The following is a 144179-nucleotide window of genomic DNA, read 5'->3' on the forward strand; positions in this document are numbered from 1 at the left end:
ACAGCTTACCTTCTTCGTCCATTTCTTCCCGGTGGACTCCTCAATCTCTACCGCACCTCCCTTTTCTGTTCTCACTTCTCTTTATCTTTTCTCTCATCTTCACTCGATGATGTGGTTTTGAAAATTTCACTTGCCCGCCTCATTTCTTGGCACCATACAAGTCTCAGTGCATTTTCAAATTATTTGGTCCAGACTGACACACTTATACCACTGTTGGATGGGTTACCATGAAACTTGGTGATAATATTCACTGCGTCCAGAGGATGAACCCTAAAGACTTTGGTGATTGTCTGACATTTCATCTAGTGCCACCAACAGACTTTCACAAATCTACCAGATGGTTTGGTGCATAGGTTGTTCAGACTTTAGTGATTCCTCTAATTTTCCCTCTAGAGCCACCATGAATTTGTCATTTGTGGTTTTTTGGAGGGATGGCAGTGATGTTTTTGATGGTCAAATGATCCACTACTGTAGTCCAGACTCAAATATTTAATAATATAATATAAGAAGAAGCTTAATAACTTTGGTGATTCTCTGATTTTACATCTAGTGCCACAATTAGGTGAAAAAATAGTTTAGGACAAAATACCTGCAGAACTAATGACTTCCCCATCAGCCTCAGCTGTGCTTTATGATTACATGGTAAATGTTATACCTGCTAAACATCAGTATGTCAAACTATGAGCACGTTAACATGAGCTTTTAGCTCAGAGCACCACTGTGCACCTGACCGAGCTGCCTGCATGGCTGCAGTTATGTTGGTTTTGTGCTTTGACTGAATCAGTTAATGACTGATTCACTCCTCTAGAGTCTACATATTTGACCCAGGCATTCACATATGTGACACATAGTTAAACAAACGGAGCATCACCCAAATCTAAACCCCATTCACTCCACCTCACCCAATCCCTCTCCCTAACCCTCCTCCTTTCTCTAGCTGCCCTTGAGCTTTTCTATTACCGCATGGAAAGCACCTCGCAGCCCCTGACAAGCGCGGCGGATCGACACTAAATCAGAAATCAGTGCCAGCTGCAGATCTGAGCCACCATGAAGGTCACAGGCCCTACACTGTGTGTCGTCTCAATCGGGGGAGCAGGGGTAGACACAGCGAGGGTGATGTGTGACTGTGTGTGTGTGTTAACAGGGGAGACACAGAGAGGAGGAGAATGTAGCATGGAGGAAAAAGATATATAGAGGGAGGGCAGGTCAACGTTAATGCACAAGTCAGAGGAAGGAGGAGAGAAATAAGGAAAACTGCAGGCAGGGAGCATTGAAATCATGCAAGGGAATTAAACATGTGATTTGATTTTCTCTTTCAAGAATCATACTCGTAATTCAGATAAATTCAAGTGGAAACATTTCAACAAATCCACATGGTTGGTGGAGATTTGAGCCTCTCTGATCTCATGGGATTGTTACACACTGCCATCTAGCAGTAAAAAGAAGAACGACACCTATTCAAACACAGGATACTCAGAGCCAAGCAGCTGATTCTGTGTTGTAACATCACATTTCCCCTCCTCTCATGATGTCTTTTACTTGTTCTTGTTCTTCATGTTTGGGCTTTGCTCTGCAGAATGATGTGTGACATTTGAAGGCTGTTTTCACTGTCGTCTGCTGAAGGGGGAAAGTTTCTCCATGCTCACTTTAAATCTGTGTATCTACTGTACATGTCTGATTTTGCATGTAAACTCAACTACTTCAGAAGACAATCGTGATCGAATTTCAGTGTCTATGTTTCTTTTCAGACTGTTTCTGTTGTGTACTTGTGATAATTTGTCTGTGTTTCCTAACTTTACTTTACTAGCAATACTACAATATCCTCTGCAACACACACATGTATGTATATTGTATTTTTCTCATATATTTAAATTTGCATTTATTCTTATATTTCTTAATATTTCTTTTTGCACTAATTCTGTTACTGACACTTCTACACTTCTACACCTTTTCTGTCTCCTCTGCTGCTGTAACAAGTGCATTTCCCCAGTGTGGGATAAATAAAGTCTTTCTTATCTTTATTAGGTTAAAACTTCTTTCCCTTTTGAAATTTTGTTCACAGCATTTTTTTCTTAAAAGCTTACATGTTCATATAACTTTTAATGTAACATTAACATTTGTTATCATGCAAAGAGCAGAGGCACATCCTGGGAAAATAAATAACTGCGCTACTATCATGGTGATTTGGCAGGTTCTAGTCTGTGGCTGGGCTACTTTTTCCTCATTTAAAACTGACAACACTGATTGTATATTCATACATTCTTGGTTTTTCAGTGAGGCAGGTGGAGCAGATAATAATTAAGGTAATTTTGGTGAATTGCTGATGAGATAATGGGACTTTTATATGGAAAATCAAAAAAAAAATTAAAAGCAGAGTATTTATTTATGTCTTTAAGTAAGTTTGTAGTGGATCTTTTAGGAGAATATGACCAAATAATCAAAATACCACACATGTAAATGTGGTCAAACTCTCGCCTGAGTGATTCATGTCCATCCAAAGCTTCCGTAGTTTCAGTCACATGAATGGTTTGTTGTGGTCGTGACAGAAATGCACCTTTAAGCGAACACACTTCCGTATTTCTAACGCTGCATTTGTCCGGTTTGGTGAAAATATCCGGTCACTAAAACCGGAGCTGAAAACCCTCTCCAACAGGAAGAGTTTTAATCAAGCGGAAGCGTTTAACGTCTGTCTGTTTACGCTAATGACTGGTAAAGCAGCGCTAGCTTGTTAGTTATGCTAACGCTCTGTTTGTAGCTCATGTTCAGCCAAAGATATTGATAAAGTTTTGTCCCTCCGGTGCCTCAGCTGCCGTTAATCGGTGATAAACGATGCTTCGGTGGATTCTCGGTGGTCGGGAAGCTCCGGGCTCAGTGGAGGTGAGATGTAACGGTGGCTAACTTAGTCAAGCTAACATTTTAACACTTTAAGCTAGCTGCACTCTGCTAGGTTTGACCAATGTGTGTTTGTGTGTAATTATTCTAATAATATATATAATATAAGTACGATTTTGAGGGTCTTTTATGTGTATTTTAATGTTGTCTTTATACAAAAAAATATCTGACAACTGTATTTTGCAGATACACATTTTAAAATAAGAAACTATAATGAGCATATAAATTAAAATGTGTTGTTATATAGTAAATTAAAACACCCACAAGTGTAAGAGATGAGGGAAAATGGCTGTTAAAAAGCTTTTGATATATATAAAGTACATTTTGATTATGAATGCAGGAGTTTTACTTGTAAAAGAGTATTTTTTAATTTGCTGTATAGTTACTTTTACTTTTAGTAAAGTGAATTGTTCTTCCACCACAAACCAGATAAGATAAGATAAGATATTCCTTTATTAGTCCCACGACGGGGAAATGTACAAAGTTACAGCAGACATGAGGAGATATCAAAGAACATGTACATCTACGGCAGAGGAAGTATAAAAAATATTACAAAGATATTACAAAGTATGAATGATATAACTGGTCATTTGGGCTTATAGATAGAAATATAGCTTCTTTCCACTTTATCTCCCATCAACTTTTAACAATTAACTCAAATTTAACCCTCAAATTAATTCCCATAATACCAGACAGGTTGACCATCTCCGTATTCCTTCCTCTAAAATGTTCCTGCTATCAAGAGTTCGCTATTTTAAAGAATAATACCAGTAGAGGTGTGAGGACAATCTGAAAGATCATCACAGTGATGTTTGTTTTTTCCGTTTTACATGATTGTGTGAGCGGTATTAGTTGTACAGTACAAGCCTGTGGCTTCTTGACAGTCACATCTGTTAGCTATTATCTGGTTTCATGCTGTAAAACTAAACAACTAAGTTCTCAGATCCTTTCCTTAAGTACAACAATGAAAAAACATTTTATTCCAGGTAGCTGAGAGTCATTTATTTAAAATGCTGTTTAAGTGAAGAACAGTTGCTTCTGTGTATTTGAGTGTTTTGGTGCCTTGCTAATGTGTGACATCCACATTCTGCTCTCATGTCAGTGTGATTATCATGTGTGTTATTCATTGTATTCACATATTGAACTGAAAGACCAATATAAAGTCAGTGGTTGATGAAGTTCGATCTTTTGTTGCAGTAAAAGCAGCAACACAACAATGTAAGAATACTTAATCACAAGTAAAACATAATAAAAAGTATTAAATGTAAAAGTAACAAGTTGAAGTGTTGTAGCAGGGCTGGTGGAGCCAGTTTTATCTACTCAATAAGTAGGAAAGACGACAAAAACACATTTCTGTTCATTTTGCAGACTTTTCTCAAATCCTTGCATTGTGTTTAATAAGTGTATCCCATTGTTTTAAGGTAACGGCTTAATCTGAAAGGGAATGTTACCTGTTAGATAAAAGAAGTCCAGTAAAATGTACAATATTTCTCTCTCTGAAATATCGTGGAGTAGAAATATAACGTAGCAGAGAATGGAAATGCAAGCCCCTAACATGTACTTAAAGTAAGACTCTTAAAATGTGCTTAAGATCAATACTTGAGTGATTGTACTGAGTTACTTTCCACCACCGTCTGTCCCTGCTCTGCTCTACTCTACTCTACTCTACTCTCAGCATTCTCTCTCCGTCGTCCACTGTCTAGCTCTGCGCCGCAGCCTGTTTGTCTCACTTCTTTCCCTCTTATGTCTGCAGAAAAGCCCCGTGTTGTGCATCGGAGAGGAACAGCCCAAAAACTGGTTCACTGAGCTGCAGGTGCTGAAAGGACATTTTGACATTGTTCGATTTCTGGTGCAGATTGATGACTTCAGGTAAGCAGACCACAACCCCCACCTCCCCTCTCCCCTCTCCCTCCCTTCCCTTGTTTTTCTCCCTTTCCAACCTCTCTTCTCTCTACCCTTGGCTGGCCTCTATCCCTCTGTGATTGACAGGAGATCCTCACCTACAGAAAACTTACAGAGCATGACAAGAGCCCAATCATCACCACTATGTGATTGTGTGCGCACAGTACAGTATAACCAAAGCCTTTTAATGCTGTCCATACACACATGCACGCACACGTATAAAGGTTGTGCACCTGCTCTCCTCTCTGCGCTGCTTGGTGGAAGCATGCTGCACACTGGCATGGTAGAGTGGCTCTGCATAAGTGGTCAGATTGGGATTTATAACAACTAAGTGTGTGTGTGTATGTGCGTGTCAGGGGGTGGGGGTGGCTTCACGCCTGGTCTCCTCCAGTAATAACCCCCTCCTCTGGGTCTCGTCCTCTCCGCACACAGGTCCAGAGTCGGGGGCAAAGGCCAGAAAATTCTCTCCAGATTGCTTTTGAAGTCTGAAAATGTATCCTCGACAGTTCCTCTCCTCTCATTTTATCTCTTTTTTTATCCGCTCATCCTGTCTGTTGATTTTGGGAACAGGTAGTGTGGATGGTTGAGGGTCAGAGGGCAAGGGAAGGTGGAAAACCCTCAGGACAGATGTGTTTTTTAAGATGTCTCAGGTGGAAATGGACCTACGGGAAATAATTCCTCACACAGATACAGGTTAACTTGGTGTGTCTGGCTACTCTTGGAGAACTCGCAAGAGAGATGAGGCCTGCCAAGCGCACGTCTCCGCTGAAGTATTTATGTCACGTAAGAGTCCACTTTGCAAGAAACAACTCATACCTTTCATCTTATGTTTTCCAGATGTGCCTCAGCGGGGGATGATGGACTTGTTTTGGTGTGGAATGTTGAGGTAATACATTGCAAGCTGATGATTTCAGTGCATTGTGAAGTTGCACACAACACAGTTGCACTAATTGCTTGTTTTTTTGTTTTTTTTTTCTGTTCAAGACCGGAGAGAGGCTGCAGGAGCTGAGGGGCCACTCCCAGCAAATAACAGCCATAACCACCTTCACCTGTAATAACGGATTCACATCGCACACCTCGCTCATCACAGCCTCCTCAGACAGAAGCCTCAGTGTATCCTCGTACCAAAGGACCAGGCGAACACACTAACACTAACACTAAACACACACATGTTTATGATTCAACAAGGTTTTCCTTAATGTCATCTGTCAGCTGTGGGACCCTGACACAGGCCACAGGGTTCAGACCATTTCAGATCTTCAGTCCTCTGTTAAGGTGATTGATTTTGCATGTGTGTCTCATGTCTGAATCACAGACTGTATAAAAGACATGGAAGTGGATGCATTCTTCCTAATGACCAGCAGGGGGCGCCCACTGGTTACAAGAAGACCTTCAAATGAATGGAAATCTAAGAGAAAATGAATATTTCTACCTGTTTCTCACTTGATTTATTGGCTCAGTAAACATTTTCCTAGTGAGTTTCTGCATTTCAGTAGGGCGCACTAAAAGATGCACGCTCATTCATAATTGCTTGCTTGTGAGACCTAAAAAAAGAAGTTTAGATTTATTTTTGTTTAGTTGAAGAGCTGCAGAATATCAGGTTTCATCTCAGTAGCTGTTTAATATGATCAACTGTGATGGCGCCCTATTTCACCAGCGACCTGAGAAACTGCTCTTTCTAAAATCTCTGATTAGTACATAATTAAAATTTTAATTTCTTATTGCTATTTTGTAAACTTGATGCAGTTCAGGGTTCCATGTCACAGAGTTACTGTGTTAAACATCATTCTCTGATATGAACAAGTCTGAAACGCACGATGCAAGTAAATATTTTTATCTTTTAAACATTGGAAAAGCTCACGAGTGTTAAAACAGTTATAGCTGCAGAAATGTGTGAAATGTGAACAGTTTGTCTTCACATTAGACTTTTTTCATATTCCAGTCATGTCGTCCAAGTTTGTGTTGGCAAGATATGTAACATACTAATTAAAATGTTTGACACTAAAGGTTGTTCTGCCAGTTATTATTTCAGATAAAAACATAGATTAGGGTTAATTGCAGCATCTACAGGCTAATTAGATTTGATTCCTTTTCTTCTCTGACATGTGAAGAAAACATGTATTTCACGTGTGTGTCTCTCTCAGTGTTTGCTGGTGCTCGAGCGGCTGTGTGTGTGGATCTCCGGCGGGGAAGAGCTGTGTGTGTGGAACAAAGACTTTCAGCTGCAGTGTCACAGACAGAACCACAGCGACACCGGTGAGGACAAACAAAAGGAAAAAAATCACTGTCACAATAAACCTCCCGTGTGTTGATGGTTGCACCAACTGTGTTCACCCCCGACACTGCTGTTTGCACACAAAGTCATTCATGTTTTCATTGTGTTTTGGCATTTTGTAGGAATAACTGCTATGTTAGAGCTGCCCAAGAACTGCATAGCAGCTGCTATGGATAAAGAGATAGGTAAGAAGCTGATGACTCAATAAAGGCATTTTATGTTATAAGCAAATAAATGAAAACATGATTTTTTCCTGCAGTGATCTACAGGCTGACGGTCTCTACTGATTCCTCTCTGTCGATGGCTGAGATCCGCTGTCTGTCCGACCACCAGGACCAGATTCGTGCTCTCATCAACGTCAATGGTCAGTCTGTTGTCCAGTTTTTGAGAAATCGCTTTAGTTCGGTTCATCTGACTTGAGTTCTGGTTAGTTTAGTACCATGTCTTCCTCAGACGGGATCTTCGCCAGCGGTTCCCACGCGGGTGAGCTGATCTTATGGGATGCCATTGACTGGAACATCCTGGCCTACGAGCACATCCTGTGGGAGGAGTCACAGGCCTGCACTCAGGCTGAAATCCGACTGGCCGCTCCCAAACCCAGTGAGATGTCCATCCAGCATCTGACCACCAATGGAAAGGTGAGGATGAATAAATGTACCTGCTCTGTTATCCGGACTAATGGTCACTGTGTTGATTTGTTATTGTCAGCCATAAAGAAAATTAATGTGTGTGTGTGTGTGTGTTCTGCAGCTGATCCTTGCAGCCGTGGGCAGCGGCCTGTATGTGTACAGCGTTCTGACCAGGACGGTGGTGGCCTACAGGAAGGTTGCCCATGACTCTGACGTCCTACACACCATGCTGTTATCTGACAGGTGATGTTTCACACATTTCCCCTTCAGGTCCCGTCTCTCCAAAGTGTAGCAAGAAATCAGGGCTGCAGTATGACTGAATTCACAATTAGACAATTAGTTTTCTCTGTGGATAAATGTTTTATTTGCCACTGATTGCTTCCCTGCTTGTGTCAAGTCAGTTTTATTTATATAGCAGAGAATCACAAAATATACAGTTTGTTTCAGGGATTTACAATCTGTACAGAGACGGATGCCCTCTGTCCTTAGACCCTTGAACTGGATGAGAAGAAACCCTTTTAACAAGGAATAAATGGACAAAGTCTCTCAGATGCACTCCTGCCCTAAAGAACAGAAAGCAAAGATTACAGGAAACTCTAAATACAAAATCAGCAGAATTCTGTGTAGCATACATATGGTTATTTTTTTTCCTTTTGCTTTCTTCCTCTGTTAATCACCTCCCGCCCCCCTGAGTAAGAACCACTGGTCTAGACTAAACGCTGCAACAAGCATGCACTCCAGTTGTTATCCACATGAGTGCGCCACTGCCCTCCTTGTTCGCCAGAAACTAAAAACAATGTATAGAAATGTGCAGGTCATGTCAGCATGTTTGCATCCCTTGAGTGAGGCATAAAACTCTTAGTAATGGTTCTTTAATGAACCAGCAGGCTTCCTAAAACTGTTAAAAATGTCTTTTATAGTGTCTAAATCAAAAGCTGAGGAATAGTTGTATTATGGTAAAGAAGGATTTTGGTCATTTGATTCATATGATTCACCAGTTGTGTCCTGTAGTTGTTCATTTCAGTTTGTTCATCCAAAAGATTTAGTTTTTCTTTTATTTGTTTTGGAATGTTTCCAAACAACACAACACTGTATAAGACTATATAATAATTCTTTCCATGTGAGCTGAAGTAACTCTTTAGGTCACTGTCCAGGTGGCAAGGAAGCACAAAATAAAATTCTTCCTCAGCAACATCAAGATCCAAAAGAAATACAAACACTGCTCTTCAGTAACGCCTTTATTTAAGGTACCTGTTTTCAGCTGGACACTCCAGGACCTCTGCCTTCTCTGTAAATTATACTGACAAATGAGAGAGGTAATCTTTAATTTGAATATAATTTCTCAGCTCTGGTTTATTCCTGAAGGTCGGCAGGACTATACAGACAACCAGAGACCGATCCGTTCCGATGCCTGTGTGTTCGCTGCACTCATAATAATAATAAACTGTTGGTGTGTCGCTCTCTGTTCCAGTGAGCTGATGTCCTGCTCTGAAGATGGCAGTGTGAGGATGTGGGAGATCCAAGACCTGCCTTTGCCTGCTGAACCAGCATCTGCAGGTGACACACACACACACTGCTGATAGGATGGTTAGTAGCTCACGTAGTACGTACAAACACACAGACAAACCAAGAAGTAGGTCATCATCCAGTTTCCTCCTGTGGATTTCCAATTACGTACCCGCTGATACAGCACGTGCAGAAGTATGAATCATCAAGTTCAAAGGCTGAGGAAAATTAACCAACCCTGCACTCAACTTCTGTGTGTACAGTTGAGTGTCTTGATGTGTGGGTGGGGTGGAGGTGCACTGATGCAGACCAGATGTGGTATTGTGTATATCAAAGGAAAGTGTGCTGCACCAGCACTCAGAGAGGCTGTTTTCTACTTAAGCGTGGTGGTCTGAAGCTGAGTGCGTCTGTGTGGTCGTGCCGTCTTTGATGGTCTAGCTGTCGGCAGCCGGTGCAGAGCTGCGGTGATTCTGAGTCCATCTTGGCTGGAGAGTACAACCTCCAAATCACTTGCTAATCATCACCAAATCATTGACAATTATTTGGCTATTGTTTGTTTTAGGTCTCCAGGAAACCAGAAATGATTCACTTGCATCTTTTTTTAATTTAAAGGAGATATTTTGAATATTTCAACTCAGAAATCGAGTCAGTGTGATGTAAAAGGGGTTTCTAATAGTGAAGAAGTATTATAACCCATCTTTGTAGTTCCCCTCAGCTCTGTGGAGCGTTTTACTGCCTTCTAGTTCCTTGTTTTGGGTTTAAAGCCTGCAATTTCACTGTTTAGGTTCATCCAAACCTTCAAAAACATCTAATAATAATAATATATAATACCTGCCACTAAGAAAGCAGGCAATGATGAAGCTGCTGTATCTGTGTGTGAAAGGAGCCGCTAGTAGTCATATGATAGTCATTTCAATCACTTCAGTCCAATTGGAAGTAAAAACAGAATTTGCCCCCTGAATAGCCGCTAACTGCAGATGAATCTATATCAGAGTCGGTTTCTTAGTATAAAAACATTGATAAGAGCAGCTTCACATTCAGAGGCTCAATCCCTCAACTGTTAGAGTAGTTTCACCGCCAGGCATTCTGGGTAATTATCTCCTGTAATGATGTAAATGCTGTTTTTAGCTAGAAGATCAGATCAATTGAACTTTTCATGTCTTCTTTACAGAGGAAGTAGACCACTCTACCGTTTTTTTTAATTATGAGTCTTTCTTTTCTGTTCAGGGTTCTTTGGGATGTGGACTTTTGGCCGATCGAACAAACAGACCGGTCCTCCGTCAAAGAAGGTCACGGACGTCCCGAATATCAGGACGCTGGAGTTGATGGGCGATCTGATTGGACACTCGGGGGCCGTCCAGGTTTGGCTTTATGTTTTACTGACTTGTGCTCCACCTCAGGCTGGTGACACAACAGCACTTTAACCGTCCCTCTCATGTCAGATGTTCGTGAGCTTTGGGGAGGACGGTTTGGTCACATGCTCGACAGACCACCTGCTGATTCTGTGGAAGAACGGAGAAAGGCAGTCCCGCCTCCGCAGCCTGGCACTTTTCGAAAAACTGGAGGAGAATGGAGGACTCTGACCTTGAAACGCTGCCTTATGTGAGGTTGTAGGTCAAAAATAATGTCACTTTACTGTAATAGTTGTTGCATTTCATCATGATGTAATGGTTGTTGTTTTGCCTTTTGACTGATCAAGTATTTAACTAACTTAAAATTTAAAAACTCATCTAAATAACAAACAATCTGCAGTGTTCTTATTTCCAGCCTGGAGTGTTGTAGCGCTGTGATGGAGGTTTGGTTGTTCGGGAGATTCCCTGAGATGGGTCATAAGCTGGAGGCCTTTCAGGGATTAGCAGGTATTTTGTTGGCTGCTGCTGTCTAAGCACCTGCCTCAGTCCTCTTCATATTTGGAGTATAAGCCTGTGTCACAGCTCTCTTTGTAGGGATTCTCAAACACCCTCTTTGCCAAAAAAAAATCCTCTTCTGATCCTTGACCACCAGTTGTCCTATGAGAGGAATGTTGCAGCTGCTGCTTTATTCTGCAGATGTGCTCTTTGTAACATTCTCCTGAAGCTTTTTATTATCAGCTCCAATTCTAAGGAGTAGTTAGACATTTTGGGAAATATGCTTATTTTCATTTCTTGGCTGGAGTTTGATGAGAAGATCGATATCACTTGAAGCTACAGCCAGCAGCCGGTTAGCTTAGCACGGCACAAAGACTGGAAACGGGGAAACTGGCTCTCTGAAGCTAAGCTATGCTATCCATCTCCTGGCTGTAGCCTTAGATTTGCTTTCTGTTGCGTAAATCTGTGTACTTCCCAAAATATCAAGCTATTTCTATACCTATCAATCAACTATTATTTATATAGAGACGGTCAAGACCACACTCTTTCAGAGAGCCAACGATTTGAGAATCCCCACATGAGCAAGCACTTGGAGGGTAGAGCATATCGAAGCCTCAAACAGAACCTGGCTCAGAGGTCAGTGGCCATTCATTCATGTAACAACGTCGTATTTAAAGATTGCTTTAATTGTCTCTCATAATACATTTCTGTGTTTGACAGAGAACATCAAAATAAGACATCATAATCCAGAGAGCAAACTAAATTAAAGTTTTCAAACAAACTTGGTAGACTTTAAGTGACTGATGAAAAGCTTTTTACTCTACTATGCATGAGGCAGTAAAATCCTTCAAAACACACTTTACAGTTCTCATGGCCAAAAATGGTGATTTGTTTTACTTTGAAAAATAATTTGTACTGTATATAACATCACTCTCTAATTATTGTTCTGCTTAGAAATGATACAAAACACAGGATTGGCACGTCGTCCGCAGCCACGGCCATCAGTGTCAGAGATGAAAGAGAGGAAATAGAAATCACTGCAAGTGACGAAGGCTTATTGTTACGTAACAAGCAGTTATACAATCTGGTTCTGCCTCAGTGGACTCGAAGCGAGCGAGGCGTCACCCAGCTGGCTCTCATCTGATCAAACTGATATCATCACACTCAGAAAAGGCAGGTTTGTCTGACATGTAAATCTGAAATATTTAAATCGTCTTTGAGAATAGAAATCTTTAGTATCGACTAGCAAAAATATCTTCTCGTGATCAGTGAGAGCAGCCGTGAAACATTCAGAGGTGGAGCCACATTTCAAGTCACTGTTAAAAAAAAAAAAAAAAAATTTAAATCTTGTTTTTAGAGATTTTGGAAATCACCCCTGCAACACAGACAGTAAGAGCCAAAACAAAACAAGCGAATTATGTAAAATGCAAAGCAAAAATGATAAAGTGAGTATGTACAAGAACAGCAGGTACAGTAGATAGTTTACAGTGTATTGCAACAACAGCAGACCTAAACACTGAGACACTGACAGGATTAAGGCGTTGATTAAGACCTTGGTCATCAAGAAAACGACTACATATCATTGTGAACACGTTGAACATGGATGTGACCAGCTCTGTCTCTTTAAAGTGAAGTGAAACAATAACCGACAATTAGCGATGTTCAAATCTGATCCAATTCCAACAGAATCTGTCTTTTTAAAAACTTCACTGTTGTACAAAACAGAAAACGCCAGGACCGTCGTGTCAGATCTGTTAACACACTGACTCACCGAGGTAACTTAACTGTGACGCAGACAGTAAAGCAACATACCTAAAGTCATATTTTTAAAAAATATCTAAAGCATGTATGGCTTTTCTCGTATCTATTTTTTTTTTTTTTTTTAATTTTACTTTAGAGGAGAGGAGGAACTTTTGCTTCTGTTAAGATGACCGAAGATTAAGGCACCTGTAAAGAGCTCTCTGTGCCTTTGGTTAATACTGCAGAGTGTGTTTTCTGGATTAACACACGTGTACCGTACACACACAGCGACACGTCCTCCTCCATTCAGATGGAACTAGAGCTGCTGATACACAATAATGACATTACACCATTTCACTAACACAGCTCAGGATGTCTGCAGACTTAACCACTAGTATTTCTTTATCAAATTATATCAAAGGATTCAATGTGCTGCCAGCAATAGTGCTTTTTCTAATCAACTTCTCAAAATTTAAGAAAAGTGCTCTGAGAGAAACCGATGCATTAATTAAGATAATGATTCAGTTCGTCAATATTTTTGTATTTTAGTAACGCAGATTTTGATAAATCTATTCCCAGTCACTGTGGGGTGATTCACCATCACAGACTTAATGTTACTGCATCACTCTGATGTAGCCACCAGAGGGCAGACACACCACACAGATCTCATCACCTGATGGCCCTTCAGCCTTTTTCTCTGAATCTAGATCGTTTGAAAATCATGTGCAGGTAGATATCTCCCCTAAACACAAGCAAATAACTGCAAGAGGAACAGCAGTGGTAGGATTCAAGATACAGTAAAACTTGGTTTGTAACGAAAACCATGTGCAAGCTGGAGCTGATTAGCTGCAAACAAGCTGGATCCAAACATGGATCTGGAGCTCCTTCATACATCTGCCAGGCCGCTGTGAGGTCCAGCAGCTTCTCGCTACTTTGACGATAACAGTCAGTGTAGCTTCACATGGAACGCTAACACATTGTTCAGAAGCTCGCAGGTCAGATCTGTTTCTTCTTATCTGGGCGCAAATGTCTACAGTTAGTGTCACAAAGCTATGTGTGCAACTTCTGATGTCTTTATGTTGTTTGGCGAGCACCTCTAACTTAAACGGCTCTGACGCAGTGCACTTCTGCTCCTCGTTTGTTCAGAACTAAAGGTGAAGTAATGCAGACGGAGCTTTCCTAACAGTAGAGTTAAGGGTGAAGTATTTCTCCACCTGTTGCTTAGCTACATGATCTCTAAATCCAGCAGCCATCACAAGCGCATGTCTACATCACCTCTGTATATGGTGCTGGAGATTTAGAAAACCTGTGTGCTGGCTGGTTCTCCCCTTCTGTAGCCCCCCCCACCTTTCTTAAATCTTTCCTGACAAGTCCTTTCTGTACAGGGGCCAACAAACATTTGGTCCCAGACACAAGTCAGAATGTCTCTCGTACTGTAGACCGAATCACAGCTCATGAGAATGAACGATTCCTGCTGAGCTCCTTCACAAGTTGGCAATTTGCAAAGGAACTTGTGAGCACACGGACATGCGAGCACGAGCAGAACCCTCTTGGTACTTAATTTCAGTCAGCGCCTCCAGCTTTGGTCAACATCGTATTCACCAAATTTCTTTAACAGCAATAGACATTTGTAGAATGAAAAGATTCGTTTAAAGAAAAAAAACAAAACAAAACTAAAAAGCAAAAAATAGCAAGAAAAATGAAAATGTCATGATCGGCTAAAGTGCAGGTTTGTGGAGTGTTACACTGTACGGTACAGATTGTCAGGTGAACCATGAGGTCCACACAGATTCATAGAGGTGCTATTAGGAATACTTAACAGGGCCATGAAGTGGCAACACAGAGTCGACGGGGCCCTCAAATGACAACCTGTTCTCCACTGGCACAACCTCCACCGGGAACCATAAAAGAAAAGAGGCTGTGATTTGAGATGGAAACAGCGTCTCCGCGTCCATCAGTCAGTGACGTCTGCTCTCAGAGTCCCCGCTTGCCCGGCGTCGGGCCACGAAACGTGTCCGTGGCGCCTGGGAGGGCACAGAGCTCCGTCGAATCACAGCTGAAGAGAATAATTGTTCCACCGCAGGACCGCATTCATTGTCTTACCCTGCTCGGAGTGACGGATGAGGGGGGGGGGCGAGATGAGGAGTTGGTCAAGAAGGAGGGGGAGGACGCAGGCTCTTACACTTCATCTCGTCCAAGGTCTTCCAGTACTTGTAATTCTCCGACAGGTGTTCCATGAGACCAGGCAGACAGGCGAAGGCTGGGGGGGAGACACAGGACGGTTTAGTGGGGCTGAAGGAAAACAATCATGGACGTGGACAGGTTGGTCTGGTGTTTGTGTCGTCATCATTCATCCTGTTCATACTGGCCATTATGTAATAACAGTGTGAAAGATGGTAAACGGTGATCTACAGTCCTGTGTTTTAACATGTGTTAAAGTGTTAGACGAAGAAGAAGCTCAACATCAGTTTAAACGTACACTACATTCAGAATGTTTTCATGTGGTGAAAATATTCTACACATAGAGTACACTTAAAGTGATGTTATTGTCAATTTAATCAATACAGTCTATGTTTATACTGTTGTTGTACACATGTTTGCAGATTAATTTTCTTTAAATTGAATTATATTTAAATCGACTAACTGTTTGAGCTGTAGATCTTTGTACCAACACGAATATATAATATAACTTTGGAAAATAACTAACATTAATTCAGCTGAACTTTAAAACACATTTTTGAACAGAAGGACCACAGATTCATTATCTATCAATCAATCAATCAATCTTTATTTATATAGCGCCAGATATATATACGCTCTACATGAAGAGCAGGTCTAGACCAAACTCTTTAATTAGAGAGAGACCAACGATTCATGAATTCAAAATTAAGGATTCAAGAATCCCCACATGAGCAGCATCAGATGTTCTATTGAGCAACAGTGGAGGAAAAACTCCCCTTTAACAGGAAGAAACCTCGAACAGACCCAGGCTCAATGTGGGCGGCTCATTAAAATCACATCATGAAGGGATCTCCTAGGGGCAGCGAGAACAGTTAGAGCGACCAAGAACATGTGAGCATGTGAGTTCTGTTTTAAAAGAACATGTTCTTTAAGGCTTCAGTAGGAATAGTTGTTTGTTTTCAGGAATAAACAAACTACAGCAGTGAAAGGTCAACTGATGAGACATACCTGCTATCAGGCACTTCCTGTTAGGTTGGAAGATGTGTGTGTGTGTGGGGTTCATGTACAGTGTCTAATGTTACGTACACTCTGCAGTGTTGCTCCCACATTAAAGGACTGCTGGGGTCAAAGGTCTCTCTGCCTTTCTCTCTCTCTCTCTCACACACACACACAGCTTTTGGTCTGCTGAGTGTGTGTTCTCAGTGCATGACCTCGTCTTACTGTGCTGTTTACATCCACATTTCCGGCTTGTTGTCGACCCACGGCGCATCTCTGGAACTAACAGTGACCTCCGCTCCGACCCGACTGTGACTCCGGTGAATTGAAAGCGGCTGCATGTGTGTTTATGTGTGAGGGAAGTTCTGCTCGGCTGCTCGTCCTTCCCCAAACCGAGACGTCCCAAACCCCCATCCCCTCTACTATTTTCCCAACTTCCCCTCCCCCGACGCCCTCGCAATTTCTCTCCGTCCCACTGGCATTTGGAATCTTTCCGTGACATCAGAGCTGCATTGACAGTAAACAAGTTCCCTCTTGGGGAGACTAAACTAAAAGAGAAATTCAGTGGGAATCTGGAGCTATAGGCACCATACGATCCCATCGCACTTCTCTTCCTTTTCCTGTCACTTCTTCGCCTGCAGTCTGCCAGGAAATGAATAAACCCTTCAAGGCAGGAGTGATGATCTAAATGCATGAGGCTCTGTTTTATTCTGATAGTCTTACTGAATTGACATTCTTGTTTCATTCACTGTATTTCTAATAGTGGAACAGAAGTGTGGGCAGTGATTCAGAGGTCTGGAACCGGGCGAGTTTTGTTCCCTCTTGACTGGAAACACTCAGGTCACTGGGTGTTTCCACGAATCCATTTTATCCAACAACAACTTTGGTCCAGACTGAAATGTCTCAGCAACCATTGGGTGGATTACCATGAACTCTTTGTACAGATATTCATGGTCCCCAGAGGATGAATCCTGGGACTCTAGTGTTCTTCATTTTGGAGTTTTTGCAAAATGTTAAATGGATTGCCTTGGAATTTGGTACAGATATTAATGGTGCTGCTACATTTTCATGACTTTGGTCAAAACTTTCTCTTGTTGTCTACTTGATGGATTGCCACAATAGTTTTCTATGGCTATTTCATGGTCCCCAGAGGATGAAGCCAAATGTCTGGTGACCTCTCTAGCACCACAGTCGGGCCGATTCTTTTGGTCTCCACAACTACTAGGTGGTTTGCTGTAACTGTTCTCTGACTCGGACTCATAAACTCTGACTTGTGACATTTTACCAACACAACTAGACACTAAATATACTCGGGGCTTTATGTAAGGAACACACTCGGTCACTGGAAGTAGAAAAGAAAATGCTGCTCTTACCATCCCAGGCGTCAAACATGTCCGTGATGAAGTAGTCTATGAAGGAGATCTGAGATTTGGGCACGCTGCAGGTGTTCCTGTCGAACACTGGCATCACCACCGGCAGCCCTTGTCTCTTCTCCTCGTCCGTCTGCAGGGCAAACACACAAGGTGACTTCACAGTGAAGTGAGAATAGCAAAGGTAAACCTGCACTGGAGCCAAATCTGCAGCTTGGAATGTGAGAAACCATAAATAAGATCCATTATGCAAAGTGAGACAATGAAAGAAACAAAATGCCTGCCTCCCTTTACAGATACAGCTCAGCTTTTGACTGCAGCGCTCTGTTAAACTGGGCTGTAGCAGCGTCGCCCACACACACCTGCGCAAAGTACTCCTCAGAGATCCGTCCGGCCCACTCGATGCAGAGCTCCAGCGGTCTGCAGGGGTTTGCCACATCTGCACACTTGATCAACATCCTCTTTATCAGCAGACGGTTCTCTGGAGAGTTCTTGATGTTGGCCTGACCCTCACAGTCGCTGTTCACGCTCTGCAGGGCAGACGGAGAAGACATAAGCATCTGAACATGCAGAACAAATAATACATGCACATGCATGAGTCTGTTCTGTAACACTTTGGTACGTGTCTGTAAAAAGAATTGTCTAATTCAGCATTAATCATAAATAAAATATAGTCTGTTCAATGTGTGTCCTTCCAATTAATTAATTCCAGTTAGTTACTATGCTAGTGTAACCCAAGGTCTTTAGAATTAGGTCAGATGAACATACAAAAATGTGAATTTTGGTTACGGGCAAGCTTACAATTAACCCGACATGAAATTAAGAATAAGTAAATTACCGTAATATTTACTTGGGTTTAAATTAATTTTAAAGAAATCTTTCTGGAAATCAACACAAATAACTACAGTAAAGTAACAGTCTTGTATATTAGAATTAGTAAAACCTTTAAGAAATGATTAGGGAATAACAACAGTTGTGAAATAAAGCCTTACAACAAACGACCCACACTTACACTGGTGCTGGTCTCTTCGATGGCGGCCATCGGCTTGTTGATGCTGTTGACAAACTTGCTGACGTGCTCGAAGTGTCTGGTCATCTCTGTGGCCAGCACCATGTCGATAATGGCCTGTCGCAGATTTCGGAACTGATTCCTGTCAGCGGAGAAGGGGATACAGTTAAGATGTGGATCTGTCTAATACGAGCACCCAAAGGATCATAACGTCCCTCCATGTCTGACCACAGCCTGCTGCCACCGACCTGTCTGTGTTCTTGAAGATGTTGCTCTTGCTGTCTCGGACGGTGAGCTGGAAGGCGAGGGCTGCGTGGTGGCTCTCCAGCACGGCCGTGTCGTTGTAGAGGATCGCCAGTTCGCTGCCGGCGTTGCACAGGAAGGAGTTGGTCCGGCCCGGGTGGTCCACGTCGTGCACCGTGGCTGCTATCAGCGCCGCCACCTCATCCAGCTGGTCCAGACTGCTCTGAATATCACAGCAGAGACACAGAGCTGTCAGTACTGACCAGAGTCTGTTAGCTTTAATAAATATACTGTTAACAGATCATCAGAAACACAAATCACACTTTTTGACATTCAGAAATGAAAGTGATTCTTAAATATATAAATATTTCTTTTCTTGATTAACACAAGTTGACTAAAGTTAAAGTACTGCTAGACAGGCAGACGAATGGATGGTTAGACAGGAATATCCTCTTTTTTCTATTGTTTCTCTCCCTTTTCTCCTTCTCTCTCTTTTATTTTAGGCCTCGCAGCTCCACATTCTGTGTAGATAAAGATTTTTGCCTCCTATGAAAACATTTGAAACACCATCTAGCTCCTAATCTTTTTACCTCTTGGACATTTTGCAGCATCGCCTTCAAATAAACAGTAGTCTTAACACAACGCTGCCAACCTGACGGTCATGCAGGCGCAGTGGATTTGTTTTCATTCAGTGCTGTTAGTTAGGACATAGGACAGTATTTCTGTCTTGTCAGGAGAATCTGTTCAGCTGCTGATCAATGTATATGCATTGAATATTTAACATGTACAAATACATTCTGCATGTTTTCCAAACAAGCACCGAGCAACCAAAACTGCAGACATTAAAGCACAGGGACTTTGTGTATTTTGGTGCCTTATTAGTGTGCATGTGTTATATAAGCCTTGTATTACATCCATCCATCCATCCAAGTGTACCAGTGCTACCGGTACCACAATTTATTTAAATGACCCCCAACCTCAGTTTTAATGTGTGTGTTTTTTTATGCAAATGTTTAAAGACAATAAACAATCTAATATATATATATATATATATATATATATACAGCTTTTATGGAGGGAACAACCTTCTTAAAACCACATGACTGAGGCATCAACTGGAGCCTACAGTGGCATTTTAGTTCAGGCACAGTGCTGACATCCTGCTTGCATTAGCTGATTTCAAACAGCTGTTTCATTCATGTCTCACTCATCAGCTGCTTGGCAACCAGCTGACTAGTAACATCCAATCATATGCTGACTACTCCGCTGATAAAGTGAAGGCCGGGGTGGCGAAGTTGCCATGAAGTTAACTTTTGATACTATTGATTTAATTTACTTTTCACACCTGTATCTTTTTTAAGCCGCTGACAGTTTGATCCACACACACGACACTGTTCCCACCAACCAACGTCATTTCCTCAAGTGCAATTTCTGATTCCAGTTCAAATGAATCATCCCAAATGTGTGTTTTTCTTCTAACCTTGACTCTTTCTTTGCGTAGGAAGTAGGCGGTAGCGTGCAGCACGTCTGCGGCATGCGTGGAGTTGTGGTAGGAGTTGGAGGAGTGGTAGCTGGCCTCGATGAGCTGCAGCCAGGAGCGCAGCGTGGCCTCCGAGCAGTCGAGGAACTCGCACACACCAAAACTTGTGAAGATCTTCAGCCCGAGGTAAGTCAGCGGTCTGCAGAGGATCGTACAAATGAATGGGATGGACTCCTTGAGATGAATTTATACATCATCTTTTTCGCACATGCATAATGTGGCAAAATTCAATAAAAGCTGACTTCCTGTTTGTGGAATTTTCTTTCTTGCCGAAGAGTTAAATGACAGAATCAATAACTATCTTGTGTGTATGTTAAATATGAAGCTCCAGCCACGAGACATTTAGCTTAGCTTAGCATAAAGACTTGCAGAGGGAAACAGCCAGCCTGGATCGATCCAAAGGTAACTTGTTTTGTTTTACCTGTGCACAAAGACTATTCCTTGGTGGGGTGCAGTGACTTTCTGCAGTTCTGGCAACCCATTGTTTCCCCATCTTTATGCTAAGCTGAGCGAACCAGCTGCTTAATATTTACTTCTATTCCATTAAGTCATCATCAGCACATTTGGTTCACTTGATCATTCACATGAGACGAAGGAGATTAAATCAAAATGTTAAAGGCAGGAAGGAATCAACTGCAGACTGTGAGGATGCAAAAGAGGTGCAATGTAACAATAATTTACGTAACTGTTGGAGTCACAACTAAATGAATAATGAGCACACAACAGGCAATAAATGGCCTTTTCTGAATCTAAACTGGCAGCCGACCATCTTTGTACCTCTTGTGAGTAGCCGCCTCCAGCTCCAGGATGTTGAACTCCCAGCACTCCTCATCATTCAGCATCTCGGCGATGGATGGAGGGATGTCATTCAGAGTGACTGGGATAGCCAGCTGGCTCTGGCTCATATCTAGCAGATAGACAGAAGCAGTTCAAGGTGATTTGACCATAAAAGGGGCAAACCGACAGGGAGCTCTGTGTGGGATTTGACGGATAAATAATAGATGGCTGTATCAGCCGTGGCTCTGTAATAACTATATACATGTGCAAACATACGGGCTAAGTGTCTCACGTTGTAAATCTGCTCGTCTGCTCCTTGGAGACCGTGGCGGGAAGATGGTGCACGATAAGACTGTTTAAAGAACTGCATGAGAGCAGATGTAGCTGCAGCTCTGAGATAAGGATTCAATTTTCTTGGAAATTGGACTCTTGATTTAGATCTTCTCTCAGTTAAGAGCTCTTGTGACTTTAATAATTATAATGGCGGTTACATAACAAACTTTCACACTCAGGAACATTGTGATGCTTTCATCACGACAGTAACCACCTTAAACTTAATATTTATTCATGAGATTCACTCAAAGCAGCAGACCTAATGTTCCACAGTCTCTGGTGGCTGCAGGATAAAACATCTGCACTGATACTCAGTGCTGTCCGGCTTTGTTTGTCATGTGTTAGTGTGTGAAGGACGGCAGCAACAAAACATTTATGTGGCTCACATGAAATATGAGTGACGCCCTGGTGGTGCATCAGTGTGGATGTGTGTACAGATTAAACACACAATATATAATGTGTTAATGAGTGAGCTTCAGAGGTGCTGGTGGGTTTCATTTTCAACCCACAGATGCTGCCACTTTTACATAGATACATGACATCACTGATTATGATCATTTGATCATTCGGTGGTTCTTTAAACTTACTTTTGCTGAAGACATATTCATTCCCAGAGAGTCTCCGCAGCCCATCCTGGAGAGAAAAGAAAACCAACAAATAAAAATGCTTGAATTAACTGTAGAAATAAGGCAATGAGAGGCCTTTGGTTCATTCTAACACATCTTTCATCAAAAGCTTTAACTTCACAGCTCAATTCGCTCTATGCAGTTTCTCTGCAAAACACAAATCTTAAGAAAATGGAAAAATAGATAAAACTGATGCCATTTTTCAAAAATTTCTCATCTTCAAACCCCATGAAATGACAAAAACCAACACTGTGTTAGTGTTTATCTCAGTACTTACATACCCAGTCCCAAGCTAGTGTTTCCTCTGTAGATGTAAACATGTAAAGATAAGGCTCAGCTGGATACTGAAGTTTTTAGGACTAGTAAACTAGAGTAAAAAGTGCTTTTGTTGGGGACTATTTTCAGCTGCGGATGAATCCACATTATGGAAAAGTGCAGCTCATTGATGTGTTTTTAATCTGTACGGCACAGAGGAATAAGATACATGAGGCTTTGGGTGCACACACACTTGTTAGCAGGTTGTTTCAGATTTAAGGTTTGAAATCATTTCAAAATGTGCCTCTAAAATGTATAATTTAGAATATAAAATGTTTCTGCTGTTAACTGATGGATCTGAAAACTTACAATCATTCCCGTTTCCAAAAAGTCAAACATCTGCCTGCAGTGACTCACTTCATAGTTGGTCTTATTCGACGAATTACAAAATAAATAAATAAAGATTCTTGTTGGCAAACTGAAATTACAGATTTGATTCGATTTTGCAAGCCAAGAATTTCTTGGTTCAACAAGAATGCATGTTCAATTTCATTCGCATGAGGTAAGAACATTTTTACAACGTGGTTGAAAAAAAAAAGACCATTTCCAAACTCTCCTTATAAAGAGTTTACAGCGTGTATACTTATGAATGAACTCAGAAGTATATAATAAGTATCTACACGGCCTCTTACACTCATGAGCCCCCCGACCAGGTCGTTGGTGTGGGGGTCATCTTCTTTGGAGGCGAGCTGAGGGGAGTAGAGCTCGGTGGTTCTCAGGATCTCCAACACGCGATCCAGAGCCTCGGCTACTGTTACCGGGCTGCTCTCCTGGGCCGCGTTGATGATGTTTATTACCTGAGGAGGGGGGGAAAAAACACAAAAGTCCCCACTCTGCTGCAAAACAGACACTGCATACAAACACATGCACAAAGAGCCCTCTGCAAGAGACGCCATAACAGAGTGCTCCTTTCTTTGTGCATGTGTCATGGAGACGTGCATGTGATGTTGGAGAAATCGCGTCTGGGACAAAAACAGCTAAATAAAGCTGCTGCCCTGACACACAAGGGCATCACAGGACCTGCAATAGGAGGCACGGCAAGATTATACAACGTAGACATAGACTATAGACTATAGACTGTTTATTACCAAACTCTTATCCAGCCCACAGCTTGACCTGGTTAAATGTTGCTCACAGCAGCTTCACGTCGTGACACCAGGATCATTGAGACTTTAGAAAGTCAGCAAGACGTCTCATTCTAATACATCTATTAAATAACATAACTTTTAATTCCCACTCATGCAAAGGGAGCAGATGGCTAAAGTGACGTCCTCATTTCAGATTAGTAAGCAGAATAAAATCACCTTTTCTCCTAACATGTACTGGAACTGAATCTGTCTTAACAGAGGATATCTAACACCCATGAACGTGGGGTGGGAACGGGGCTTTTATGGTCTTTGCATCTAAATGATTCTTCTTTATTTTATATTTTAATTATGAAAATATTTCTATTAAGTCTATTTAATCTGTTATTGGCTCAGTCAACCAAATTGGAGGCATGAAGGCAGCTCCGAGGCCCACTGACTGCTGCAGGAATACATATAAAATGCTTAAAAGTGGCCAGAATTTGAACAGACAGATCTCCTGTTTTAGTTTGGATGCTTGCTGCCATGAACCTGATATGAAACAAGCTGGTGATTGGTCATAAGAGAACTCAATTCTTGGTGGAGATTCAACATGCGCAACCTGATGATCGCTGGTGGAGGAATGAGCTGTGCTGAGCGAGTCCTGCACCAGAGGAAGCTTTTGTGTTTAAAAAGTGCCTCAGGCATAACTTGCATAAAGGATCCAGTGTGGAAGTGTTCAGTGGAAGATGACAGCTTTCCTTTAACCTTTTTATGATCTTCTAAACTGTCTGGTAGAGAACATTAGAAGTTGTGAGCTCCTTCTCTTAAAGTAGTAAATATCATTATTATTATTATTATTATCATTATTCAGTTTGAGAGCTTTCTGAACTAAATGATGTAAACCCATAATCCAGGTCTGACCACTTTGGAATATTATTTAAAACATACTCATTAAAGTTAAGAGTAGTATTTGTGTGTGTGTGTAATACATCAACAACATTTTCTGATTGTAGACTGTTAAGTGTATGATAAATCTAATGTTAGTCGTGACCTATTTGAAGATGTTTCCAATGGTAATACAGTGATGAAATGTGCAAATCAAGGATGATACTTCTTAATCCTGCTGGTATTGATTAAACAAAGACTAATTCAAGCACAACAAGAGCTACAGACATTGACAAACCTCACTCCGGTCACTGGTTGTGCTACTTTTTGGAAACTGAAGCGTCATAGAAATAATTCGATTTCTTATGTTTGAATAAAGAGCTGAGTCAGCAGAGAGAAAAGAGGAGGATCAAACAAATGAGACTGTTGAGCTGCTGCACGAAAAGATGAGCAAGTTTGATCAATGTTCAATGTTTTAGTTCTCACAGAAGTGTAATTAATTCACAGAGAAAACAATATTGTTGGAGGTGCTTTTACTGTAAATGGACCATTTAGTGGTCAAAGAAACTAAGGATTAATTTTTTGATTGTTTTGAACTTTTATTTCTATTAAATTTCTATTATTTATTTTTATATATATAAATCTGAAATTTGTTTAACAGGGGAAAATGTCATAATGATTTCCTTCACATGAGACAAACAACAGCACCTTAGTTATATTATATTCCTGCTGATTTCAGAACACAGCAGGAAAAAAACAAGAACAGGAGTCAGGTCATCGTATCAGGATCACGTAGGGACAAATAGCTCAGTGAGAGCAACTACTGCTTAGTTTAACACCTTAAGTGGCCTGTTCAGCTGGACCCAAATCCCTCTGCAACAAGTTCCAAGCTGCAGGAGAAACACATCTAAAAGCCCTTTTTCTCATTTCAAGCTGCACAACTGGGAGTGATAGTAGGAGTGAGTCCTGTGAGTGTGTCTCAGAGCGGAGACGGGAACTTCCAGCACCTTTCTTGAGGATAAGAGTGTGTTGGAAGCACATTTAGAATCGCCGTATATTTAAGGACATGCTGGTGATTAAGTGTGCAGATGGACAAAGCAGGACAGCGAACCCTGACATACAGGGAGCACTGGTGGAGATCAGTGATTCAAATCCTTCTTTGATAGTTTTGTTGTGAGTGGGACGACGACTGAGAGCTCAAAGCAGCGTACCTTTGTGATGGGAGCCTCGATGGTCATGGAGTGAATCCTGGCGACGGAGGAATATCTGCGATTCTGTAAACTGGAAGCTGCAATTCAGAAAATAACAGAAGAGATAGAGTCAATTAATTAATACCTTTAATATGATAACTGCAAAAAAAAATATCAATAAATAGATCACAGTGCCTGCAACCGTCAGCCCTCATCACAAGACTTAAGAACGGACGGCAGAAAAGGGAAGGATGTATAGAAATGTACAAAAAAGGAGAAGAAATGAAGAAAATGTAAATAAAGAGCAAATGCTAACAGGACTTCTTTGACTGAAGAAGAGAGAAGCCGACAAAGCAGAGGAGAAGCAGCACTCGGCTGAGACGCCTGAAAATAGCAGCAGCTTTGTCAAAGTGAGTTCAGGAGGGAGGTGGGTAATGTCAGCGCTCTTTAGGCTCTCTTCAGTTCAAGTACCTACCATAACACAGTGTGACTCACTCCCATCATCTCCCCCCCGTTCTTTGTCTCTCTCCGCCCTGTCCTCCCTTCACTCGATCTCGTCCTCTCTCCCCGTCGCTCTCTGCCTCTCACGCTTATCTAACGGAGCTCCGTTCTCTCAAACGGAGGCTCGAACAAAAGGGTTTGAATGAGTCTTACCGTCACTACCGCGAGAGCTGAGGGATCTGCCATCAATGGAATCTTTCCTCCTGTCTCGGTGACGTAGAGAGTGGCACTCTGTGGAGGGAAGTAATGGACTTAATGAACAGCGTGTTTAGACTGGCCGAGGGACCGACTTGTAATGATACAGGTGATCTCAGTGCTCTGTTTCATGTCAAAGATAGAATAGTTTTCCTCTGAAGCACGACTAAATATTACCACAGTCTGGAGCAGCAGTTCATCTGTTATCATTCAGTTCAGGCCACAGAGCTTTGGTAAACATTTCAGAAATATAATAAATATCAAAGTAAGCCACCTCTGAGAAACCCAGAAGGTTCACTGACTTTACAATAAGGGTGCAAAACAGACTTTAAGTAACACACGACTCAGTGTTTTAGTGCATGAGTTAATGCTGGATGTATCACGATCTGTTGCTCATGTTGTTGCAGTGTTACTCTCCACTTCTCTTAATGACAGTACTCATAAATAGAATAGAACAACAACTTAATTTCCACCCACTATGCTGTAAATGTATCTGGCACTCAGTTTGAAAGCAGAACAGTAGCTGCTCTAATAGAAATATGAAGCTTTTTTTTTAAACCAGAGATGCTGAAAAAGTCCTGAAATAAACTTTTATGCATGTCAATTAATGTGTGAAGTAATGAAATTCATTAATTGATGCCCGAGTGTGAACTAACCTCAGACAGTCTCAGTGACACGACCGTTTGTTAATGCAGAGCCAAAGGAATTCACGATACATCCTGCATTCATTCATGCATTAAATCATCATAAGTCATGCATTAGTTAAGCATTACTTAAGTGTATGATTTGTACCCACACTGTTCCAAGAATTTTCTAACCATCTGGATGAAAAATAGTCTGTCTGCTGCTTCATTTAAAAAAAAAAAAAACAACCAACAGTTTATTTCCCCAGTTGCTGACAAAATGTAGGCTCGTAAAAAGTTATGTCAAGTCAGAATGTCAGTTTATCAATAAATAATATATTTGGTTAATTACAATGAGTGTTTCATCCTGTGGCTCCTGTTGTGGACCTTATGCAGAGATGCTACAGCAGCATGTGGATGATTATGTGCAGTGGCTGCTGTAGTATTTATCATGGAGGTTTGCTCAGCTAGGTAGCAGTAAAGGCTATTTTAACAGTATAGATTAGCTACCAGAGGTCTCAGATAAGCCACACAGCTGTGAATTTACACATCAGAGCATCTTATTATAGCGGCATATGCATAAGGAAGCATGGTGAGCAAAAGGAAATGTTGCATGTTGCAAATAGGGAAAAGATAAAAGACAAAAAAAGGATGAAAAAGGACTTGCAAATATAAAAGGAGCCTTTTAAAACAACTGATAAGCAGTTATAAAGCTTTATATTTCTTTTTTCCACTTTGCTAATAGCCTACTGTTCTCTGGTCTCAGGAGCTTAGCTCTGAGAGTCAGATGTAATGTAGCACACAGGAGTCACAGAATGGGGCTAATCTAAGTCATGCTATTCTATGAGGTTTACAGAAACATACATCTGTCCAACTAAGAGACTCTGCCGACATCAACATCGGTGGAGTGGAGAGTTACCTGACTGAGAATGTTCCCCGCTGCATTTCTCTTCCTTGTTGCACTTGTGGACCTGACAGACAGAGAACAGCAGCTGATTTAAGTCGAGGTTTGGATCAGGACCAATAGTCACTGCTGCTGCTCCTTCGCAGCCTAATTTCCTGCTCCTTGAAAGCAAGACGCTAGCAGGATTTACCCCTGTTGATTAAAGACTTAATGTGAGCCAGCGATTTGGTGTTCTCTTCACTCTGACGACATCTTTTCATCGCACCCAAACTACCTGTTGCATTTTAGAAATACAGCAGAGGAATGTTTGATATCTCAACACTTAATTCTCTTTTGACAGAAGCTGCGAGTGTAATTTCTGAAGCATTAAAGGATTCTCTGAAACAAATGGTCAAATTGAAGCTTTATGTGCGTTGGTCCAGGGGCTACATTAACCATAACCTCAAACAGCCCTCTTTCCCATGTTCGTAATATGTTTTCATGCAGGTGACATTTCGTCCAGTACATCCTGTTAGTCACACAGAGGTTACTGTAGATATGGATACGATGAGCCTTTAATCCGGTTATGGAAGATTTTCCTCACCCAGTGACTCACGGCACCTTTACATCTTGCTGACTGTGCATCATTCACATTTATGTCATGATGAATGCGTACATCCAAATGTATTTTTTTTTAATTTATATTAGAAAAATAAATCTAATTTTTATATAAAAACAGAAAATAAAAAGTAAAATTGTTTTCAGACGAAGGAACAGGTTTCTGAAATGTTTGTCAATTCCATTTCATTTTTCACTCTCACACAATTGCTCATTTTCTCTCCTTAAAGCCCCCCTTTTTAAATTTCTACGTCGCTTGCTTTCAGGTCTCCTCTGTGTCCCATACTGAGTAAATAGGATTAAGACAGCATAAACACTTCTAATGACATACAAGGTTGCCAGATTTAGCTGGCCACATCTTAATGGGCTTCTTGGGCTGCAAAGCACAAACAGACATCTAAAAAAACATCTTTTGAATTAACTTGACTAAAGCTGGGAAATAGCTGAGATTATGATGAACCTTAATCGAGAGGGAAAGACAAACAAAAACGACCCTAAACCTGCTGTAAGGCTGGAGTGCTTAGACAAATACTGCTAACTAAACAACACAATGAAATGGAAACCGTGGTCAACAGCCAAACGCCTGGGTGGGAAAAGATGTGGAATAATGTGTGGTTTTAAGTGCTCAAAGGAAAATGTCCTAAGCAAGGATACAGTATCAGATCAGCGGTATCCTGAAAGGACCTCTGTGGCCTTGGGATGTCAAATGGATAATAGTGTCTCAGTGCAGATGAAGTAAATGCCTCGTGCAATGATTCAGTCCGAAATGTCACCACATACTAAACTGTTGTTCCTACTTTGCATCCTATAATGTGTGGTAGAAATGCATTTAAAAAAGCACACCCTGATAAGACCATTCAGTCCGACACTGCACAATTCCAGTTGTGGGGAGGACTTCCACGGTTTTCGAGAATGGGATCAGTCGCTGCCACGTCTAAGGATTCCCGGTCCCAACAAGCAGGAATGAATGCCATTTGGCTTTGGCAGGCAGACGCCAGCGGCTGACTCACCTTATGTATACTTGATGAAAGAGAGCAATGAGCTAAAGCTAGTCTCGGTGCAGCTTTGCCTGGGGTATAAATAGCCCTGGCGCCTGGCTGCCAGCCCTCCCAGGCCTTAGCGGGGGATCCTGGTGCTTAGCCGTAGCTTAGCATAGTATGACGTTATTGGCCAGGAACCCAGCTGAGAGCAGCGACACACCTGCTTCACAGTAAGTGTGCACACTGCTCAACAGAGCTGGAAGCCTGCGAGGCTACATGCCCCGCTGAAGTATTTAAATCTTACACTCTAGCCTGCAGTTCATTTGAAGTATTTATGTAAAACTAACTGCCAGCACCGTTTGCAATCTGCGCCTGAGTCCAGTTTGGACTCAATCATTCATTTCTCCGGCGGGGCCTTGATTGGGCCAAGTTGTGCTGCAGCATTAGGACTGCTGATGGACTGACATTTGTTCAAGCTCCACAACAGAAGAAACGGCTCGCAGTAATCTTCAAAAGTGGGCTTATAAATCTAACTTTTGTAAATTAAATGTTGAAGATGCATTTTTTTCCCTCTAAGCAGCTGCTAGTAGGCTTATAAGCTCAGGATTTTTCACATAAGCCTGCAAATCAGCATTTTGTGCAGATTTGAGAGTAAATGGTTTAAGGTTTCAAAGTGTTGCTAATATTGCAGGTGCTGCTCATTTTGGGCTGCAACAGTGCAGACAAAGGAAGGGTAGTCACACTTTGAGCTGTTGCCTCAGTTACCTAAATGACTGATAATCACAGATCAAGAGTTGTTTTGCCACACTTGAGGGACAAAGTTGCTGTGCGACTTCTTGCAAGAAGATTGTATTACAGTAGAACTAAAGAGCTAATGAGACACATTAGATTATCACTCGACTCACCTGGTTATTGTTGTCAACATGAGGTCTCTTGATGGCTACAAAATGTCGGATTTTCCTGTTGGAAGCGAGATAAAGAGTCTGTCAGGATTTTCTCATCTCTAGAAAATGTACAGTTACCACTTGGGGTTGATCAAACTTACCCTCCCTGTCCGATGACGGGCGTTATCTTCACATGTTGTTGTATGCTGTCGCCTGACTTCTTCCTGGCATAGTAAATGCCCTGCCACTCCTTCAGAGACAACACAGCAGCCAGGTGAGGACACGGTATCGTCTCGTTGCACACGTGTGTGCATGTGTGGACGGACGCGGCACTGACCTTTCCTTTTTTGATACAGGTGTTGATGGTGTCCAGCAGGTCAGCTCTGTTCTTGTCACTCTTGGGGAGTTCAGTCAGCTCCTTCCCGATCAACTCCCCCTTGTGGTAGCCCATCATCCGCTCAAACGCTGGGTTCACGTACTAGAACAAAACCAGGAAGACATTAAAGTCTAGTAATACAGATATTTTGTTGATTGGTGTCAAATCCCATGAAAAGCGTAAAATACACCATCCTGCTGCTTTAAATGAGCACTACTGCACCATATCTGTGGCTGAAAATATGTTTGAGTAACTGATAACTACAGCATCTATGTATTTATGAGGACTTATATCTTTAAGGCTGCCAACACATTCATGGGATGCGTTCACGGTCACAAAAACATAGGAAAAAAAAGAGATTTTGCTTGTTCTGACTTATGTAGTATGTATGCATGTGCATGTATGTAAGTATATATTTGTGTGTGCTGTTCCTACCTGGATGATGTGGTCCTCACTGGTGATCTCCACGGCCTCTTGACAGTGCTCCAAAGCAGTGAAAACAGAGTTACAAGCCCTGTGGATGAAATAAGCCACAGCAGCTCAAGATCAGTGACTTCAGCACCAACACCACCTCGTACATGTGTGTGTGTGTATCACTGCACGGTGTGCACGTGGTGAAGGTGTTGTCCCTCTGCTTTACCTGAGTTTGAACTGGCAGCGCACCTCTCCATGTTCAATCTGTATGAGCTCATTATAGCAGGCCGCCACGCTGCTGTTCTCCACAAACCTCTGGAGGCCGAAGGAGGTTAAGTGGTGTTTGAAGGAGAAGCGGAGAAAGGAGCAGAAAATTGAATGAGTCAGGATTTAGTCAGTAGCAACTTGTTTCTGCAGCCTCCTCTGTCATTCTCACACCATCAAACATGGCTGACAATAAGTGCCTCTTTCAAAAACTGGCAACACGCTGCTATTTCAGAGTCTCAAGTGTCTTAGAGGACAAATAAAACACATCTATTGGAAACGAGGAGAACACATTCAGCCTGTTAGAAACACTCAGTCACAAGCCAAGGCAAGTTGTTGGACGTACTCTGCTGAATCCAGCACAGAGGAGAGGAAGAACAGATGGCTCCTCCTGGTCAGCCGGTCTGAACAATGACAGAAAAGAAAAGAATCATCATCATCTGCAACCTCAATCAGTTTTTAGAAACATTCTTGTAGTGGTGAAATCTGTATGGAAAGCCCCTGAAAACTTATTTCTCAGCCACTTTCTTACTTAAGCATGAGTAATGTGGATCTACAAGAATACAGTACTTTCTGCCAAAGTTACGGCAGTTTTCGTTATTTCACATGACAGATTTATGCTTTTCCTTGATTCTCTTTGCTCTTCCCACCGGTTTGAAATGGGCAGAGCTCAGTTGGGGAAAAAAAGGTTTACACAACATTTCAATCTGAATCTGATGACAGTTGGTGGATTATTTGCTCACTATAATAATTTATATGATTACATTTTAAATAATTGTCTTTAAATAACTGCTGGGGCAAACAAACCAGGGCCATTAGCTAATAAAACAAATACTGAGGGGGATGAAATTGACTCCCGAGTTTATGAAGTAAAACACTGAGAAAGGTTTAACTTACTGAGGTAAAGTTGATAATGTTACAGATAAATCCTTAAGATTTGAAGCCAGTTTTCAGGGACTTTAAGGCATGACTGCACCAAACACCTCCAACACAGAGGATTTAAATCTCCAGAAGGTGAACTCAAACTCACTTTTGTGGCACGACGACCAAAATGACTGTGTTTTCGGAGGGCTTTGTGGCGCGGATCAACCTACAAATGAAAGAAATGCGGATTAAAAGTCAGCAGGAGTTCATTTCATCCACACTTTGAGCTCCAGAGAAGCGGTTTGGACTCAGGTACAAGACAAACATGTGGGAAGTTTGCGGGTGATGTCATCGCCACAAAAGAAGGGCAGAGCATTTCTGCGCTTCACACAGAAACACCGAGCACAACATCTGCTTCAGAGGTTCGGCCACAAAGCCACACTGCTGGCAGGGCGTACGGGAAAGTGTCCCGGAGGTGGAGGAGGAAAGAAGACAGTGATGGAGGATGAAAGGAGGAACAGAGGGAACAGATGATGGCAAAGTCCTCGCGGGGGATAAAGCCAGGAGGGGAGGGGGAGAAAAAAATCGAGTTGAGGAGAGGAGCGAAGGAGCAACGGACAAACAGGCAGCAGTTGCCAAACTGTGGTAATCAGGAGACAGGAGAGATGAATGGTTATGTTCCTTAACTTGGGGAAATAATGAAGCACTTCCAATAAATCACTACAAAATATATGGTGGTGGCTTTTAGCGTATCCAAGAGTGGGCTGGAACTGTATCTGACAATAACTACAGCCCAACAGAAACACACACAGAAGCAGAGTTAGGAATTAAATATTAGTCAGAAATAAAAGGAACATGCACTATTTCACCAGCTTAATACTGAAATGTGTGGATGTTTAGCCATTAATAAAAGGTCTTTACAGATGTCCTTGTGCTGATGCCCAGGAGGTATTCACACAGCATTAAGACAACCATGGGGCACACATTAAACACTTTGATCCATGGGAATTCCCATTCAAATGCCCTAAACACAAGTCCTTTGTTCATAGCAGAGGAACAACATCCGGCTTTTATTAGTTATTTGCAATAATCAGAGGCCGGTTAGGATTTTAATGTAATTACAAGATATTCACTTTTGTCGCCAAACTGGCTTTTCTTCACCGTCAGTATTTCACGTCACAAAGAAAAGGCCGACATGAAGTTTACATGTTTGAAATATTCTCAGCAGGAACGTTTGTGCAAAACATGGGAGTAAAGATGTTTCCTAATGAATCTTTAAAATGCCTCAGCACTCCAGAAAGTAAATGGGGACAAACTTAGCGCAGACCAGTAGTGCCAGTATGAACCCAGCTAACACCTGGCAACAGCAAGGAGGGAATGAGGTTATTCTACAATCAAAGAGGTTTCTGAAAGGTGGCCAGGGGGGTTTTTAGCAGCGGAAAAACGGACAAGAAAAAAAAACAACTCAATTTTTCAAGCCTCTGCATGTGTGCTGCTCTTGGTTCCCCTGAGCCACTATCCAGCCTTCATGTCAACAAACAAACTGACCATTTGGAGATGAGCCTCTCTTAATGCGCCACTCTGTTTCAATAGCCTCTTATGTAGTGTGACATCTAGTATCCACTGCTTCTTTTTCAGAGCAAAACACTGAATTTAGAACACCAGCAGCTCAGCGTGCAGCCTCAGGTTGCAGACGCCTGCGGTGCCTCCAGCGAACACCAGATGGCGCCAACAAGCCCCTCACTGCAGCTACAGCTGTTCACTGTGCAGCTGCTTTTAGGAAGACTGAACTCTGCACCCTCTTGTATGCTGCTGATTTCAGGTAGAAGCACATCATCATTTAATTGATTTTTTTGATTGAAGTGAAGGACTCCGTGGTCTTTACTTTGACCTTTTCGGCAGATGAGGCCCTTTCAAACTCTTTGTTTAATGTTAAACATGCATGATGGTCCGAAAACAGCAACAGAGAAGAAACCAGACTACTATTACTACTATTTGATGCTTGGTGGATTGGCTGGGCATTTTGGGAAATAAGCTAATTCACTTTCTTGCCAAGAGTTAGATTAGAGGATCTATACCTCTCTCATGTCTGAATGGTGAATATGAAGCTACAGCCAGCAGCTGGTGAGCTTAGCTGGGCATAAAGACTGGGAGCAGGGGAATCAGCTAGTTTAGCTCTGTCCAAAGGTAATGAAGTCCACCTACCAGCATCTTAATACATACAGAAAAGGGCTGCACGTTGTGGTTTTACATGAAGCTTGTGTGCCAGACTAGTTCCTGGTTGGACATCTGTTCATTATTGAGTGCTGCTGGTTGGATCGTCAGAGCCAGGCTAGCTGTTTCCCCTTGTTTCCAGTCTTTGTGCTGAGCTAAACTAAGCGGCTGTGGCTTGATATTTACTGTACAGACATACTGTTTGTGTGGGATCAATCTCGTCATGCAACTCTCCGAAAGAAAGCCAATAAACCAACTGTTCCTTTAGGGCATCTTTTATAGGAGTGGACTCTGTAAAATTTAAGATGAAATCAGAAACAACCAGAGAGGAAGAGCATCAGCAGACAGTCACACAGTTAAGGCTCACCGACACACTGCTTCAGGCTCAAAGTAGCGCGAGTTGCGTCCATCGATGACTACGATCTCATGGTGCTTGTCCAGGAAACACTCGGCGGCAGACTCGGGCGTGCGTGCGATGTTACACCTGAACCCGGCGCGGTCGCAGGCCCACCAGAAGGCATCGCTCTGGCTGTCCTCCTTGGCGAACACCAGCAGGACCTGAGGAGGCAGGAAGGAATGGACGCCTGGGTGAGACAGTGCTGCTACTACTGTGATAATTATAGAATATCTGTGTTAGTAGGTCTACACTGCATTTACTACTCAGACAGGACATTCTCCAGAGCTGCAGACACCCAAGAACCAGACTTCAGCTGTAGTACACACTTCTGACACCAAGGTTATAATACTGCCAAGGTGACTGACATTTATGGGCCTGAACAGTAAAGGAACTGGTGTGGCTGCTGAACCTTTTTCTCTAAGACTTCGAAAACAGAAATTTGGGTTTAGATTGTGCTCATTGTCCTCTGATGCATAACCCTTTAAGACCCTTTTGAGGGTGGACTATTTTTTGATTATTAGACCCTCGCAATGAAAGTAGACACAATGTTATCAAGGATTTTTAAACCACCCTTTTAAGGTTTGTGTCATACTTTGTGTGTGAACAATGATGGAAAATACTTTTCATAGCGGCCTGTGTAAGTTTTGCATAGTGCCAGCAAGGATTAGACGGATGGATGACTGACAACCACTAGCAATATTTGGATTTTGTATAAGTTAGGTTGCATGTGAGAGCTAATCGGATGGATCAGAAGGTTCAAAGTTATGAACACAGAGAAATACATACGAATAAAGTTTGTGAAAAGCAAAGAGAGAAATTAGAAATAAGTATAGATATCACAGGTTGTATCACGAGGTGCAGTAGCTAAGTGGTTAGCTTTGTTGTACCACAGCGAGAAAGTCTTGGTTATGAATCTGGGCCTTTCTTCTTCTTTGCATCCTCTCTCTGTGTATATGTGGATTTCCCCCCACAGTCGTAAAGACACACACAGCTCAGGGCGACAGGAGGATGTGGACCATCTACAACTGAGAGTGTGTTCATCCCTCTGCGTTTTTCACCCTGTGATTGGCTGGGAACCTGTGCAGGGCGCCTCCATGCCTGTTACTCAGTGCATGCTGGGATAGACTGCAGCCTCCTCCATAAAAGTATAAAAAAAGAACGAATAAGACGCCTCGGCTAAACGGACCACATGATGTAAACGTCACGGTAATGTCTTCCTCTGGTGAATTATTCCTTCAACATAAACTGAGCACCATGAAAGCTGTGCTTCACATCAACAGACGTGAAGCCTGCAGAGCGCGGACTCGTGTTTTTGATCCCACGCTGTGTTTTGACCACGAACACACCAGCCACCTTTGGTACAGTGGTGAGGAAAGACAACACTGTAAGAGACACACACACACAACAGAGACGCACACACTCTCATGCACACACACATCTACACACACACACACGCAGGCAGCTGGGGTGCAGCCAGAACCAACAGTGCTCAGCTCTGCCTCGCAGCAGCATCACCTCCTGACTCCCTCTAAGGACAACAAAGGATAGAGTGACAGAGGTGCATGGAGGTGCAGCGGGGAGAGAGGGAGAAGAGAAGTGAGAGAGTGAAAAAAGGAGAAGAGCCCTAAAGTCATGACTCCTCACACTTCCTGTATAGTTTTAAAATTAGGAAGGGAGTAGGTCATGGTGTGTCATCTATCCATGCAGTCTTTCTCACGCAGGAGAAGGGACGGACAGAAAATTGACTATGGAAAACAAACAAGCGAGGATGGCAGGAGGAGGAGATGTAAAAGAAGAAGGGAGAAAATGAGCTAGTATTGGTGAGTGCGTGTGAAAGGTCCACAGTCTTTGATCCCGAGCTGGCTTGTGTAACCATGGCGCTGCTTTGTGTAACCATGGTGCTAACATGTGAAATTCCACACACACGGTACCCAGTCGACCCCGGGACGATGCCGACCGCACAGATCTCTGACCTGCCACCCAAATATGTCACCGGCGATGAGCCTGGTAGGAGGCGCCGTTGGTCTTAGCGCCCCACACAGTCAAACACATTTAAACACATGGCTGCACTCCATCACGCCACCGTCACATCTGTCTCAGACACACACACGCTCCTTAATGTAACTCACTATTAATGGTACACCAACTGATGTGTGATTACACAACTACAACGACTTTAAAGTAAATACGTGGTATAAATGTTACCATGTGTTTATGTAGCTGAACATACAACACGGTCACGTACTGGCTTCATGGTTTGTATGGACACAGCGTACAGGTGGTGTTCGGTTGGTCTCATCCCGGACCGCTGCTGTGAGCTGACTCACATTTTCAGGGTTCAGAGGTTAATCCGCCATGTTTGCACAACCTGGCCAGATGCCATCTGACGCTGGGAGATTCCCAAACACAGAGAGGTGTCACTGGTCTAACTTTATCTGTGTGGGAGCGGAGCACAGTCTGAGCCAATCAGAGTATATGAAGGAGGTCAAATGAGATCCTGCGTCAGGATTTAAGTTTTTGTGCTGCTTATGTCACACACACAAAACTTCAGGACACTTTATATTTGAATAATATCTTATATAGAGTATGAGCTCATTGACCTGACATGTACAGCAGCTGTCAGGGAGCTGCTGCTGGTGAATTTTACCTGATGAGTGCAAGTGACGGACAGTGTGCTGGATTTTTGATCTCAAGCACGTGTCAGTGAGGTTTCCTGGTGTGCAAGCACTTTGTAGGAATATTAAAATATTAAGAAAACTGGAAAGAATTGGTTTTATTTACCACATAATCTTTTGTTTGCTTTGCCAAGCATGCGATAAAACATAAAAAAAAAAGAATAGTAGTTTAGTTTATCAACAGAAAATTAATCAGCAGCCATTTTTATAATCGATTAATTGTCATTTATTAAGTTGCTTTGGGCTTTGGTGGATAAAGTTTGAATATGTTAGCTTGTGAAATGTTCTGGGCGTGTTTCAGTATTTTAAATGATTAATCGAGAAGATACCGATCAGATTAATCGTTAGTTGCAGAGATAATTGAAACCCTCGTCACAGCCAGCAAGTGGACGACAAAGGAAACCTGCATATTTTTGCATTTGAGAAGCTGGAAGCAGTGAATTTGTGTCACTTCTGCATAAAAGAAATACCTAAACTATTAAACAATTACCAGTTAATGTTCTGTTGATCTGCTGATCAGTTGACTAATGGTTTCAGCTATAATCACATGTTACTTGTGGTCAGTGAAAGTTCTGCCTACTGCCGCCATCCTGCAGGAAAGACAGACAGGCTACTAAACGTTTGAGGTAGGATGACAAGAGTTACTGCAGCTCCTCGTATGGGAAATACAACAACATACAACATGAGTGTGACTTCATTTATCTGTGTAATAAGCAAAACACATGAATTATTAGATAAGCCGAAGGAGGACGTATCTGGAGAGGTTGAGACTCTCCAGGGCTGCAGTAACAGTAAATGTCAAGGAAAACTCACTATATATAACTCTCTCCTGCAGAGCATTTTATCTCTCTTTTCATCTCTCCGTTCTTGTGGAAGGAGTGAATCAGGAGAGGGGTGGGTGAGGTCATGGATCCAGCAGAGGGCTGGAGGTACAACATTAGTAGGTTGCTTTGGGAGAGCAGTTTACGGGTTTTATGGAGCATGAGATGAGGTCTTAGAAAGCTTTTTAATAAAGCCCCTGTTCCTTCCACCTGCCTGCAGACTGCCACAGATTCCTGGTGCAATGTTTTTTGGCATTGAGGAATACAGAGGAGGAGGGCGAACGGATAGCGCAGGATACTGGAGCTTGACATGAACACCAGTGGCGTGCCAGGCCGCTCACATCACTGCACTGGAGCAGGAACTGAGCTGAACTCAGAAACCCCTGGAGATCGGTCGGACCAGCACAGCTCAAACCGAAGAAAATTAAATCAAAGCAATAAACAAGCACCTAATAAAGTAAGTGATTCCTGAGGTAGGGACTGCCAGAGCAGAAGAATGCCTTGTTGGTTCCTGTTTCTCAGCTGGTAACCTCCAAGAACTCTTAGTTTCTTTGTTACATAAGGATAAATCTGACTAGCACTAGCCCTAATCCCCACCCAGAGGATGAGCAAAGACAATCCCTGGCTCAACCCCACATAACCTTGCAATATTCCCTGTCTCTTCATGGACAAGCAGTAGGATTGACACCACAGAGTGCAGACAAGGTGTCAACAGGCACACAAACATATAATATCTAAATATCCTCTTAACGCCGTTAATATACAGTTAACAAAAAATAATCCCTCCATAATTTGTATTTATACATTTTAAATCTACACAAAACAAGCTGTTGACAGATTATTTAAATGATTCCTTTCAGGATTTGTCTAGTTAGTGTCCTAACTTAGGGAGACACCTTCTTGTTGAGACACTAAAACCTTCATACAGACGCCTGTCTATTGTTTGACTTCTTCATTAACAGAAGGTATTATTAGTGTATGCGAACATTCTCCTGCAACACAACATAGGAGGTGGAAAATATTTAGTCTAGCAAAACCATTTTCAACATGCCTCAAGCCAAGATAGCATGAGGCAGCTGACCGGTTTTCACTGGAGAATGATCATATTTGCAGAAAATCCCAATGTGACCTGAACATAGCGCAGCAGTACACACAGTGTCATTGATGATCACTCCCTAGTTTAAATGTCATGGTGTATATAAATAAGAACTTTGTACTATATACACTAAACTATACAACTGGAGGTTTGAAAGTAGGACAGTTGCATTGATATAAGTTCTGTAAAAGGAACTGGAATTATTCCTTTAACTGTGCAATGAGCGCTACATTTCTACGATGATGAGGAGCACAAAGCGTACAGTAACACACATCAACCATATTTGGAAAAAAGGATAACATTTGGCAAAAAGTAGGGACATAGTTGAAATGATGATCAAATAGTAAAAACAGACAAAAATCTGATTCCAGTCTCTCAAATGAGAGGATCTGCTGCTTTTCTTTGACCAAAAACTCCAATATATTCAGATTTGTTTAATGAAATATGACAAAACAAGTCACCTGGGGCTCTGTTAAGCTGTCATCTCACATGTTCTCTTTCATGGACAAACTATGAATCATATAAATAATCTACAGATTAATCACTAATGAAAATAATCGTTAGCTGTAGTCCCACATTTATGAAAGAGAGACGAGGAAGCTCTACCTGGTCAAGTGCAGTTAGAAAACATAACTAACAGAAGTTATTGCTCAGACAACAACAAAAAAATTGCATTTGAACATGAAGTCCTTCAAAACAAAAGTAACGTGATTCCAGACGTTTGTTTCACTTTTACCTGAATGGGCTCTTGTGTCAGTCTCATCGGTCCTACACATTCTTCTGTAGCTGAAACCTGCAGGCAACAGATGAAGAGTGTGTGAGTGACGAGCACATAAAACACACACACACACACACACACAAAAAGAAGAAGCTGTGAACACTTCTTACCATTTTACCATTGATGTCCAGAATCATATTAGCATATTGCTTTTTTTCTTGCACAACGTGTCAATCCCTGTCCCTTAAATCTTCTTTCTTTCAGCTTTAAGAGTCCATAGAGCAACAACACAAGTATTTCCTCTTACTGGAGTCTGGAGCAGAACAGTGAAAAACCTCCTACACCAACAATTATCTGTCGGTCTGAGTTGTTTACTACAGATTGTGCCTCCCCTATTAGCAGCCTAGAGTGGAGCTGTCCACTGTAACATCTTTAGTAGGTATTAGCAGCCAGCCGCAGATTGAACTCACAGGTTTACTTGCATAATCCTGCTGCAGGAGCATCACATACTGTGCTGTGTATGTGTGTGTGTGCAGGCTTCTTAACCCCATGCGTCATTCAGGTGTGAATAAGCAACTCAGGTTCCAATGCATCCTTTGAGAATATGCATGCACATGCATTCTTACGCCAGACAATGAATCAGCAATGCGCCATATCGTGCTGGACACCACATTACGCCCGGGGATTATCCTGCTATTTCTGAACAAATTCTGTATCTGTGAGTCATTTTCCCCATTGAAAAAGGTATTTGTTAGATTATGTGGTTTTTGCTGCTAACATGTTCATAAACACACAATCATAATCCACAAAAACACAGAGGGGAGATAAAGAATGAGCCAGGAAGAGGATTTCAGTTAATTCTACTGGAGGCATGAACTCCATAATAATGCAGCCTCGCACAAACTCTTCTCAGTCACTCAGAGACCGCTGCATGACTAAAGCAGTGCGCTGGACAGAGGCTGGTGACTCAACCACACATCAGTATTATTTGTCAGCGGTAATTAGGCTTAAAGGTGGACATACTTAAACCCACATCCAGCCTCAACTAGCCACTACTAACCGCTAACGTCATCAAGAGCTTTTGGTGCTACACTTGAAGAAAGAGGCAACATGTTGCTTCAGGTAATATACTAATTAGGATTTGCAGGACTTGTCAGCATCAGTGTTGGGACCATAACATACAAAACACAAGCTGCACTATGACAAACATGTGCAGGATAGACAGGATATTGGTATTTTTGGCAGTGAAAATGATTTAGTTATTTACTGAAATCCAAGATCCTATTTGTTATAGAGTTTATATTATTTTGTCTACCTCTGATGTGTGAAGTGTGGCATAAAAACACAACTCCATTTTAAAGGAAGGTTTAAAAAAAAGGTAAGTGAAAGTAAATATGTGTTAGAAAAACTGCAGGCAGGCAAACACACATAAATACCAAACTCTAATCTACATCTAACTTTAAGATTAAAACTAAGTCTTAACCTTAAAACTGTGCTTAGTGATCCTTATTCTGGTCCTCACTATGCAGCAAGCACAAGTACGCAGACACACACACGTATGTATATATACATATATATATGTATATATATAAATAAAGCCACACACTGGCTATACACACAGGCATACTGTCTCATGTTGCTTAGTCTTATGACATTCACATTTTCAGATTTAAAGAGCAGACACAAAGTGAGCGCTGTTGAATGTTAAAGGTCAGAGAAAAACACATTCTGATCCATATGTCCCTAAATACGGATCCTCCCCACTTCAAACAAGTGAAGCAAAGGCAGAAAAAAGAAATAAAAACACATACAAAAATCTCTCGAGTGATTTAACCAAAACTGTTGTAAGTTTTGGCAGAAAATTGTCTGTTCCTGTGGGATCGTGTTTTCAGGATCTTTAAGTAAATAATGTGCCCAGTAATGTGTCTAAACCCCTGTGATCCTGTTATTCCTGTTTTGTTGTGTTTTTATTCACATGAACAAGATGCATTGTGGGAACACGGCACTGCAAAAGCATTTGGGCGGACAGTTCTCAGGAAGCAGCAGCCTGTTTATAATGTTTGGATGCTGCTGATGCAAATAAAACATTTCCAGGAACTTCTTCATGCTAAAAATCTTCAAATGAAGACAATTGTGAATTGTTTCTTATGCAGGGAAGCAGCTGAAGAAAGTGCCAAGTCACTGGGAGGACCTCGTTGTGTAAGCGAGCTAGATTGACGAGATTAGATCAGGCTAAAATCATCATTAGCATCACTATCCTCCCAAGGAAAAGGCCACAATACAACATGTTTAAATCACATGCAAGTGTAAGATCAGAAAACGCTTTCATTCAGCAGTGTTGGAAGGTGTAGTCCTGCCTATTGGCATTCTACAGGTTTGTGTTTGTGCAGCAATTTCTCTGAGTGCAGTATAATGTCACTAAATTGGAGGACTTGTTCTTTAAGCATGTTATAGTTTAGCGAATATCCCAGACCAGGAGAGGCTGATTTGAATTAAAAGTGCTGAGGAAGCCAAAGGATGCAGTGCGGCTCTCTAATGTACTTTGCTGACGATATCGGACCTCATGTGGACCTCACACCACAGTTGTTTGTCTCTGAGTACAAAGAGATTCTTAGTGAGGTCTAATTGGGCAAAGAAATGAGGTCAGTCACGTAAGAGATGACCAAAGGGAGAGCTGAACCAGAAATCCACCTAGTCAGCGAGGAACACGAGGAGCATCTGGTGGCTCGGTGTCGAAGGGGAAAGACTCGTGAGATAAAAAGACCGAGGGGACTGAATCATTGTTGAGTGCCTCTGTGATGACAAGAAGCACAGACTCCGAGGATGTCAGAGGGGTTGAGGGTTGGCTTCACACAACAGCCAGATGTGAAACAGAGCAGGAAGGAAGGCGGTAGAAACGGGGACAGGTCAGTAATCACTGCTGGGAGAACAATTTGGAGAGAGATCAGTCCGTGGAGCTAGAGGATGATGGAGGAAGTGCTGGCTAAAGCTGTCATAAGACACCACCTCGTCTTAGGAATGGGCGACTAAGTCCTCATGGAAATACAGGAAGGGGGAAACAGGCGAAGGAAGATTTAGGATAGAGAACACAGACAAGAGCCTCCGAGAGTTAAGATGAATGGTAGAAGCGAGATGGGTGGACGAGGAGAAGAATGAGAGAGGCTGAAAGCTTGTTTGATTCATAAGAATCCACACGATAAAGAAGCAGGTGAGGAAAGACAGAATAATTTTGAAAAAAGAGATGTGGAAGAGGACAGAAATGAGACGTCAGAGTCTGTAGAAAGATGGAGGACAGAGATAAGTGAAGAATATAAAAAGAAGAACCACAGAAAAAGACCTTTGGTATTTTCTTGGTGAGAGTCTCAAAAAGCATGTTTTTAGAGGCGTTTTTCATTATTAATGTTCTATATTTATACATTAACATTAAAAAACCATGAGGAGATACAGCAGATAGGGAACTTTATTAATGCCAATGGGAAATTGCAGCAACCAGTCACATCAGGCACACAAGGACAGTCAGAGAGAAGATAAACAATAATAATAATAATAATAAACTAAAAGGAAACTAGATCACTAGTCTAAATATATATAATTATAGGCTGTGCATTGGTAGTGCAAGTCTGATATTGCAGATTGATTCCTTGTATTGTTATGCCAACACATAAATAATAGATTTGACCATTCTGGTTAATTAGGAGAATTTCCTGTCAGCGTCTTACAGTGTAGTGAATTAGATCTCCAACTAGATCAAACAAGATATCTGATGCCATGTTGAGCTCTAGAAGAAGTCAGGAGTGGGCTACAACATGAGCTCAGAGTGTGCAGAATTAGCTATTAGCACTTCCGGTTTGCAATGTGTCAACAGATGTATAGACATCCATCACTGGTTTACTGAATACTGAGGAAAACATGAGAAACAGGGAAGTTCTGGAGTCATAAGGAGTTTCCTTTCTTTGTGATTTCAAAGCGGAATCACAGATTTTTATGTGTGATGGCGATGTGAGACGGTGATATCCTTGGGAAGTGTGAAGTCGCACTGAATCTATAAGTATGTGCATCACTGAGCAGTGCATCAGTGCTACTGCAGCTGTTGACTGGACCAAACCAGAGACCAAACTGTGATTCCCAACTTCCTGCTGTTGTCAGAACACCAGCATGCACCTGCCTCTTTCACCTCAAAGCAGCATCTTTGCCTCGTCTCTCCCTCCGCAGCCACACTTAAACTCTCCAGCACCCCACATTTGAAGAACCTTAGATCTTCCACTAATTGCTAATCTCGCAAAACTCGTCATGCTGTGGAGCTGCGTTCATCTTGGAGTCATTTCAGCTTGTTCTATTGTTTCTGGGAGGCCCTTTGTAGCGTTGGCTTGCTGTATAAATAAACCCTGAATCACCTACAGGTGCATATACTGTACACGTATTGTTATGATCCAGATAAAACACTGCTGTCGCTGTGGAGGCCTGCACCACCAGTTCACTGCACGTTTAATAAAGCACTTTATTCTCCAGAATGCAATAAACTTAACAAAGTTACAGTTTGTTTAATGTATTCTTTTGAAGGTGTTTTCACTGTTTACAATGATGTTAGATTATAAGGATGACAACTTGGTTTACATTATGGCAGGAGGACAGACGGAGCTGTTTACACCGATGTCTAATCACTCTGAGTAAGTGACAACGAAGGGGTCTATCTCTCATCTAGACTTGACCTTGTGTGTGGCTCTTACTTTGAAGCTGTTTAGAAATCAGAAATGATACAGTATGACGTTACTGTGGCCTTCAGCGCGGGGCTAACTCCTCTGATCCTATGCATTATGTCACTTTCATCTGTATCTGAACCACAGCGAAATGTTATTTGATTTATTTTGTGTGTTGCCAGATAAACGCCAAGCCGTCGCCTGTCACGCATTATATTACACATCATGGCTAACAGCAGGCCTTGGTGTTTACGTGAATCAAAGTCCTTGCAACAAGGCCTCATCTTATCTGCAGCACAGGTGGCCTTCTGTAGTTCCTAGATGGGCTTGAGGTCAGCCTCCGTCTGTACACTGCTAGGTTATCCTCCTTTAGGTTTATTTCCACACAGTGTGAAGTCATGATAAGCTCACATTGATCGTGAAGTGATAGTTTGACGCAGGTTCCTTTTGCCGTGTGGACGCGCTTCTTGGCTGCAACCTTCAAATTTGACGTTACACTACCAGTAAAAGCATCGGATTCAAACAGAACAAATGTGCTTCTTTAAACATGTTCTGCTCCAACTTTACTAGATAATGTGTCCTTTCTGTGTTCAGCCTGGTAATACAGCAAACGTTATAATTCCTCCGACAGTCCAAAACAGAGACAAGATAATTGGCCGAGCTGACTTACTGTGCATCGACAGCAGTCAGTTACGGAGTGTGCAGCTGCCAACAAACACCAATGAACTGCGGTAAATAAATGTTAAAGACGTGTCTGCAGTAATTAAGAAACACCACTGACCACTTTATGAATGTCGGATGGATTGCTGATAAAATCTGGTACAGACATTAATGATCAGTGAATCCTGACTTTTCATTCGGGGTTCCAGATGATATATCCTAAAAGTGGTGACCTGCTGATTCTATTCATTTTGCCCACTGTCTTGTTGAAGGAGATATTTCGGACTTCTTTGTGAATGAGTATCCATACTCTTTTACTCTGTTGCGTGAAACTGATGTGGAATTCCCCTGAAATCCTGCGGCATTTAAAATATTTTCAAGTAGGCTGAAATTTCATTAAAGGCTTTTAAAGGCGCGATTTGAGCCGAAGAACTCACTTGTCCTCTACGTGCCACCACGCCTGGTAAAGTCATTCAAACTACCAAAAAAGAGCATGAAAACACGAGTGTGCACAATAAAAATTCAGACTATGCTCCAGTGAGATAACATGCATGTAAACACACACCTACAGGAACTTCTTTGCATGTAAACAGTCGTCCCAGTCCAACATTCAAACTATTTTCCACTTCACAGCCTGGATGACATTCCTGCTCTCACACACGCCCTCTTCCATGCGAGCTCAGACCACGTCCACTGAAAAGGCTGCTTAAAACAAAGTGTGTTCACTTCTCTTTGTTATAAATGTTCACTGTTGACCAGTTTAACTAGAACTCCTGAGCTGCTACACTACGATGATCAGACCACACACCAGTTAAAGCATGAGAATCAAGTTGTTTTTTTTCCAATGATTTTCACATTTCTTTGCTTTGATGAGTGCCCAGGGGAAGGGAACATTTGTCCAGTATATTTCTCCCACACATTTAACATCAATATGATATTTCTGACCATTTTCTTCTTAAACCCAGTTCCTGAGAAATAGTCTTCCTCTTATCTGATCATAATCTAACAATCTTAAAATGCTCTCTCATGGCACCGCTACGTATTTGTCTAAAATAATCTAAAGCTCTTGAGATAATGAAAAAGAAACTTGATTGGCATATGAATGAGCTTGTGACATTTCACAAGTGTGTTCCTTATTTCTCTTAAAAGGGGGGTGTAGGAGAAAAGATGCTTTATTTCTGACGAGACAAGAAAAGACTATTGTGAGCAACAATATTTTCCTCTGGGTGATTTTGAAGTATTGATATTGATTGGTATTGATAATAATGAGGCCCTCAAAGGATAACTCCAGTATTTCTAAAACCCTTAAACCCGGTCTGCAATGTAGTCCTTCAGGTAATTATGCTCAGTCTAAGGACGTCCACCTAATGTGCTGTGCTTGTTATTCTAAGTGTCTGACAACATTACAAAGAGGATTCCTACAGAGACAGACCTGGAAGATCCTTTTTGTTTCACCAGAAAAAGCTGCTGTATGGCGTTATTCAAATCCACCAGACTCCATTAACAAAAATGGTGATTTTACCTCACAGAACCAGTGGCTGGTATACTCCTGCCGCGATCGAGTAGTTTGTTTGTGTTAGTGTGTGTTACACAAATAATGTGTTGGATCTGGAATAACCCCTAATAACACCACGGTCACACAATAACTCAAACACATTGATTGAGACAACAGTAGAGCTGCACCATGTGAAATTACTATTTTTGTCAATAGAGTCTGGTGGATTTGAATAGTGAGATTCTGCGGCTGTTTCTGGTTAAACAAATAGGATCTCACAGGTTCTTGCTCTGTACGGATCCTTTCTGTCAGTGGCAAAAACAAGCACGTTAAGTGGACGTGGTCGGGTCCTGCCCACCTCTGACTGGACAGGACTGTGGACTTTTGGACACTGATATCAAAAAGTCTTTGAGAAGACATTCACCAGTGTGGTCCACACCCTCTTTTATTGTCAGTCATCACGAAAAATAAATTCAAATGTATTCACACTGGTGTTTTTGAGATGGCACGTCGGCTCAGGGAGGACGGGGGAGTTTTCTCATGTGTTCATGGGTTCTCTCAAACACTACAAGGAACAGTTACATGATGAAGCATTTTTACTGCATTGTTGTGCATAATGTGTATAATTAAGATCACTAATCAGAGCAGAGAGAATAATTATGTAAATGTGAAAGAGAAAGTGACGTCTGTACTGCTCTGGCACCGTTTCACACATACTTATAGAGTACAGTAGTTATAGAGTACAGTGGTTATAGAGTACAGTACTTATAGAGTACAGTACTTATAGAGTACAGTACTCATAGAGTACAGTAGTTATAGAGTACAGTACAGATAGAGTACAGTACAGATAGAGTACAGTACTCAGAGTACAGTAGTTATAGAGTACAGTACAGATAGAGTACAGTAGTTATAGAGTACAGTACTTATAGAGTACAGTAGTTGTAGAGTACAGTACTCAGAGTACAGTAGTTATAGAGTACAGTACAGATAGAGTACAGTACTCAGAGTACAGTAGTTATAGAGTACAGTACTTATAAAGTACAGTACTCAGAGTACAGTAGTTATAGAGTACAGTAGTTATAAAGTACAGTACTCAGAGTACAGTAGTTATAGAGTACAGTACTTATAAAGTACAGTACTCAGAGTACAGTAGTTATAGAGTACAGTAGTTATAGAGTACAGTACTTATAGAGTACAGTAGTTATAGAGTACAGTATTTATAGAGTACAGTACTCAGAGTACAGTAGTTATAGAGTACAGTAGTTATAGAGTACAGTACTTATAAAGTACAGTACTCAGAGTACAGTAGTTATAGAGTACAGTAGTTATAGAGTACAGTACTTATAAAGTACAGTACTCAGAGTACAGTAGTTATAGAGTACAGTAGTTATAGAGTACAGTATTTATAGAGTACAGTACTCAGAGTACAGTAGTTATAGAGTACAGTAGTTATAGAGTACAGTATTTATAGAGTACAGTAGTTATAGAGTACAGTACTCAGAGTACAGTAGTTATAGAGTACAGTAGTTATAGAGTACAGTAGTTATAGAGTACAGTAGTTATAGAGTACAGTACTCAGAGTACAGTAGTTATAGAGTACAGTACTTCTAGAGTACAGTACTCAGAGTACAGTAGTTGCTCATCTAGACTTTGTGCAAAGCTATTGTCAGGTTGGAATAACTGCGTTAATAATGATTCGTTTGTTAAAGTGCTCATTTCTTTGTCGAAGCACAGAAGTTGTAGTGTTCGCCACCACTGAACTTTAAGAGGTCCAAATGAGAGGTAGTTAGGAGAGATGCTGACAAAGTGCTAATTCATGCCGTCGTCTGTAAATTCTTATAAGCCGCCGACTGTGTTGGAGGCCCTGGAGGGATATCTGTACAGGCCACCAGCATCAGCTCCCTCACATGCGACTGTTCACACCCCTGCAGTACTGACCAGAGGGGTAAACAGATGACTTGTGTATATAAACATGCACACACACACACATATGCACGCACACACACACACACACACACACACACACACACACACACACGGGCGTATGATCAACACCATGGCAGATTATCAAGATCCTGCAGCGAAAGGCAGATGGTTTTAATAATAAATAGTAGCATTGATCCTCTCTCAGTCCTCTGGAGATAGAGGGGAACTGAAGGAAGGAACAGCTGACAAACACACACACACACACACACACACACACACACTATCTGTGCCACCCTGAACTAACGACACAAATCTATAAAAAGGCATTAAACTGTTGGACCTAAATATTATTAAACTGTTGCAACACGTTCTACGATTTCAGCAGCTGATGAGAAGCATCCTGTTAGGGTGGCTTGGTATTTTCATTGAACCCGGGGACTCGTATTGCCAATTCTCCTCCATATTAGGACCAGAGGAGACAAGTATACGCCAACAATTTATACAATGTAAGAATGAAAGACCACAGGACTGGCAGAGCTACTATAAAGGCCAAAGCTCAGTCAAGAGTTGTATTAATGTGAGGAAAAACAAATGAAGAAATGCCAAATAATCCCCCCAAAATACAGTTTACCAAAAGCAAATCATACAAATAAACAGCTATACTCCCAGAATGGGTCTTTTATTGTGTAAAACAGTCTGAATCATCTCATCTAGGCCTGAACGGGTTAATCTCTTCTGAGGGTCTGATGACACGATCATCTGCTGCACTACTTCTTAACAAAACACAGCTATATCCTCTGGGGTTCGATCATAAATATGAAGAAGTATCTGTTCACATGCTCCCTCATGACAAGACATGTACACAACCCCACAAGTTTATCATCTTTACACTGAGGTTCTGGTCCCCAGACGCTGAAGGAAGAAGACAGGCTGTGCCATTCTCTACTTCATTAATTTGGTTTATTAGCTCAACAGCATCTTCCATGCTAACATAATGAGCACTAAAACAAAAACTAACTTGGGTTTTTGTCTGTGAAAGTTCATTCTTGGCCTTTTCTTGACCAAATTAAATGAAAAAAAAAGGCAACTCAAGGTTCGCTTTTTGAGCTTTTTCTCAAGTTTTCTTTATCACAGCTCATCCGTCATCACAAACTCCTTCCACTGCGGAAAACCTTGAGATGCGGTTGAAGGTTTTCAGAAAAAGCCAGTAAGTGCACCTTGAGTCAAGATTTGAGAGCTTGATTACTGCTTTATAGCTCATCAGTTTGGTCTGCATCTAGAGCTCTTTACATTCAGCACCTCCCATGAAGAATGTAATGAGTTCTTAGGTCACCCTGTGTGATTGGACACTGCTTCCCCCTTTGTTTACTTGCAGCTCTGAGGAAAACCTCGGGACGCCATGTAAAAGCATGATAATTGCTCTTTATTTTGCTCTGGTGTAAAAACAGAACTGTCAGCGCTGTAGACTGTCTGGTGGAGTTAACTGAATTTAAGGGATGAACACAAACTGTCAAACCACAGATGATTCTTTATGTTTTGGTGCTTTGACTCACGCTAAAGTACAAACCAATTAGATGCACGTTTCTGCACATTTGCACAGCCACTGCCTGTACTCAAGATATAATAAACAACAGTCTGTATACAAACTGTTGTTATGGCACATATTTAAACTACAGCGCCTGACTGCAGCATTAAAGTTGTACAAGTTTCCACTAAACACTTTACTCATACACCCCGTTTTTGCAGCATATAAACATTCAGTGAGTGTTTATCACCCACTATAATGCAATTATAAGCAGATATCAGTGTTTATTAATATAAATTTGTTCACAACTTCTCCATAACCCATAGGTGGAGCCTGGTGTACAATCAGATAATGAATGACAGTACTGTAGTTATGTCAGGAGCATTTATTTGTTGACACATATTGCACATCAGTAAAATTCTTACAGTGTCTCCATATCTGCTTACAGCTACATCACAGTGGGTTACAAACCCGTGTATTAAAATGCAAGCAGCCCTATAAATGTCACATGTGGGGGTTCAGAGAGAGAAATGACAAAATCCTGCAGACAGGACACAACTGGACATGCTTCTGTTTGCTTGAGTCAGATCCACGACTATTTTCAGCGTTTTTATGAATAAATGATCAACTCTGTCTGCCCATCTGTCATTTATTACATGCACCCTTGGAGAGGAGAGAGGAGAGAGGAGGGAGGGTGGGGGGGGCTGGGAGAAAAACCTTGAAACAATGCGAGAGGCGCAGTGATGTGAGCATGCAACAGATCTTTCACCAAAACAACCGCTGTCATATTTAGATGTAAGGAGGTGCAGTGGTCCTCGGTGGGACGCAGTAATGGCTGGCTGCAGGCAGGGGCTGATAAAGCCAGTGGATGAGAGCAGGCAGATTTGTGATTAAAGCCCCCGATCAGAAGGCTCGGGCCTCCTCTGATAACTAACAAACAAACCGAAAAGGCCTCCTCACGTGTCATTTCCACTCACGACCCGGTGCTGATGCTGTGGCTGCGCCGGTACACCGCGTTTCGGAGCACGCTCACACGCGCCCCTCTGTACTGTACCTTGACACTGGTGTGGCTGGTCTGCGTCTCGGCCTCGATGCGGACGTGTCCTCCGCTGTTCTCCTTCCGATCCCGGCACGAGTTGTTGCGCGAGTGCCGGCTCTGGTAGGTGATGACGGAGGGGATGGTCTCGGCCGCATCGGTCTTGATGAAGAGCCCGTGCAGCGTGGCCGCGGTGCCCTGAGAGATGGTGGTGGTCTGGTGGGGGGAGTTGGATTCGTCTGAGTCCCGGCAGTAGATCACCCCGCTCTGAGAGACGTGGATACTGGGAGCGCAGCCCATACCTCAGCGACGCGCCTCCGGAGCCAGATCCCAGATAATAAACACCGCCGACACTTGGGTACCACCTTCCTGTCGTCCACAGCTGCCTGCACACAGGCGGCCGTTTTCTCCGGGCATCGGCTGCGGGCTCGAATCGCTCTCTCCTCCGCACACCTCCGTTTTGAGCACATTAAGGAGGGGGGAAAACGTGAGGTGTTGGTGATTGTTTAATTCATGCGTCCCGTTGGATCTGGTTCCTCCTCAAGCCTCCGCTATTGCAGGATCTTGGATTTGGAGAGCATATTTGGGACGGAAAGGTGATTTGGGAGATAATCTGGAGCTCGCTGATGGCCTGTACCACCCGCTAGCGCATCTGTGAAATGCCCTGGACTAATGAATACAATTAATAAATGGACTGAACCACCTGGCTGCTCTTTATCACCTCTTTCTTCATATCCGGCTGTGTGTCTCATCCTCTGGGACATGCGCGCATTTTTGGCCTGTGGAGAGTAACTGGCTTTATGAAATCTCCTCTGTGTGTCTATACTTTGGTTATTCTGCTTGCAGATGATTGGCCACAGTCCATCCCCCCCCTCTCTCTCTCCCTCTCCCTCTCTCTCTCTCCCTCTCTCTCACATTATATCACTTCTCTCTCTCTCCATCATGACCCTTTAATCTCCCAGGAGGCCTTGCCCCGACTCCAGGGATCATTTACAGCCTCACTGTGCTGAAGGAGACATAATGCTATCAAAGTAATGGCGGCTTGATGAAAAACCACTTACTGCCCAAACCACTTCCCACCTCCTCTTTCAGCTAATATCTTATTTATATTTCATGATAAAACTAAGTTGGATGTGATCGTATTTATTTTTGCCAGAGCTGTGCAGCAGCCTCAGTGTCCGAGCGTGCGTTCTGTTGTGTTGGACCGTGAAATCAATCAGGTTGACCGTTGACATCTGACCTTTGACAGCACAGAGATTGTGAGCTAATAAACAAGACAAACGCTGCAACTGATGATTATTTATATTATTGGTCTGCCGATTATTTTCTAGATTAATTGCTTTGGTCCAAAGTTCAATGTTTGTGTTTACTTTGCTCGGCTTTGTTGTCCTTGTTTTGCTGTGTATCTTATTATTTCTGGGCAAGAACATGAGAGCAGTGGAAAAAGAGGAATTAAATTCCTTATCTGAGTACACATACTTAGTGAACAAAGCCGACTCTGGTTCTACGGAAATGTGCAGGGAAATATAAGAGGACAGCTTTGTCACACTTTCTTAAACCCTGACTTGACATCTTCAAGCTGCTTTTATTGTCCAAAACCCCAAATATATGTGCTGACTATCATATATGACAAAGAGAAGAATCAGTCCTCACATCTGCGAAGCTGAAACCAGAGAATGTTTCACATTTTAGCTTCAGGATCAAGTTCCCGACTAATCAATCAGCTCTACTAACCATCATTCATGGTGCCACATAATAATAAAGTAGGTTTGTAAGGTGGAAATAATGGTTTATATTAACTGTTAATATTAGATTTATTGATATATTAAAGTCTGACTGCTCTTTATTCCATGATGGCGCCTGAAGGAGGCGTAAATAAAATGACACTACGCAGTAACAAGTAAATAAATTAGAACTAAACAGACAAATATTCAGTGTTTACTTAAATGAAGCTTTAAAAGTAGAGGGTTAATAATATTTGCTTGAATTTAGAGATGAAACAATTAGTTGATTGATTGATTGATTGACAGAAAAACAATCAGCGACTCTAATAAGCAGTTTATTGTTTAATAGGCGACTGGAGGCTGATTCCAGGAGGATTTATTATCTGTAAGTGTCTTTGGGTTTTAGACATTTGGACGAGCTATTTGATGACGGCACTTTGAAATCACGGCAGGAATTTCTGATATTTCATAGATCAAATGATCAATCAATTCAGCTTCAGATCATTAGTAACAATTAGCTGCAGCCCCATTAGGATTCATCCATTTCTCTCATCGTCACTGCTTGGACAAGTTCGTCTAACAACATTTAACACCTTGATCTCCTGTCAAACACACTCAGGCCCATAATCAACTAAATACCTCTTTGAAAAAGGCTGATTTATAATATTTGGGTTGCCAGGTTGTGTGTAACCATCTCCAGGACAGCAGTGACACCAGTATTTAGTCTGGGACGCCGTTCGGCTCCACCATCGCTCCAGCTTTGTGTTCATCCTTTACAGCAGCTACAATCAATATTTTTGTATCAACACCAGATCACATGACGGCGTGATGAGCGCTTGCAGTGACAAACTGACAGAGACTTATCATTTGAGCCCCACAGAGCACGTTATAGCACCTTTCAGCTCCTCCGTTTGGTTCTTGCAGCCCACAGCTTCGGTCTCATCACTCTCACCAGCGTTGTTTTGGCTAAAAGCTCAAAAAAAAAAAAGAAACCCCGACAAGCTGGTGAACACAGTGCAGCATTTAGCAGCTGAAGAGCCAGGTGGAGACCAAAGACCGAGCTAAAAGAGAGCGACTATTGGACGTGAACACGACTCAACATTAAGGATTATGACAGCGATTTAAAAGGCAATAATACGTCACTGTTGATGGTTTGATTATGTTGCTCTTGTGGTCTAATTCTTTAACACTGCATGTATAAAACAGACCCGGCTCATGTCCAGTTTTTTGATTCACACAATTTAAGTGAGTGACACTGAAAAGACTTCACCTGCAGCTGAGCCACATGCACCACATGCTGTAACCACACCAAGAGTGGGAGCTGATTTGCTGACTTTCTTGGGATCCCAGATAGACATCTTACAGTTAGAGCCTGAAAAGTAGTCCCGACACTTTCTACGGCTCCAGTGGCAGAACTTCACTCCATGTGTATTTTAATATTGTGCCACTTTCTACATCTACTCCATTCATAAAGCACATTTTTCTCCAATATTAAACAGCTATATTTACTCTACAAAATCAGGATTTTACATACAGATCTTATAAAACATGACTGCTATTCAACATCGTTTAAAATAGTTTCAATAGTTACTACTGTTGTTTGAGTAGATAAGGAACATTATCAATGAAAGACTTTCACTTGTAATCCTTTTACAGTACGAGCACTGCTAGAGTGAATCATCTAAATTCTTATTTCACAGTAGAAACTACTGCCTACATGCTTATTTGGATTTGAGAGCACTGTGTACAAAAGATCCTATTTAACATGCTCAGCTCTCTTACATGATCTCCTGTTGAGACGGCACACAGCCCCCTGGTGGAAGGCCTCACACATGCTCCAACCACCTCATCTTCATCAGCAGCACACATATAAGAATAATAATAATATACCCCAAACATCCTCACACATCACATCTGTGCTGTTATCTGCACATCTGTCTGTAGGTTTTAGCCTCAAACATCCAGATTGTAATTGGCAGCCCAACACACCACACAAATTCCAAAAAGAAAAACAGATAGCAAGCTGTAAACAACTGCAATCACACAGGAAGATGTGTTAATTAACCTTAAAACTAAACCTTCCATCATTATGAGCACATAAACCTGATCATTTAGTGATTTAAACCAACTCCACTATAGATTTATTGTGGAGAAAAGTTTTTGTTTCTCTGTAAAGAACAAATCAAATATGTTTTCAGTTATAAGCAAAGCAAATGGTGAACAACTTTGCTTCTCATTAAGCTCTAAAATATTAGATCTTATTATATCCCCACTTTCTCTACTTTCAAATCTCATCACAGTCGCATTTTTTAATTTTTTAATATGAACTTTTGGCTCCTTAATGAGGTGTAAGTAGCAGACAACTAGTGCCAAAGTGGTTTTGGATCATATGAACTATTCCTATAATTAAACATGTTAAAGTTGACAGTAAGCCCACAGTGTTTTCTCTGGAGGCTCTGACATGTTGCTCCTGTGCAGTGGGCTCCTACCTTTGGTGGTCCATTGGGAAACACAGCCCTCTGCTCTGCTGACAGTCCACTCATGTCTTACAGCCACGACGGTTTGTCCTTCAGTGTGAAAGCAGAACAACAGTGTCAGCTGGTCACAGTGGACATGCACGTGCAGCACCGTGTCTGATGGCCGTGGGAACAGCTGCCTCAGGTACCGACCCGTGGATAGTTGGTCAGAAGTTATCTGCCCCCCCCCCCCCACCCCCTGAACTTCACAGCCTCCTCTTCCTCAGGCAGGCAGGCAGGCAGGCTGGTGTCCGTGCGGTCCTAGTGTCCTCAGACACTCTGCTGCAGAGTTTTCTGCATGTCAGGTGAAACACTTCTTACTGCTCCACGTTTGTCTGACGGGCCAAAGATTGTCTGCACATTTGGTTGCAGCGATGCACAATAAAAAAACAACAACAACAAACAGACACACACCAACATGCATTAACTGTTTAAACCCCAAACGTACCTCTTCTGTTTCAGGCCTCATGTTTTCTCCTTGTTGCGCCTCAAACACGGACAGCAACAGGATTAACTCCATATTTAATGTGTTAAGATTCACTGAAGTTGGTGAATTAATGACCGTCTCTGTCAAATTGGCCGCCATCTTGTACGTGAGATTTTTTTTTTTTTTTTTTCAAACAACTTTATTGACACATTTGTTCATCAGGTTGGAGTCACCTGGTGCACACAACGATTACAGGCAAGCCAGCATCAAATAAAATAAAATAAAACAAGATAAAATTAAATTAAATTAAATTAAATTAAATGGATATCTTGTCGTGCCTACAGTGGTTAGGTGTGTGTTTGGTTAGGTTTAGACACAGCAGAGACGGCCTGGAGCAGAGCAGCACTCTACTGAGTGCATCTTTGTGGTTTTTAATTTGTGGTCTCACTGGTTTCTGCCAGTTCTGAGCTGATGGCACCGCTGGACATCCTCTGATTTCAAAGGGAAGTAACTGTAATGTGTCTTTCATCTGCTGCACTAAGTTTTCTTGGCCGACCACTGCGTCTACAACGATGCCCGTTTCTTTGTGCTTCTTCAAAAGAGCTTGAACAGCACATCTTGAAACCTCAGTCTGCTTGCTGATGCAGTGTATCCACCTTATGTCCGTGGTGTATGACCTTTGACATGAAACTGTCTTCCACAGCTTCACCTTGGCAGCAGAGTTTGTTTCTGCTTCAGTTAGTGGCTGTGATTCAACCTACTTATGAAACTGATGATTATTAGCACCTGTTTGGTATAACTGGTTAATCACACACCTGACTATGATCCTACAAAATCCATGACTGCGTGCAAGTGTGCTGATGGTCACAGCAAATATTAATTTGATTTAGATTTTTCTTCTGTTCTCTGACTTTGCATTTTGTAAATCAATAAAACTTCAGTGTTATATTCTTGAAAGCGTTCTCACTTCACAGCATTTCTTCACACCTGCCGAAGACCTTTGCACAGTTCTGTATGTGTGTATGTGAAACAATCATCAGACTGTAATTGTGTTCTTGTACTTCACAGAGAAGCTTCCTGATCCGTCCGTCTGTCTGTTATCACCTGACGGGGCACTGAGTGCAACGATTAGTCTCGGGGTGCAGAGGCACAGGTTAATCAATCATGAAGCCTGTTCAAGGAATTCATAGAAATTCGCAGAACTGAGAATGGCGGTATGGAGAAAATAGATGGAGATGGTTTTGCTATAAATATCTGTTTACTCCTGAGAGACACATGAAGTCACATTATCAACAAAGAGCTTCTCACCATGCAGGCCATGATTCTGGGGGATGACAGAGATGCCACACAACAGACGTGCGGCTGTGATACGCCCAGATTATGATGCAGTTTGTACATTTTCCTGGAAGGAGGATACAAAGAAATGAACACGTTGCCTGAATCAATCACCCCTAAGAGATGTGTATATGCAAAGATTATCATGTTTTATGCTCACAGACAGACGAGGGCGAGCTGAGCGCTGCCTGTATCAGATTAGTTTTTAATTCTTCAATATGCTGCTGATATATGATCAGCATTCAATGTGCTTCCCTCAGACTGCAGATTCAAACTCTAAAGAGAATTCATATTTACTTTAATATACTGATAATTTTACCATGAGACATGTAATTTCCCACTTTTTTGGTCATGCTAGCGACATGACACTTCCACTTCCACTTTCATTACACTTTGGTCCAGACTGAAATATCTCATCAACTATTGGATGGATTGATGAAGCAGAGTATATAACTGTGTCACATAGTCGTGACACCTGGTCCATTGAGCTCGACAAGTCATTGTTGACCTTGAAAACAGAATTTTATTTGTTCCCAATTAACAAATAACACAATAAAGGATTTACATTTTTTTCAAGGAATTGAATAACAACACACTTACAGGAGACAGTGCTGATTTAGAGGTGTGTGTTATATGGTATACAGTGCAGAGATAAGCTACACATATGAGGATACTAATATATAAGTGCACGTGAATGCAGGCGGCTAAGAAGCGGACAGGTGAGGTTCAGTCCAGGGCTGAGACCATGTGCAAGTGGTTGACAAAACAATCTCAACTCATGGTCCACTTAGTTGCACTTTGTCCCTGTATTTGTACTGTAAATTCCTATCAAATTACTAACACACAGCCGAGTGGCGTGTCAGAGCGAGAGCTGTGGGAGAAGTGCTTTGCTGAATTATGATTTATAATTCTTCTCCTTCTTCTTATTGTGGGAAGAAACTAGTCTTGTGTCTTGGTTGTCTGGATGTGTCCTCCCTGTTTCCCGGCTCTGGACAAGCTAAAAGTCCTGGATTGAGAGTTAGGATCAACGCCAGTGATTATTTCAGCAGTCCTGACTGTCCCTTGGTGATGGATGTGCAGAGAACAGATTGGATGATTGCAGTGAAGAACTTGTCAGCAGCTCCTGAGACCGGTTGAACTTCCTGAGCTGGTGCAGGAAGTACGTCCTCTACTGGGCCCTTTTTGATGATGGAGTCAGTGTTTTGTCCTGGGAGATTCAGGATCTCAGAAACCTGAGGGCTTCCACAGCAGATGGATTTTAACCATCCTTATTAGTGGCAGATATTTTTTAATGTTTCATTTATGTGGTTTGTTTTTTCAGTTAATAAATACAATAAAACAGGTAAAAGCTGAAGTGCTCTACTTAAATTCCTTCCTCTGCAGGCTCCTCAGCTGGCCAGCAGAGGGCGTGAGAAGTACAGTAGATAAGGCAGAATTTTCTTTTCTTCTTTTTTGTGTTTTGTTTTAAACTGTCAGTGGTTCTGTATTGAGAGCAGAGGCTGTTAGGAGCTGTGTGAAAAAGAGGGGATGCCCGAGTGTGGAAGGAAATAAGAAAAGGGACACAAATGAAGATTGTCTCGATGATAAAGTGAGGCCTCAGACTCAGATAATACACGCATGCATATATGTACATACAGTTCTGTCTTAATGTTTTTATATTCATTCCATGTCTGTTTCATGCGAAGCACTTGGTGCTTGCAGTTTCTTTGTTTAAAGCACTTTTGCTTAGTGTATGAAATGTGCAATACACCTAAACTGTCTCATTATTACTTGGCCAATGAAGCTGATTTGGATTCTGGTGTATAAATGTGTAAAACAGGTAAAAGCTAAAGATGCTGAATTAGCTCTCATCCTCTTTAGCAGCTGGCTGAATTTTAGTCTCCTTCTGCTCAACTTGCAAGAATGTGTAGCTTACCCTGTTATGACATAAGCAGGCCTTTGTTTCCTGAAATCTGAATTATGCAGGGCTGAACTGAATCCGCCTTACACACACACACACACACACACACACACAGGGGTTACAGACTGCTTATGTTACACTCTGAAGGAGGCTTTCACACTTATTTGTGGCTCCATGTGTGCATACATGCATGACGTCAGGAGGCTGTCACATATGAATATAACTTCATGGAGCTCCTACAGCTGTTCTCACTCTGCTTACTGTAACAATGAGAGGATAATTCTGCAGATTCCAGCGAGAAGAGCACCAAAACTTCTGCAGTTTTACTTGGTATTACTTACAAGGCTCACAGGATTTATTGTGGTGTGTGTTCCACATGACAGTTCATGTGTCGGAGTGCGCAAACACATTTGCACATTATTTACAATGTGTAACGTTCAATCCAGTTCATCCCATTCATTCATTCATTCATTCTCTCAAGTGATACTGATTTAGTATTATCTGTGGTGGAGTATAACTAACAACATTTACCCAAATACTGTTCTAAAGTACAATGTTGAGGTATTTCTCTTAAGTATTTCCATTTTATGCTACTTTATACATCGACCCCACTACACTTTGGAAGCCAGTATTATAGGTTTTTAAGTTGTAGGTTCAAATATTTGGTAGAAAATATACATAAACTAGTAGATTATGAGAAAAAGTAAAGCTGCAGCATTAAAGTGATGTTCACATTAATGCGTCATTGTAATCAGGAGATATAATCCAGTTATATTAACCTGAAATTCTGCATCATAAATACTCAGTTTTGGTGCTCAGAATATATTTTGATGACATCACTTGTACTTTTACTGAAGTAAGTTTGTTGATGCTGGATTTTTTACTTGTAATTCAGTATTTCTGCACTGAGTATCCCTCTTGTTTTATTGCAATCATGTGTCATGTGATGTATGAAATGAAACCTCAAGTCAGAGATGACAGTTTGTTATTTTTAGATCCTGAACAAAGATCCAATAACCTTTTCTCATCCAAAAGAGCAGCAGGATGTCAAGACAAAGATTGTTCTTGCGGGCGAAGGTAAACTTGAAATGATACGATCAGACCTGGACCTGCTTGCTGTCCTCTCTTCCTCTCCCACCTCTTATATTAGTCTGAGCATCAAAATGTATCGACAGGGGACTATCAATAAGGCCTGACAGGTTATCCTGTGAATACGTAATGCAATTTTCTTATCGCAGAAAGTATGGAAACACCAGAAGAATTGAAATTTTACATTAGGTCTAAGTTTTCATTAATGTATAACGTCTGCAGAGTGTGAGGGCTGTTTATCAGTGTCAGGGGGAGCAGATACGAGGAAACCTCACAGTCGAGTCACAGCATCTCGGTCACAGTCACAGCGGCTCATCACCCCGTCAGGCAGCACGTTCAGAGTTCATATTAGCACGTGTGGTGATGTTATCTGCTGTCTGCCTTAATTTGTTTACATTTTTTAATAAACTTTTCACAATAAAGCACGGCCATCTGAAAAGTAACATTTAAGGTTTTTGTTGTTTCTGAGGGTTTTCAGACTCAAAAATGTCAGATGGAGGTCATGTCCAACAGAAAACATCAGTGAAATGTTAGTAGCACAGAGCTCCAGGCTTTCTGTCTGACCTTTTATTGAAGGATGGAAGGGTTAGATGTAATGTTGACAGGTGAAGGCCAGGTGGGTCAAGATGCGAGATTTCCAGTTGATATAACAGATGAACTAATATTATCTGAGTGGTTTGTTTTTCCTCTCAGCCGTGCTAGCAGCATGACTCTATGGGTGGTAAAACCTGTCTCTGTTTGTTTGTTGGTCAATTCATCACTTTTGTCAAGCATGAATTTATCTCAACAACTATTGGATGAATTACCAGAAGATTCTTCATTTTAGTGAAAGGTCTCATCCACTGTCCACAGGCATCTTTGCCTCAGTTTGGGCAAATTTGCGTTTCCTGTTCCTTCATTTGACTTTATTGGCAATTATGCATCTGAAATATGTCTTTGTTCTGTCTCCACTGTCCTGTTTGAAAATGATTTGGGCCACAAATGAAGAGGCCACTGTCTACAGAGAAATTTGCTGAAAAAAGTAATAGATTTGTGTTATAATCTTAAACTCCCTAATAGAAAGTACAGCCGAGCATAAGTGGCACTGATGCCATTTGGAGGCATCTTTGTCCAAAGAGTTACAGCTCATGCAGATGTGAATATTTCCTTCCGCAAAGGCGAAAATGGACATTAATTATATCGGAGTCTGCTCCACTAAAAGTTAATGTACATTACTTCCAGAAAGGACACAATAGGAAGCCTCTGATTTAATGGAGCCTAATGAAGCTTCATCACCAGTACTTAATGGCCTCGGCTATTCAGCCAGACCTCTCAGGGCTGAATGAAAAGCTACAGAATTCCTCAAGTGGCCGGCAGCTCTGCAAATGCACTCAGAAGCCAAATAAAACACATCGCTTCAAAGAGGCAGAAAATAGTTTTAATGAGTGTTTAAACAGAAATAGCTCCAATTAGTGAGTAGAATAAGAAGTGTGTCTGTGATTTTAAATGAAATATATGTTGTTTGCATCAGTAAATGGTAGAAATCACATCATAATACTTCTTTATTTGCTGTGATTGAAGTCATTGATGTTCCTGACAATCTCACCAGGTTGTGTTGACACATATAGTGGATGTGGTTTACTTTTTTCAATCTAGGGTCCGTTATACCTCTGGCATTTCTATATCCTATACAGTTAACAACCTTTTTAAATAAATGCTATGGTTGTACATTCATACACATGCACAATGAATGCAAGATGAATGAAACTGGAGGTGAAGATGTGAGATGGTTGGATTTTAGAGTCCCATAAAGAACATTTTAGTCTTTAAAGTATGGAGTGCAAACAGTGTAAAACACCCTGTAAACATATCCTGTTCAATCTCCCTGAAGAAAAACTCAATCAGATTAGGCAATAATATCCTATTATTAACACAAACGTCAGTATGCTAAAAATAGAAAGATTTTATTGTCTTTTCCAGGAGTGTTTGGTCTGCAAAGAGGGCCTTGATGATGTTACCACAATTTGGCAATTTGCTGGCTGAGAATGAATGTTTTGAATGTCAAACACACAATTAGCAATGAACAGTTAGTAGCTTAAATTCTGCTGTTGTCAAGCAGAAATGTTTGTGTCAAAACCTGGCAAAATGTCTTTAGGAACCTCCTGCAGCGTACGCCACACCTACACTGGATCGCTTAGCTCTTGTGGCCGAAAAGCTCGATATATTTCAAATTAGGTGCCTGAAAGCTGATGTGATGCAGGAACCAACAATTCAACAATCACACCCACGTCACGCAGCGATTAATCAGGTGTATTTTGAGAAAGATCTGAACTTGAAGAATACTTCTGTCACTTTTATTTAGTGCAAAGTGCAACACCATGAGTGCCTTTGAGAGAGACCGTCTGATGGTGTGGGCTATTATCACTGTCTGAGCGGTTGCTACTTTTGGCTCCTCAGCGCGGTATCCAAGGAAATCTGTTCAAATTGGACAATTTAGTCAATACCAACATGCAGGGCCAGTGCAGGAAATAGTGCGCCCTTTATGTGGAGTAAGTGTATGGAGGACGGGATGCTGGATGGACTGTAGCTAGTCTCACTTAAATGCAGGAGATGGGACTGTTAGCCTGGGGACCAGACCAATCTGCAAGCTCCATATGGTCCAACCTCCTGTTAAGATAGACTACTCAGGTTTGATGCAATAAACTGTTGAGGCCACCAAGATGGCTGCTGAACATTTTGTTGAATCTGCATTAAAAAACAACTGCACTTAAAGTTTTTGCTGTTGAGAAAGATGTGCTGTACTTCCAAGAAGATTTGGTAAAAGTTTAACTTACACTCAGCTCTACGACACACATTTGTTGCTCTGATTGGCTGTAGGTCTGTCCAGTGGCCTCCAGAGGTGTAATGCTTTGATAAATAAAGAGGTTCAAGACTAATTCACATTTGTAGCTTGGTCTGGGGAATGAAATGCTTTGTAGACAGCAATAGCGGTTTGTTATTCATGGATGTGCCAAAAAACAACAAGAACAACAACAAAATATTCCTTATGGAAGTGAAGCTACATTACATGAGTGACATAAGCCACATTAACAGTGATAACAGTGGAAACAGTGATGTTTGGAGGGAGAAGTGAAGGAAAAAAAAGTTAGTCAGTCACTCATAAGGAGCTGAAGGAGTCCTAAAAAACTTCACCAACTTGAAATCAATATTTTTTCCAACTTGTATCTTTATGTCCATTTTTATTGCCTTCCAGGTGCATGAAACTATCTCAGTGGATTTTCCGAGGTCTGATTTGTCAAGTTCATATATAGTATATGCATTGCTTATCTTGGAGGCACAAACATGTTGTTTCGTGCCTCTTGCCACCACCGAGATTGGATTACTCCGAGGCCCAATCTCTCTGCGTTTGAATGGCTCGACCTTTTCAACAGCCCGAGGCACCTGCAGACCTCAGGGACTGAGCGTCGGCAGGTGGAGGAGGAGTCCTCGGTGTCCTCTGTGTCCTTGGCTCTCAATAAAGTCTGTGACCGAACACTTTTCAACAAGTAGTTCACTGATAGTTCATTTACTTTAACTGTCGATTTGTTTTAAGCAAACCACACTTTACAGATGTGCAGTGTGTATTGGACACAGTATCCATTCTACAGGGAAATTACTATTTTTGTTGTTCAGTTCATAACCAGAGTACAGTTTGGCATTTGGTTTGTTTAGTTTTATGGCATCATTTGCAAACAGATTTCATATGAACCTCTCGTGGATGTAAAGCCGTGCGACCCTCTTCCAGAGACCGGCTAGTGTGTCTTTGGCGTTCTCCCATGTTTCTCACCCTCCCCGAGCCAGACCACAGCGCCGAAGGCTCCGGGGTTTGTCAGGACCGCGTCACACAAGGCAGGCGTGAAAGCAGCTCAGTGAAAGTACTCTGGGTGTGAAGTGAATGCTGTAGAAATCACAGCAGGTTTTAACAGTACTGAGTACAGACTTTTACAGACAACATCACATCAGCCCAGTCGTTTTAGGACTGATTTTAGGAGTTTACTGATCACGTTTAAAGCACGTGTGTGTCTGGCCCATAGCTGTAATGTTACGAGCCAGTATGCAGCCTTAGATGATCATCAGGGCCTCTCGGCTATGGGACAGCCTGCCTGAGGAGATGAGGCTCACACAGTCAGTGGCTTCTTTTAAATCACTTCTTAAAACCCTTTTTTACAGACGTGATGTTGTCTTTTTATTCAGACTCTTCTATTCTATTTTTTATTATTGCTCTAATTCTTGTGTGTAGGTATTTATATTTGCTTTATGTTACTTGTTCTTGATTCATTGTAATCCTTAAAGCTTTAGTTTGGCCTCACCGTGCCGCTCTCTGATGTTCTTGTATCTTGTTTTGCTTCATCCTTCAAAGCACTTTGTAAACTCTATTTTTAACGGTACTATACAAATAAAGTTATTATATCATTACATGAATAATGAATGTGTGTGAATGTAAACTTGTTGTCATCTGGTTTTACTATCAGACAGTCAAACAGGGAATCCCACAGATGACTCACACATCCCCTCGTCGTTCTCCTCTTCCTCATCATCATGAATGTTCCTCTGGTGGTTAAATGGATTAACTCCTGGTGCTCTGATGTCCTCCCACATCCAAAATAGACTGAGGATGAATTGGAATCTCCTAAAGTGTTCATATAAATAAATGTAATGTTTACATCCACTGTTACTCAAAGGACACTAGCGTATCACGTTATCATCTCCTTCCTCATAAAACCACCTGGGTGAATCTTCTGATCAGTATTTCACCTTATTTAGGCTCCTGTCTTTGTGTTGTGGTTCTTTCTGTGTCGCCCTGAGGGAATGCACTCTGTATACTTAGCGTGGTATAAAGATGGAGTCACAATAACATCCACCTTGACCTCTGACCCCTGATTGCTATGCTAATTCTGTTAATGACAGGACAGTAAAAATCCTTGTTGTTGTCATCATGGCCCCATGATACTAAATCTACATTTCCTCCTCAGCACTCACATGATTATATTTAAGTTAACTTAAGTTAATTCTTCACCTCGGAGCAGAAGTTGACAAAACAATCTCTCCTGAAGATCCAATAACTATCGATCACATCACATGATCTCCATCAGTTTGTCCCCTCCTCACTGAAATGTTTAAATTTACATAAACAGCTGCCATCCTCATTTTCTCACATTAAGCTGCAGCAATTGGTTGTTTTAGCCTTAATTTGACATTTACAGTTAATGATCACCTGTGAGATCCAGTTTCATGAATGACCTGTTCAGGGTTGGATGCTCAGGCTTTAGTTGAGCATGAAACACTTTACTGTTGCTTTAAATTCAACCCTTAATCTGCTCAGTTTTACCTGCAAAAGACAGATAAGTGGCAGGTCAGAGCCAGGGTAGCCTGTGGTGACACTAGAATAAGGGTCTTTAATGGTCAGCACTGGGGGAGGACTGCAGCTACCTGAGCATCTTTAGGCATCACTCTCTCTCTCTCTCTCCTTCAACTGGCTTGTCCATCTTTGCTCTCGTCATAACCACGCAAAAAGGGGGGAGGGGGTGAGAGGGGAGGGGGAGTAAGATGTCAGAACTTGGTCTTATATAAAGCAGCGCTGGTGGCGGAGCAGCTCAGACTTTCTCCGCTCAGGTGCGCCTTGCAGACAGAGATGCGCGTTATGGAGCGCACTTTCCGGGAGCAGCTCTTCTTTCTGGTGTTGTGCCTGTCTGTCCTCAAGGGAGACTCCAGATATATTGAGGTGAGTGTCAAACTTACTTCAAAGATTCACAAACAGTTTAAGTTTCTGTCAAACTTTACGCCAAAACGTTTTTTTTTTCTTCTTCTTCTGCAGAACAACGAGATCTCCAAAGATGAATTATATTCATTTTTCAACTCGGAACTGAAGAGAGAAATACCTGAGGAACTAATGTACCGCCGACCTTTACGTAAGTCACATGAAATGTATAGTTTATATATGTTTATGTGCTTGTATGTATCTTAAAGGGTGTGCAGCTTCTATATGTGTATGAGAGAGATGAAGAGATGAACTGTCTCTCTTCACCACAAAGATGGAACATTTGACATATAAAATATTTCTTAGACTTCACTCCATGTGGATATTTCATTTTTTTTTTATTGGCATAACATGTTAAATTTACATGAATAACAGAGAAGCAAAGCTGTGAATGAAGTAGGAACAATAATGGGAATTATTTCTATATATATATATATATTTATTCTACATGTTATTTTGTGATGCACATCTGCTCTAACTGTGGCTGATTGTCTCTCAGGTTGTCTGGACATGGTTGCAGTGGAGGGTCAGTTCACCTTCACAGCGGAGCGTCCTCAGCTCAGCTGTGCTGCTTTCTTCATGGCAGAGCCCAACGAAGTGATCAGTGTGGAATATGACAATGTTGACATCGACTGCAGTGGAGGCGACTTCATCACGGTAAGCTGACAGCTCATCCCCTTAACAATCATTTCCCTCCTTTTTGTGTGATAAGAAAATGTCCATCAGGTGTGAAACGGCATCTAGAAATGATTTCTTTCTTTTAATCTTAACACCCTTAACTCGATTTACACATAAGCAGCTTCTAAGATCTATTATATCTAATAATTCTGTATGTATTTTAGTAATTACGGTGATGATCTGTGGTCTTGTTTTGTAGTACAGCTTGTTTTCATGCCTCCATACTGGGATCAGTCGACTTGCTTGACTAAGCTTAGAAACACATCCTGATTAGACAAAAAGCTCCTTTAACATAATTGCATATAACCTGCTTAGTTTAGGTAACCTGCCCTCCATGGTTCCACGCTGATGCTCTCCAAATGCTAACTAAACCTTCCCACAGCGAGATCAGCTAATATTCACTCATTAAGCGTTCAGTATAGTATGTGGTATACTTTGATCACATTAAACAAAACCCTGCAGAAATCACCTTTGGCTGAAGCTGACAGCCAGCTTTTCAGCTTCTCTCTGTGAATGTGTCTGGTGAAGGTGTTTGACGGCTGGGTGATGAAAGGAGAAAAGTTCCCCAGCACCCAGGATCATCCGCTGCCTCTGTACGAGCGCTATGTGGATTACTGCGACTCAGGATCCCTGAGGAGAACCGTGCGCTCCTCTCAGAACGTGGCCATGGTCTTCTTCCGCATTCACAACGCTGGCAGCGGCTTCACCCTGGTGGTCAGGAAGCACATCAACCCTTTCCGTAAGTGGACTGTAACATTCATGAGTAAAATGCACACATGCACACACATGTTACAGCTTTCGGCCCATTTGTGCAGCGATGAGTGTGTGAGTGTGTGTGTGGTGATGGTACAAGCCTGGCAGGGGGCTTCAGTCATCAATTACACCAACAGGGGACAGTTCGCCATCACTGTGTTTCTGGATCAGGACCAGGATCACATGGCAAACGCTGTCCTACATTAACATGTTAGGGCCGGACGATGAAGCTAAATCTGAGGGCCAGATTGAACACAAGCTTAGAGGTTTTAAAATCACCACTTTGTTTGCTTTCATGAGAGCAGACTTGAAATTTAAGGTGAAGTCAGTTTAATACCTTAGCAGCCGTACATTTGTTTTGCCAGAGAACTCAAATAATAATCACTCATATAAAATCAGCACTTCATAAAATGAGTTTTGTTCCATCGGCCCATTAATGAATCACCCTTTTGTCATTTTTATCTTTGTGTGCTACTGTGTATTTCCACCGGCGTCACCTTGAGAATCCATCCAGGAAATCCTTGTGACATCCCCCCCCTTTTGCCATTTCTTGTCTCCTGGCAGCCTGTAATGTCATCTCCCAGTCACCAGAGGGCAGTTACACTATGGTGATCCCGCAGCAGCACAGGAACTGCAGCTTCTCCATCATATACCCAGTGGAGATCGACGTCTCCGACTTCAGCCTGGGACACTTCAACAACTTTCCAAAGGTCAGCACATGCGTAAAATACTGATTTCTGCACAATATCCATCTTCTCCTCACAATATTCCTCTCAAGTATTTGCCACAACACACTGGAGATGGATTAAAACCTGTTGAAGGTGCACAAAGCAGCCAAAAACCACAACAGCAAAATGCCTTTCTGGAGACATCAGTTCCATACTGTCACCCACATCCAGTAAACAATTACTTTTCCACTGTGGTTTGAGTGAACCGCCCCTTTAAGGACAGCTATTATGCTACCTTAATTGCACGCGAGTTGCCTTACGGCCCATTATTTGACAGGATGCTGTCATATTTATATGCTTCACCTCCAATTTACACCTGCTCGTATATTAAACTCACAAACGTCTTTTGCAAAAGCTTTAAATTCTGCTGACTGCAAGTCATCAATATCAATTAAGTCAATATTTTCTATTAATGGGTGAAATGTGACAGTGAAAGTGGTTGCTCACATGATGTCTGATGTCTGCAGAGGTCCATGCCTGCCTGTGCAGAATCAGGAGACTTCGTCCAGTTGCTGGGAGGAAATGGAATTGACACATCGAAGCTGCTGCCCATCACAGACCTCTGTATCTCCTTCACGGGGCCCAGTGAGTGCACACTCGTCTGCTTCCCCCCACATTATCACACCCTGCCGGTCGAGCTGAGCTGAGACTTAATATTTCTTCTCCTCTCTCTCCCCCCTCCCCCTCAGCCCACATGAAGATCGGCTGCGATAACACGGTGGTGAGGATGGTGTCCAGCGGGAAGTTCGTCAGCCGAGTGTCTTTCAGCTACAGGCTACTGGACAGCCAGGAGCTGCAGACCATCAAACTCAACAATGTGGAAGATTTCTGTTTCAATAACTGATCCCGACAGGATCATAAAGTGACAAATGTATCATTTGACTGCAAACATTTTTAAGATTATTTTACTAAAAACTGGAGCTCCACTCGGCCGGTCCCTCTGATTAGAAATGTCTTGAATCCAAAGACACAAACATAAAAGTACATGAGAAATAAGATAGAAACATTCACTGTGATATGGTGACGAGACAGACTACAAACCTTCATTCTTTTTGGTTTTATTTATTCTTCTGTCCATCTTCTTTTCACTCACTCTGGTTGTTGCTAAATAAAGCTTTATGAAGTGTCCTTTTGTGTTTGGTGGAACTGCTACTGTTTTTATTTTTGCTTTGTGTACAGTATGCGTATTTATTAAGACGAGACTCATGACATTGTTATGACGTTACACACGGGTTCATGGTCAACATTCTTGAAAAGGAATGGTGCTAAAATGAATGTTACCTTCTGTTTATTTTGCTGAATGATAGACGAGTCACAGACGACACAGAGGGTTCACAGGTGTGTTCAGTATAATAAATACAAGTGTTCATTGCCATTATGCTGTTAATTTTGTATAAAATCTTTTTGTAATAAAATTATACCGCATGACAAAGCACTCCGCTGTGGTTTTGCTCTTCTTTCTTGTGTTAATTTGCGCTACAGAGAGAAACAAAGCCGCACACTTGACATTCAAGTATTGGGACACCGTTCATCTGAATAGCAAGAAAGAAAGGAATTTCCTGCAGCTGTTCCTGTCTGTTCTGTGCACTGCCCCATTAAATTACTTTCAATCCATTAGTTTCAGTGGAGGAACACATATGGGAGGTAAAATATTGCTCCACCTTTCCAGACAGCACTGTTTCTGTTTGTTCAGTCCGTGTGTGTCTGTTCAGTGGTGCACTTTAGTGGTGGGACGACACTTGCACAAACTTTGGAGGCACATTTGGTGGTCATTTTGAAAAGGTTTGTATGTTTGCATTATCAGTCCATCTGCAATGAAGTGGCCAGTATGGATGGTTGCCCGATCAAGGACCAGAGTTGGGTAGTAACAGATTACATGTCAGTGAGATCATGTAATTATATCACAAAACATATCTATAGTTACATCTAAATATATCTGACTATAAACAGTCTTGATTACATGTGAAAAAGATGGATAATTAGATTAGACTTACATTATCCAGCACAATGGAAACAATTACTTAATGAAGTTTTCATAACGTCTTTAAAATGTGGAATTTTTAAAATGAATCAGAGAATATTTATGGAACTTAAATTCTTGTAGATGCATCCTTTTTTTTTTTTTAAAGTAAAAGGTGCAATATTTTCATTTAGTGCCAAAGTGACCAAAATACCTGCATGACATTCTTGTCAGCCTCAGCTGTATGTTGTGTTTAGTGCATATGTTAGCTGACAACACGTTAAACTAAAGACGTACAGAAAAGCTAATGAATGGCTGACTTCTTACTTGACACACCTCTGGTGACGCCACCTCTGAAGGGAGCGTGTTAGTCACAGGTTTTAAAAGGTTGTTCAGGCCCCTGACACACAGAAATACACTATTTAATTCCCATCACATGTCTGCTGTTCTGTATGGTGCAAAAGAAATCATTAGAACTTGCAGGCTCGCGTCTTGGTAAGCATCCTTGAGGGCAGCACGTGCCGCCTCATCATCCCTTCAGATCTGGGATGATGTCACTGTCTTTGGCATATAACCCCCCCTGACTGTCACTACAGAGAGAACAGCAGACCATATCTCTGAAAATGATGGCTTGAATGGTACAAACCAATGGGGCGACAAGTGATTGAAGGCCTGCAGGTGTATTATCATTGACAGACACCTGCAGCCACAGCTGGTGATGAACGAGTGTGTGGGCATGACCCACGTCTTTACAGCTGAACTCTGTGTGTGTGTGTGTGTGTGTGTGTGTGTGTGTGTGTGTGTGTGCATACTGTAGTGATAAGTGCCTCTAGAGGTCTTTTGCTAATTTAAATTTGAATATTACGGGAAAAGAAGGTATGAATACAAAACAGCTGTGCAGCTGTCTAAATGAACACTTCTGGTGTTTTTCAAATCCCATTAAAAAACCAAAACCAGCTATGTGTTACAGCCGCCCTGCCTGCGGCTGCATTCATTCCCACTGAAGACTTTAAACCAACGAATCCTCCAAATGTAAAAAACAAGCGATGGACACACACACACACACACACACACACACACACACGTAATCCATTTGTGCCTTTCAAAATCCAAACCTTCATGATATGACACTGCTGGTTAAGGTTTGGTTGGGTTTAGGGAAACATCATGGTTTGGGTTAAAGTGACTGCTTCATTAGTGGAGTGTCATCGTCATGGTTACGATAGTTAAACGCTTGGCTAAGGTTCAGGAGCGATTGGGATCATGCTTGAGTAAAGACTGGGATCACAAATACATACTTTCATTTTACAAAACAGGCTGAATTATTTCCTAAAACACCTGAACTCTGTAGTTTTTAGCAGAAATTACTCCAAAAAGTGTAAATAGTACCATCTGTTGGTATTTCCAGCAGCAGATGTGGCGCGCTGGTGAGTATTCAGAGTAGGATGGTGTGTGTGGGACTGACGTAAAGTACAGTGCAGCAGCCATTTTTCATCATGATGAATGAAAATGTGTGGCTCACTGATGTGTTTTTATAATAGCTTTTGGAAAACAATGGAGCTCTGTGGCACGGAGGAATAAGAGTGTTAGAAGGAGAAGGTCTTTTCTATTGTATGTGCATATGCTTCAAAATCTGCTGTAAGATGTTCTTATCTCAGCCACTTTCCTCTGTATCACCTCTGATGAAGCCTGATGAAACATTTCAAATGAATCATCCAAAATAAACACAATATAAACAATTATATAAACTGTGATGTACAATATATGCTTTGTCCAGTCCCTCACTCTCCGGCAGTCACTTCACGTTCTCTTACACAACCAAACAACCAGTTCAAGTGTGTGTTGGACTGACAGGTTAATTGTGGTAATCATGGTTTGATTGAACTCCTCTGTAACTACGCAGGTTGAGAAAATCAAGCATGACATTTGAATCTGGCCTTTCTGAGTGGCAAAATTATCAATACTTTGTCAATCACTCAGCAGGGGCTTCAAGTGGATAGAAGCGTTCGATATGTTCAGTGCTGTGCCTCTCAAAATATCACACCAGTCTAGTGTGTATCAATAGCATGTATGACTTTAATGATATCCTCTACTGTGTGTATGTTTCAGGAGAGTGATGTCTCCTTTAGTTCTGATTTTCTGGAAATGACTTCCATGTTACTCGTCACCAAATACCTGCAAATCTAATAACGTTCTCATCAGCCTTACGTTAGCACTGTTACTGTGAGTGTTAGCATTTAGCTCCAAACACAGATGTAGTCCACAACTTTTAATGCTTAATTATCAAGGGTTTTTTGCTCATTGCTGTCTTTTCATTCATTTTTCCTTATGTTTCTATCTGTCATATGTGTTTTTTTTGTAATGCCGGCTCTGGAAAGGTGGAAGAGCAGTGAACAATAACAGAGCCAACATGAATGTCTCTTAACACTTGCAGCTGCGTAACCCTTCTTCACTGTAAAATACTTTAATCCACATTCAGGTTTCGATTAAATCTTCACACTCTCAGCTGAGGCTAAGAAGAAGCTGAAACCTTTTCCACACACGTACACACAGGTCACTCCTAATGTGGAGCGGTGACACCAACAGTGACGCACAAAATGACGAAATGGGAGAGGGGACAGCATGTGGGAGATAAGGGCTTCAGGCATATCTTATATATTTTTGTCGCAGAAGGCAGCTACATTTGGATGCATGAGGAGAACCTCTCCTGTGCCTGAAAAACCATACAGAAATAATAATATGTGCCGTCTGTATATTTGTACATTTTTCCTAATAAATTCTTTAGACACCATCAGACTTTTCCCCCCAAGTCTTTCACCATTATTTATTTCCATCATCCCACTTGATATTCCATCCTCTCTCTGTCGGAGGTGTCAAAAATACACGACCCTCATTTTTCTTATTAGTCACATGTCTTTTTTTTTTTTTCTCCACCACATTTTCCCGCAGGGCTCCTCTTGAGTCATGACTTCTGACCATAAATGAAAATATTCTCTGGAATTTAGTTATTTAAAATACATACAACAGACCAATTATCATGTTTAAAATCAAACACAATTAGTTTTGCTTTAATCTCCTCCATCAAGTTTGCTGTCCCCAAACACTCCCCCACACTGACAGGACGTCATGATTATACTGAAAACTATCAGGCATGGTCACGACAGATGACTCAAACTTAACGATCCGTAGGAAAAGTGTCCTGTGCTGAAAGCCAGTTCCCGAACATGACGTTTAGTCACAGGAAATGAAGAGACACCATTTTGAAGAGTGTGTGTGGAAGTGCAGGGTATTTATTAGGCTGAGATTATAAATATCCACATTTAAAAATGATCAAATGACACTTACGATTGATTGCAACCTTTTAAAAATTGAACAAAGAAAATAATTACTACATGGCATCTTCCCGCAGGAGATAGGGTGATTATTCTGCTCGATTACAGCCAATCACAGACAAATTGCATTGTAATGTTGAGGGTTTGTGCAAGCACCATCTGCGTGCATAAAAGCATGACACTTGCCACTGTATTTTTGTTTCAGTAATTTTCCCCCACGTCACAGCTGAGAATGTCATTGCAAATTAAATGCCTGGTTGGGTATTTTGGGAAAATTGACGTGCAGAGGAAAACCCTTAGAAAATGCAGCTTGAGTCCACACTTTTGTCCTCCCCAAGGTGAGAGTGTCAGCATTCCTGCTTGAGGGGAAGACGTGTCCGAGCGATTGGCTGATGCTGCTGGACCCAGGTGGTCTGTGCGCACTGGGATCGCCAATGCGTCATTGCGACATGGTACAGAGTCGTTTCCCAAAAGCTCTGCCTCTCTCGGCTTGTGAGGTGTCCAGTAAGTGAAAGCTGAATGTAAGAACACTTGCTCTCACACACACTCACACATGTAACATTTGAACTGCTTTATACTTTACACTGTTTAGTTTATAGGAGTCCCTTGTTTTTTGATTTCATGTCTATGAGTTGTTAACAGTTCCACCAAAAACATATTTCCCATCTAAATTTCTCAGATTGTTTCATTCAAATAATTAAGTTAAAACAAGGTAAAACAAACAACAATCTAATAACAGAACCCCTCAGATTTATCTGCTGGTATATTTGCATATAGAATAATTAAAACTTGCTTCACCTTGAGGAGCTACAATGGTAAAATGGTACCAATTCAATTTAACTGTATAACATTGGGGACAGTTTTTCACACAAGGAGTACTTTTACTTTTGAAACTCAAAGTACATTAAGCTAATAATACTTCTTTACATGTACTTGTGCAGGATTTTAAATGCAGGACTTGTTATTAAGTATCTTTACAATGTGGTATTAGTACCAGAGGATCTGAATACTTCCATGCACACATACATATTCTGTTCTAAAACATCGGTACGCACGCCCAGTAAATAGTAATTCAAGAAAAAGTCACGTGTTTCAGTTTACAGAGCATATATGTTTATTTCCTGTGGCTTCATATAGTTTTTACATGATGTGACCCAGTGGTTGTGATTTATTTTCCCATGTATTAAAAGTTGTTCTCGTGCACCTCACAATAGCTTTAAAAGCAGTAAAATAGTAACACCCTTATCAGTGACACGTAGCGTGAACAGTTCATGTCCATGACTCCAGCTTTGCACCAACATGAGGGAAAATGTATTCCTCCTTGGGGAACGCAGACTGACAGACTGACAGACTGACAAGGGACAAACACACTTCCTACTAAATGCACCATCAGGCTGTGACAGGCCTCCAAAGACAGTTATGAAATGTTTAACTTTATGGAGCAGGGACAGCTGGGGCGTCTGCTGGGACAAAGAAACAAAATGATGACAAAGGCTTTCAAGACAAATTCTTAGATGACAAAGGTGCCTTTTTAAAGGTCAGTGCCACTGAATCGTCACCTGTCTGCTGTGGACAGAACTGGGAGAGAGAGGTTTTTGCTGTAATGGACTCAAGTTTGGGAGGAAACGCAGCATCAAAAACAAAAGAAGACAATGACAATAAAGACAATTGTGGAAAAAGGGAACTTTGTACTTCCTAATTACAAACATCACTCTAGTTTAAAAATGACTACGATGGATCAGACAAGCTCAATGTGAGATCACAAAGTCATCATTCAACAGCTCCAGGCTGAAAATTGGTGTCTACATTCATTAATGCTACATTCACAATCCTATGTGGGGAAAGCTAAGACAAAATATGGGACCTTCACTTTACTGTGTCGTTCTTATTGTGATGCCATTTTTAAACTGTAAGGATTTACAGCAGGTTTTACAATCGGACTTGTGCTGACTTCTACTTGTTTTTCTTCTTCTGCTCTTGGAAGAAGTCATTGCAGGCAACAGTCAGGGCGGCCACCAGCACAACAAACTCGTTGAAATCCACCTCGTTGTCCTTGTTAGAGTCCAGGTCGTTCATGATCTTCTCCACCAGCATCGGATCCTTCTGAGACTGAAATCAAAGCAGAAAAGAAGAGTCTCTTAACAGTTCTCCTCTATAACTCTGGACTTGGAAGCAAACAGTATTGATTAGAAGTAGTTCCAACACATGCTAGATGTAGGTGATGACGTAGGAACTGTAGGATGAGTTAACGTAGATGCAGTTATTGATGGATACCAGTGTTTAATATTGACTGAAGGCAGAAGCTGCCGCCCGTGTCCAGCGGAGAGCAGAGTGATGCTGCTGCTAAATGAGCCATGAGCTGCAGCTGATCACAGCCGACATTTATTGCTTTGCTCATTTCCTCCAGGGTCGGGAAACAAGACTCGGCTTTGCTTTTCCACCCTCTCACCTCCGAGGCAACAGTGATCTTTATGTTGCGGCGCTCATTAAAGTCAACAATTTAGCAAAAGGTTGAAATTAAAATACAGCCCACAGTGAGGGCAAACTCAGACCTGATTTACTTTATTTGTGCTAATATGTGCTGCGTTTCACATGTGGGTTTGGTTTTTAATGGACAAAAGGACGCAAAGCAATAAAAATAGATACAAATAACCCAGATAAAGAAATAAACAAAGAGGAAAACTCTTATCAGGTTATATATATGTGTATATATATATATTCCCAATAATAACAAAGTAGATTTGTATGGTATAGAATAAATATTTGTATTTATTTAGCCACATTGCCGTTCTGTAAAAACTACATATCTCAAAAAAACATCAGTTTTCATTCAGCCTTTCTGATTGTTGCATTTTTTAGCAAATGCAACGGGTTCTTAAAATATGGTTCATTTACCGGATATATTTATTTAGCATCATTTTTGTCGAACCATAAATGAACACTTAATCCTTCAGTTCATTAAACAAACAAACCTCAAATTTGGAGAAATGTGGTTTCCCTTGAAGAGTAAACTTAAGTCTGATAAACTAAAAAAAACTAAAAAACAAACTAGATTAAAAGTACCAATCCAACAAACTCAAGCTCAGCTAATAAAGGAAATAATAATTGAAAAGTTTAGAGAAAATGAAAACTAACACCCCAAACATGACGGTCTTCTCCTGAACGCATCTTTTTCCCACTAAACTGTATATACAGTAAATACAGTCATCTGTCCAGCTTTGGTTTGCATGTGTCCAAGTTTCCGAGAGGAAACTGAGGCTGAATGTCGGTCTCGCTGGGGCTGCGTCTACTCTCAGAAGTGACTGAGGCCTGAAGGGATGTGATGACATCATGGGAGTGTCTATATTTGGAGGCGATATGCACCACTGATGATGATGTGTGAGCACCTGAGGCTTCCCATCCGCGTGAGGGAGGACAAGAAGAGAAAAGAGAAAATATAGAAGGAAGCATTAGAGGTTTGACTCCCAGGCCTCTGCCTTTTTTTTTTTTTTTTTTTAGATGTGCTGGTCTCATTCATTGGCAGTCGCAGGCCTGAACACGCTGCTATCACACAGACTCAGGGGCTGGGGCTTATCTAAAATGACCTTATCTATCTCCTCCTCCACTATCCTTTATTTCCCACTGTGCCGTGATGTGAGAGCCACCAGCAGTTACACTGACAGCAGGACGGCAATCAATGAGAAAACAATTTCCTAAAACAAGGTCAGGCCGCTCTTTCTGGAATCATTTGAAAACGTGGTCATCTGATTAACTTTATGGGGAGTCGGGCAGCAGCACCGTCCAAAGTGGTAAAGATCCTTAATAAGCAAATGACCATGATTACTATTGGTCATTGAAGATCAATCGGAGATGTAAAGGTCACGAGTTGGTGCATCAACACACACCGTCTCTCTGTGTTTCTCTCACCCCTCTGCTTGTGTTCCTGTTTAAATGTTGTGCATCTTTGATTTGTCTCGTACACTAACTAATAAGATCTGTGCAAAACATTATGACATCTCAACATCTGCAGTAACAGGAACTGTATTTCTCAGGTTCAGACAAGTTCAGATATTTGATTTCACTTCTCAGAAGGACAATAAAGATAAAAATTTCACAAGACCAGTTTCCTGAAGGGGACCTGAAGGTGCTATAACTACTAACCACCCATTCACACACACACTAACACACTACATAGCCGTCCTGACCATCAGGAACAATGTGGGGTTCAGCAGGCGGAGATCAAACCGCCAACCCTGTGATCAGGACATGACCCACCGCTCCTTCTGAGCCACATCAGCTTCACAGAAGTCCTACAACAGCTCTCAGCTTCACAGGACGTAACATGGACAGGACACATTGTGTGTTTTAACTCTGATAACCAGAGAGCAGGCCGCACACACACACACACACACACACCCTGCATTTCTAAATGTTATACTGTGGTGAAGTTAACAATTTCTTGCTTCATTTGGGTGGATTATTGTCCATCAGGACACTAAGTCTGGCTATTTAAAGCTCCAGTTAAAGCTCTTGAGGAGAGAAGCTTTTTCCTGCTCCACCTGCAAAATACATTTCTTTCTATCCAACTATTTTAAAAAAAGCTACATATAATTAATAGTTAATGTTCTGGGTTTAACTCCCATAAGCCCAAATAACTAAAATGGCTCCTCACAGGGAAAATTCTGCTCCACAGTGTAACAACTTCAGCTTAAAGACTCAATAAACGACACAAACAACAACGTGATCACAAGAGTCTGCTTTACCGTGAGGAAGTCGGTGAGCTCGCTGTTCAAGAGTTGCTTTAACTCGCCCTTGTTCAGCTTGTATTTGTCCCCGTCATTTCCAGAGTAGTTGTAGAAAACTGTTATCAGTGCATCCATTGCACCCTCGAGCTGGCTCGGCATTTCTGCTGCAAGGATGATAACTCTCACTCTGCTTCCTGCAAATGAAAGTGTTTTATGATTCCCACCTTTTAGTACAATACAAGTAGCATTATGTACAAGGGAGTAAGGAGCAGTAATGATGTGCCTGTGGGTGAGGTGTTCTTACCTGGTTAGAGTCCTGGACGATTGTGATAAGAGACGCTGCGGCTCAACTTGTTTATTAGGAAATGAGGAGAAGCTAAGTGAGCCTTCCTCCATATTTGCGGCGATAATTAATTCCACAGGTGAGGCGCCCATGGTAACTGTCTTTCTTTCCAGGTTTTAATCAAGGATGTTGAGTGAAAAACAAAACATGCACCAGTGTAACCCCAGAGCCCCCATGGGTGTTCATCAGACCCTGAGCCATGCATGGGCCCTCACATATGTGTCTGCATCACTTGCATCCCTGAAGTGTCTCATATAGATCAGCAGAGGAGGATGGGTTTAGACTTGTCAGAGAAATCTGCTTTTTCCGTCTTAAAGGAGCAACAGTGTGCATAATCTAATTGTCTAATGCTAAAGGCATCGCTTCAAGCTGCTCCCAAGTGAATTCATTTATGTGCCTGATCCATGAAAACATTGTGGCACATTGTGTTAATATAGTGAGTGATTCTAGCTCTGTGCTTCCGCGGCCCTGGTGTTTGGAAAATGGACAGCAGTCATGCCGTGCTGGTTAATGAGAAGCAGCACAATGGAAAATAGTAACTGAAATACATTTGTTTTGCTCAGGGGACACGACAGTTTCCATTTTTGTTTTCTTTTTTACATGAGTGGAGAAGACGGCATTCACTGAAATGTTTTCCTCATCTTCACTTACTCAGGTGTTTCACATGAGAACAATTCTTATCTTCAATTCTTATTCTCACATTTCTGTACGTAACGTACTTTCTACTCCACTGCATTTGTTTGACATATAAAAACACTGTAATGATAATGAAGTTCTTGCCTTATTGACAAAACTTTTGACTGTGGAAAAAAAAGCCCTGCTCACAGCTGATCAGATGAAACTGTAACACAGATACAATGATTAGATGCATCAGTAATGATATTCCAAGTGTATAATATATAATTATGTTGGCTCACTGAGTACTTTTTCTGATAATAGGTGAATGTTGCTGATAATACTTGCCTACTTTAGTATCATTTTCATTGCAGGATGGAGATTTTTATATTGTAGAATCACTACTTCTATTTAAGAGAAGGATCTGAATACTTTCTAGAGAATATCACCTTTTATAAAGAATCCTTTGCCAAGCTGAGCCACTGCAGAGATCCAGTTTCCTGAACGTTACCTGCTTCTAGCGTAGAGTTTTATCTGAAGGTAAGGACGTAACGATGAAACAACGTTTTAGGAGACAGACACTGTGTCAAACTGTGCAAACAGACTTTGCATTGACATACTTTGAATTTGCACATCACTTTGCATATAAACAAACCCATCCCAGCCCGACCCACACATGGAGCAATGATGACTATTACAAAATGATGATAATAAATAACAAAGCACTCAATAAACACAGGAACATAAATCTCTGAGAAAACGGGGGCGGTCGGGGTGATGACAGGTATCCAAAATCTGCATCCTGAACCCTGTGTGTGGTTGTCAAGGCAACAAAAGCATCTTGTTTCTAATACATCAGGTCACTTTTGACTTTTTCAGCATTTAAGCCAAACCACAGTCTTTCCTGGGCCTAAACGTAACCATAAGAATGTACAGATACTGTATTGCAAGACTATATATCACAGGTGACATGTCGTCACTGAACCTTAAGCAAATATGGTCCCTCGTTGTTGATTTTAAACGATTCATGTGGTTTTATGAAAACATTCTTGCTGCAGATTTGCAGTCGTCTACTTATCCCATTTACCTGAAGGTGAGCAGCCAATATTCTACTGAAGCAACCACTGGATTTACTTTATTTCAGAACAAAGAAATGAAACTCGCAGTGACTTGCTCTGCTTGCCGGCAGGTGACCGTTCTCTCAGTTTCACCTTCTGGTTCAAAATCGTCACATTTCCACTGTAGGGTTTATTTTTAGGAAGAGCGGCTTCCATCCTTTTGTGTCCGATGGCCCCTCTCTTACACGACTGTCCCTCCTCTGTCACTGTGTCATGAGGAGAATAACACTCCATTCAGCCCTCGGCCCCCGTAGACAAGACCTGAGGGATGTTAGCTGTCAACTTTTCTTCCACCAGCAGCCTCTGCAACAAAGAAAACAAGTTTCCATTTGCTAAGGTGATGAAACAGTTTCCCTAACAGCTGCTAATAGTGAATGTGTGAGAAGGTGACCCATGAAATGCTTAACACAGACTGACATCACACCAAGCGCTGAAATGTTTCCTGATCATTTTAATGCGACAGAATCCACATTTGAGTTATTTCAGCGTGGGTTTGATTTCAGTGTGAAAAATAAAAGGCCATTGTTGGATGTGTTTACTACATTTATCTCAGTTATACATGTGTCCCATCTACAGGAGCACTGAATAGATTTCACACTTTTCTGAGCCAAACTCTGAGCCAAACACCTCCGTCGATGCCTCCATCTTTTAAAGTCCTGCTCGAGGTCTTTAAGGGCATAAAAAGCCTCCCGCCTATATGACATATGATGCATCTTTTTTATGTCCCCTCGGGTCCTCTGCAGCATCTTAAGGTCACCACAAAGACAATAAGAAAGGATATGGTGTGTGCACCTGAGCTGTGAAATGTCTCTGTATTTCATGCTGATGCAACAAAACACTTTTTGCATTTAGGTTTTAATGATCATCTCAGCATTTAGGTCATGCAACTTTACTTTTTTACCTTTCATGTTTCTGCTTAATTCCATATATATTTTAAATGATTCTGTTTTTTTAGGAAGGCTAATTATCTACTTGTTCTTGTACTTTTTCATTTTCCAAGGTTTATCTTATATTGTTTTATTTAATTTTACTGAATTTTAGTATTGTTTTATTATTTTGTTAATGGCCATGCTGGCTGCATACTTTATGCATGACAAAGTAGGTCAGTTCTTGGTGCACCGTACTGAAATATCAGATTATTATAGGATATTAGTGAAGTTGCCAGTAAAACTGGGTACAGAGAGACCTTGGTGGAGGCCTAAACAGGTGCCACAACCCTCCCTCTTCCCCGCACACATAAGCCCTTACAAGGGAGGACGGGTAAGTCACTGCAGGCAGACAGCAGTGGGCACCAAGCCTCACACAGCTGCCAGCATGGCTGTAAACTCTAAAGTCTTGTTTCTTTTTGTCTCAGTGATGTGTGAGAGCCAACCTGCTGATTTCTCACTCTGACCTCCGTGTTTTCAGCTTTTTCTCCTCCCCTGCTCTGTTCTGCGTCCGGCTGACTGGAGGCTCTGTCTTCCACTCTTGCAGAGCTGCACCTGTTGACATGATTCTGCTCCTGTTCCTTTCATACCCTCAGCATGTTATCACGAGGGGTCACACAGCCGAACACACACAAACAAATGCACTCAGCAGAGTCTCCACAGCTCTGTACCTCATATTATGGCCTCTCGACAGGTTGCTGGTTAAGAATGACCATTTCTTATTTAGCTTTAACTCAACCTTTCGTATTCCCACTAGTAAGAGGACCTTGAGAATACTACTGTTTCTAATATCAGAGGTGAAAGTTCAAGCTCAGCACGTCAACACATTTACAGTTGTTCTTTTTTTTGTCAATGGATCATTTCCTAATATGCTGCAAGGATCCTGTGTAGTTATTTATAAAACTGAATATGAAAGTAATAAATCACACATTAACTGTTCTTTAACTTTACATACACTAATGAATACTTTATTAGTTACGGATCATATAGGGGTTAATGGTACATATGAGGAAGTTAAAGTTAAGTGCAGCTTTACGTCACGGACGAGCCGTGATCCAAGGCGTTACCATAGCTGTGGCTCTCACCCTGTCAGGATCTGCGTAAATAGCCGCTGGAGGATTTCTCACTGTCTGTACTGCAGTGACTGAATTTGACAAACTTTGTTACCCTATGAAATAAGAATGACTTTTGAGTGATGAAGGCCTTTTCTCCACAGTTGCATTGGTATATTTTCTCTAAATGCAGATGAAAACGCAGATTTTAGCCCATATTTTAGAACTTGCTTTTCATGATTGTGTTTCATGATTTTTTATTTTTATTTTTATTTGTGGGTTCCAGCAGATAGCAGATGTCCAGTGTAACCTCTGCTCTGTACAGTAGGCTTTGGCCTGTGTGCAGAAAGCAAGAAGATGAGCACTCTGGACTCTGGACTCTGGACTCTGGACTCTGGACGGTGTTTCTTGGATGTGCAGTGGCAGCAGAGCTCAGTGGATGTGTGCTCTCCCTCGGGAATGAAGGCAGTAGTCTCAGTCTCACACCTTGTCATGTGTCCTCAGACACCTAGTGGTGTACGTTAGGGATGTGGTGAAGCACCGAGTTCCACTTCTCTCTCTTTGTTTATTTTCTAACCAACACTTGTCTGGCAAGTGGTAACGCAGAAGCAGAAATGGTTTGTGATCGTCCGTAGCAAACAGCTGATCATTGTGACACTGAAGTGTCTTCCTCTTATCGTATCTGACAACGTGCCAACAGCCGCGCTCTATTTCTTGACAGGATCAATACTTTTTAGATCTGACAAGTCAGGTGGCCAGATCTTTCCACCTCGAGCTAATAGTTATTTTTGACTTCTGTGACTTTCACAGTTTGTCCTCTGGGTTTGACTTGATATGAGAGTCCCACAGGAAACACTAAGCCTGAGGCAGATTTAATAAGAGTCTCCAGACAGTGTGCGGCATTCACTGCAGTCTCACTGCATGTTGTCAATAAATCGCTGACCTCTGGAATTTCAGGCCTTTTGCATGTTCAATCATTGTCACTTAATATGTTTCAATGAATTCCCAGTAAGGGGACTCGTCATGTGCAATATAAAAAAATGTTATCTCCTATTAAAATGCCAATTTGATAGTTAGACTCAGTGAACACAAAAGCCCCTTAAGATGCAAAGATATGAACTATCACATAGCCTGTCACTTTAATCATCACTCACACCCTGTTCCCCCCCCCCAGGTTCCTTTGCATAGAGCAGACCACTCATCATAGAGGGGGTGATGTTGGCAGGGTGCCACTCCTCACTCCTCCTCCTACAACCACTGGGTCTAATTCAGGATTTTGACATTAGTGTAATACTATGAGTAAATTACAGTAGGTTCTGTATGTTTTACATTATATGATAACATCTATCTCAGTTGTTGCTTATTCTTTTTGTGGTATGTGAAATGCAGTATGCCAGAAACACCAGGATGTCCCACAACACCTGGTTGCATTTAGCAGTATAGAAAACAAAGCATAGTATTTTGGCTGTTCTGACCCACAATCCTCTGCACAGTGGAAAGTACGTCACATGGACTGAGCCGCAGAGAGAATACAGACAGGTGACAGCAGCCTCTCTAATATTTAAAGTAAGTCATTACAGAAAACACTCAAACATCAACACAAAACACAATAAAGAAATCACCTGGAGACATGCGCTGCAGCACATAACACAAAATTGGAAGTCAACAATATTCACATTTTCTGCCACAGACTGACGTATGTATGAGTCAGAGGGTCAAAGTTCAAGGTGCAATGTTATGACGACATAGATTCTCCCAAATGTCTGCATGCTGCATGGAAATGATGTACTGTGTGTGGGCAGCTGCAGTATGTACCACAGGAAAAAGAACAAGTATGTGATTAGGAATGCAGGGATTGTGCCATTAATTAATAGTCCACTATGTCCAGGATCACATCTCCCTCGATGTTTAGCCAGACAGGTTCAAATGATTTACACAAATCAAGCAGAAGACGGCCTGACTGAAAGCTTGCACATTAAAAAGGTTTGTGCACAGATTTGAGTGTGCGGACACATTTTTCATTCAAAATGAATGGGTAAACTCATTACTAGAATATAGTGTATGAGAATTGCACAGATTAATATCATCAGTACACTCAAATCAAATTTCGTTGTGAGCACATGATCACAACACATGATTATGATGAAGTTTAGGCAACATGTGAATTATTCTTCAAATCCAACTGGGCTTCTCATCATTGATCGTTTAGTCTCATCCTCGTCTGTGTCTTTGGTGAAGACTTGATTTTTACTGCCCTCTATTGGCTGATCAGTGGTACCAGAGAGAGCGCTGATCATATGACGACTTCTAATCTGTGCTAGTTACTGCTCAGTGAGCATGCCATGCACTTCAAACTGTCCCAGTAAGGAACAGGATACATGTGTTTGTGCCTGTGCCCTCACTGTTTGCACTGCACACAACACTTCCTGCATTACAAAATACAAAATATCACTAATGTTTGCTCTGAAATTTGTTTGTTCTTCTCCATGAAAAAGATGAATCGCAACAAACTGTGTACATGCAAATGTAAAGCAGTCATAAAATTATGTTTAATATGGATAAATGTAGTCTGGATCCAAGACCAGAAATTGACTCTGACCCTCAGCTTTAAAGCCAACATGGACAAGAAGTTCTTAAAGTGCAGGATAAATGAACATCTGACTGGGAAAACTCCATCTGCTCATGAAGATCATTTAATATGACTGAAAACTCCAGAACGGCTTCCAAATGCTCCCTGTGGTGAAACTGTTCTGGAGCGCTGCTGAACTTTAAACCTCAAATATTCATTATGTTTTTGTTAGATTTTCAGTTTGTTTGTTCGTGCAAACTCTGCAGCTGAATCTCCTCAGTGAGAGATGAGTGAAAAAAGGATGTTCAATGATAAAGTTGCCTTTTTTGAATTTCATGAAAGTATAAAAGTGGTCTCAGCTGAGAGGACACAGTTCCCTCATCAGCTGGAGTTGCAGGAAGAATATCAAGCACAGAGTTTGCTGTCAGATATTGATCATACACTGGAGGGTTGCACTGTAATTAGATTAAAAGAACAATATGCATATTTATTATACTCACAAGATTATAATGCTATAAATCTCATGGAGAAAACAGAAAGCAGTTTCCTCTGAAAGATTCAAACTGCTGTTTAATGACGTAGAAGCTGATCAAACCTTATTCATCATAGTAGAAAAATAAAAGTTACATGATTGAATATGTGACTATAAAGCACAGGGTATCACATGGTATCTCTGCTCTCCACAAAATGACTGTGGAGTCATGTGGACTGTGGAATGACTGTAGGTCTGTGGTCTCTGCTCCAGTTTTCATCAATGAAATCTTGTTTTGTTTTGTCTGTAAACTCAAACTGAGCAATAAGCCAAACACATCCAGCATCAGAAAGGAAGTGCTTTTGAATTGAGGTCTCTCTTGACAGCTTTTCTATGATTGATTACTCTTTAGGGCTCATGTTGTGTGTGTGTGTGTGTGTGTGTGTGTGTGTGTGTGTGTGTGTGTGGTTTTTTTTTTAGACAAAATCAAATTCACAAGTAAACGGAAGCTCTCTCTCCATGATTTGGGTGAAAGATGTGGCCCGGCTCCTGAGTCCTGGCTGCCGTCCTTGTGCCCATGAAAAAGGGCCTTTACAGAGTGCCTTGGGGGTGGGGGTTGGGGTTTGGGGGGGTTGCGGAGTGGAGGTGGGGCTTGAACATACATAAGAGGCTAAGACAGTCCACCAGTCCAATTTGGCACAACATCACCAGACAATTTGCTGTTGCTTAACCTATGCGAGGAACCTGATTGGATCTTTTCAGTCATTTAGACCCTCTTTGTCCTCTCCTGGGGCTTGTTAGAAAATAAGCCGCTCAGATCGGCCCTCTTTTGGAAGGGAAACACTGCGTTAGTGATGGCAGGCAGGCCACTCAGAACTGAGGTTTCATCCTGGATATCGGATGAGGACAACGTAACTGGGGGTCAGTCCCAGGGCTCGGTCCTGCAGCCCGTCTGGGACTACCTCCAGCAGAACCACTACGACCTCCTGAGGAGCCCTCTCTTCCCCGTCGTCCTCTCCATCGCCACCTACTTCTTTCTGGTTGGTGTCTACACCATCCTGGACCTGCTGGCTCCCACCTGGCCCTGCATTAACCGCTACAGGCTCCACCCTGACAGACCCGTCACCTGGCCTAACATCTGGACGACCCTGGGTGTCACCATCTACAACCACCTGCTTTACATCTTTCCTGCTGCAGTCGCCCAGTGGCTGTGGAGGCCGCCCACCCTGCTGCCCTGTGAGGCACCCACTTTCTTGAGCTTCTTCCTGGGCATCCTGGGCTGCATGGTGGTCTTTGACTTCCAGTATTACCTGTGGCACCTGATGCACCACCGGGTACCGTGGTTATACCGCACGTTCCACGCTGTGCACCACCAGTACAACCAGCCTTTCAGCCTCGTCACCCAGTACCTGTCCGGCTGGGAGTTATTCAGCGTGGGATTTTGGACTACAATAGACCCGATCCTGCTGCAGTGCCACTGCCTCACAACGTGGGGCTTCATGGTCTTCAACATCTACGTTTCCACTGAGGACCACTGCGGCTATGACTTCCCGTGGGCCATGCACAACCTGGTGCCCTTTGGCCTCTGGGGTGGCGCACCCAAGCATGATGCTCACCACCAGCGGCCCGGCACTAACTTCGCCCCATTCTTCTCTCACTGGGACTGGCTGGGGGGCACCAACACGGTGCCAACTCCCTCCAGCCACGCTGCCGCAGGAGAGCCAGACGAGATGAAAGGGAGAAAAGACTAAGAGCTTGAGTTAATCTCTCATTGACTCTGTCTCTCTTTCACTCAAACTGCCTCTTTTGTACCCGCTTTCATTCCAATGCACTTGTTTTTTTCTCTCCTCTCTCCTATAGACCAGTTTCTCTCCCTCTTGTCTGTCTGTCTGCCTTTCCGGTCTTTTTGATATTATTATATTGATCACCCTATTTTGATATCTCCCACTGCTCTCTAACAGAATACGGATATTCCTCGCAGTTTGATTGCTATTTGAGTGTCACTCTAACACTTCTTGGCCGTCTGGTAAGTTGTTAAGAGGAATGATCTTTTGATGATGATGTTAAAGCATTGGTGTATTGTCATGTTGTCTCCACGGCATTCTCAGGTCACTTTCCATGCATGTGTAACATGTTTTGAGCTACCTTGAAAAATTAAAAAAAAGGATTAAAGCACTCCCTTGATGGCTGTTTCTTTATATCCTGCTTAAAGGATCTTATGGGGTATTTGCTGAGGGTGGATGGTGTGAACAGTCAGAGGGATTACACACACGTTAGCACGTACATTCTTCCTCTCTCCCTCCTCAGCACTGACCCTCTCACTCACACGCATGAATAGCGGTCTTTTAGCTGCATCCCAGTATGATGCGTGGGCGCAATACTAATCTATCATCCTCTCCTTGAAGCAAAAATGCTCTTACTGTTAGAGCTCTTAATCGATCTTCTCAAAAAGACAATACACCTGATACAAAGCCTACAAAGTGTGAAAATGAGAATTACATACTTTAAGGATGTCTTTGCATTTTTAGCAGCAGGGGTTGTTCTTTGAAATATCTTGTGATAGAGATGATCGTGAGAATCAACAGGTTTTTCTATAGATTTGTCTTCTCTTGAATTAAATCAAAATGTTTAAGTGTCAATGCAGTTGTTTTGAATCCTGTATTCCTGTGACGGAATATAAATCAGATGTAAAATCTAATAATGAAGCACTGAGCACTTCACCACAGTAGAGTTTTGTGTTTTTACTCGTCATGTGGGATCACTTGCACTTCGACAAACCAGCCAGCAGAGGTCACAGTGTCCTCCTCCACACAAACAAGAGTGGCAAAGACAGCAGCTTCTCCCAGACTTATTGTGACACATTTATTGCTAGTAGAAGAAAATATGCAGACCTTATCCTTTGTGCAGGATGACACCACACAGGACATGCGGTGTGTGATATTACCGCAGTGGTGATTCAGCCCAACACTGTGTATGACTGTGTGTTGACTCTGGGTTTGGTAATGATACTGGCAGTCAGAACTAGTTTGACCTGTTTCTAGTTTGCATGGCAGTCGGCAGTTACAACAGGTATGCACTGCATTCAGACGCCTCAAGCATGTTCCTGTGTGTGTGTCTTTGTTTCTAGAAGTAGGATCTTCAACATGAATTAGACGAATATGAATTGAGTAAACAGATATTTCCCCTATGTGTAGAAATGACATGGATCTCTAATGTGCATGTATTCTTGATATTTATTAAATCTTACCATAACAAAAATAACTTAACTTACACAAAGTGTTGTATCTGGTTCAATCACTGCATTTAATCTACTAGTTTTTCATATTCTAATACCTGAACCATGCGTCAGACTTGTGGTCACAGGATTGTTGCAACTTACGAGAACCTTAAAACATACCGTACATGTCGCAGTAAGGAAATGTGCAACACAAACCACCACAATGTGTGTGTGTGTGTGTGCGCAACTACAGAGGTAACTCCACTTGTATTTTGCCCCCCCCACCTGTTTTTACCATGACTGCCATGTGTGCATTGTAGCAACATGGAATTATAAAACATTGCTGAAGTTAAATGCGGCTGCAGATTTTTTAAGCAACATTTAATAGAATAGTTCAACGTTTTGGGAAACATGAATTATAACATGAACTATTCGTGGTGTATTCTGATCTTAAAGCAACAAATGATTTCCTCACAGACATTATTTCAGTGTTTACTTTTATGAAAATTATTCTGATTCAGTCTTAAATCAGATTCAACCCCCAGCAGTTATCCTGTGCGGCCACAGAGTTCATTACTTTTTCTAATGTTTGAAAGGAGCTGTGTAAATGTAACACTGCCAGGGAGTGGCTCAGTTCCCAACGCGAAAAGAAGGTATTCTACTCAAGAGTGCTGACAAAAGGTAAGACGACACTCCACAACAATCATTTACCTCCCAGCTCTGCCTCAGCCACTCATTAAACAGGAAGCTATCACCATTCCCCGTCTGTGTGCACCTGGGGGAGGCCGCGGACAGTGTGGGTGGGGTTATTGCCTGAAACACATCAGTTCACTCGCTTCTTATCTGGAGATAAAAGAGCAGGAGCATTCACTCAGGCTCACAATACCCCATTGTTGAAACTATATTGTCTCTTAGAGGAAAATCTAAAGCTTCAGATTTAAGAAAAGTCAAGAAAAATTGCTGCATTTAAGATCAAATTAAGTGGTAAATAAGGATACACGGGAAAGAGAGCAGGAGCAGGTGAAACGTGGTGTCACACTGAAACTGGTAACCCTGCTGAGGTCATCCTCACAACATGCCTCATCACGCCGTTAAACATTCTTTAACACCTCCGCCCTGACGCTCTTTTCTGGCTCTCTCTTCACACAGGCAGGAACAGCAACTACTAAGTAACATACTTTTGTTAAATAAAAAACCAGTCTGTATACTTTGACACAAAAAAAACACAGCAACACATTCCAGTCGTCTCCGCTGCATCATGGAAATAAGCCAAGTGAGTCACTCGACCCAGGAATTCAGTCATTAAGTAATACTAAAGGAGTTTCACAGATACTGCATCCTGTTGTTTTATCATTTATTAAAGAAACGATGTAACAATGCCACCTTTTAAAACTCCAAAGGTAAATCCAAACTTTAGCATAGGTGGGTTAAAACGGCAAGATCAAACTTGTTGGCTGCAGCAGTGTGCCGAACAGGCAGGATGAAAGTCAAACACGGCTTTTCTGCTGTAGATTTGACTACAGCTACATAGACTCCTTCATCAAATACATAACTTGATCTAGTCACTTGCTCTCTTCCTCTAAACACATCCGGGTAAATTTGATTCTTTTATTAAATGTTCTTCAGAGCGATGAACTAGTCCGTCGACATCTTGAGGAAGAAAAACACATTTTGTGCAGCCAAGACGGCTAAACGTCAGTCTTTAACAGGCCTTCTCTCCATATATATATAAAAAAAATTAAAATATATATTCATATTTCACATTTTGACATTAAACAACAGTTCATAATGGAGCCATACACATATTAAAAAGTACTCTGCCCTCATAACGGCACAGTCCTCTTCACATTTAAAGTTCATCTTTGGTTATCTGATGCCTTGAGGTTACCTGGTTTTGTGTCCACTATCACAGACCTATCTACAGTGCCTTTGCTCTCCTCTGTCTGATTAGCAGGTACTGCTCTGTGTGTTCCCACTTTCTGATACGTACGACTTGCTCTTCCTGGAGTATTTCATGGAGCTGAATGAAACCCTCATCCGCTCCACAGTCCTGCTGCTCCGGCACAGCAGCGTGTTCTTCACGTGGTTTCTGAAGTCCTCGGACACAAAGTAGTAGATAAACGGGTCCAGGCAGCTGTTGAGGCTGGCCAGACACAGTGTGGAGATGTAGAAGCTATAACCGTTATTCACCATTCCATCCTTCAGGAGAGAATAATGCAGCACCAGCATGATGTTACTGGGGATGAAACACACCAGGAAGGTGACCAGGACAGTCACGATCAACACCACGGCTTTCTGGCGGTTCTTTGCCGCCGTGCTGTCCTCCATGGTGTTCCCCAGAGCCCTGAGTAACAGAACGTAGGCCACCACGATCACCACACAGGGGACGAGGAACACGACCATTCCCATGAAGATGAAGTAGTAGTAGGGGAGCTGGACGGAGGGGAACGGATTGACGGGGTCGGTTATGATGTTGACGTCGTGGCAGGTGGTTATGTTGGGGTCTTTGAGCTTGGCGGTGTGGTCGTACAGGTACAGGGGCGTGGTGGTGAGCCAGATGAACGCCCAGATGGCCACGCAGACGCCAACAGCCACTTTGTTGTTCCTCCTCTGCTGGGACAGAGGGTGAGCCACGACCCAGTACCTCTGCACACTGAGGCAGGTGATGAAAAGAATGGAGCAGTACATGTTTCCGTAGAAGAAGCTCACCAGCACTTTGCACAGCGGCTCTCCGTAGATCCAGTTGTTGCCGTTGAAATGGTAGGAAATTTTTAGCGGCGTCCAGATGACGAACAGCAGGTCGGCCAGAGCCAGGTTGGCCATGTAGATCGAGGACGGGTGCTTCTTCTTGGTCCTGAAGAGAAAGACCCAGATGGCCATCCCGTTGGCAGGAAGTCCCACCGCGAACACGATGATGTAGACGATTGGGATGAAGACGGTGGTGAGGGGACTCCTCAGTGTGTCGGCTGCTGCCTGGTCCACGATAACCTGTGCTGAGTTTGTAGGGTCTTTAACCCCAATGAAGCCTCGTCCTTTACCTAAGAAAATATCACAGAGTTAAACACATATAGGGGCAGTACAGTTATTGATTCATCAATGGACATCATCGTTATTCATTCAAGTCATTCATCACACAAATGGAAAAGAGTTAGTAAGATTGCTATTGAACATCTCTGGGTTTAGGACGGTGACTTCTGAGAATGTCACCTTGGGCTCTGCTTGTCTCAGAGGCCAAGGTGACATTTTTTAAGCAAAAAGATTAAAAGATAAATTGCATAAACAACTAAGAATTCAAGTTGCGCAGTGTAACTTCAGCTAAGCTATCTAACTAGAACACAGCTACAGGGAAATAATCCTTTGATTGTTCCTCTGAGGTGCTTAGACAGGATGTGCCCTCATACTATCTGTAGACTTCATCTTGATACACCAAAAGTCTAGAAAACGTGAAAATCTGTGATATTTTCCTGTAAACCTGGAAATAATCAGAAAGTTTGAGAATCCATGACACAAAGAAGTAATATTATAATATTAGAGATGATTATTCTCATCATTTCCAAGCTTACGTGAAGATATTAGAGATTTTCAGAGTGGTCTCACACTTATGGACCCCACTGTAGCCTACTCTAGTTTTTTAAAAAGTTAGATGGGCCTACATTTCCCGACTGACATGCCTGTTTTGGGAGTTCGGAGACCGAAGGGTTAAAATTACAAATTCCTCCAAAAAAAAAAAAGAAACCCCGCTCTGATTATGATAAAAATGCTTTTAACTAATCATCTTAATAAAGGGAAACATTAGCAGAGCAGGTCTGGATGATGAACTGCGGACTAACACGGTCTTGTGGGCTCGGAGGGGAAGTGATCCGACCTTACCTGCGGCATCAGCGGCAGAAACACAGCAGAAAATTAGCAGCAGCGACAATAAACGAGTAAAATCCATGTCTGTGTGCTGAAGACGCGCTCAGCTCTCCTTCTCTTTAACAATCTCCCCCCAAAACAACGTCTTAAATATCGGCTAACAGCTGAAACCAGTCGGACACACCCAGAGATCACCTATCTGCACGCTGTGTACGTCACTCACGCCCCGCCCACCTGGGCTGCGGCGCGCCACCTTTCCGTCTTCGGCCTTTGGGTGGTGTTACCTTTGGGTGGTGTTACCTGAACAACAGTGTTCCTAGAACAAGAAACACCGCAGATGATTCAACTTTTTCTGGTCAGAAATGTGATTTTTGAGCTTTTCACAATTTCATGCAGCAAAATTCTTTTGGTCCTTTTCACACGGTGGTAAAAGGAAGTAAAACAAAAGGCAAGCTGTTTTAAATGTGGAAGAGATTCAATATTAAGAAGGTGCCTACAGTTTTAGACATTAAGTGCATATTGATATGAGCTGAAGATCTTGTATCAGTGTGTAAATGTCCCTTCCACACTGCAGCTAGTGATTATTTTTGATAAATCTGTTTTTTAAAAATGGCTTGAAAACTGATCCTCAAGCCCAAGGTGACGTCTTCAAACGTCTTTTGTCCAAAACATTTAAGATATGAAGTTTTCACATTTCAGAAGCTTGAAATTATTCTCATTTTTGTTTGAAAAACAAGTCTATTTTCAACATTTTATTACAGAGCTCACAGAGCATGACACCACATACCCTGTGGTATGTACCGACCATCTTTGTCTTGTCATATGAGTGTTGGAAAAACACACACCCTCGATCACGTGATCTCTCTTTCTCTACTTCATAGTGTCAAAACAGCATTTATCATGTAAGTCGATCGGTTAAATCTTATAAAACAACTAGAAACCAATGTAAATATGTAACTGAGTGATGTGTCCACATACTGTGTTTGCGCCCCTGCAGGAATCTGCTGAGACCTTTGAAGCAGGAATGCAGAGTTGCAGGAGTCTAAACAAAAAGGTTTTAGTGTGTGTGGAAAAGCTTTAACAGTACAAAGTGAGATATGTCTCACTTCAGGGAAACAACTCTCTTAAACTGTTTTGTTGAACCTCAAATTAGAGCTAAACATGTTGAAACAAAGTTAATTTAACCCTTTTGATACCACATATGATGCCGTTTTAATACCTGTTTCACCATCATACCAGCCAAAGTATGAAAGCAACTGAAACACCAACAAACCCACAGATACTGAAGTGTGATGGGGCAAAAACACAGTTAGTTGCACATTTTAATTTATTGACGAACCTCAAAATGTAGTTATACAAGTAGAAATTATTGCTTTAAAAACACCAACAAGATATATACACGTGTAGAGCTTGTGTCATGCATGATAAAACATGCCAAGTGTTGCCCATTTTAGATCTGGACAAAAAACTATGACAAATTGAAAAAAATAACTAAAATCTCTCAATGAAATCAAATACCACACAGAAAGGGCATTAAATAAGAGTTATAATATCAAAGACATAAAACAAATATTAACTTATTCACAAAATTAGAAACACAGTAACTTAGACAGCTGAAACCTTCTAGGTCTCCACCACAGGGGACCCTCCCAGCTTTCCACACAGTAGAATTAAAAAAACAAATTTCATTTTATACCTGAGAGAAGAAGGAATGAGCTTAAAAAAAACACTAGCACTCTGTGCTCCGAGTGTTCCCCGACTCAGACGTGTATGTGTTGCTCTTCTTGGAGAACTTCAGGGCGCTGAAGGAGACCCTCATCCTCTCCACTGTCCTCTCGCTCCTGCACAGGAACGTGTTCTTCACGTGCTCCCTGAAGTCCTCAGAGATGAAGTAGTAAAGAAAAGGGTCGAAGCAGCTGTTGAGGCTCGCCAAGCACAGGGTGGTGATGTAAAATCCGTACAAGTTGTTGGAGGCCTCACCCAAAAGGAGGATGTAGTGCACCAGCAGCATGATATTACTGGGGGTGAAGCACACTAAAAACATGACCAACACGGTGATGATCAAGACCACAGCCTTTCGTCGCCTCTTGGCGATGGCTGGGTCCGCCATGCTGTTCCTGAGCGCCTTGAGCATGCAGACGTAGGATATGATACACACGACGGTGGGAGCAACAAATCCCAGAGTTCCCATTGTCAGGAAGTAGCCCGCTGCTGTTTTCTTCTGACCGGGCCTGGTGATGTCGTGGCAGGTGAGGATTTTGAGCTCTGCGACACGGACCTCCTGATCATACAGGTAGAGGGGGATCGTCAGCAGCCACACCACCACCCAGACTGTGATGGAGACGCCGACCGCTGTCCGGTTGTTCCTCTGGCGCTGGGAGAGCGGGTGGATCACAGCCCAGTAACGCTGGACACTTATGCAGGCGATGAAGGCGATGGAGCAGTACATGTTGCCGTAGAAAAAGGCCACCAGCACTTTGCACAGCGCCTGTCCGTAGATCCAGTGGTTGCCGTTGAAGTGGTACGCTATTTTCAAGGGGACCCAGATGACGAAGAGCAGGTCAGCCAGAGCCAAGTTGGCCATGTAGATTGAAGACGGGTGCTTCTTCTTGGTCCTGAACAGGAACACCCAGATTGCCATGAGGTTGGCGGGCAGCCCCACGACAAACACGATGATGTAGATGATCGGGAGGAAGACGGTCGTGAGGCGACTGCTCAGGACTCGCTTGGCTTGGGAGTTGAGCAGCACCCCATCGTTGGTCTCTGTACCAGAGAAGCCTCTGCTGTCTATGGAAACACATGAAAAGCAGAAGTTAACAGGGTAATATGCAGGAACACACTGAAATTTACCAACAGCTGATGTTCAAATACCAGTTGGACTCAGTGACTTTCAGTTTTGAGCTGTAATTAAGCCTTTGAGTTGGAGTCTTCTAGATTACAAAGATCCACTTGACATATTAATTTGTTATCTTGTGTAATCAAACTAATTCTGACAGATTAACCCAGAAAAACAGGAGGAAAAGACCACCCAGCCTCGGCCTCACTTTTGTCCACTGGGACAATAAAAGATGGAGATAAACAGGTGGGTCCTTACCTGCTTCCTGCGACAGGCAAGTCTGCAGGCAGCAGAAAAGGAGGAGAAGCTGAAGTCGTCGTGTTCTCAGAGTCATGACTGCAGGTAGAAGGTGAAAAACATAATGTGCTCAAATGTCCGCGGGTGTGTCTGTGCCGCTTCTTTTCGCCGCTGTCTCGACTGTCACGCCCCCCCCTCCTGTTTTTTTACACCTGAGTGACGTCACACAGTCAGGTGACCGCGCGCAGCCTGCCGGGACACACCTCAGGAGCTTGTCTGGTAACATCCAGCTAAGTAGACTTACTCAGAGAGCTTTGTTGTGTTTGTATTTCGCTTGAGTATTTTCTTATTACAGTTTTTCATCCGATTCCTATCAAGTAAAAAACATCCATCTCCAAATGTGATGATTTGGAATCACTTCCTTTGTGGACTGAGGAAACACTCCTGTCTCTTATTTAAAACACCTCTCGGATCAGATGGAAAATGCATCTTCACAAAGCTGAAAACAAACATATATAGATAGATAATTCCTCCACTACTGGTGATATCTATTAGGCCATCAAAAGACAATAGGAAATCATCGTCTTTTGTAATGAACTAGGCTGCTAACATGTCCTCTAAATGAAAAGTCTACAGTGGATAGACACAGTAGAGCAGATGAGGGCACTAATCTGGACTATGAGAGGGGCAATAGATGATAGTTATAAATAGAAGCTACAGGCAAATAAAACCACACAAGGAGTTCCTCACTTGTATTAAAGTATGATACTTTGACCTACTTTTATTTCCCACTACATGGCCTTTGGCCTTTATGAGGAAGGCAGAACAGAAGCTACTTTTACACCTTGTGCATGTGACGGTATGCAGGTGTGAGTGTGTGGGATGCTATATTAAAGTGTGTCTCTTTGCTGCTGCTGTTTGTCTGAGCTGACGGAGCTTTTGAGGATCTTTGAGGATCATAAAAGCTTTAACAGATTAATCTTTGAGGAAAAAATGCAATTGCTCAAATCCAGCCACGGGTCCTTTGGTCCATATCCAATACAATGAAGAAATAAAATGCTGAAACGTATACATAATCCTTAATCCTTAATGAAATGATAGTGATAATGAATAATAAAGCAGTATGTTATGTGAGAGGTAAAAAAAAAGTGGTTGTAGAGAAATAAACAGTTTATTAGCTGAGACTGAAAGATTCAAAAAGCATTTATTCAATCACATACACAAACACAAAGAAAAGAGCAGTGGTTGAGGTCAGACTCAATCCTTCAGGTTACCCTTCATTAAGAGTCTCGTAGCGCCACCTGCTGGAGGATAGAAGAACCTGGACACTGGTGTGAAAGGTGATAGCACTTCACATTCGCCACCAGCAGAGAGCAGCATGAAGCTAAGTGTGCTAAGGAGGTGTTATCGTTCACCTCATTACATTATTTCTTATCTCAGTCTACACTATCACAGTGATATGATACCTTATTTATGCAGAGAGCACATGAATATGTTCTTAAAGTACAAAGTAAGACATGATTGAAAGATTTATATATTTTTATGTTTACATAAAATTACAAATTATAAAATAGTTTCCTTCTATTCAATATAAACTCATCTGATATGTACAGTGTGATAATAAAAGCCTCTCGGCAGCCTATCAGACCAGCAGTTTTTTGTATTGGCTGTCGAGGGTTTTTTGGAAAGAGTCCATTTTGGTAACAGGGGGGTTTATTTTGGAGCTTTCTGTGCGGCTGGATTTCAGAATGGATCTGCTGCTGGATCGGCATGAACCAGATGATGAATGACCGCTGCTGCTGCTTCCCGCCGTGATCTTCTGGCACCTCAGCGCGCTGGACAGTTGTCTCTGGCACTGGGATGATCCGAAGTAGTAGACCAGAGGATCCAGGACGCAGTTCAGACTCCCCACGCACATAAACACCAGATAGAGAGCGTAGGAGCCGTCGGGGGTCTCCCGGCTGTCCTTGATTCCCTTGTTAAACTGCAGGTAGTGAGCGAGGAGCAGGCAGTTTGTGGGGGTGAAACACACCACAAACATCACCAGCACAGTCAGAGCCATCACCACTGCTCTCGTTCTTCTGCGGGAGCGTCCTGGGACCCCGCGTGGGACCCTGCTCAGACACCAGATCACCCGAATGTAGGACACCATGGTGACGAGCAGAGGCAGGAAGAAGAGGGTGCAGCAGAGGGTGATGAAGTAGATCTTATAGTGCCAGATTAGCTTATGTGGGGGCTGGACATCATGGCAGGTGGTGATGTTCAACTCCCTGAGATGGACGGTCTGGTTGGAGAGGACGAGAGGCACCGAACCGGCGAAGGATAGCACCCACATGGTTAGGCAGGCTATGAGCGAGGTCCGTGGGCTCCTCCAAGCCAGGGAGTTGATGGGGTAGACGACAGCCAGCAGCCGGTCCACGCTGATGCAAGCTATGAGGAGAACAGAGCAATACATGTTCCAGTAAAAGGCTGCAGTGACCACACGGCACATGAGCGGGCCGAACATCCAGTCGTTGCCACCAAAGTGGTAGGAGATCTTGAAGGGGAGCAGCACGGCAAAGAGCAGGTCGGCGCAGGCCAGGTTCAGCATGTAGATCGCTGCTGGCTTCTTAGGCCGGATCCTCCTGGAGAAGGCGAGCACGGCACAGATGTTGATGGGTACGCTGATGAGGCAGACCAGCGTGTAGAAGGAAGGTATGAGGACGGTGGACACAGGACCGGTTAGAAACAGCACAGCCTCCTCTGAGAGGAAGGGCCTGCTGGTGTTGGTCCCATTATGTGTCCGACCACTTGTGGAGTGATTCAATTTGGCGCCATCATCACCTCGAATGAGTTCATCCATGTTTATCGGTTCATCTGTGACTGAGCTGTCAAAAATGACAAAAGTCCTCCCTCGGGCACGGTCTGGGGGGGAGAAAGAAGAAATGTATCAGGACCAGGTGAATTCAAAGCACTAACAAGCATTTATATTTACTTTCTTCTGTGATTCATTGATGTAGATCTGACACAATTAGTCAATCAACAGAAAAATAATAGACATCTAGAGTTTTTGATAATCAATTACTCTCTTAAGTCTGTTTAGGATATTATATTCTATTATAAAAGACTGAATATCTTATCTGAATATCAGACAAAACAATCGGGAATATGTTCTGGGAAGTTGTGTTTCGATTAATCAAGAAAATAATCAGCAGATGAATAATAACGAAACTAAACTGGAACCCTGAATCAGTTAGCTGAAAACATGAAAATAAAATAATTGGGCTGTTCTGATAACCAATTAGTGTTTTTAAATCATTTCTCAAGCACATGTGGTGAAAACATGAGAAATATTCTGTGGTTCCAGCTTCTCGAACAAGATGGTTTGTTTCTTTTCTCTGTTTTATATTGTAATTTCAACATCTTTTTGACTTTTGGTTGAATAAAATTAGGCAACTAATAAGTCCTCTTGGGTTTTGGGAAGTTGTGATGTGTTCATATTCATAGAAAACATTATACTATACTGTATTATTGAGCTGTCACTAATTGTTATCTCATTATTGGTTCAGTTGGTTAAATCATTTGGTTAAAAGGAAACACCAAACACGGTTTTCCACAGAGGAAGAAACAAATCCTCATATTTAAGAAATTGGAACCAAAGATAATTTCTTTATCTTCAATAGTTGCTGATTAAATTTCAGTCAGTCAAACATCAATCACCGATCTAATCTTTTCAGCACCATTTAATTTACATCTACCATCATTTATGAACGGACATTCACATATTTGTCGTGAAATATCAGTATTTAACACTGTGGTGAGCATCCATAACATCCATAAAGTCTTCTTACCGTTACTGGCCGCGTCCAGAGCAGCGCACACACACACCAGAACCAGCAGCGAGGTTTTTACGCACATTGGAAACATACTGGAGCCGAAAAATGAAGTTAGGAAGACAACAGAGAGAGAAAACCAGAGTTAAATATCGTCGATCCGCCTGTAGACTGTCTTCTCTATGCTCCTCCAGCCTTCCCCAGCTGACTTCTGCTGCTCCTCATCATCCACTGCATGTAAAAGTGTGTTGTGTTTCCGCCCAAAGTCCCCCTCGGTCCGAACCGCCCCCGTCCACCACACACACACACACACACACACACACACACACACAGAAATTCCTCTCTCCTGATGTCACCTTTCCACAGCAGCCACATCTAATCCTCTAATGAGCCACCAGTAAATACACCATAACAACAACTAGACATTCCCTGGGAAATGGGGACACTTCTGTCTGTGAGATCATCTGGATGCAGAATAAAAAGAACCCAAACACTGATGTGAATTATTCAGTACATTATGTTCATAACTTCAGTGAAGTATGCTGGTCTGTTTCTAGAAGCACTTGTTCTCAAAGTTAGGATATGTGTCATGGCCTTCATGGCTTCTCATTCACTCAGTCATTCATCACTTTAATCAGAAAGTGCAACATACAGTATCGCCTACTTTCTATTGTCCGGTTAATCACAGGGGAGGTTTTACTACAAACAAATTTAAAGAAGGATGTGTTTATAGAGCTTTTTCTTATTCTAAACAAAAGTTATAACAAAAGCAATATGATGAAATACAATAAAATCATGTAACACAAAAAGAAAAAAAACTGAACTGATTGGATTGAATGAACGAGCTGAACAGAGGAGAAGTAAAGTCTTCTGAAGTTTGAGGGAAAAAACAACAATTTGTGGGAGCATCCATGGACGCATACATTCAGAAAATGTACTCAGGTACTTCACCTGTGCACTGCATTATGGGTAATAACTGAATATTATGTATTGGAATGTAAAGTTATTACTGGAGTAACGTGGACTCTTCGTCTCTTTGTGAGAAGACGGGCCAGGAAATACAGCACGTCTTATTTTTAAACGTCTGCACGACTTTTCTCATGTGAATCGTTTAGTTATTCACACCCAGGGTGACCACACGGGTGATAAAAACAGCCAGGCTGTCTCTTCAGTCCTTCGTTCAGTTGAGCCAGTGTTGTTTCTGAACATGAGAGGAGGAGGAGTGTGAAAGTACTGATGAATTATTTTGGGGGGGTAAAAACATCCACCGGCGCATCTTCAGGGGACAAAGTGTTAGGATTGTGTTACATAAACACACATAAACAGAGGAAGCAAGTGAACATCTCCAGGGAACTGTTGCTTCAGATGGACGGTGGATTACAGAGAGGTTATAAGATTAGGCTACATCTGCTAGAACAACTTATAATTTTGAAGAGCACATTTCCTTTTTGCTGCTCGTTTGTGATGAGTATTGCTGTGTTTTATTTCAGCTACATAAACATGCCTGTATCATGGTGTTCTCAGCATTTGACAGCAGCCAGCTGTCCCGTCTGTGTTCCCTTTTTCTCTCTTTACTTCTCTGTTTACTTGCTTATGTAAACGAGCTGTTCGGACACTAATTCGGACACTATTTATTTATGATGTTGTACATTGCCAGATGGTTCCTCCTGTTTCTGGTAGAGATCGAGATTAAAGAAGCTGAAGTCCCGACATGAGCGCAGGGGGATAGCACTTGGAAAATAATCCAATAAATGTGGAGCAGAGAAAGTGTTTGTTGGTTAATTGTTGTAGGTGAGTCTGACACAGTCCTCTGACACATCCTGAGTTTTCTATCCATCTGAGCGTACAGGCAGCCAGACTAAACCCATGTCCTCACCAATATATCTGTCACAGTGATCTGTTTCCCATTTTTTAAAACATTTTTGTTACGTCACACTCTCATGATGTAACTCAGCTTCTTCTCTGATATCAGATCCTTTCATGCTTACACACGTCCTTCAGCTATCTTCTTCTGTTGTTGATAGGCGTTTCTATAAAGGAACAGTTTGACAATTTGGAAATAACCTTACTCATTTTCTTGCGAAGAGCTAGATGAGAAGATTGATACCGCTCTCACGTTTGGCCTTCACATGGTTAGCTTAGCTTAGCATAAGGTTGAACCTGCCAGCCTGGCTCTGCCCAAATGTAGAAAGCCCACCAGCACCTCTAAAGCTCGCTAATTAACACGTCACATCCTTCCTGAAGTGCTGTCGTCACATCACAGTGCCTCGCTGAGATCCATATAACCCCCCCTAAACAGCAACAGTGGGTTATAGAGCTTTAGAGGTGCTGGTAGATCTTTTTCTGTTATTTATTTCCTTGTCTCCAGTCCTAATGCTAAGATGAGCTAATCAACTTCTGGCTGTTGCTTCACATTTAATATGCAGACACGAGACTGGTGTCAATCTCCTCATCGAATTCTGCAAGAAAGAGAATTATAATATCGACCAAAATGTCAAACCTCCACTTTTTTCGGCCACTTGGAGGCAGCAGAAAGAAGCTGTGAACACAGCACTGACATTATGACTAACTATCATGTTTCTGACCACCTTAATATAAACCCAATATTCACTCTTCGTCACCAGTTTCCTGAGAGGAGGGGGATTCAATTTAACCCAGAAGAACCCACTGGTGTCACAGACCATTTAAATACTCAGGAAATGTACCCACACAGCTTCATCCTTGAATTTAACTCAAGAAGTCCCTCAGTGGCAGCTACTAAACATCCCGGTAAATAATAAATAACTAAACACCGAAGTGTGTATTCTGGACGACTACTGCATGAGAGGCCACTGTACTGCTATCCACTGTAGAGGTCACGCTGCTCCTGTAGTCTGCTGGGACTGGGCGTTCCTAAAATAACACAAAGATCATTCCTTCTCAGAGGAGGAGGCAGGATGCAGACTGTGGGAGATTGGGCCAGGAGCGAAGCCACTGGCGCAGTTCCTGGCCAGCTTTTCACAAGTTCAGTTCCTTTTGTTTTCTGTGTCCACTTCAGCACATTTTATCGTTCTCTGGGCATCGTCCAGTCTCCTGAATTCAACAATCGGATGTTAAACTGCTGGGAAATGGGTCCAAGACAAGCACAGAGATAAACACTGATAGGAACACAGAGGATATTTTGTCAGAGTTTAAAAAGTGTTAACAGGGATCCCTGAATCCACAAAATGTCTGGTTCACATAAACTTACTGATCAAAATGACAAAATGAGCCTGTTTGCTCTGAGGTTTTACCACGTGGTGTGTGATTCAGACCTACAGCTGTGAAAAGGTATAGGATGCATCAGTGTGTGCATGTGCATGTGTAGGACAGAACGAAAACACGCCTGAAAGAGGAACCTTGTATGTATGTTCTAGACCGTCAGACAGAGGAAGGCGTCTGGGATTAAATAGCTTATGAAAATAACTTCTATAGTAACACAGCTGCAGCCTATAAAGCTAATGTGTTCACACGGCAGACGAACATCTGTGATGGTCCAGTGTTTGAACTTAAATATGATGGGCCACTCATCTGTTTCTCACTTTGTCTCATTTCTGTCTTAATGATCCTATTGATGTATTTTCTGTCTGTGTTTGCATATAGTACACTATGTTATGTTCAATTTATTCAACAAACGTTTGTATCTTAATGTCATAGCTCGACAAACTCAGCTACTCTACATTAAAGGACAATACGTCATCTGGCACTAGTGTGATGAATAGTTCTGACAGTTTAACTCGTCTGATATCTAAACAGCCAAGAAAATGAGAGCTTAAGGCTAGTTTATGTCCAGCGGACGGACCAGACGCCGTCATCTGATGAAAACATGATGCTGCAGTAGTGCATCATGCATTGGTATTGGTATTGGTGTATTGGTATCATCCTGACTGATTAATTAATAGCTTTTAGCTGCCAAGGTGTCAGATGATGAAATGATCCTATCTGAAAATATGTGTACAAGCACGTCTGACATGATCAGATCTGACTTTCCGTCTCTTCTTGGAAATAGAAGAGTCAGCTGTCTGGTTTCAGGACAGAATTACTGTGCAGGATCCACTGTCTTTGAACAATGTGTTTCTCTTCATACAGTGTTACTGTGTGTAGGTGGAACCACTTGGCAACCCAGCAGATGCTCCTGAGAATCCCATTTTTCAGAGCCTCCCCCCCCACCTCGGTCCCCTGACACCACATTTCGACAGCAAAATTAGTCCATAAATTCAGCAGGAAGACTGCATGAAATTAACAGTTAGGTTTGGTCTCCTGATTTAGGCTATGATGTCTGGAAGTTACAAAGCGTGCTGATCAACCATACGTGTTCATAATTGATCATTGATTTGTTGTTAAACAAAATTCGTGCTGGTTGAGAGGCGAGGACTCCGACTGCTACGCCACAGAAGGCCTGCTGATAAAAAGCATCAGTCCACCGATACTGAATCTCACCCCGAAATAAGCTCAGATCAGAAAATTGAGGAGGGGAAAGAGTAGCCAGAGTTTGTCAGAAATCACAAAGTGCGACGAGTCCTCTTCACGATATAAGTTATTGTAACCTTCATCACCACCTTGCAGTGACGGCCCCCTCCCCTCTGCTCGGTCTGCTTTCTATTTGCTCCACTTGTTGACCTCTCCTTACGGGAAGTGATGAGGCAGAGTGCTGGTTTTCATTAGTGATGTCTGACATGTTCTCTGCTCCCCCACTGACTTCACACTTTGACTTATTTCTCTGTCTGTACTATTTCTTCTGTTCTGATTTTCTCATTGCATCACTTTTGTAATGTAGCTCACTATTTAAAAAAAAAATTAAACTTGACAAACTAATCAAGTGGAGTAAAAAGAAGAAAACATTGCTCTGAGTAGACTTCTGTGAGTAGAAGAAGTGTGAAATGACATTACACCTAAAAACTGTTAAAATTGTCCTGAAGTACCAGAAAATAATTTTCTTCCATTGCAGACAGAATCACTCAGTATCAGTCTGTTTCGTAGAACTTCTGCCATCTGTTCTGCCTCAAAGTTGTGTTGAAGATGACTCATTTCCTTGCATGACAATGGTCATGAATACATATTAAACTATGCTAGAACAGTTTGAAGTCTAAGGAAAAAGCAGGGAGTGCTGACTTTAATGGAAACCTGCCAAGGAGAGGGAGGATTTGTTACACTCGCTAGTTCATTGTCACTCCAAAGATGAAGTTGGCAAACCTCAGTGACACAACACAGTTATGACAAAGAGCCTTTTCACACTGATCACTCTTCCTTCCCTTCTCTCATTACCACACACTGCAATGACCAGGCATAATAAGTTAACTTAAAAAGTATTTAACTAACACACTTATTTCAATGCAAGCCATCATCTTTTCCTAAACGTAACCACGTTAGTTTAGGTGCTTGATGGGTGAAAAAAACGTGGTGCAGGCATGAAGAGATGCTTTAAACTGAAATACATCATCACAGTGACAGTGTTAGAAATAAATGGAAAATCTGTGTTCATGTACACGAAATCTATAGATTAAACTTTGTGAGTATTTCACTGTGTTGCTCATCTTCACACACACAACATTATCTAAATTCATTCTGAGATGTGTTTCTGATCGCCACAATAGAAGCCTTTTACGTTACACACGATTAGTGCAAAGTGTTTTTTTTTTTAAATTATTCTGCTGTCCAAAAGCAAGAAATCAAAAAGTGACCTAGATGCACCACAGGATTTAATGGTGTTTATACCTTTAAAGAATGCAGAAAGCATGAAAAGCCAGTACAGGAAACCATCCAAATCGCCCACTTATCTGAACCATCAGTGATTACCAACAATGTCCCGAAGAACTGCGTCCCTGAGGGAGTGGAGGGATACTTGAAATACTTTCATTCACATGGCAATACTGTGGCAACTGGCTGTGTATTTTTGGGAGCTTTGGACAAAAAAAAAAAGGCATAAATGGAAAGAAAAAAAGAGCAGAGGAATCAAAAAGTTGTACATTAAAGGGACATATTGCCCCCTGGTGGGGAAAACCAGCAGTTCTTTCCAACATAAACTCCCAGCTTTAAATTCCTTTTAACAGACTAGACTCGCAAAAAACATGTTTGGAGTTTTTATAACTTATATTTTATAACTTATAAGAGTTGTGGGAGATTTAATGAAATATTACAGAGGCTGAGTGATCTGTATTGGGCCACAGCCTCACAGTCTGTGTGTAGATCCCTCAGTGCGAATCAAGCTGGAAGAGAAAGTACTGTGGTCATCTACTGCCAAAACTGTGATAGTTTCATTGGAGAACAAGAAACATAACATGTGAAATATGAACTGACTGGTTGTCTACAATTATGCTACAGGAAACAGGTGCTGCTGCAGATTGTCCTTTGAAGAAATGAAGCAGTGGAACGAGAGGCATCATGCTTCCTGAAACAGACGTGTGCTTTCCGTGTATCTCACAGTTATTGACCAAATTTTTTTTTTTGTGGTTTTTGTTTATGTGCATGACTCAATATTGCATTAAAACTGTTTACTGGTAGGATCTGGTAGGATGACTAAATTTCTATATTTAGATTTTTTAGACGATGCTGTTCTCAGCTCTTCTCAGTTTGACTCATCTCTGATGTTTTCAGCTGCACGACAGCGGTGACGTCACAGGCGGGAAGAGGATATCACATAACAGCGAGGGTCTGTGCGCGGTGAACATGGGGTCAGCCGGGTGTGCATACTGAAAGCATCTCGGAAAAAAACAGATTTGAGGAAAACAAGACAGAGGTCACATCTGTGATCAGCTGGATGTTAGCGCTCAGATGAAGCTCAAATAATTAAATGGCCACTGGAATGTACAGAAAAAACACTTAATAATAACAGTTGAATAACAAATAATAGTTTTAGTCTCTGTGGTAAGCTGGTAAAGTTTCCTTAAAGTAAGAACTGAACTTCTGAACTTATCATAAAAGACATCAGCTGTAGAGAATTTAGAACAAATATAACTGAACTTGTGACTCATTCTGTGTTTCACCTAGAAAACCCACCAGCTGATACCACGGATTATGAACCAAAATATGACTAGTCTTTAACAAAACATGTCCATAACTCCAAAAGAGAAAAGAAGGGGAGGTGGAGACTAAACAAAACTGCTCGTGTACAGACAAGCTTATCATCCTCAGACAGATACTTCCTTGCTCATCCAGGGGCCTCTTTCCATGTGTTACTTCATTCCACATCCCTCTGGGCATCCTATCGCCGGGACAAAACGATCCAAAGATTTCCAAATAAGCCACGCAGGCCAGGCAGAAATGTATGGAAATGAAGACATGTACATTTCCATCTGATGCAACGTAGCCTACAACAGCCTGGGGGGCAGAATATTTCTGCCAGGTGTCTGAACAAGTAGACATAATATAGAACAGAGATTGTAGAACAGTGGGGACAAACAGATATGGCAAAGACACATAACAAAAAACAGTGTTCACGACTGTCACCTTTGAACAGAGGGCAGAAGGTCATGTGTTACTTCACTATTTTGCAGTGTGCATGTTAAAACAGAAACCCAAGACAACCCACATTCCTGCTCAGTCACAGAAGACGTCTATTTTTTTTTCTTACTTAGGTTTTGGGAGGTGTCTGTGACTTGAATACTCCCACAGAGTGGCAGCAGCAGCAGCAGCAGCAGCAGACAGAGGTGACGCTGAGCGTCGATGACATGTGAGCTCACAGTGCCAGGGAGAAGTGACGCCTGTGCTGAGTGCTGCTCAGCAATAAGAACATGGGGAAACTTCTCCTTTTCCTCGTTTTTGCTCTCTGTCTAAGTGGTGCGCTTCCAAAAAAAGGTAAGAGATGCTAATTAGTGCTTATAAGCTTTCTGTGTTAGATCACTGGGTTTCTTTGTGTTACTTTAACTTTCTCTAAAAGCTTCACCCACAGTGAGAATGTTAACTGTATTATTAACTACTCATGATTAACTGTATCTTTAGACTTTAGACTTTAGACTTTTCTTTATTTGATCCCCCATAGGGGGAAATTTTCATGTTACAGCAGCAACAATTGAACAGGGAGAGTGAAAAGAAGCAATAGTAGAAGAAAAAATCTGCTGTATATTCTTTGCTCTCCGTGAAAGAAAAAGGTGATCTCTGGTTGAGCTGATTTCGCAATGAATGTGGAATCAAATGAATCAAAAGCAACAAGTTACAACCAGCACAGTGGTGATTTACAGCATCAGTTATGACACAGGGTGGTTTGTTATCAGTCAATTAGGAAATCCACAGAAACATGGCTGACAGCTTTCTCCTTTGGGCTGTCGACTGTTGGTTGGACAAAACAAGTGATTTGAAGTTGTCACCTTGGGTTTTAGGAAACCACAGGCCTATTAATCAAGAAAATAATTAATTAATAATGAAAATAACTGTTAGCTGTGGTCTAATAAGTATATTGTGATCCAATACACAGGAATAGAGTCTATATTTGACTGTATATGAACCTCATGAATAAATGTATCATTAACTTTCGCATTTCTTGCTTTTGTTGCAGGGAAAAAGAGAACTAAAGAGCGCAGGAACAGCTCCGAGGTTTTGGTCCCCGTGCCCAGAACATTCAAAGGGGACCCAGTCATTCAGAATGATTTCTTTCTTGTCCTAAATGGGACACAAGCCCCCATTTCAGGGGGAGGGGACTCTCCAGCACTGCAGTCAGTAAGCAACAGCACAGTCGGCTACCTCCACAGCCCTCTGAGCACGCGGGTCATCCCCATTATTTATCTGTTGGTCGTTGCAGTCGGGGTCCCGGCCAACGTGGCCATCTTGTGCACGCTGGCCTCCAAGATTCGAAAAGTTTCCTCTGCCATCCTCTACTGCAGCCTGGCTGTCTCCGACCTCCTCCTCCTCCTCTCCCTCTTCTTCAAGGCTCACTACCATCTCCATGGAAACCACTGGGAGCTCGGAGAGGCTGCCTGTCGAGTGGTCACGGCCTGTTTCTATGGCAACCTCTACTGCTCAGCCCAGACGCTGGCCTGCATCAGCATCAAGCGCTACCTGGCTGTGGTGCACCCTTTCATGTACAAAAGCCTGCCCAAGAGGATGCTCACCGCCTGGGTCAGCGTGGCTGTGTGGGTGGTGTTTGGTGCCGCCATGGTGCCCGAGCTCCTATTCCAGCAGAGCTATTGGCTCCCTGAGGCGGGCCGCACCACCTGCCATGACGTATTGCCCCTGGACCATGACTCCCACGTCTTCCTGCTCTCCTACAACCTGGTTCTGACCTTCCTCGGCCTCCTGGTGCCACTGGTGGCCACGGTCGTGTGCTACGCCCGAATTGTCTGTGAGCTCAACCGATCCCACCACGACTGGGCGATGTACATCAAGGCCAGCTCACTGGTGTTTGTCATCTTCCTGCTGTGTTTCACCCCCGCCGGAGTGCTGCACTTCCTGCATTACGTGCAGCTGTTTGTGGATGGAACAGAGAGCCTGTATGTGCCCTTTAACGTGGCTGTGTGTTTGTGCTGCCTCCACGCCTGCCTGGACCCCTTCCTCTTTCTCCTCATGTCCAAGTCTGCAGGCTCCAGGCTTTACATCCGGGCCTTCAAGGACAAGACCCTGAGCAGTTCTTTCTAAGAGACGCCTACATGTTACCCCAAAAACTGGTTTTGACTTTTATTTTAAAGAGGAGAGGATTTTTCTCTGTGGCTGGAATCCAAAGAGAAAGCGAAACGGGCCTCAACCATATCTGTGATTAACAAGAAATAAGCTTGTCAGAGTGTAAATATGTTCATATACTGTGTATGTTTCTGTGTGTATACTCATGGTAGATAAAAATAACACAAAGGTCACCTTTCGTATTTGAGTAGAAGGCTTCCTGTGAGGGACTTTTACGCTTGAAATGTGTAGCTGACAAAGAATAATATATAAAACAGAGCCTTTGTGTTTTCCTGCCACCACATATGAAGCTGTAATGTCTGCTGATCAAAACTCATTTCAATCCTACTTCTAGATTGTGGAGCCACACTATACGTAGTGGATTAGATATCCAGTATTCTGTTGGATTTCTGAATTCAGAGGTTTGTTTGTCTTTCTGCTCAAACTCATCAAGATAATTAACCATTAGCCCCCTGAAATTACTCGTCTCACTCTGAGCTGGCATTTCCTGCCCATCCTGTGACAGGATGTCTAGTAGCACAGCACACACCACAAGACTTATATAGACCTGGAACAAACACATGTAATAGACTCCAAAAAGGATTTGTACGTAACGTTATCTGGAAATACACACAGCATAAAGTCTGTGGCGAAAATATAAATACGCCAAAGGAGCGATTTTGTTAATATTGTACTGAAATGAAGATAATTGAGGTCTGTTGATTTGAGTTGCTTTGATGTATTCGGTTTGAGGTCGTAATAAAGACACATGAAGACTAACTACAGATCTTTCAAAGTAAGTTAGTCAGGGCTGCGCTCGACTCAAACCCAAGAGCACATGTTGGAAAACAGCTCAGGGTGGTTTCCTTCAAAGCCTTAAGATTTCCCACAGCAACTCGGAGCTCATGCCCACCAGACCACTTGTACTTGATACCAACATGGAGAAGTTATAATAACTTAAAAGCAACACAAGTTAATGAATGAATTTAGTGAATGAGCTGGTGAATAACGCCCACCATCAATGCTGCTTGACCGTATCCAGTATGAAAGCCGTGTGGTCAATATGTGCACTGATATTTTTTTTCAATATGTATTTTAAGGTTCAATCCTCTCAGCAGTTGTATCTATGATATGTTTACCTGATGGACTATTACAGAGATTCATTTGTTTATTTAGTTGATAAAATGACACATTTTCCCATTTTATGGCTTCTTTTTTGCTTGGTTTTACACTGACGTAGCTTTTAAAAGAAGAAATTAAATTTAAAACATACAATTTAATACACTCAGGGATTTTGTGTGACCTGCTGCTTCTAGTGGCTAATGTTCGCTAATGCTAGCAAACTACTTGTTCTGCTGTTTCACTGTGTTTTAGTATTCACTGTTACCCTGTTTACTAGGGTGGATCATTGTGCAGTCAGATTACAAAAAATACGTAACTATAATCTGCCCAGATTACATTTGATAGTTACATTTTAGATATATTGTCAAGAACTGCTTGCTTACATTTTTGATAACATCTTTAAAAAGCAATGACACTTTCTTTTGTTTATGCTGTTAACCAATCAGTCCTTCCATCCTTTATCTTTACTGCTTATCCTTAAGGGTTGACCAACTGTAAATGTTTTGAGATGTTAGAGAGAAAAAAAAAAGAATATTTGATAGACCGAAAGTTTTGTGGCTGCGTCCATTTTTTTTTTTTTTTTTTATTATAAAGGTGCAATATATTCTATGTTTGATTATGAAGTAATCCCAGAGTATTCAGTGTAGCCTTGATTACGTTTTACAAAAAGTGCCTTGTAATTTTTTATTCAGTAACTTTACACATTTCAAAGTAATCTGACCGCTGCCTTCCACATGTAGCCAAGTTGCCTTCATGGAATAGTTCTTAATTTAATTCTCCTTGAATAGAAAAGCTGGGCCCTGTCTGGGGTTTAACCACCACTGATGCCACATAAACTAAACTAAAAGTAAGAATCCTTTAAGCTCCTGTTCAGCAGTCTTTGAATATCTGATGTGACCTGATGGACTGTGATCATTTTGTACAAATGCTGCCACTTGCTGGTGTAAGTGGATGCAGCCATATTTAGAGACTAAACAAAAGGCAAAAAGCCCCACAGCTGTTTAAATGAAACTCTTTATTCAATATGTAGACACCGGAGGAATCCACCTTTACACTGCATTCACTTGAGCCTTTTCTTATCAAAATAAATCATATCAAGGACAGGTAATTGTTTTTACACACACCTCCACGTGTTGTTTGACAGCTGAGGTTTTCAAATCTGAAAGTCACAACACCGGAGATTTCCCTCCTGCTCCTGTGACTTAACGATAATGATCAGTCTAATAGGACACCTTGTAGTACACACATCTCGTCGTCTCATCACTAGCATGCCCTTCCACAATGACCTACAAGTCAACTCAGTATAATGAACACCTGTCCACAACATATTTGACAACACACGAGAATGATACATTCACCTTTGACCCGGGAATCACATGTCTGTTTCCCCTCGCAGAGGAACAGCGAAGACACCGAAATGGAAAAAGCACACACAACAGAAGGACTTCAGTAACAAACATGCAGGATTTTCTTCTTGGAAACAGTGATGTATACTGAGTTCGTTCAGCCCAGGTGGAGGTGTTTGGTGGAGGGAACGAGCAGACGGACAGAAATAAAGCATCAAACACACTCATCAGCAAACAGCTGCATGTAGGAGCTCGTGTTCTGCACAGATTTGCTTTCCAGAGTAAGAAACACAAGAGACACAAGCAACAGAACATCACATACTGTGAAACCGATGTGGAAAGAAGTGAATGAAACAGTACTGTAGTTTTGTGTTAATTGACTTTTTTTGTACGACGGATCAAACCCAGAACATAACATGTCACAGGTTTTTTTTTATTTTTTTTATTTTACAAACTATCTAATGCATTTTAACATCAAAGCACTGGCACTGTAGCAGCAGGAGTTCCATTCCTTAGAGGTTTTGAAGGCTCTGTTCATCCAAATCATCAAAAAAAAACACATTTTATTGTTTAGCTCAAGTGGTATCTAGCCATGCAGACAGTTTTTGTTTTATTGGCCCATCTTTGAGATCTTGTTACAGCTGTGGCGTCCCCCTTCCCTCCCATTGCCTCCCTGTCCGTCCTGGTGGCTCTCCTCTTCACTCCTCCCTGATCACCCGCCCACCTGTCTGCTATCAGCTCGTCAGCTCTCCCAGTCCTCACGGCTGCCATCCATCAGCTCATCAGCTCTGCAGTAGTTTATATCTACTCCTGTTCTTCAGCCGTTATCGCTGGACTGTTGCTCAACCACCAGTAACAGTATTTACTCTGGCCCACTTTATGTTTTTGTACTCTATTTATTTCTTATTCACTTGTTGAACCTGTTTTCCCTGTGGCACCAAGACCTTCCCCACCATCAGAATCGCTCCTGCAACAAACCACTCTTTATCTAATAAACCTCATATCCCCTCATTGTCCCCTGTGCTCATAACAGATCTCTGTATCCCCTCAGTAAAACGGAGGAGGATGTTTGCGGTGCTAAAACTACTGAGAAATGACATTTGGAAAAAACCCAACAACATGTTTTTTTTCCAAAACTCTAACCAGTTTTTACTGGATCTTCTTTCCCTCTGAAGCGGTACCTCATGGCATCCAGTCTCATATATTAAACCCAACAAAACTTGTAAAATCCTTTGTTGTGAATCTTAACCCTAACCCTAACCCACAACAAACCAGGACTCCAGAAGCACATGTTGTACATGTTGCACATCTTTGGTCCAGACTGAAGTATCACAACTATACCATTGCTATGAAATTTTGCACAGACATTCATCGGTCTGACATTTTGTAGTTTCAGTGAAATACCTCTGGATGGATTACCATGAAACTTGTTGCAGACATTAATGGGCGAATTGTAATAACTTTGGTGATTCCTCAACTTTTCCTTTAACTCTTGATTTGTCCAATTCTTTGGCTACATACCTGAAACATTCCCATTAGCCTCAGCTGAGTTAATTAGCAAATTAGCAATTAGAGCAGATAGCTTAGCCGTACAGGCTTAAAACAGCGCAGCCTTGGTCTCGTTCAGATGTATTTTTTCAAACTTTGGAGCAGTATCGATGGCAAAAATCTCAGCACAAAACAAAGATGTCTGCATGGCTAGTATATGGCTACGTTTTTTAATTTTTTTTTTTTTAATTTGGGTGAACTGATCTTTTAAGCATGGCTTTTAATTTCACTTCATCTGGTGGATCAAATCCTCCACAAAAACACAATTCCTTCGCATAAAAAACATGAAAAGAACAAAACAAAACTTGGCTTTCTGCATATGAGATGGTCACCGTGTTTCTCTCTCACACACATACACACACACACACACACACACACACACACACACACACACTGCAGTATCAAGAGATGAGAGACTGAAAAAAAGCAGGACAGGAGCAGCAAAGCTTCCAGCAAAGGTTTGGAAGGAGAGACGGGCTCAATGTGAGAGAGGCACGACATTTGAGAAAGGCCTTTGAGTTTCAGAGGGAGCAGCAGCAAGACAGGAGGAGATAAACAGAGCAAGAGGACAAGACTGGGTAAGAGACACTATGAGGGAACCAAGACGGTGAGACAGATAGAGAGGGGAAAAAAACAAGGAGAAGAGCAGATTATTACAGCAGACTATAAATTCTTCTTGACAGATCAGATTGCAACGGAGAGCAAAGCCCTTCATGGTGAGCTCAGCGCCACGAGACGAACACAACACAGACACGAGAGAGGGAGAGAGGAAGCATTCAGACAAAAGGTTTCCAATCTCAAAAGTCTCTTACTGTAAAAAGCAGAAAATGTAAACTTCTTTTCACTTTAGAAATGTAGCTGCTGAAGTTGCCGGTTTTAGCTAAACTACTATATTTTAATTATGTTAGTTTTTTTTATTTTTTTATGGCCTTTTCATTCTTGCAAATTGCAGCAAAAGGCTTGAACGTCATCACCCATTAGTTGATCACCGGTTTGGAAACTGAGGTCAAAAGCGCCTTTTTAATTTCTGCCCTGCAAAACATAAAAGCACACTGGTAAATTAAATAACGCACATAAATTACCAAAATATACAGAAAAACACATGAACAAGCATCATCACATACACAACTGTAACAAAATGAGTTCGGATCCTTTTCAACATAAAGGAATAGTTCGACATTTTGTTGAACTGTACATGCTTATTCACTTTCTTGCTGTCTGCACTGTAAACATGTAGCTACTGCTAGCAGACTGTTAGCTTAGCTTAGCATAAAGACTGGAAGCAGAGGAACACAGCTAGCCTGGCTTTGTCCAAATGTAGCTAAATCTACCTACCAGCACCTCTAAAGCTTGGAGATATATGTTTAGGATTATATAATCTATGTTTTTAAAGTATAAACCTCTCACAGTGTGTTGTTTTTACACTTTTCTTTAAACTAACAGGTTAATTAGTAAGCTTTAGAGGCACCGGGCAGATTTTGGGCAGAGCCATGCTGTCCAGTGTTTAAGCAAAGCTAACCTGCTGCTGGTGGTAGCACATTTTCCAAAATGTCAAAGCACTCCTTAAATCTGAGCAGGATTTGGAAGGGGAACGGTACCAGAAGTCCAAGCCTTTTGCAGCTTTGACACATGCATCTGTGGGTTGCATGTGTGAAACAGCCCGTGGTAGATGATGAGCTGCTGATATACAGATTTTTATCACCAGTGACTTGTCTCCGCAGCTTCTTCATCTTGAATTCCTGCAAGAATGCCCAGAGCTTTGGCAACCAGCCACTGACACGTCACGCATTTCTAACCTCTGATTGTGTTCTTCACACTCTTTATATCTACAGCTCATTGTTAAGTTAGACCGCATTTCATTATCCTTTATTATTTACCAGGTATTTTATTCAGAAATAACAGAATAACAATCACTTGTCCTGTATTTTTAGTTTGCAGACATAGTCAACATTATTTGTCAAATAATAGATACAAGAAGGATGACAGCAGGGCTTGTTTCAGTGATGTTTAAATAAATCAGGGAATATAAGTGAATGATTACTCAGTAAACCGAGTAAATACCTGGTAAACAACATACTGTTTTGTGTTAAGGTTTACATGAGGACATTGGCACGCGTGTCTGGCAGTCGGAGCCCCACCAGCCCACCGCCAACCAACACGGACGATGCCAGCAGGATGGGGATGGCCTTGGTGATGCCAACCAGTGAGCCAAAGATCAGGTTGCCCAGCACCGCTGCCAGCTTACACATGGCATTACAGAAGCCGAAGCCCGTGCCCCTGAAAACAAAGAGACCAGGAAAACATGGAGGAGAGTCAGATATGAATATATGTGTGTTATTTCATTTCTGTATAACCTGAAGTAGTAACTATACTATGTATAGTATATATGTGGAAGTATCAGAAAAGGGTTCATGTTCGGTGGACTTTCTTTTCTCTTATGAGATTACATTGTTTCCCCTCAAAATAAAAAGTGTTCTAATGCTATACGGTGCAGCACTAACCTCCTGTCTGTTGGGTACAGCTCAGTGGTGACCACATCCAGGGAGTTCCAGGCGGAGATACTGAGGCCGTTGTAGAGACAGAGCATGAAGATCATCATCGACTCGCTTGTGCCGAACCAAAGGAAGAAGCAGCTGATGCCTGACAGCACCATGGAGCCTCCTGCAGGACACAACAAGACATATTTTCTACAAAATATTTCATTTACTTCACCGGAGGCCACAAAAGATATGCAGGCCAACGTCAGAAGATATTAAAAAAAAACATTCTGCAAGGCCAAACAAAAAGCCAGAGCAGGTCCAGAGAGAACGTTACGTCATACCTAACATGCTAAGGCGTCCGATTTTGTCCATGAGGAGGGCAGAGACGATGTTTCCTGGCAGCACAGCCAGTGTTCCCAGGAAGTTGACAAAATAGACCCAGTAGGCGCTGTAATCATCGTCAAATGTCATCTGACAACCTGTCTTGTTGTGGTGGAAGGAGCTGTTGATCACCCTTGAATTTGTAAGTTTGGCGTCATCAATATCTGTGAATAAGAAGAAAAAGTACTTTGTTTAATCCCTCCTGGAGAAATTCAGTCTGTGTTTAAATAATGCATTAGGATAATGTTTTATGTGCCAGGCAACTTCTACATTTAGATGAAAATCATTTCTTTCTGGGAGTTTAAATCATTGTTCCTCTGCTCTAGCTGCCACTGATATTCCAGCATATTCCAGTCCGGGTGCGTTAATCTCATTAATCTGTTTCTGATGGTGTTAAATTTGGTCTTCTTAATTTCTATTGAAGGTTTTAGGTACCTTTTAGGTTATCTTTGAGATGCAAGGCTGGAAAACCAAGCAGACAAAGCAGGCTACCGCCCCACAGGCCCCTGACATCCAGGGCATGTCCCAAAGGTGGAGCAAGGAGCTGCCACAGCTACCTCAGCGTAGGATAAAGACTGGAAACGTCCAAGAAACTGTTGTAAAACCAACATTTTTACACTGGCTTTATGCTAAGCTAAGCTACAGATGTGAGAATAGCGTCTACTGTCCCATCTAACTCTGCAAAAAGCACATAAGGGCATTTCCCAAAAACTCAAACTGCTCCTTTAATCCTATTGAGGTTTTCTGGCAAATTACAGGTTTAATAAAACTTTGCACCAGTGGATTTGCATTTTATAGATTCATTAATTCAATTTAAATGTCTGTGGGCTGTCGCTCTGAATAGAGATCATGTATTAATAAACTTCAGCAGCCGCAGCAAAGAGAAAACATTCCTTCTCTCAGCTCTGCTCTCACGACACACGACCCTCCCTTTCCCATCCTGTCTCTCCTTGTTTCTCTTTATCCTCTGCTCTCTAGAGACACATTGCTGGGGGCAAAGAGACTTCATTTCCCTTGGGGCATTACCAGCAACCTGACGCGCCCTTACTGTTACCCCGTTCAGCGCTTTCCTGAGCGCTGCAGGGAGCTATTTTTCTACCCTGTGCTCCCACAAGGTCTGATTCAGCTCCACTTCCTCTCAGAACATTTTATGCCTGTCCTGCCTTTCCCTTTTCTTCCTGCTCGTGTGTTTGTCAGCCCCAAAATGATTGGACTGCACTTTTGTAAGAGAGCCTGGATTTATTAAAGGTAGGATTTGATGTTTAGAATGCTGATGCAGCGGCCTTGGTTTGTTGTTTATAAAAACAAGACATGCTGCGATGAATTAATCAGCAAAGTGAACAGGGGAAAGCTCACTTCTGGAGGTTTGAATTCAGCTGCTCATGTTTGTGCACCTCACTGTTCTGATTCTTTTATAAACTTCTAAACCATCAGATGTAGTAAAAAGCATCACTCCAGGAGCACTTGTGTGGTAAGAAATTGCCATTTTCAGCCTTGTGCAGCCCAGCTTGGCTCAGTTTCTGTGTTAACTACAGTCGCCTGAGTTCAGAGAGGCAATCTGTGCAGGGGCAGAGAGGTTAAGCAGTAATTTAGTGGCATAAAGCAAAGCCATAAATGCTCAAGCCCATTCTTTCTTCCACAGAGGCTTGGACGTTAGACCCAAAATGAACTGTCAGACAGAGACAGAGAGTCTGAGTGAGACTTATGTGTAAGCCACCTACAGTATAATAGGATTTTCTGGGGTGGAAGGGGTGAACTCTGTGCTGGAGAGGGATGCTCTGAATGTGAGCGAGTTTTGCAGGCATCGACTCACCCGTGTTGTAAAAGAAGGAGTCCACGAAGGTGCAGTTTTTGAAGAAGGACCCGACGGTGGAGACATCTTCGAAATAGCAGTTCAGGAAAGACGAGTCGATGAACGTGACCGCCTTGAACTTCATACCGATAAACCTGGGAGGTGGAAGGGAAGGACATCGATACACAAAAAGCATCAAAAGAACAAACCAGTAAAGCAGGATTAACAAGAACTGGAAGCAAATGTGGGGATACTGAATTATTTCCCTGCTTGTTATTAAAAGCTAAATAGCTTAAAGGCAGATGCAGCAAAACCAATGACATTGTGTTTTTTTACACATCTATACTTCCTGCTTGTCAAAATCTGGCTCCTACATTACCCACAAAGCAATTTGACTGCAGACAGTACAGTACTTCACGTGACCGGCAAACAGATGAGGAAAATAGATGGGGTTCCCCTTAAGGCTTAAGTGCAAATTTGAGGTACTTGTACAGTCCAGTAGCCACCTTATATTTGTACTTCACTACAGTTCAGAGGAAAACATTGCAGGTTTTACTCTTTTAAATACATCTGCCAGCTCAAGTTAGCAGCTACAGATTACTTGAAAGATTTTACATACAAAACATTTAATCTATATCAAGCAATCAGTTCCCTCTCGACCAGCTGAGACTTTCTTACCTTTTGAATGCGTCAGTGAGAAGAATACTGTGGTATAATATGTAATGTAACAACCTGCAGTGGTCCATTCTGTCTGTCTCTACTTTAAGTGCAGCCAATTAGAGCCGAAACGATTAATCAATTAGTTGATCGGCAGAAAATCAATCAGTATCTCTTCCAAAAAAACCGGAATAATCATTTGATTTACTCTTCAAGCAGAAACACCAAAAACATTCTGGTTCCACGTCCTTAAATGTAAGGATTTGCTGCTTTTCTCAGTTTTCTATCATTGTAATTGGACTGTTTGAACAAACAAAAAGACTTTTGGAGACGTCACCTTGAGCTCTGAACTGAAACAGACATTTAATAGAGCAAATGAATGATCGGCTAATTGATAAAGTAATAGGCAGGCTGATAATGATTGATACTTTGCTAATACGTTTGTACTTTCACTTAAGTAAAGCTTTAAATTCAGGACTTTTGAGGTGGCTGCTTTTACTGAAGTAAAGAATACGAGCACCTCTTCCATCTACACTTAAAGGACCAGCACGTCCATCCTTTAGCATGGCTACCGTCATATGAGAGGGCTGGCCAGGCTGTTATTGATCTATATGATCTGTTGCATGCTGCTGTACCGTATCACGGCACTGGTTTGGATTTAATCTCTTAATAAACGTGCACTCTGCTCTCTGGTGAAGATGGAAAAGAACAAAAACAGCACATCGATATGTCTTCTCTCTGTCCTTTGTGTAAGTGAGAACCAGAATCAGGAGGAGGTGGGAAAAGATGTGTGTGTGTGTATGTGTGTGTGTGTATGGGAGAGCGAGAGAGAGAAGTCGGGAGTGAGAGAAGTGGAGATAAGCCTTTTAATTTCCTGGTGGTGTGGGAGATAAAGGAGGTAGGATTAATATTACCGGCAGCGGTGTGTTTGTGTGTGTTTGTGGGAATGACGAATAGTGCTGCTATCCCACAACGGGACAAAAGGCTTTAAACCACAACACTTCACCGAGGGAAGCTCGTAGGTTTGTGACACTGCGGCGGATTTTAATCCTTTCTTAATCATTAATCCCTTTGTCTGAGAAAGCTGTGGTCATTGGGAATATGTAAATCCAAGCACAGGTCAGTGCATGCACCCAGCCTGTACCTGTCATTTAGAAAGACCCCGTTTCTGTGGATCTGGTTCTCCAGGGTGAAGTTGAAGGTGAAGTCTTCAATGCGCTCGTTGTTGTGAATCTTCACTCTGGAGGCGTACTCGTCGGCCTGGAGGTGCTTGATGACATCCGGGAACCACACGGAGAGCCCGTAGAACCTGAACACAGCAACAGCTTCTGTCGTTAAACGGGCCACCTCTAGTTCAGCTCATCCTGGGACTGGATTCATCGCCATGTCTAACATTGGAAGAGTTGTTCTACTGGTCTCTAACTTTTAGTGTGTGATCTGAGGCTTAAAGCGTGCGTCTGTACACATGAGTATAAATACAAAAACACTGGAAACATTCCACATTACGGTCTAATATGTAGTCAGTCAAATCACATACATGCAAACAGACAGTCAAATCTTTTCTGAGTTTTTCTGGGTTTTTCCACGCTGGGGAAAAAATAATAAAATGAAAATGTCCCAGAGGTGTTCAATGTCTCCCGGCCAGGTCGCTCCTGTCACACCAGCATTAAAAATGGCAAAATTTTACAATGAAATGAATGTGTAAGTATGTACATTAATTTTTTGCATCAATGTGCTCCAGCTTCCAATAACAAGACGTCCTGACAGTGTTGACCTTTGAGGGACTCTAGCTGCATACTTCTGCATATAAACTGCCCCCTAAAAGAAGAATGACTGACTACCACTAACTGAGCAGTTCCAATCCCAAATATTTCACAGACATGCAGATGAATTAACTGTTTTACACAGAATATGTATCTGTATGTAACTGTAGTGGGAAAAAGTCCAAAGGTTCCAGCTCCAGATTCTAATCTTCTCACTCAGCGCACTGGTTGCAGGATCTTTTATGCACGAGTTAGTTTTGAGCAGCATAAAATAGAAACTACTCTCTGAATCTGAAATGGTTGAAGGTTTATTTGAAGCACTACCAACTTTGTGTCTGTATTTGGCATTACCTGGTAACAAGGCAGCTTAATGAGTGTCTGTGTTCTTATGCCCACATATAAACAAGAACAGGGGAGAAATGACACATCTGCTGAGAGGTGCAGCTAGTTTACATGCATTTTTGAGCCGGAAGCTCTGTGTTAAAGAGAAAGCAGTAAGAGCGACAGGTCAAAAAACTGAAACAAAAACAAATATGACCAGAATCAGGATATAATATGGAATAAATTATTTTTCTTGTGGTGTAACGTGGCCTCCTTTTGCCTCTTTTGCATTTTAAAAGACAGGAGACAACTTTCCAACATGCACGCACTGTAATTCATTAAAGCAGTCAGCAGAAAATAGCCACATGACACCTTCTCTCAAATAGGTTCTCTCTTTCCAATCTAACCTGTCAACATTCATCAAGAGGATGGAAGTGAGAGAGCATCTGGTTCAGTGTTAAATTCTTTACTGAAACTGTTACTAAGCCGGAGAGTAATGGTGACTTAGCGAAGTGTTACCGACAACATCATTTAACATGAATGATAATACAGAGAAGTGTAGACGTGATGCTGGAGGTGGAACAGTGAGTCTCTTACCCAAAAGACAGAGTAAACCAGACTACAGCCAGCTTCATTGTGTTGTCTTTCACTGGATAGTTGAAGCATTTCATAAAAGTCAACCAGATCTATAATAAAAGGCAAAAGATTTTTACTCAATTTGAATCTTTAACAACTTAAAATCAATACAGAACAAACCAGGACAAAACAACAACAACCAAAAAAGACACATACTCCTCTGAGCTCAGCCTTGATCTTGAAGAGGACCTTGAGTGCAGGGTTGGCTGACTCATTCTGCATCTCCACCAGCTCGTCCAGCTGCTTGGGGATTTTTATCCTGTTCACCTGCAGGGGGAGACACTGATCTGTCACCTGCCGATGGCACTGCAGCAGTGAGGGGGATGCAAGTGCGGAGGCCAGTGTGTACTCACAGTGAAGACTCTCTCCGGCTCTCCACGGGCACGCATGTTGGTGTCATGGATGTGCTTGAGCACCATCCAGGCCTCGTCATGCTTTCCCATCTAAAGGAGAGTTTAGTAGCGTTATACATGCACATGCACACACCATTAATCCTAAAGTGGCTCCAGCTAGTCAACTATAACAGAGTTTTTCCAGGGAGTCTCTTAGATTTGAACATCTTTTTATCTTCTCACTGTATCATTACTCAGGTTTGCTTTTATATTTTTAACAACACATATTTATAGTAATAGAATAAGTCGTGTTTTCATAAGTTGAAAATCACATGAATCGGAGCTCAGTCAGATGCCCAAACAATGTCCTGTGGGGTAAAACTTGAGCCCTGTATTTTTAGGCCTATATTTATTTACATCCTGACTAACTGGCACGATTAAAAGTATGCCGAACTAGCATTTATCTGTTACTGTTTGCAATGTACCCATGGATGTACATACAACTATCACTGGATTCTTTTGACGTGGAAGCAAACTTAAAAATGTGATAATTCTCAGTGAATTCTGGAGTTACAATGGGCATGTTTTTCCCATGATAGCAGATAACGATATCCTGGGAAAGTCTGACTGAATTTAACATTTAACACGTGTATGATGCATTTAAAGTACTTTAATTGCCTCCATGAGCTGTATGTTTGCAGCCACTGCTTTAGCTCCAATTGCTTTTGGTGAAATCAACAGCCAAACTACACTAAGTGACTTCTTGTTTTTGGAAAACTGTCTTACATAAAGAAAATAAATGCCACACCAACAACTCCAGTGGCATCATAATTTTATTCCACACAGGTTTTGATATTCTCTGATAGCCATAAGGATCATTATCATTGTCATTAAGGGAAATAATGGTGCTGCCAGTATCACAATATACTGTGTCTCGCTCTTACCTCCAGGAAGAAGCGGGGGCTCTCAGGCATAAAAGTGAGAGCAACCACTGCAGAGACACACGGCAGCGCACACACCACCACAAACACTCTCCAGCTGTGGAACTGGTAGGCTGAACCCATGCTGAAGCTCCAGCCTGCACAAAGAGGCAGAGAGACACATGTAGAGTCAGAAATAATGTGGTGCAGCATGTGGCTGCGAGCTCAATGCTGCTAATGTGAAAGGACATAAAACCCAAATGAAACAAACACACAGAAACTCATTTATAGCCTCTGTTTCCACTCATTTTTTAAAATTCATTTCCCCCTTCCCTTAAGGTTGAACAGACTGTAGGTTTCACGTTTCAGTCAGTTACACTGATGGACAAACATACATAACGTTTCTCTACCACAAGCTGAGGAAATTAATTAACCTGCAGGTCAGCTCCATCTCCAGTGACATCTCCACTCTTTGGCATTTGAAGATGAATAGTGTTAAATCCTTCTCTCCTATTGCTTCTCTCATTTTAACCCTCCTGCTTTCTCACCTGAATCTTTTTCTTAACTGCAACAGAAGTTAGATATTACATATTCAGTTTGCTCATGTGTTGTTACTACAGGTGGACACGACATGGCTCCTGGGTTGTCAGTAGATCCTTTCATGTTGCTATAGGATGCAATGGTTTGAGCCCAAGTTTGAATACTTCAGCACCTTTCAGAGAGATATTGGGTTTGGACTTTTCAGCACCATGGAGAGAGACGCGAAGAGTCAACTGTTATGTTCATCCTGGGAAATGTGCATGTCGAGAATTATTCATAATCCTTTGTTTAAAACAGTGTTCAATCAATTATTACTAAAATCAGGAAATATCATTTGATATTTTTGTCCCCCAAAGACGTGCCCAATTGTATTACATTACAAGAAGTACAAGGTCTCCACTCTCAGACTGGTTTGGAAAGATGTGGGTGTGTTTTACACAGTGGTTGCTGGGAAAAATATGATTTGACCGTGTTATTTTTTTGTTTTTGTGTTTATGTGGTCGTCAACTACTGGTAAACTTCACTAAACCGATGCAAAACCATTGCAAAATGACTGCATTGTCTGTTCTACTTTCCCAGTTAGTCGCAGGCATTTGCAAAATTGTTGGCAATTTTTAGGGTCGGTCTCGTGGTGATAAAGTTGAATGATTTTTTTTATTTACTGTACCAATTGTTAAAGCACCTCATTAGTTTATTTCCTGTGAGGCTAGTTTGTTGCATGTCCTCCGAAGGACACGACCCACATTTGGTTTTTCATGAAATTGTGAAAAAAAAAAAAAAAAAGGTGTGTGCTGGCTGAGAAGCACATTCAGGCGATGGAGCAAGAAATCATGAATCACTAATGCAAGAATCACTAATTAGTATTAGTGGCAGTAACGATGCTCAGTACCATCGGGAGACATAGAGAGTTATGTGTGGTAGAAACTGCTGAGTCAAGGAGTGACTTGTTCTTCTGAATGAGGCGTTAAACTGTTAATACTTAAAACAAATGTGATGCTGTGAAGGGCAGCAGACAGAAATGCATATGTTAATGTAAAGTATGTCTTAGATATATCTTAAGTGCAATACTTAAGACACTATATCCCATAGCATGTACAGCACTCTGGCGATGACTTGTCTTTTTTTCACTGCAGACATTTTAACACACTCCACTGAGCCCAAAGTCAAAAGAGTCAGAAAAAGTACAAACATTTAAGAAAGAAAACAAGTTCAGAGTGAACTTCCTCGTCTAATGCCTGCTTACATTTCATGAGTGGCTTACAGAGATGTTTATGAGCCTTTCCAATGTTCTTTGAGGGAAAAAGAAGTTGTGCTTTATTGCGAATCCTTTAAACATTATATGGTAGATTGCTGGCAAACGTCAGAGCACGTCAGAGTGACAACATGTGACAGAGCACTTTAAGCCATTTCATTTATACAGCCGTGTATTTATCAGACATAGTATGTTAGCATGGACACAAAACTGTGTGTGTGTGTGTGTGTGTGTGTGTGTGTGTGTGTGTGTGTGTGTGTGTGTGTGTGTGTGGCCTCTGGGGCTTCAGCCTGTACCAGTACAAACCTCATTAGGGGGATTATAGCTTTAATGGACTAGAGGGGATGGCTGACTGATTCAGATACTCGCTGAGATTTATGCTCCGACTCTACAGTGAGTGAGCACGCTGAGGTACACACACACACACACACACACACACAGAGCACACACACATACACTGTCCTTGGCCATCGTTCAAAGCTGTGACACAAATTTTAAAACACACACACACACACAGACTCGCACTACAACATACACACACCACATTCAAAAAACAGACACCATGACTTTTCTTGGAAATGATCAGTTCTTTTAGTGCATCACATTCATAAAGACTTTTTAAAAAAAGATGAAATCACACACACACACACACACACACACAGTTATCTGGCCTCTGTCCACCAGTCAATGCAAAGAGCACTGCGGCGGAACCTATTACCCACACACCACTGCTTCTTGGAGAAAAAATGTGTTAAAACACTGGCGTCCAATCAATTGACCTCAATTATGAGCCTCAGCCGGCACACCCTCACACACACACACACTCTCACATGAGTAAAGTTTGTGATGAGAAACAGGCAGATTTTAGATGGAAACTTATATCTTTAGGTACCTCAGAGCCAGTTAAGGCACATGACATACAAATACCTGCCTCCATGTCCTTGTGAGCCTGCACACACACACACACACACACACACACTCAGACATTCTTTTACTCATGAAACAAAATCAAAATAAAGATAAATACTGTTTGGTGTTACTGTTAGTATAGATGGAAGGGAGAGTTGACCTAAATCTTAAGGATTATAACTTTAAATGACATAATGGACAGTGGATTTATATTTTTGTTTTAACACACATCCTGTAAAATCCAAATTCTTCCCCTTTTCCTACTATGTTCTCTTCATGGGTCTTGATTTGTGGCCAGACTGAAGAAGTGTGCACTGCACCAACTACTGTTCTTTATATCCAGTGAAGGGGTATTGGTCTTGTGACTGTATTGTAGATACGGACACCACTTGGTCAAGGTGCTTAATCAGCCCGGGGCCGTGCATTATAGAGTCACACACTCCGAGAAGTGTCCCCAGAAGAGACAGCATCCTAATGGCCAGGGTCCAAGAGGAAGCTTCTTTATATCTGATCAGCATGGGCCTGAAAAGACCTTTTCTCTTCACTCATCTTTTCTGTCTTTCTTTTAATCCTTTCTCACTGTCTCTCTCTCTCTCTCTCTCTTTGTTTTTTCTCCCTGCCTCCCTTCAGCCCTCTGCTGTATCCCTTCACCTTTCGATTATCCCTGACACAGGCTACATAAATCAAGTGCTCTCTCCACCTCTCCTTCCCCCCTTGTCCTCCTAATCTCTCCCTCTCTGCTCCTCTTTCCTCGTCCACACCCTTCCATACCAGATTGATTTCAATTCGCTCATTTTGTTCTTATCCTCTGACACACACCTTCTCCGTTATCCTCCAGCTCTCCCTCACTATATTTTATGAGATTTGTTCACCAACCTTTTATTTTTCTACCTCGTATTATTTATATATATATATATAGATAAGTACTGATTATGCTTATTATGGAGATTATGCGTTGAGAACCATCATTATGTGAAGATCACAGTATAGTCCTGTGAGGTTTGGGGAATTTGGGAGTAAGAAGTTGCTGAATATTTCATCCTGCTTTGCTTTTGTTAGCTGACAGCTTGTCTGCCACACCCCTGTGTATCTTATTAAACTGATTTTGTGACCATTTTTAAAAGGCCTTCTTGTGCATATGTGCTGTGTAGGCTGACATCTGGTCTGCTGCTGCTATTGTCAGAGCCTCCACCTACACCACCAAGCTGCTCTGTGTTTGCGTACACCCTGGAGGGTCTTGATTTCTAAATTCTGCAGCATGATCAGGGAAGTATTTGCAATTCTCCCTGCATGTTATCTAAGATGCTGCGATGTATATGCATCACTACGGCAGGGAGCAAGTCAAACTTTACTGCCACTTCTATCTGCAGTTATGTTTAAACCAGTGATGCCTGTGATTCCTGACAGTGGGAGACCTCTGCAGTTCTTCTATTTCTGCTCTTTTTCTAGAATCATCCATCATTTCTTGACTGAATGTAACTAACTCAAGTACTTTTACTGGTAATAAAGGGTCCACTTACTTCTTTCGTCACTTAATACTACGCATGTTGGTCATTAACTGTACGTCTTGATGAGGCCCAGCACGACTGACATCTGCTGCTCTGTGCTGCCCGGTTTTAGTTTACTCTTCATGAGGAGCATTATCACCCTGACGATGTTCTCACAGTTACCTTGACTTGAGCTAACTGAAGCCAGTAATCTTGGTGTAATTTGAATGATGCTCAGGTTCCTACTAGTGCAGTCAGCTGAGGCGCATTACCACGATGAGGTCGTTCCTCTCATTCGCTGCTCTACAGTAGAGAAGGTCATCCGTGCTTTTATCTCCTTCACACCCAATTATTGTAATTCTCTTTATTCTGGTCTCAGCCGGTGAAACATCCACAGACAACAGCAAATATGAAACACAGTTTTGTGGCTTTTATGAGGGCACTCGAGTCATTTTACACCTTCAAAAAGAGCAAAAACAGAATGATAAGAATCAGAGATATTCCAAAACACTGGATACCATATTCCCCGTGATGCAACCCACAGCCACAGAGGTAATATGACTGTTTTCACAGGTTTAGTCTTACGAATCATGATGAGGCTACTTGATCTCAATGTATAAAATCGGTGGCATCCCCTTTTACAAGAAGAGCGCATGCTGCCTTTCATTTCTGGAATCATTTTCACACCTTATTGATGGTTAATGAAGCCTCACACGGTCGGACACCTGGTGGCCTCTGTGATCCTGTAATTTCTTGAATGTGAACATGGTGTCGCTTCTGTTTACCTCACGACCGTCGAACAAAAAGATAAATAATTGCCACCATGATTACTTTCCACAGTTGAAAAAGTGTGTAAGTGGTGTTTTAAAGCAGGTCTGGTTTCTGTCCAAAGGTTTGTACCTCAGTATTCTCTTTTAAATACAAACTCACAGCTCGTTTTTACCTCAAAGTTTTCTTTTACGTACCTCTAATTTGTCGTCATCATTTTAATTCTCATTTTAGCTGTATAATTTTTATCTCTCTCTCATTATTCCGTCTTTGTTTTTCTGTAAAGCAGCTTGTAACATAGTTTTTTTGAAAAGTGCTGCATAAATTAACTTATAATTATTGACAAAATTCTGTGATCCAACCTCCAAAGCCTACAGATAAGATCAGAAGGATGTCACTGTAACACTGATGAGGAAAAAAGTCACTAATGACTCAATAGTGCTGTTTGTCACTCATATCAGGGGGGGTGTTGTTCTGACTGTGCGTTAGGTGAGACTCAGTTGTCACTCACCATAGTGTGGGATGATGGCCCAGGCCATGGCGGAGGCATAAATTCCTCCGATCATCCAGAACATGCACAGCCAGCTCAGATGCTCTCCTCTCTTCTCCCGAGCCAACACCTCCGCAAAGTACGAGAACACTATCGGTACTGCTCCCCCGATCCTGCAAACACAGTTCACCGTAATGAGCTGCTTCAGTCGGCAGCCTTCGTTTTAATTTTATGAATGTGTGTGATGACAAACAATTCATGAACACGCACAACAGGTTTATGGTTACAGAAAATCATTTGCTGTTGCATTTCTCAGTTTGTCACTTTGAAAGAAAGATTAGCACATGAACTGTGAATGTGGAGCTCTCATTAACTCATTAGCCCCTCTGACAAAATGCTGTACAACAATTTAAACAGATAACTTATGATTATGCACAAAGCCTTTGAGCATGTTAGATATCAACTAATGGCTCGAACCTTCAGCAGGCTACCACGTGTAGAATAATATGATAACAAGACATTCAATCATGTGACGAGAAATGAAAAAGCACCACACTTTTGCACACAGGATATTACAAATGAGTAGTTTGATCTTTGATGCATCTTCACTTTTCCTTTTCCCCAAACGTGCTTGTTCCATTAGTGCACGGAAACAGGAGGACTGTGAGTAAATGTTTTCCCTGTAACGAGAACGTCTTACTTAATACACAGTCGACCCATGTGACCACAGTTACATAATGCCATGTCACTCTGTTAAAGCGATGTGTTGAACTGGACCGTCAGTGAGGTGTCGAGCCGAGTCAGCAGGAGCCCATCTGTGTCTGCAGTGACTCTCCCTGGTTTGTTTCACAGCTCCAGAGTTTCAAAGAGAGAAACAAAATGCCAAGTAACTAGTAAATAAGTAACACACAGCGTCTTCAGTTTCAGTGGATGCAACATATAGTAATATCAGCTCGGTGCAGACAACATGGAAGCTGAGTTTGTTTTTATTGTGTTGAGTATGCATTATTCTCTATGGTAGTTTCTGATGCACTACATTGTGAGATGGTCTCCCTCATGTGGGAGGGCACAAAATCAGGTTTTGTAGTTGTGGTTGCAGCTCTGTTTTGATCACTGAGCTTCATACAGTCTGTGGCTTCAACAGATTGTAATATAATGCTCTGTGGGCCATATCCCCCCTGTCTGGAGGCTCTTTATCTACAATATGTTTAGTTTCAGTTGTTTACTTACACACAAAAAGTCCAAATCATCCATAGGTCAACATAATGTTGCATCTCAGCCGGCAAACTTGAGCAGCCAACTGTGACATTTTGATTTGCAACTGTGTCTATGCACTTTGAGCTAATTCAAACATTTTAAATGTGAGGCAGATGGCAGAGACTGAGCAAAAATATCTATATTACACAAACCAATGCATTTGAATGTAGTCTGAATGTAATTCGGACTCTGGATTCTTCTTGTTAGGACGTCCGCTCCCTCCGTGTTTCAAATTAGTTTGACTTTAGGAAGGAAAAATATAGATTTCAGATAAAATACATGCAATCTAAATCAAATTTTCATTTCAACATTGTTTTATGAAGACTTGTCCTTAATTAAGATTTGATCCCCTATAAACTATTAAGCCATTAATCTAAGAAAGTCACTGAAACTCAGTTTTAATCTCCTTTTTCCTCTTTCCTATTTGTTGAGACTGTTTATGGTTGCGAAGTTAATGAGGTATGGAAAATCTAAATGAAACAGAATCTAGTCAAACTTGCAGCATCGCTTGATGTCATATTTTATTTTTTTCTCTCTGATCAAGGTTGTTAAAAAGATGGAAAACCCTCTGAAATCTGTTCAGGCGCATTTACACAAAAATGCTACATACTCCCAAAGGTTTATGTACAGTCACAAATCTCCTTTTATCCTCACCATAAATATGCACCTACACACAGATTGAGAATTAAGTGATGAAGTAAAAGTTAAAGCTACTAATTAAGCATTTAAAGCAAAGCTGTTTAGATAGAAGCTGTTTTTTAGGCAAAGATATTTGTAAGTACGCTGACAACACACTGGACCTGCGGGTTGAATAACGGATGATATCAAATACATTTTAGGATTCTCTTGCACAGCAGCCTGTAGGAAGCGTTTTCTTACTCTTTCTTGGTTTTGGCAGCTCTTTCCAGAAGAAGTAATGTTTTCTGAGTCAATCACATGAATCGCTCATCACAAACTTACTCATATTGAAATTTTAAAGGTAAAATCTCAATATTATGCTTGTTTCATAAAGCTTCCAGCATTTGACGTTTGATATAGAATGACCTTTATAAGTCAAATATGAGGAGGAAAGTCAGATCGCCGAGATGGGAGAGCGTTTCATATATCAAGGATCTGGGCAGCCAAGCAGACTGTGCTGAAATGCACAGATGTGCATCTACTGGCTCATTTCTGCAAACGTTTTTGGTTTGCTTTGTTCCTTTTACCCCCACTCTCAGGGGATGAAGATGGGCTGGTGCCAGGCAGTTAGAATAACCTCATGTTGTGTGCTTTGACTTTGGAGGAGAGGGAGACAGCAGGGGAACCGGTGGGAGGACAGATCAGATTAGAGAGGACGAAGACCTCAGAAGGGCTTCAGGCCCTCAGACGCACTGAGGAGGACGAGGTGTACAGTGAGAAAATACTCAAGAGAGGAGAAGAGTGAACTCACCCAAAGCCAGACACCATGCGACAGAGGAGGAACATACTGTAGCCTTGGACAAAGGAGGAGAGGAAGGCGAAGAAGCCATTGACAGACATGGATATCAGCAGGCACTGTTTACGGCCCACCTTGTCTGACAGGCCGCCCCAAAAAAAGGCTCCAAACATCATCCCCAGATACACAATGCTGCCTGGAAACAGGGAGGGAGGGGGGGGGCACAGGGGGACAGAGAAAGATGTAAATGATTTCAACCATCTGGAGTCAAATGTTTGTTAGAGAAACTGCTGAGTGAATAAAACACATATTACACTTTGCAAAGAGGAGACAAGTTTGCACTCGCAGTCATTCGTGCATGCAGCTCACATAGTGTAGCATTCAAATTCAAACAAAAGGCAGAGAACCAGGCAGCTGGGCTCTCTGCACCAAATCTGACTGGTGCTGCTGTGGGGTTTTTTCTTTTTCTTCGGAGGAGTGCAAATACTGATATTTTAGTCACTGGGAAAAAAAAAAACCTGGTTGCATTTCATCCGTTTGTTAAGATAAACACGTAGGAGTCAAAGATCCATTTGACTGAACTGGAAATGTGACAGTTTCTGGTGCTCTTTGGTGGGTAAATTACATAATGGTGACACTTCTGACACTAAGTGACTTGCAGACACAATGCCTTGAATGAAGAAAACCATAGCTGTACTGTTGTACCTCTGGCTACAGACATTATCATAGCTTGGTGCCTCAGTGTGTCACAGTGGGAACTTTATTTTACTATTAGATTGGTCTGACACCTGGTGACACAGCAGATATCAGTAGTCAAGTGCTGACACACACACACACACACATATATATATATTGTACATGATATAGAGTTACACAAAAAGACACACACAGCTACTAAACATGAGCTGAGGCATTAAGTGGTGCTTTCCGAGTGCATCAGTGGAGAAACAGAGCTCAGGCCGAAATTGGTTGTGTTATTGCCCAGCTATCGACAGAACGCCGAGAGGTCACATACAATGGAAGTGTGTGTAAATGGCAGGGCTGGAGTCAATTAACTCAACACTGTGCGCCAACTCGAGTGTGTTTTGATGGGACTGAAGGTGTAGTTTTCCCTTTCCTAACCTTGTGACAGTCACTGTGGGTGACTTCAGGCTAACTCCACCATCCATTGTGCACAGACATTGTGGAACCACATTGCGTGATAAAGCTGCGCCGTAAATGGATTAAGTTACAGCAGCTGCTGTTAGATTGTAAAGATAATAAAGGGCATAAATACAGGCTTCATTTAGCATTGGAGATGTGTGTGCACTTCATTTATCTATTGGATGTTATCTGATATGGTAATTTGATATGTCTTTAGTAACAGCTGTCTGTAAACCGAATATCTCTTGCAGTATAATGAATATTTGACTCCAGTTTAATTCTATCAGACTGAAACGACTGTCCAGTAACTGATATTTGTTAAAGTGACAGCGGGGGAAACAGAGCAGCCGTTGACCTCGCAGCCCTGTTCTTAAAGTCCAGTCATTCGTCTCTTGCTGCTGCTTTTTCCGCAGGAAGTCGGGGTCATTTCTCTTCCTGTCTCTGGCAACATGCAGCAGAAAGGAGGGGTTGGTGGAGAAGGGTGGGGGTTGTCAGGCCAGTAAATAATCCACTCTACTCTCTACGTGCTAATAAAAATGCTAATGCGGCTGGAGGGGGAGATGCGATTGTTTGACGAGGCGGCACTGTAAAGAACGCAGACAGAGCAAAGGAAGCCTTTTCTTCTTTCTTCCTCTTGCTTTTTTCTCCCTCCCTCACTGTGTTTGAGGTGATGGGACAGATACGCTGAAAGTAGAAGGTCTTATCAAGCTGCGCAGACATGATGCTGAGAGCTAGTGATTCATTACAGGTGACAGGCACTGGATCTATCTATGCACAGCTACTGCAGAGAAGGCTATCCTATAGGCAGCAGGACATAAAGAGCAAACCACGCTACCGCTAGCTTACAAATATCAAACTGAATATCAAAACCGCTGCATTCTGCACAAACTGCTGACATCTTTTGATTGGTGTAGCTACACACAAGCAATGCATCTGAACGCATGTTCTCAAGAAGATGCTATCTGGTAACAGCAGCTCATTTGTTTTATGGCTCCCCGTACACAGGGTGTGTATCTGTAATAAAGGGGGAGGGTGGTGGTGGTGATGGGGCATCTGAGACGCAGTACGAATCTTTCTGAAATTGAATTGGGGTTCAAACTCGGGTCAGACCTTAAAACCTCCACTTGCCTCAAGACCGCGGGGCTTTTATGTAAATTAGAGATGGTCAGTTAAAAGCAGTGGAGCGCAGAGACAATAGCTGTGTTCAACTGTTTGGCCTCATGCAGGTATGATGTCCACCAACAAGACCTGCCATCAACCTCGAACTGATTCATCCTTTAATAGCACAAACACCAGGCCACTAAATATGAGTTAGATGTTGTGTGTGTAAATGTATACTGCACTTAAAAAAGTAAAGGTATATAGATAATGTTATGAATACACCATTCATCTGGAATAAATAAGACAAGTGCATCTTTGCTTACAGAGAGAGTGCTGTGCTTTGGAAAGTCTACAAGAGCCACATGATTAAATCATTTTATAACGATTCAAGTTAGCAAAGGGTTTATCAGAAGTTTTTGGCTTTTTGCACGACACTGAGCAGCTTTTACTAAAATGAACGTGACGCTGTGTTCAGTTCTCTGTACAGATCCATGGTGTCTGCAGGCTGTATGTCAGCACAGCAGTCCGCCATCAGTCTCCACACATCAGAGTGTGTTCAGCCACAGTGCTGCTTTGTGGTCACCCACATTCTCAGAGCGCATGTTAGTGTGTGTGTGTGAGAAAGGGGTAAATGTCGACGTAGTATAAAGTGCTTGAGTGGTCAGAAAAGTAGAAAGGCACTGTGTGAATACAAATATACGCAAATAAATAATTAGAATTTCAGTGAATCAGTCCTTTTAACACATTAAACACAATCTCAGTAAAGTTGTGCTGAGCCCACCTGAACTGGAGTGCTAATCTTCTTCTTTAGCAGCAGCTCCCGGCAGACAGTGTCTATGCTCTTTTTAACGGTACACTGTGCAGCTTTCCTCTGCATCCAGAGGGATTATTTCAGCTAACTTCTTAAATTGTCTCCATCAGTCTCCAAGCATGCTGCTTCTTCACTCTACAGTAATTAGCTCTAATGTGCGAGTGTAATTCTCTCTAGGCTGTTTTTGTGTCCACGCGGCCATGCCGTGTCCAGACATGGATGAAGAGAGCGGCTGCAGACAGACAGACAGACAGACAGATGGCAGTCAGCGGAATCGAGCGCTAATTTCCTCAGCTGGAACATTCAGGACATTATGTGAGAGCGTCAGGATTTCAACAGATGAGGGGAGTCCCAGAGGACTGTGTTTGATTGACAGGCGGGTTACAGCAGGGAAGACGAGCAGAGGGAGGTGAGGCAGGAAGTGAGGGAGGGAGGGGAGAGTAGACCCCAGGGGGGAGCAAAGCACATTCCTTGAGAATTAATTACATCAGCATTTGCTGATTGGTTTTTATAATGGTGGAGTTCACTCACAACAGATGTTTGTCTCATTTAAGATCATCCACTGTACATGTTTACAGTATTCTGCTTAAATTATCTTCAGGCCAAGAAATAGTCACCTGATACAAACACAGTCACACATGTTTCACACAGAGACAATCAGATATCATAAAAGGCAAAATGACGAATTCTACACTCCAACAGGATGAGTTTAGGATCCGTCAGAACTTTTGTGCCCAGCTGCAGAATGAAGACTGTAAATATTCCCTTCTCTGATTTGGAGGGAACAGAAACTTTATTTCTCTGTTTTTATTCCACATTTTTCAGAGAATATGTGAAGAGAATGAAAAGCATCCATTCTCACAGTAGCTGGAGGATTTTCAGTTGTGAATTATGTCTGTCTGTTTTTTGGGGTGATTAAATCAAATCAATAGTAACTGATAAAGCCAGAATTATTTGAAACTCCTTCAAGTGGGACTGATTTTTAACTGTTGTCCAACATCTCACTGTCGGTAGAAACAAAACATGTCCAAGTTGAGGCATTCAAGTTGCCTCCATGTTGCATCAATGCTACAACATTTCCATTCAGTGGTAAGAACAGGAAAGACTCATGTTTTTTAAATTTGCTCACACATTATTCCAAGATGATTAACTCAGTTTTTCTGTTCATTTTAATTGGTTATTTGATGCTGTAAAGGGGGGGTGTCATGGGTTAACCCAACTCTGTGATGTAGTCATGCATGTGCATGGGTGGGATCTCAATACCATCTAATCACTGTGGCTCTAAATTACGTTGCCGGCGCAAGATAGCAGCACCCGTTTCCAGGGATATTTTGGCTTCATGTTTGTACAGTGGGAGGAAGTAGAGACATGTCGTCTATATTCATATGCAGTCTGTGGTCTAGACTGAAATATCTCACGATATCTTTTCCACATTTCCTCTAGCATCACCACCAGCTCCGAATTATCACTGTGATGTTTCTCAGCATTTAAATCGGCTGACACAAAGTTTCATTCAAACATTCACGGCCCTCAGATGATGAACCCTCTGACACTGCTGATCCCCTGACTGTTCCTCTATCTATCTCTATTAGCACTATCATGTGCATGTAGCATTTAACTCATAGCACCACTGTGTTTAACTACAGCCTCTCAGAGCCTCTAGCGTGGCTGTAAAATGTTTGTGTTGTTTTGATATAATTGCCAGCGATGCAGCCATTTTGACAGCCATCAGTGTTTTGACACTTCAGTAGTTCTTGGGAGATATTCAGAAATTCTCTTTGTCTCATTCTCATAAATATAAATGCGTACATGAATGTTTTTTTTGCTAACGGCTGCTCATATTTACAATATGACCCAAATCTAGCATCAAAACACTGTATTATTCATAAATTATGTGTTTATTATCTTCTATCTTCCACTCAAAACTCAGACTATTAAGATTTCACTTTGTAGATAATAATAGTGCAGATAATGATGCATGTATAATGTATGTTGGGTGCACCAGCTGGAACAATTTACAAACGGCATTGATCTTTTGTTCTACATGTGGTTATTTGTTGGGTGAACTGATCAGTCCGTTACCAGTCAATAAGGTTTAATGCATCATCATCAGCATATTGACAGAGATGATTCAGCTCCTTGTTCAATACTCCACACTACAAGAAACACACAACGACTCAATCATGTTTTGTGGCGAATCCACATTGACTTGGGACCCCTTTGCCTGGACAGTGAAAGGGTGAATAGATCTGTGGTGGTGTTTGTCCTGCAGGAGAAAGGGAGGAGGACAAAGGATGAAGAGATGGTAGCAAATGTTGTTGTTCCTGAATTTTTTTTCTTTTTTTCAAATTAACCTCGGGCTGCAGCAGAGCCTATTCATTACTGGTTAAAAAGACTGGCATCAATTACACAGAGCTCCTCCATGCAGACCCTCGTGGTCTTCACTCTGTGCTACACCTGCAGCACGGCTTCACGCCAGCTAGCACGCATTTCACCGAACATCCTCAAAACGCTAACTGTGGTGCAGGAAACCACCTGCAGACAAATTACAGCCACATGTGGTGGGGGGAGAAAAGAGAGGGGAGGGCATTGGTTGGAAGTGTGTGAAAGCAGCGCTCTCCCTCTCCCTCTCCCTCTCTTTCTCCTGGGAGGTACGTGAGCCAGTCTACCATGGCTAAACTGCAGTGAAGCACAATGCTGCAGAGATTAACTCTATCTTCAGATCGCCTGCATGGCTATGAGACAGAGTGTAAGAGAGGGATTACAGCAGGAGGGTAACAGAGAGGACAGACGAGAGCACGGAGGGGAAAAAACCTGGAACATCCCATATCTGGATAGCATCTCACCTTGTGTACAGTATTAAAGGGAAAGCCAGGCGTAGTATATGGAGTAGATCATGAAAGAAAGGAAAGTAATACAGTTGTATACTAAAATGTTAATGTAATATTTTAGTTCCTTTTTAAAAGATCCAGTCGGCCACTTTGGAAGATGTACCCCCATTTTATTTAGTGCTTTACTAACCAGTGAATTGTCTTTGGTAGTTACGTGAATGTGAATGTGCTGCTTAGAAAAAGGTGATTTTTCACAATGAGAAGAAATAATTCAAACTTTTTCACACTAATGAAAACGATGAATAATAAAAGAGGATGATTTCCATATCCTGCATTTTTCTTGAATATGATTTAAAACAGTTACTGTGAGTGTTGTTCATTGCTGATGCATTATAAAACAATGTCTCCAAATAATTTCAGATTAAAGAAGTCAGTATGCTTCAGACATTTTTGCTTTTAGATCTGTTTGAACAACACTTTGCATGTATTTCCACCTTAAGCATACCCAGGGGGATTTCAGTAGCTCTAAAATTTACTCAGGACAGTTTTTGCTACGTTTGATCACTTTCAATCCTTCAAAAGAAGCAGTCTTAGAAGTCTCACCAGCTCTCACTTCTTTATACCGAGGCAATATAACACTGAAACTTCCCAGCAGTAGCTCTGACTGATCTGACTGATTCAGCTGCACATGGCTGGAAAACCCCTTTCTACCTATTTTTCTGTGAGGTACTGATGTAACATACTGTACAGAACATGATCAAGTCTGCTGCTGTAGATGCACTGCTACTATCATCATCATCATTATGGCTGTACTAGCACTTTAATTTAGCAAGTTGTGCTCCTATGCACGTATGCTGTACTTTAATTATTTGCAATAAGGAATCATTTAATGTAAATTTATTATGCACTATTATACTCATAATGATTCTACAAAGCCACTTACTGGTTACAACAGTTGGCCATGCAGTGCAATTTCAGCTAAAGATTGTGCTGTAACCAAATCTGACTGTGCTGCATGATGAATCTGTATAACTTTCTCTATTTTCTTATTTCTCTAACTTGTTTCCAGTGTCTCTTTCCAGCTAGATGTCCGTTGAAGAGGCTTTTAATGACCCGTTAAAAAGTCGCAGACCTTCAGAGAGAAACTGTGGTTAAAAACACCGATCAGTTCTGTTGTGTAAGGTTTATTCTGCTGTGTGTCCACAAGCGAGCACACACACACGCATACTTTATTTATGTGGTGTTTGAGTGAGCCGGTAAAATGAGTCACTCTTTCTATTCTCTCCATCCTGTCTCCCACTGAGAGATGAGTCAGAAAACGGGTGAAATCTGGGTGAATAATAAACTATCCTGCTCCCCCCAAAAAAACCCAAACAAGGACAGCATTCTCTTTTTGGTTATAAAACCACACAATCATATTGTGACAAGACAAAAAAGGTGTTTAGTTTTTCTTTTAATCTTTGTATGGGAAGTGACTAATGTTTTAATTTAACACCGTGCATGGGCACAGCGTACTGAGAAACATGGCCAGTGTTGTGCTGCTATTTTCGATGATAGTGAGAGAAATAATGAAGCCGAATCCCACACAGCGCACATTCAGCAACGCAGACACATTAGTGGCATAAACACACAACTTTTCCCGAGTGTTGGAGAGATCCATCTGGCGTAACACACCTCCTACTCATGTATCCAAATACCTGGTGCCATGACAACCCACTGGCGAGCTCCTAAAGCAACGAGATTACAGTCGATTTGTGTCACCCACCAGTGCTCTCCCCGCATGTCAGAAATAACACACATCATTAGCAGGTCGCTAGCAGGGACACCCAAATATTTATACCAAGCTGCAACTTCATTTATTTTACCCCCCCCCCCCCCCATCTAATATATAAGTGCATCAATCAGAATCCATTCCCATGGCGGCAAAGTCGGCTCTCTGCTGCATTAATGGCTTCTGGGAGAAACACCAGCTGAATTTGAGATGGCTCACTACACCTAAAGGTCTGGTTTTCTCACCGTCAGTTACCATTCAGGTGGTCAGGATGTCGACTGTGTGACACTCGCACTATTCTTGGTAATAAATCTAAATCTCAGACGGTTGACAAACACAGATGCGGAACATGCCTGGTATAGTGAAGTGCTTCGAGTTTTCACTCAGTAAATCAATACACACACTGGCTGTAACCTGCTTCCATCTTGTTGTGTTTGGTTGTCACTTTCAATGCTTTGTTAACCAATCAAGGTATGTTTTTGTAAATTCTGTAAGTTCAAGGCTTTAAAGTCAAATGCTTGAACATGAATCTGCTTCATTGGGACTGTGAGGGTGAGGTTTGACAGGGCAAGGACTGAAGCACAAGCTGCAATCATTTGAAATAACCAACTGTTATCCCCCATCGTCCCTATTAAGAAGTTGATTGAGAAAATATGGCTTTTAAAGAGTAACAATATCAGGATGGAGTACACTTCTACATCACTGCAGCCAGGTGAGGAGGAGTCAAACCAGGGGAAGTCAGCAAAAACAAGATTTTCAAGGGGTGTTAAGATGCTTGTTAGACTTCTACACTTCATCCCGCCTCCTCATATGTCAGACATGTTCCCTGCCTGCTGATAGAAGGGCGTCAGCACCAACAGGTGAGAGACGGCAGTGTTTGTAGTGTATCTGTGTTAGAATAAAGCTCAGAAAAGTGTGGATGCTTAATTTAATCCGCTGTAACGCAAATCCTTACCAAGCCACCCGGCACCAGAGTTGGGGACGCACATGTCCGTCTCAGCACTGGGTAGGACGAAGCCCACCACGAACACCTCCACGCCGTCTGACATGAGCGCCAGCCCGAGCACAAAGAACAGCTGCCACTGGAATCTCCCGTGGCCACACTCCTGCATGATCAGCTCGTACTGCTGGGCAAGCTCCTCCTCGTCTGCCTGTCTCTCATTTTCCAGCTCCTTGCGGCTCTTTAGGCTGTCAGAAACCGGTTGGCCCAGCGCCACCTGACCGTCCCGCGGCTTCCCATCATTGTAGGCCGGCACGCCTTGGTACTCCCCCTCGTAGATCTCATCTTCATCGTCGTGGCCCTCTGTGGCGTCACTGGAGGCCCCGTCCTCATCGTTGGCTGCGTTGTCAGCGTAGTGGCCGTCTTGCTGACCGTAAGTGTTGTAGTTGTTCTCCTCTTCGTCCTCGTTCTGGAAGCGGTTGTAGCTGCGATGAGTTGAGTATTCATCTGACGCACGATCAACAGCTTTGCTGAAATTTTTGGAAGCATGTCTCTTGGCTTCTTTAGCGATGTCCTTGGCACCTTTAGCCAAGGAAGTCCTATTGTTTTGCGTTTCATCCATTTTGGCAGGAGGTTAGCCGGCACTAAAAGTCTTTTAATTCAACTCTGTGGAGCTTTTATTCCACCAGGTGCCACAACTGTAAGCTACCTACGTTCTCTTTCCCTTCTGGTCTTCTACCCCCGGACAGAGCAAGATGTGAGGCAGTTTATTAGTGCAGAAAAGCCACTTAGCTGCCAGGAAACTAATGATTAAGTAATGATGTCTAATTCCATTGGATGGGAGTAGCCAGACAGTGCTGAAATGGAGACAGCTGATGTCAAATTGGGAAGCTCCTCAGTCCCGTCAGAGCTCAGGAGAGGAGGCCGTCAGCCTGTGGGGACAGAAAGAGAAAAGCAAGTTTAGCCTGATGAAAAGCTGTCTGTCACAAATACTTGAATGCAGTATTTCTTGGCACACTGAAAAAACTTCAAAGGAACATTTCGACACTGACACTGCCAACCGTCCCACTGAGGCTGATACAAACTGCAATTTACCAATGAAGTGGAAATGTTTTACTAGGAGAGAAATAACACAAGAAAACGATTCATTGAGAACAAACTGTGCAAAGTCATTGAGTATTTTCAGACATCATCATCAAATGTGACCAATCTTTGATATTTTCACTGCAACATAAAAACAAAAAAACTCTGCAACTAACTACTATTTTCATTATCAAGTAATCTGCTGAGTATTTTCCCGATTGATCGATTCAATGTTTGCTCTATAACATCAAGGTGGTGTCTCCAAATGTCCTGTTTTGTTTGCCCAACAGTTGGGGGGGGTCAAGAGGGTAAAGAGGGTGATCAGCTGTGGAAGTGCAGATATTACATTTACAGTGATATAAAATCCTTTTTTCATTTCTGCTTAAAAAGTAAATCAAATCTTTTTTTCAATTTTCAAAAGTTGCTTATATTATAGATATTATATTTGGACGTATGCAGTCAGGTGTACATAATAAACCACATGTGAATCAATGATCCAAGTAGATCAATGCGATTGATTGCAGTAAAGCTACGTTACTGTAATGGTGATACGTTTGCTTGCAAACTAACTCAATCCAAGATCAGAATTCCACTTAATTATAGCTTGTGTGTATTTCTGGAGCGTTTCCAGGACTCAGAATAATAAAACACATGCACTGACCCGTAGTCCTCCACCACTCTACTCATGTGCTCTTTTCTCCCATTAGTTAGTTTGGTGGTGACATGACAGCGGTAGGTCTGTGTGATGCACCAGCTTGGGGATGAAACACCCTGAAGCTGGTGTGTTGATGTCGGTTAGACACAGAAAAGAGTTTGTCATTACTGTACTCATTAGCCGCCGTCAATACCACGTCACTGGTGACCCCCCCCCAGGGCCTGTAGCATCTCTGGACTGTGCAGGAACAGACAGCAGCAGTCTGGACAAAGTCACAGTGACCCCTTCAACTTCTACTGCACCGCTTTGGACTTAATGGTCTTGGTGATAAACTGCATCAGTGCAGAGGGTGAGACAGGAGTGCCCACTCCCACAAAAAGACCAATCCCATAATAGAGTAAAAAAAGATTCCTGTCCCATCCCAACTGCCGAAGAACGACTCCCTTCCCGTCCCGTTCCTGTGTTGTGTGTTTTCAGGGGGCGTAATCTTTAGGCAATGATTAGTGGTGCATTTGATAACTGCTTTATATGTGTACAGAGGTTTAACCCCATCACTCTTGACTCTGAGGAAACTGTTTGAAACCTAAGACTTGCCTGAACGCTCTGTTGGTGTAACACACAGATCTAACTTGGCTGCAACCAACCGGCAATTATCCATCAGCGCAGACAGGAGAGGACAAAAAAGAATGAAAAAAAGACTACAGAACAACTATCATTATGTTCAAAATAAGGAAAAGAGTGTTTATTCTTGATAGAACGGCATTTTTACATGTAAAAACTAACCTATCATTATTAGGATCACTCCGACTTGTTGTCCTGTCCCAGCAAAGTGAGCAACACTGAAATGGATTCTGTGTTTTTACAACCGCCATCATGTCTTTGTGTTAATCAATATGTTTGCAAATAAGTGTAGAATTGTGGAACTCTTTGAATTTATTTTTGGCATTATTTCTTTATTAATGTTGAAATAGAGGGATTCAGTTATTGTATGATATGAAATTATAAAATACATTATATTGCACTACATTGTCCTATTGCACTGCTTTGTTTTATATCAAGCTGTAAGCAGAAATACACAAACATGTTTTTTTAGATTCGGTGCTTAGTCAAGTCCAATAAAACTGAATTAAGTTGAATGAATAAATAATATTTATACCCAACATAATTTATTCATCTGTATTATGCATTCAGAAATATTACATTCTCAGAAACGTGGCTTCGGTGACCATGTTTTCTGTCAGATTTTATTCATTTCTGGTTCATGTGTCCAGGCTGGGAATACATGTCAGCATGTGTGACTGACTCTGCGCTGTGACGCTGGCGTGGCCTCTCAGCAGACCTGTCAACACATCAGGCGTCAGTCTGTCGGCCAAACTATGGCCAGCAGTCACTGCTGCTGCAGGAGAAACACCAGCGAGCTTCAGGCCCTAACATTCAGCTCCAAAGCCCTTCAGCAACACTGTTACTGACAGGGCAATTACTGGGTGGAGACAGAGCAAATACAAATGTACCGCACATACAAAACACATGTGAAGGCACATTTTCATGACTAGTCTGTTGGAAAACACTGATCTATATTTCTATTTTTAACCTCATTTACTCTGCATCTTCTTTTTAATTAATGGCTGGCATTGATATATTTTAGATAGCTTAAAATAACCCATAATTAATGCAAATAAACACTAAAGAACAAAAAGTTGAGCTGCAAAATGGGCTCCAACAGAGTGATACCTCCTCTGATCGCTTCAGGAGTTAACTTCAGGAGTCACATTCTAGCAGTTCAGCTTTCATTCATATCACATCAATAATTCAAGCTTATGAAGGCACTAGTTTTGAACCAGAGCACAAAGTACTGGTTCAAGTAGCTTGTGAAAACTCAGGTGGACTGAATTTATAAGGTTACACAAGTTCTGACAATGTACTGGTGCAAATTTAACCTTTTTTATGTACTTTAGTGTCGGATCAAATTGTCTGAGATACACAATATCAAAGGGTCAGGGACAAAAAAAAACTTAAAACTTAAAACTGTAGTAATAACCAATGATGCATTGCATGTTTACGGTTTAATGCATCTTGGTAACTTCGCTGCCAGCCTCAAGAAGAAAAGCAGTCAGTTCATCAAAAGCGTTGCTAACACAAATACAAGACAACCTGAAACAGAAATGATATCATCTGTGAAATGACTCATATACAGATGACTGACATGTTCTGAACAGCCGTCTAGCGTTCCAGCCGAAGAGGAAATATCTCCGTAAGAGCCCGACACGGCGTCTTGTGGCATGATTGCATCTATCAGCACATAAAAATCTGCCTCTTCTACATTAGCTTTAACATGCTGCTCTACTTGTATCTGCAGTCCCTGGAGTGGAAAGCATACACTGAGGTGTTGAGACTGGGTTAAGTGCCCAAATAGACCGTGGCAGGTTGATGTATGGTGTTCCTGCTCACCTTTGCTCTGCAGGATTAGATAAAACATCAGTTGGCATCTGTCATTTGAACATAAGCGCCGGGGCTCCACAGCGACGTAAGGCAGCCCAAGAGATTTTGGTGCAATGCAGCAATGAAAGAAGTAGGAAATGAGTTCTAACTAACTTTGTCCACGGCCGGATGATGAGACGCTAACTCCCCCTGGCCATGGAAGCGTCTAAACGCCAGGCCAATGAGAAAAATCACTGTCCTGTGGCTTCAGGACCATAAATAAAAAGACAAATTGCTGTTGGAATTTACACTGCAGCATTTCCTATAATAAAAGTGGTCAGTTTAGTTGAAGCATTAAGGGAAAAGTGAGTAGTTTTACAAAAAGGATTCAGGATTATAAAAAAAAATAAAACTTATGGTTCAGGTGTCTGTGTCTAACTTGGTTTCATCACCTCTCAGCTTTTACATTTTAAGATCCAAATAAGTGCACTGAAAGGGTAGGCTGTGCTCAAACATGACACATTCCTCATGGGAAAAGGAATATTTACTTATTTATTTAGTAACTTCTTTATTTTTGTATCATGCCTTTGGTCATGTGTGTCTGTCTGTCTGTCTGAAATTGATCTCTCATACTACCAGACTGATCAGTCTAATATTCTTGTGCACATTCATGCCTTTATTCTGAAAGGATTCTTGTGGTTGCAGTGATCAACAGCTTTTGAAAAAGACTTTGACTGTTTTCTAAGGTTATTGATGCCGACTCCTCACTCCTCTTCAGTTTGACATCACAGGTTAGGCTAAAATCAGGCCCTACCTAATCTGTTCTTCTGCCTTCGTCGTGGCCCAATAGGTTATTGGTGCACAATACAACATGAATATCTGTTTCTGTTGTGTTCGCTGCCATCTCGACTGTAAGGGAGCCGGTGTTAACAGCTGGTATGTCAAAGTCTGTTCCCCCATCAGGCGGTGTTTCCTGTAGCGATGCTCTCCACAGCTGAGGTTAGGTTTAGGTTAGGTCATGGCTAAGCATAGCAGAGATTGCCTGGAAGAGATCTGCACTCTACTGGGTGCAGTTTTCTAGTTTTTAAAATAACCATATGATTGTTTGCTTTCTTACAGAGTCCAAACTAGCTGCTGAACACAGTGGAGCATTTTGGTGGATGAAGAGCCAGATATTGCCCTCAGGAGTTGGTGGACTTCTTCAAATGAATGATAATGTTGTTACG

General features: G+C 41.9%; 10 protein-coding genes across 10 annotated transcripts; 4 read left to right on the forward strand and 6 right to left on the reverse strand.

Annotated features, from left to right (window-relative positions):
- Positions 1-2539: 2539 nt before the first annotated feature.
- wdr41 (WD repeat domain 41) lies at positions 2540-10961 on the forward strand. Its single transcript, XM_070851155.1, has 14 exons — positions 2540-2709; positions 2807-2877; positions 4646-4761; positions 5632-5680; positions 5779-5907; positions 6007-6069; positions 6939-7050; positions 7192-7254; positions 7329-7433; positions 7523-7707; positions 7820-7941; positions 9170-9255; positions 10432-10565; positions 10647-10961. Exons 2-14 carry the CDS (start codon positions 2830-2832, stop codon positions 10785-10787), a joined length of 1353 nt encoding a protein of 450 aa, XP_070707256.1. The 5' UTR covers positions 2540-2709; positions 2807-2829; the 3' UTR covers positions 10788-10961.
- A 3755-nt stretch (positions 10962-14716) lies between these two features.
- On the reverse strand, positions 14717-51485 carry pde8b (phosphodiesterase 8B). Its single transcript, XM_070850282.1, has 22 exons — positions 51204-51485; positions 39865-39921; positions 34507-34697; positions 32092-32151; positions 31408-31465; positions 31024-31112; positions 30819-30897; positions 30345-30485; positions 30169-30257; positions 30029-30083; positions 27562-27613; positions 25978-26055; positions 25345-25421; positions 22814-22978; positions 21828-21873; positions 20908-21037; positions 20071-20269; positions 18596-18813; positions 18351-18489; positions 17701-17868; positions 17342-17471; positions 14717-15051 (listed from the first exon to the last, which is right to left on the reverse strand). Exons 1-22 carry the CDS (start codon positions 51483-51485, stop codon positions 14942-14944), a joined length of 2613 nt encoding a protein of 870 aa, XP_070706383.1. The 3' UTR covers positions 14717-14941.
- Positions 51486-65826: 14341 nt separating this feature from the next.
- Positions 65827-68955, forward strand: crhbp (corticotropin releasing hormone binding protein). The gene is made up of 7 exons (XM_070850815.1): positions 65827-65916; positions 66010-66103; positions 66452-66609; positions 67159-67369; positions 67948-68093; positions 68579-68696; positions 68801-68955. The coding sequence occupies exons 1-7, from the start codon at positions 65827-65829 to the stop codon at positions 68953-68955; spliced, it is 972 nt and encodes a 323-aa protein (XP_070706916.1).
- Positions 68956-75356: 6401 nt separating this feature from the next.
- On the reverse strand, positions 75357-78562 carry s100z (S100 calcium binding protein Z). Its single transcript, XM_070850540.1, has 3 exons — positions 78432-78562; positions 78146-78317; positions 75357-75512 (listed from the first exon to the last, which is right to left on the reverse strand). The coding sequence occupies exons 1-3, from the start codon at positions 78560-78562 to the stop codon at positions 75357-75359; spliced, it is 459 nt and encodes a 152-aa protein (XP_070706641.1).
- Positions 78563-85465: 6903 nt separating this feature from the next.
- Positions 85466-86973, forward strand: ch25hl2 (cholesterol 25-hydroxylase like 2). Its single transcript, XM_070851062.1, has 2 exons — positions 85466-85471; positions 86059-86973. Exons 1-2 carry the CDS (start codon positions 85466-85468, stop codon positions 86971-86973), a joined length of 921 nt encoding a protein of 306 aa, XP_070707163.1.
- Positions 86974-89779: 2806 nt separating this feature from the next.
- On the reverse strand, positions 89780-92399 carry f2rl1.2 (coagulation factor II (thrombin) receptor-like 1, tandem duplicate 2). Its single transcript, XM_070850221.1, has 2 exons — positions 92310-92399; positions 89780-91477 (listed from the first exon to the last, which is right to left on the reverse strand). Exons 1-2 carry the CDS (start codon positions 92374-92376, stop codon positions 90387-90389), a joined length of 1158 nt encoding a protein of 385 aa, XP_070706322.1. The 5' UTR covers positions 92377-92399; the 3' UTR covers positions 89780-90386.
- Positions 92400-93616: 1217 nt separating this feature from the next.
- On the reverse strand, positions 93617-95464 carry f2rl1.1 (coagulation factor II (thrombin) receptor-like 1, tandem duplicate 1). The gene is made up of 2 exons (XM_070850641.1): positions 95389-95464; positions 93617-95081 (listed from the first exon to the last, which is right to left on the reverse strand). Exons 1-2 carry the CDS (start codon positions 95462-95464, stop codon positions 94024-94026), a joined length of 1134 nt encoding a protein of 377 aa, XP_070706742.1. The 3' UTR covers positions 93617-94023.
- Positions 95465-96552: 1088 nt separating this feature from the next.
- Positions 96553-99388, reverse strand: LOC139218976 (proteinase-activated receptor 1-like). Its single transcript, XM_070850735.1, has 2 exons — positions 99198-99388; positions 96553-98271 (listed from the first exon to the last, which is right to left on the reverse strand). Exons 1-2 carry the CDS (start codon positions 99271-99273, stop codon positions 97010-97012), a joined length of 1338 nt encoding a protein of 445 aa, XP_070706836.1. The 5' UTR covers positions 99274-99388; the 3' UTR covers positions 96553-97009.
- Positions 99389-106927: 7539 nt separating this feature from the next.
- On the forward strand, positions 106928-108772 carry LOC139219020 (proteinase-activated receptor 3). The gene is made up of 2 exons (XM_070850793.1): positions 106928-106991; positions 107689-108772. The coding sequence occupies exons 1-2, from the start codon at positions 106928-106930 to the stop codon at positions 108762-108764; spliced, it is 1140 nt and encodes a 379-aa protein (XP_070706894.1). The 3' UTR covers positions 108765-108772.
- A 6122-nt stretch (positions 108773-114894) lies between these two features.
- Positions 114895-139419, reverse strand: LOC139218904 (synaptic vesicle glycoprotein 2C-like). Its single transcript, XM_070850649.1, has 12 exons — positions 138813-139419; positions 130216-130396; positions 127551-127702; positions 122108-122241; positions 121185-121274; positions 120988-121098; positions 120793-120881; positions 119256-119420; positions 117476-117609; positions 115623-115826; positions 115303-115462; positions 114895-115078 (listed from the first exon to the last, which is right to left on the reverse strand). Exons 1-12 carry the CDS (start codon positions 139417-139419, stop codon positions 114895-114897), a joined length of 2211 nt encoding a protein of 736 aa, XP_070706750.1.
- Between the last annotated feature and the right edge of the window lie 4760 nt (positions 139420-144179).

The sequence above is a fragment of the Pempheris klunzingeri genome, chromosome 19 (genome assembly GCF_042242105.1).
Source record: "Pempheris klunzingeri isolate RE-2024b chromosome 19, fPemKlu1.hap1, whole genome shotgun sequence".
Classification (NCBI taxonomy): domain Eukaryota; kingdom Metazoa; phylum Chordata; class Actinopteri; order Acropomatiformes; family Pempheridae; genus Pempheris; species Pempheris klunzingeri.

Coding starts and splice junctions, on each gene's coding strand:
- s100z (XM_070850540.1), bottom strand. CDS start 78,562: ATGGGCGCCTCACCTGTGGAATTAATTATCGCCGCAAATATGGAGGAA. Junction 78,318..78,431: donor TCGTCCAGGACTCTAACCAG/GTAAGAACACCT, acceptor ATTTGCAGGAAG/CAGAGTGAGAGTTATCATCC. Junction 75,513..78,145: donor AGCTCACCGACTTCCTCACG/GTAAAGCAGACT, acceptor CTTTGATTTCAG/TCTCAGAAGGATCCGATGCT.
- crhbp (XM_070850815.1), top strand. CDS start 65,827: ATGCGCGTTATGGAGCGCACTTTCCGGGAGCAGCTCTTCTTTCTGGTG. Junction 65,917..66,009: donor GAGACTCCAGATATATTGAG/GTGAGTGTCAAA, acceptor CTTCTTCTGCAG/AACAACGAGATCTCCAAAGA. Junction 68,697..68,800: donor TATCTCCTTCACGGGGCCCA/GTGAGTGCACAC, acceptor CCTCCCCCTCAG/CCCACATGAAGATCGGCTGC.
- LOC139218976 (XM_070850735.1), bottom strand. CDS start 99,273: ATGTTTCCAATGTGCGTAAAAACCTCGCTGCTGGTTCTGGTGTGTGTG. Junction 98,272..99,197: donor TCTGGACGCGGCCAGTAACG/GTAAGAAGACTT, acceptor TCTCCCCCCCAG/ACCGTGCCCGAGGGAGGACT.
- LOC139219020 (XM_070850793.1), top strand. CDS start 106,928: ATGGGGAAACTTCTCCTTTTCCTCGTTTTTGCTCTCTGTCTAAGTGGT. Junction 106,992..107,688: donor TGGTGCGCTTCCAAAAAAAG/GTAAGAGATGCT, acceptor CTTTTGTTGCAG/GGAAAAAGAGAACTAAAGAG.
- pde8b (XM_070850282.1), bottom strand. CDS start 51,485: ATGGGCTGCGCTCCCAGTATCCACGTCTCTCAGAGCGGGGTGATCTAC. Junction 30,084..30,168: donor CCCGTCATCGGACAGGGAGG/GTAAGTTTGATC, acceptor CGCTTCCAACAG/GAAAATCCGACATTTTGTAG. Junction 15,052..17,341: donor CATGTTTGACGCCTGGGATG/GTAAGAGCAGCA, acceptor TCTCCCCCCCAG/CCTTCGCCTGTCTGCCTGGT.
- f2rl1.1 (XM_070850641.1), bottom strand. CDS start 95,464: ATGACTCTGAGAACACGACGACTTCAGCTTCTCCTCCTTTTCTGCTGC. Junction 95,082..95,388: donor TTGCCTGTCGCAGGAAGCAG/GTAAGGACCCAC, acceptor GTGTTTCCATAG/ACAGCAGAGGCTTCTCTGGT.
- wdr41 (XM_070851155.1), top strand. CDS start 2,830: ATGCTTCGGTGGATTCTCGGTGGTCGGGAAGCTCCGGGCTCAGTGGAG. Junction 4,762..5,631: donor GTGCAGATTGATGACTTCAG/GTAAGCAGACCA, acceptor TATGTTTTCCAG/ATGTGCCTCAGCGGGGGATG. Junction 9,256..10,431: donor TGCTGAACCAGCATCTGCAG/GTGACACACACA, acceptor TTTTCTGTTCAG/GGTTCTTTGGGATGTGGACT.
- f2rl1.2 (XM_070850221.1), bottom strand. CDS start 92,376: ATGGATTTTACTCGTTTATTGTCGCTGCTGCTAATTTTCTGCTGTGTT. Junction 91,478..92,309: donor TTCTGCCGCTGATGCCGCAG/GTAAGGTCGGAT, acceptor ATATTTTCTTAG/GTAAAGGACGAGGCTTCATT.
- LOC139218904 (XM_070850649.1), bottom strand. CDS start 139,419: ATGGATGAAACGCAAAACAATAGGACTTCCTTGGCTAAAGGTGCCAAG. Junction 127,703..130,215: donor CGCATGGTGTCTGGCTTTGG/GTGAGTTCACTC, acceptor CTGTGTTTGCAG/GATCGGGGGAGCAGTACCGA. Junction 115,827..117,475: donor CTCCTTCTTTTACAACACGG/GTGAGTCGATGC, acceptor TCTTATTCACAG/ATATTGATGACGCCAAACTT.